The 144,179-nt window shown below is 39.6% G+C and overlaps 2 protein-coding genes across 4 annotated transcripts; both read right to left on the minus strand.

Moving 5' to 3' along the window:
* Positions 1 to 547: 547 nt before the first annotated feature.
* On the minus strand, positions 548 to 102,805 carry BICC1 (BicC family RNA binding protein 1). Of its 3 annotated transcripts, none has more exons than XM_027694118.1 (21): positions 102,788 to 102,805; positions 69,003 to 69,049; positions 53,999 to 54,068; positions 28,147 to 28,226; positions 26,826 to 26,984; positions 25,849 to 25,902; positions 24,674 to 24,868; positions 23,601 to 23,852; positions 20,686 to 20,817; positions 19,354 to 19,540; positions 17,791 to 17,949; positions 17,203 to 17,399; positions 16,782 to 16,923; positions 15,916 to 16,072; positions 14,336 to 14,501; positions 12,921 to 12,960; positions 12,105 to 12,259; positions 9,675 to 9,828; positions 6,977 to 7,137; positions 4,960 to 5,059; positions 548 to 3,443 (listed from the first exon to the last, which is right to left on the minus strand). In XM_027694118.1, exons 3-21 carry the CDS (start codon positions 54,063 to 54,065, stop codon positions 3,313 to 3,315), a joined length of 2,688 nt encoding a protein of 895 aa, XP_027549919.1. In that variant the 5' UTR covers positions 54,066 to 54,068; positions 69,003 to 69,049; positions 102,788 to 102,805; the 3' UTR covers positions 548 to 3,312. The 3 variants fall into 3 exon arrangements, with proteins under 3 accessions (XP_027549919.1, XP_027549918.1, XP_027549920.1); XM_027694117.1 differs by lacking the exon at positions 102,788 to 102,805 and adding an exon at positions 102,349 to 102,600; XM_027694119.1 differs by lacking the exons at positions 53,999 to 54,068; positions 69,003 to 69,049; positions 102,788 to 102,805 and adding an exon at positions 34,901 to 35,085.
* Positions 102,806 to 127,899: 25,094 nt separating this feature from the next.
* LOC113972763 (protein NDNF-like) lies at positions 127,900 to 135,283 on the minus strand. Its single transcript, XM_027694140.1, has 4 exons — positions 134,795 to 135,283; positions 132,536 to 132,731; positions 130,516 to 130,649; positions 127,900 to 129,506 (listed from the first exon to the last, which is right to left on the minus strand). The coding sequence occupies exons 2-4, from the start codon at positions 132,721 to 132,723 to the stop codon at positions 128,155 to 128,157; spliced, it is 1,674 nt and encodes a 557-aa protein (XP_027549941.1). The 5' UTR covers positions 132,724 to 132,731; positions 134,795 to 135,283; the 3' UTR covers positions 127,900 to 128,154.
* Between the last annotated feature and the right edge of the window lie 8,896 nt (positions 135,284 to 144,179).

Below are 144,179 nucleotides of genomic sequence, written 5' to 3' on the forward strand. Positions count from 1 at the left end.
ATCCTGAACCTGCACCACTGCCTGTGGAGCAAAGAGACAAGACTGATGATGGACTCTGTGTACACATGAACTCAGTGGGAAAGCTGTGACTCTCACTAGAGGCTGACTGCTCATGTCCCAGCATCCCAAAGAAAGAATTCCTTTTTTTTTTCCTCATCCCACTTCTATATTGGAAGTGACACTACAATGACCACCATGAAGGAACATGTAGAGCTGTCCTGCTAACCTGACCAAAACATAGTCATTCAAATGGGAAGACCAAAGAAAGAATAAAACTTATGTAAGCCAAACCAATAAAGCCTGATATGAACTGAACCTGAGGTAATTTAACTCCTCTATAATAATTATTAAGGAGAGGTATTTCAATAAAGCACTCATTTAAAAGCCAGACACTGTATGTGACAAAAAGAACAGTAATACATGAAGCATTAGCATGTGAAAGAAACATGTTGCAATTATGTCAAATACTGCTTTTTATATTTTATTAACAAGCAAGCATCCCTGGAACTGGGTCTATGTAAAAAATACTTCACAAACCAATCAGAATACAAGGGTGTTATATAAATTTATTTTATGCAACACTGATTAGTTTTGAAAATTCCCATTTTTAATGTCTTAATTTCAACTTTTATTTAAAAAAAAAAATCACTAAAAGGACACAACCCACAAAAATACAATCTGTATCTGCTCTATATTTACAGATAACTGGTCACTATTAAGGCACAGATTTAAAACTAACATTTTATGTAGCAAGTCAAATATTTGTGCATAATATAACACAATACGGTACACTGTACGGTTATATTCCCTTTGTGGAATCAAAATAAGTGAGAAATTTTTTACTTCCAGTGTGTTCTTTTTTTGTGTGTGTGTGAAGCCCTACTGAAAAATAATGTTGTTCAAGGGAAATTCTTCACTTTCGTGTAGATGATATAAGCACTGCTCAGCAAAAGACCACATCAACTTAATACTGTAATAAAATGAGTTTCTGAGTATAGTACCATCTGGATACATAGCAAGTACTTACAAAAGACTAGAGTGTACAAGCTTTCTGATGCTTTTAAGTTTAGGCAAAATAAGCAAGAAGGGGTTGCAGAAAATTCTGTACCAAGTGCAGTTGAATATTTATTTCATTAAAAGTATTTTATAAAATAACATGGCTGAATACAATTTGATTTGCAAACACTGGTCTTGCAAGTGCAAGCATGGAAATGACAGCTTATCTGTAAGCACATAAGTAGTCCCTGTGAATGGAACTACCTACATGCTTAGAAGTAAGCACACGTGTAAATAGTTTTAGAATGAGAAGTCGTAGCTTCTGAGAGGGTTTCCACGAAGTTGCTCTTGCCCATGTGACACCCAAGTACCTCTTAGATATGTGGATATTGACTCTTGGCATTGAGCACAGTGACTGGTGTGAACAACTGTGTACCAGACACAGCTTTATCCAGTCAGATCTGTAGTACCACTGTAAAACCAGGCAAAGATGCTACTGGACCTAGAGGGGAAGTCACCCAGTTATACACCATTAAGTAGATATGGCTGAAATGATTACTGAGCAGCAATTTCTAGCTAACCACAAGAAGACTTTATATTATTGCTTGATCATCTATGCCCTCAAGAAACAAGTCTCTTTAAATTCCCTTTGTGTGTGCAAATTTCTCTTTACATCATTTTGCATTCTCACCTTAAAAGAAAGAATTATCCATGGAAAGTGTCAGAACTCTTTCTCACCCATTTTTGCATAAAACCCAACTACTGTAAATGTTATTCTAATGCCTTCTGTTAAGAGCACTTGACAGTGGTTTATGTCCATCTCAAAAGGCTTGTACACCGAACATAAATAGTACATTACAGTAGAGGTAATTCACAATATTTCTCATGGGAATGCTTTTCACTTAATGCTTGGAAACTACATATTGCATTGCAAAAAGAGGCACTTCATGAATTCCTTCATTATATCTTAACCCTTCATAAACCCATAACACAACATCTGTCAAGACAGAGGAATAACATTGCCAAATCATTCGGACTTTCACAGTATAAGAATGCAAAAGTTAGCTCTAGCCACTTATAACATGGACTCTTTCCATTGACCATAACTTGTTTCAGAAATAGTTCATCTCCGGAGTTTGAAACACTTCTGCAGCTGACAATTACAAATCTGGATCGAACAAAACAGGTGCTATTACACCTATTTTATGTAGGTCACTTAATTGCTGCATGAATAGTCATGTAAGTAATATGTGTCATTTATTAAATGGCAACAGTGCTGTCTTGTCAAATTAGATTAGTTGTCTGTTTAATCAAACTGACAGCCCGGAGCTCTAGTTTGATGAATTCCTTTCATTCTCTACCATAAATCTGCAGTAGATCAGTTTAATCTGTTATGTATTGTAGGTGTATAGAATCTAAAAATAAAAGTCTGATATAAATAAGTGTCCTTTAGTGGTAGGGTACTAAAAATAGCCCTTTGCTTTGAGACAACCATTAAAAACACTTTTAGCATAACAGGCAGCAGTTAAATATGTTGACTGCAAAGGGTTAATATTGCAAGGTCCATTTTGGTCTTTCATTGCATCAGTTACAGTGAGTATTATTGCAGGCAGCATTACACTGCTTCATAAGAGCATAATAGGACTGGTCCACTACCAAGTGACTTGATTTTGGAACAATCTCTTCAGATAACTACCCGGGAGACAGAGAGAGGAAAAAAAAAACTGGATAAGAACCGGATTCTAGTACCATTATAGTGAGATGTGACTTAATGCAGGAACACCTGAAAAAATTTGATTAGTGCCAATATAAAAATTGATATGGAAATGAAAGAGAGAAATAAATTTCCACAGGACAAGAAATCAGAACATGTAAAGTGCAGAAAGACCTCAATAATTATTTTAAGCAGTACCAGAAAAATCCATCTTGATAAAACCAAATCTATGCTCTCTGGCATCCCAGCTCTTCATTCTTCCTTCATTCAACAAAGTAAAAAATTCAGTGCATACATTATAGTTATAGGTAATAAAATACTAAACAAAGAACCCTATATTATTATTATTGCAAATTCTGTCCAATCTACACGAGTAAAATGTAACCCACATTTGGTGTTTCGAAAGAGAACAGACAAAACGTGTTTTCTCTTTTTTTTTTTTGTTTTGTTTTTTTTTTTTTTGGCACAGTATTGTGCAGACGAAACGCTTTGGTCCTTGACGCCCAAACTCCCAAAGTGCAGAGGGTGGTGTGCAGTGAAGGCTGTCCACAGGATTGCCATGTCCATCTTTACAGCTGACCTTTTAGAGCCACAACATCCTGCTACCAGCGGCCGCTGACACTGGCAATGTCCGAGTGATACTGACGCGGCAGTCTCCCACTAGCTCCACCTTCCAGGAATGAGGCACGGATGTTTGACGGGTCAAAGAGCTTTCTTCGGTTTTTATTCAGTTCTGTAGAGGTCAAACACACACAGAAGTCTCTCATCAGAAATTAAAATTTAATATTTTGATCCGAACACAACGCAAAGCTTCTGTTCAAACAGGAAAAATATTTTAGATGGAACGATATGAACTGAAGGTATCTGTGAGGTACTCATTCAGTTCAACAGGATAATCAGTATCAGGTTAAGGCTCAGAGGCTGCCTGGGACACATATAAAAATTAATATGGAAATGAAAGAGAGAAATTTCCACAAGACAAGAAATCAGAACATGTAAAGTGCAATTCTTATTTGGCACCGGTACAGTGTGAAGTAGATAATTTTTTGCAATATTGATTTAGAACCAGTTGACATAGCTGAAACACTTTAAAAAGTTTCTTAGAATACTCAAAGACTGCAATCTTCCCAGAGGAACATGCTGCAGCACAACCATGCAATGTAAACTGAGATGACAGAAAAGCTTATCTTGATCATTTCTCAATGCATAATTCTTTAAAGACAAAACTGAAGCAATATTTTAATAAGGACTTTCAGAAAAAACAGATGATCACCTCTAATTCCAACATGCACACTAACCATATATTAACAAAAGCTCATCCAAAATATTTTCCCCCCACTTTTCTATTGTTGTAACCAAATTTCATGACAGATAGAAATCACTGAAATATTACATAGATAATCACGACTGCTACTAAGTACATTGCATTTCTGCCCTTTTTACTGCACCATTTTAAATTAATAAAACATTCACTAATGGCATCAGTAGAGATGAAATTGGGAGGAAAATAATCTAGTGTTACAATGAAGCATCTGAAAGAAACTCTTCCTCTGATACAGATTCATTGCCCGCACAAGGAGGATAGCACTCCTATGTAATAAGAAACCTCATGCTATTTACCACAATTAGAAAAATCTAGTTAGGCTTTATATACTACAGCACATTTTAAGAAATTATATTTGGCCTTCTTTCTGCATGTAGGATCAAGACAATCTATTAATTAAAATGGGTTAGAAAAATTCCAAATAAGAGTTACATGCTTCTCTCAAACCTATGCATTTATGGCATAAAAAACTGCCAAAAAGCCGAAGCCAAAAACCCAAAGCCCCTCAAAAGCAGGCAGTTTTTCCCAGTAGGATGATTGCCCTGCTAATCAATAAAGCAGAGGACAGGGAACTAAAAATTGTGACTGGTATGTAGTGCCATTCAGACCCTGTAGTGCTTGTAGTCCCAGAGCTTCTTGGACCCATGATTTTGGAGCATCCAAAAAACTTCACAATCTGCAGTGAAACTGTCACCAAGCTCCAGCTGTACAGGACTATTGCAACTGAGCTGCTATTTGGTAATGTGAAAGCTTCAAAAAGCCTGGTTTTAAGCACCTCAGGTGAGGGGCAAGCTAATATGACCTCTGTGGACTAGTGTCTTAGTCCTTTGAAGCTCCTTTGCCAACTATAAACACACAATTCGAGTGAGAAGAATACAAACAAACAATGCTTAAAATCAACCAAATGATACTCCGTGTTATTTACCTGAGATTGCAAGCAGCATTTTTCTTCTGGCACCAAAAGTGGTAATTCCTAACTCTTTCAGATCTTGATCAGTAAGAGTAAGGAATGTCTGCAGATCAATCTAAAGTAAAAAGAAATAAAAAAATTAGGCAAAACAAGTTTTTACACAAAAGTATTCATTGATGAATGTGGTTCAGAACAGCTTCATTTTTTTTTCCCTACTGCTTTGTACAGGTACTCTATTCCTACTCAGTCAACCTATTCCTCGCATGGAAACAGCAATTATGGCTTTTCAATGGCTGCTTCGCACAGTTGCTCAATTTGCTACATTTCTGACAGAGAAGGAGAAACTGAAAAGTAAGCAGTTTTAGAAAAATCACAGAAGATCAATTAGTCTTAGTTATTTGCGAGTCTTGAGATTGTGAGTATTTACCAAAACCACTACAACACACTTGGGAACACTGTATATGCCAGTTATCTATGTCTGTAGATACAGTAGGTGCTTCAGACTATAGCAGGTTAGCACAAGAGGATTGCTCAACTCCTGGTGATGCATTTGAGTTCAAGCACCGAGCATTCCACAGTGTGTGCAACCATGGATGTTTGTGGTATTTCTTCTCCCAATACAATTCACAGAAACAGTGGAAAATTGTTTAGTTTTCACCCTGGTCAAACTACTTGGCTTGTCTCACACCTAATCAGCAGCTTTTCAGATAAGAAAAACCACAACAAAAAACCTGCTGCGAAGCAAAAGCCACCCTTAGTATCAGAAACCAATCCAGCCCTCTCTCCTTTTTAGGAGAGTGGCTAAAATAACAGGAAAGGATTAAGAGACTGGATAATATGGGTATTATGGAACATTCAGAGGCATACAGAGGAGATAAACCTGAAGAGCTGTACACAGAATTGAGGCACACCTGGATTTACTAATTCAGACTGGGGATTGACCCCACAGCACTTAAGGAGCACGATTAGAGAGAGAGAGACAATGAATGAAAGCACGAAATGCAACAGATGCAGCTGTCCCCAGGCTGAGCCAGCAGCACTGCACTTCAGGGGACTCAGAGAGCATGTACAGGAGTGACTTAGGGCACAGGAGATGGTACAAGTTTGCCTCCTGTCTACCCTTCTAACAGTGGAGTACACACTTGAATGCATCCTTGGTGTGTGCAGACCTCAGCGCTGCTGAAGACACAAAGTGGACATATGGATCCATAACGCAGGAAGATGCCAAATCCAGCTGTGGTCCTTCCCCTGTACCCCACAAGATACTGACAAAACCCACATGGACACCTCCATCCTACTACACCCAATTCCAGCAGTGTGGCACATACAACTTCTCATTTACAACTACAGTGCTTTTGGGACAAGCTCAGGAGCTCCATGCCTAAGCCTGTAAGTCTTGCAGCTGGGCCCACTGTACTTTTGTGACACAGTCAAATCTGGCAGCAGAATAAACCACCTGCAAATAACCAAGTGGACTCTACCTATACAGCACTCTACAGATAAGGAATACTTGGAATAAAAGATTAGCTGGTGTGGAGGTGGAAATCTCACACAGTTGACTGACCGTATCTCCCTGTTGGGAGTGGATCAAAGGAAGTCAACTGGCACAGAGGGGAAGAGGCAGGGGATGGATATATGTGACCCCAGCATTGGCAAAGACAACTAACAAATGTTACTAACTAAAAAAGATTGGATTTCCATAACCTACACATGAAACAGACTGAAACCTATGACATTCTAGTCAGCATCCTAGTTTACAAGTAGGAGCCAAGGTTTAAACTTCCTTGAATGACAAGAATCCAATCCTACTTTGATTCTTTGTTAAGTATAAATCAAAGGTGCAGGACAACATAGTACTCATGTCCAGGCTCGCTATCTGGAACCTGCAAGGTGTATGGAACACCTGGAAAGAACAGCCCATGAAAATCCTGCCACAAAGTGAGAGTTCCCAGTGGCTTTGGTCAAGAGACAGAACAACTGCTGCTGGCACAAATCCTAGTAACACAAAGGTGTCTTTCAAAGGAACACTAACCTCTTGCTGTTGGAATACGTCTGTGTATTTGCCCAAACCAAGCTTACTGAAGAGCTCAGGCAGGTCAGATCCCTTAAACAAACTGTTCAGGTTACAGCCATTGCTTCCTGTCAGCGAGGAAATGCAGTCCATGTAATTGCTGCTACTGAGATAGTGCTCAGCTGAAAGAGAAGTGCATTTTTTAGACACTTTGCAGAAGGGCACACTTTTCTATCAACTAGATCATTAAAATTACAAAATACTTAAATCTTTATTTTTCAGAAAAGAAAAGAAAGCTTCTCAGTGGTCTAAGAGAATGAACACCATAAAGCAATTTTTTTGTTCATTAAGTTCCAGTGTTTGTTTTATATAGAAAGACATTTGGGTAAACATTTTAAATGATAAAACCACATTATGGGAACTATCACATGGATACAAGCCAGAAAGTCAAGGAAAGAGTTGCAAGACCCCAGGGTTTTTCCTCCTCTTAAGCCCTCTCCTCCTTTCTCCAATGACTATTTTGGAAAACATCATTGCACTCAGATGCAACCAGCACTTTTTGGTCTGGATGGGGAAAAAAACACAGTGGAGCTATTCCTGATAAAAGAAATATGATGTGGCCATTATTTTACTACAATACAGACAAAAAATGAATGCAATAGTTCATAAAATACTAAAACTGGAAATACACTCCCTACACAACTTTAAATTACATTCCCAAAAGATAATAGCTTTGAAAAGTTTCCACAATGAGTTTCTTAAAAAAACCCAGAAACCTGGTTGGGCAGTGCAATCCCTTTCCTGCATGTGTGCATACTGATAGTATACAATCACATAGTCCCTAATTGTTTTTCCTCATGCTGTGTAAGAACAGGATAGCTCCCAGGCAGTGCATCAAGCAGGTGTGTAAGTGGAGCCACTGGGAGTGCTCCCTCCCTCCCTACTGACACGGGAAGAATAACAGTGAAAGCATAAGCAGCTTGTGGCAGGTAAAGGGTATTTTCCATGTAAGCAAAATTAAGATTTCCCCGGAGACTTCTGCTACGGTCTTCACTACAGAATGCCAATAGGATGTGAAAAATCGCCATTTTTCACCACTAGCTGTGCTAAATTTGTTATTTTTTCTGGGCACAAACTAGTTAGAAGCATTTGGGATTGGATTTACAGAGCTTGGAGAATTTCTCTCTAACTCAGCTCCATTTTGGAAAAGAATTTTAAAATACAGTAGACTGTTCAGTGTTGAAAACATGAGTGTTAGGTTTGACAAGTGAAGTAATAACTAAATTGAGTTTTTAGACTTTAAAAGGTGATGCCTTGATTTCTTCACTATCAGAGAAAAGAAACACTGAAAACACCCAAACAGAAATTCACGATTGTTCTTCTTACTGCAGTCAGGAAGCATTATCTTAAAAATAAAGAAGAAATTCAACACAACTGTGCAATTGTGTCAGTGAAGTCATACATTTTAGTCCTCCAGCACCTATACATTAAGGTAACTGCACTTGTCCAGCCAACTCATAGCTGTTTCTTTTATCCTTCCTCTACACCTTTTATTCTCTGGGAAAGCTGCAGCTGCCGTAGAACAATTTCCTCCACTTCAGGTGTATTTTCTGTATTGGAGATATCCTTTCCTAGAATGCCCAAATTTTATTATCTGTGTACTTGGAATTTAATCTGGGATTTAGGTTTTTAAAAGAAAAATGCAACAAGAGTAAAAACAGCCACAGTACTTATTTCCTCATAATGCAGATCAGTAGTATGGACTAGTATTTTCCACCTCCACTTTTCTCTCTTTCAAAAAAGCATCTATTAAGTTATTTAAAAAAATGAAATGAAGTTTCCAAGTGTTGAACTAAAATACAATATTTTAATTTGTAAATTTCAAACATTGTTTAAAAAGTAATTTCCAGAGGTACAGCCTGTATCCACAGAAACCAGTGCTTAAAGTCACGTGCTAGGCCATGCCCAAAACACAGACAGACTTCTTTTCACAGAATGGCCTGAGTTGGAAGGGGCCTTAAAGATCATCTCATTCCAACCCCTCTGCCATGGGCAGGGGCACCTTCCACTAGGACCAGGTTGCTCCAAGCCCTGTCCAATCTGGCCTTGGACATTTCCAGGGATGGGGCAGCCACAGCTTCTCTGGGCAACCTGTGCCAGGGCCTCACCACCCTCACAGCAATGGATTTTTTCATAATATCCAATCTAAATCTACTCTTTCGGTTTGATGTCATTCCCCCTTGTCCTGTCACTACATGGTCTTGTAAATTTGATTCCCATGAAGAGAATCATGCTTTAAAATTCAGTATTAGCACAGATTATGACTCCTTCAGTGAGCAAGTAGCCCAGTAAAGACCTGGCTGTTGTTGCATTGGTAACAATGCAGAACAATGGCAGTCTAGAAATAAGCTTTTATAAAGATCTGGTTTCAGAACACCTTGAAAAACTGCTTCTGTGACAGCAAAGAGCTTTCCAGCAGGAATGTCTGGCATTTATAATATTTCCTTAAGTTTTCCTTTTGAACCATTATTTGTATATCATGTTACACTAGCTTGCATATACTTTTACATTTCAATTTGTAAAAAAAAACCAAACCTAAAGCTGTCAGGTGTCAGTAATTTAAATCCCTAGTGATGTCAGGATATGTTTATATTAAAACAAATATTAATTGATATCAATATGATTTTTTTAAAAATTAGGTATTAAAAAGTTTATTAACCTGATTTGTTTTGTTTCCGTTTGGGGCTTCCAATTGAGGAGACAAAATCATGAGCAGTGGGTCCCAGCCCATTCCGGTCTCTCCAGTTATCAGATTCACTGCCACTTCCCAGGTGCTCCCGACTGCTGGACCGGGACAGAGACATTGATGAACCCTGCAAATCACAGAAGGAAAATTTGGGCAGAAAACAGAGGTTTCATTGTGACTCAGATGTTTTCTTTGAAACAGCTCAGTTAAAAAAAAAAAATGCTTGCAAACGCTCTTTTGGCAGTTGATCAATAGTCAAATAATTGCAAACCGGACACAAAAACAGCAGGTGTGCTTAAAACATACACAGTTTACAGTTTTTAAGCGGGAGTTATTTAAAGACCATGATTCAAAATAAATTGCTCCGTATTTCCAAGTTTGTTTCCAAAACATTCCATGGTATCAAATTCCCACACAAATTCTAGACAAAGCAGTCTATTGACTACATCCCTTCACAGGAAGAGTACATAACAGAACATTTATCTGAAGATAAGTGGCTAAAGTACACAATATTACAACAATTCTGCAATGGCCTGTGAATTTGCAGTTTTGTTTGTAGGTTTGTTTGTTTGTTTTAGTTTTGTTTGTTTTTGTTTTGTTTGTTTTTTAATAGATTTCATATTCCTGTAAAATACTACTCATGATCTCTCATCGCTGTGGGTGAGAATGTTCCAAAATAAGGTAACAGTATGCAGTGGGGACACACACAAAAGAGACTGACGTTGATACCACACACTTACATGAGCTAAAAAATTGTGGAAATGAACAATTTCATTCTATACACTTCCACCAAATTGCAATTGAAAAATATCACTTAGGACACAGCAATCTTTTATACTATTCAGTAAAACTGACAGCACTGAAGAAACAAAGCAAAAGCTCCTTATCATTGGTAAAAATTAGGAAGGTGTGAGCTATAGTTAGTATGGCTACAGAAAAGAAGGAAGGTAAGGATTGACTTCAAGTCTTACAGAAGAGCAAGAGGAGACAGGGCTTCTACATTACATGAGATCATAACGATGTCTAAGAGTTGTCAAGTTAAAAAAAGATGTCATCCAATGTTTCTGGAAAACTGAATGCACAGTAAAATACCACAGCAAAGATGAAACATGTTTGGTGAGCTTATTTTACAAATTAACTTCCCAGGCATTAGACCATGATACCAAAACTTCATCTTCTCAAAGGCTTCAGCACATGACTGTCAAAGGTGCACATGCATTGGAAGTGTGGTGGTACAGTCTCCAATACAAATGGTGTTGAAAACTGCTAAGCAGAGGAGGATACTACAAGGAATCCAAGATTTTCAGCCTTCCCAGATGTTTCCACAATAGCTCATCCCGAACAATGGTAACTGGAGTCCTAACGTGGTATCGCTTCACTGGAGAGAGCTGCAGTGGTCTGTGGTCTGCTCGTGGGCAGACTCCAAGTGACTGAGACACAGTGTTCTTGGTTGGAATGACAGACCCGCTTAGAGACTTTAGACATCTTAGTCTGTGGGAAACCACCACCACAGTTCAACCAAAAAATAAAATAAATAACCACAAATTCTGGCTGTATCTTTTCTCTCCCCTAGCTCCTACTGCATTATGTGTATCCAAGCAGAATGACTCAAAGTTGGCATGTCAGCTGGAGAACACCACAGCACATTATCATGGCAGAATATTTCTTTTGCATCAAAAGCTAGGTATACCCTAGAGAAAAGCTGCATAAACATACCATTTACATTTTATATAAGTAGGACTGAAAAAGGTGGCTAATATGGAAGTTGGGAAAGACTCCAGCAAGGAAACACAGTAAAAGTCAACTTCAGAATGCCTTTGGAAAGAAAAGAACAAATTCGCTGCAAGATTCCCATGCTGGGACTCTGAAGAGGCTTGCTGGACTCTGGCTGCCTTCTGCCTGGGAAATTTCTGGGTCCAGTGAACAGTGCAAATAGAGAAAGCTGTTATAGTTCTACAGCTCTGTCAACATAAGATGAGCTGCAGACATTTCTTGTTCTGATGTTCTGCTCCACTATGCAGTGATTCACATTATATAGTTTATCTGCTATGTATACACTGTTTTCATTAGGTTACCAAATTTCTACTGCTTGTCTGCAACAACTGAGATATTTGGCCCCATAAGTTGTTTTAAATTTCTTTAAACAAATATATTTTAAGCAGACTTCTACGCTCTGTGACTTCTGTAAGATCTATAAAACAGATATAACTGTGTGTGTTGGGTTGAATGTATTCCATATGCCTTAATATTTATGTAAGAAGCATTTTTCACCATAAAATATACTCAGAACATTAAAAACCTTATCTGCAAGACTTCTTTTACAGAAGTTATAGACATTTCTCAAGAGAAATAACTGTATCACTCACTAAAAGTAACCTTCCCTTACAATATACTTTCTTATACCTCATATGTAGTTGTCATGGATGGCTTGTACGATACATGATTTGCTCTTCTTAGTTCCTTGATAGTTTCTGCAGGCATGGATTTAGAGAACCCCAAACCACTCCACGTATTTGTTGGAGTTCTCACTTCTGTTACAACTGGCTTCTTTAACATAGCTGAAAAAATACAGAGACAAATCAGTAAATCTCAGCCTTAGTGGAGGTACTGAGAGGATAATCCTGCAGTCATGAATAGTAACAACTGCAGCCCAAACAGTAAACTCCAAACACCTCCATTTGCTACACAGCTTGAATCCTGCCCTTCCTTAAGGCAATTTACTCTGTCAGAAGATAGTTAAGCCCCACAGGGCTGCATGGAGGCCAAAAGAATCATATCTGTTTCAAAAAGAGGAACTTCTGGTTTTCTTTTGGTGTGTTTTTTGTTTTGGTTTTTTTTAACAAGGTCAAAGATATGGTTAAGTCCCTTATCAATTTTTCAACTTAATTAATCCCTGAAGTAAGTAGCCATTTAGCCAACATGACAAACATCTCAAAGTTTAATTTGCATCCAAATAAAGTATTATGGTTATGAGCACTCTGAAGACAATATGGATCATTTGCATATGGATATACTTACATATCCCATCTGCAAGCTGTTCTGTTCATATTGTATTTTATGCTATGCTGGTATTAAAAATCTTTTGGAACATAGAACTAATAGACAAGTGCTTCACTACCAGTTTCAGATTTGATTAAAAATCAAATTACAAAACTGAAACTTCAGAAAATCATTTCATCCATGTACTAACAAACTTTTCAGAAGTCACTGTGCACGTACCTTTGGTTGCTAGTAGTTTCTTCTGTTCATAGTCAAATGCCTAAAAATTAAACATGCAGAAGATAGCTTAATTGCCATTCTAACTAAATGTCACTCCAGTACTCATCTCTTTGTGAAAACAAAGGTTTTTAGAGTGGCCAGTGAATATATCTAGGAGAAATCTGAAGCACTGCACAATAATTTGACAAAAGTCCAATTAGAGCCTTAGTTACTTAAAGTGTTCACTGAAACACAGATAAAGATTTTAAATAACTATCCAATATCCATTTGAGTGAGGGTGTAGCAATATTTACAAACTGCTTAGGCAGAATTTTTCTTTAATTTGTTTTTAATAAGACATTTTTTCAAGCATAGTTTCTCTTCCTTAACCATCTGTACTTCGCATTTAAAACATTTCTCAACAGTACCAAAAAGATAAAATATATATTAGCAAATCTAGGCATCAGGTTATTTTTAATAATCTTTCAAGTTTAGTTCTCCACACACTCATCTTGTGCATCTTGTGAAAAGGAAAGAACTTAAGTGTTAAAAAGTTTGTATCTGTACTACCTATGACAATGGAAGATGTGAAGTTTAAATACCCCTGGATCAAACAAGCTACATTTGATTGAATTACAAGTTGGCAAGTCTAAACACACAAAACTAGGGTATTAGCCTGAAGTGTTACATTCTCTACGAAAAATATTTAGGGGAATAACTTCGGAAAAGAGCTGCAAAACACTAACCTTCATCTTGTTCCACTACTCCTCACAGTCTGGTTATGCCCACACTTAGATCTATACTGAAAACTACTGTTACTGTTACTACTGCCTGACAAAGCAGTCAAAGGGGGCTCCCGCCCTCCTCCTTGGAGAGATTTGCAATAACATTTATAGTAGTAGGCTGTAGTTAACCAGGTAGGAACAGTACAAGAGAAAAGAAAAAGGAGTATATGTAAAGATTCACATTCGTATTAGCAAAACGACTGTAATTAAGCCCCACATATAAAACCTGAAGCTATAAAAAAAAAATTGTGTTGACACTGCTGAGGGAAAGTTGTAAAATGTCTTCTGTAGATGTAATTCTCTCAAAGCGACAATATAAGATTTCTTAAAGGCAAATGATGCTTATGTAGACCAATATAGCCACCCAATTTTTCTGTACCTAAATTTTTCTTATTCAACAGAAGCGTAAGAGCTTTTCTGTTCCCAAGAATTTTCGTTGACAGCCCACTCTTCGCTCAAAGGAGTTAATGACTTGGCTGTGAATGCTTTTACTGAAATGCTAATGACAATTCAGTCTCCAGTCACCTGTGCATTCCGCGGTAACTTCACTCAGCAATTATCAGGTTTTAAGCTGGAATTGGCTGTACTCAGGGAGGTTCATTCATGGCTAGGCTTCGCGAACGAAGATTTGGGATACTCAGGGAGACGTACCTGCATATTGACATAGGAGGGCTGCGGGGCCAGACGTGCTCGCTCAGAGTTCTGCTGGGCGGCCGCTGCTCGCTCTGCTGCCCGTTCACTGCCGGGAGCCTTCTTATCAGCCACGGGGCTCTCGGAGGCACTTAACTCTGCGTCTGAGAGCAGCCTCTCCGCAGTGCTGCGGGGGCAAAGGCACTGTTAACTCACTGATCTTTTTACAAGCAGTGAACATGCAATGCAGTTTTGGTAATCAAGCTTTACCCTGAGAAGCCTGGCAGTAAAATTCAAGACATGTCAGTATACAAACATCTTTTAGCAATATTTCCAAAAGTTTCAGCTCTCCTGTACCTGTTTGTTGGTGAAAGAAAGCATGTATTGCTCCTTCCTATATTACCAACTAAGAGGAAGAGTGTAGAGTCAATTCTGAGCTGTCTGGTATCTTGAATTATTGAATGCCTTGCTCAGGCCAGCAGTTCTAACAGGTAGTTTTAGGGTAGTTCTAACAGATAGATCCTACCTATGTTACCTGTTAGATCCTAACAGGTAGTTTTAGGATAGAGATTGCATAACAAGGGACTAAGAAACTTAACATAAGTCCTACTTGCTTTTAAAGTTTCAATACCTGCAGTCCTACATGCCTTCAAGAATTGCAGTCCTACATGCCTACCTTACCTCCTAGTGCAATCTATTTGTTTTTTCCTAAAAAATCAGCCACATTTCAGGCTACTCTAGAACAGTGATGTCTTACTTCAAAGCAAAGTGATCATGCTGTAGAAGTTGTGAATCACTACCCTGAAAATATGCCCTAAGGACACTGTGAGCACTGTGTCCTCAACAAAAAGAACAAGGCATACAAACAACTGACTGACACACAAACAAGTGAATCTGGTTAGCAGGAATTCTTGGATTTCTAAACTAAGAGAGCAGAGTTAATGAAATACCTATCATAGCTTTAACAGTGTAAATAAATGAAGCAAAAGAAAATGTGTGTCTCAAAAGAGTGGCAATAAACAGTTTCCAAAAGAAATAGTGAAAACACAAATACATCAGACAAAAACATAGCATTAAGAACAAAACCTTCGTTGCAAAGACATATTATGACTCAAAAGAGCCTTTCCCACTGCTGTCTCATTAAAAAAACCCAAGCCAACCAAACACTGAGACGAGTGTTTGAGAACATGCTCTTATGCCCTGAATATTGCTTTTCTAAGAAGCAAACAGCCTCAGGTACACACAAAAGGAAAAAGCTGTCAGTTAGGAGCTATTCTCAAAGCAATCAATAAAAAAGGAAAGTGCAAAAATATATCCTTCAGAAACAGGTAATGAAAGTTCCTCTGACAAAAATCCCTATCCTTTTGTGTAAGAAGACATATATTTCTTTTAACAAAAAATACTTACGATGTACAAAAAGTTTGCAGTTATCAGACAAACTGGGGGCTATAATAACATCTAATGTGATCAAAAATCAAGGCCAAATTAAATTAGTTCTTTGAGTATCTGATGAGCGAACCACTCCTTCCATGTACAAAAACATATTAAGTAATTTTGTATTGCGAAAGTCCCATTAATCTGTATTTATACACTCAACTTACTGTAAGTGAGAGTTTTTGGTGCCTTGCAGTAACTCAACCGTTTGCCTCTTGGCACAGGCCTGCTTGGAAGAGCTCATCATCTGCTTCAGATCACTGGTATTTGCTGAATGGGAAGGACTTCTTGGCATGCCCACTTCTACAAAAGCATCATTGCAACCTACAAGACCAATAAAAAGAATAGTTTAACAACAACCACCCTTTTATGCTCTAGTGAACTTACTGAAGGAATGACAACTATGGGACAAAATCTGCTCTTCCTCCTCACAGAACTGTTCTGGTCTTCTTGGTTAAGGTTAAGAAGTCAGGTATGTAAGTTCAAATGCACAGAAAAAGTGTTATCATTCACATACATAGTAGACACACTAAGCATTCTCTTTTTTAAGATACTTATTTTAATTAAAATTAATTAGTATTAAATGTGAAGACTGACAATCAGAAGTGACTAAGCATTCTGAACAAATCTGTGTGTTCTACACAATTTTCTGCAATAACTTTCTCAAAGGCATTAATTATTTCCCTCTGTTAAAAAGCAAAAATAAAACATCATTTTAAACCAGGAGATTGTTTTAAGCAAGGCAGTAAAGCTGCTGCAAAAAATACCAAAATCCTCATGGGTTATTTCCCTCTGTTCTTAGGGAATGTGTGAAATGTTACAACTGCATTAGGTTATTTAAGGTGTATCAACAGTGCATTTCACTACTTCTATTTATTTTCTTTGAAAACGAATGTGGGAGATCCAGGATTGTTTTCCTGTAACGTGGCTGCAAAACCAATGCACAGGGAATATCTTCATGCTCTTGTTTCACGAACTGCACATAGACTGTGCAAACATTGCCAGACAAAGGAATGCAACATCAAAATCTTACCTTCTTCACTATTTGACTTGGCAGCTCCTGGTTCTGAGGCCCCATGAGTACTTGTTTGTCTCACCGGATCACTGTGGTTTGCGCTCAGCACATTTTCCCCCAGCGAGGTGGCAGACAGTGCAGCATACTTGATATTTGAGGCCTGAAATGATTGTCAAAAATCCCTAAAGTGACTTGTATGCTCAAGGAAATACTGAAGCAATTCCCCTCTTGCAGGAGAAAAACAAACCCATCCTCGGTACAGGAGAACAATACATCTGAATGTTCTATTTTTCAGTCTTTTCAGTCATATTTGAAAATGCTGCTGTTATATTTATAGACTTAAAAGCTTTAAGAACTACTAACACAGATAGTTTTCTCTTTCAGCTTTCCTTAGCAGAAGTCTATTACAAAGAGATCTGGTTCTCCAGACATCACCTACCTTTACATGACCATTTAAAGAAGGTGAGCCTTTTTTACTCTCTGATTGCATGCCATTAACATGGACTTCGACAGGAGTCAAGCCTGGTGGTGGAGATGGAGTGTTCTGACTATAATTAGGCACTCCAGACAACAGAATACTAGTTAAGGTTGCTTGGGCAGTAGATGGTATCATTAGGTGTGGAATAGCAGAAAAACCTGGAATAAAATTTGGTTATGTTCTGATTAAGTTTCTCATTTAATTTTCTCAGCCATTATACTACTTTATACAAATCTTTATGTAGCTGTGATACATTACTAGAAGGTTTCCATTAGAATTACATGCCAAAAAATAATGCTTTATCTAGCCATTACCGCATAGGTTAACTTAGTTGTTTTTCATAAAACAGATGAAAACATCGCGTGGGACTTCACGCCATAAGTTTATATTAAGTTATAACTTTAATTTTGCTTATTTATTCATCCATCCGTGTTAAGATAAATGAAGGAATTAAGGTTCCAAAGAATGAATTATTCTGGACTCATCAACTGCCACTCTAATGACTCGGTGTTGCACAGATCATGTAATTCACATTAAACTTGCACCAACCTGTGGTGTTTGTGTTAGCAAGAGATGTTGCCCATAACGTGGGACTAGGAGTGCCTGAACTTGGACTCTGCAAGGGGCTCACAGAGCTGTTAAGGGCATTCAAAAGAGAGTTTGGAGCAGTTGAGGTGTTGACTGACAGGGCTGTTGGACCTAAAAGGCCTGGAAAAAATTATGCAAATGAATATTTAGGTAAGACCTGCAGAAAATGATTTTTTACAGAAGTTCCAATTGAAAACAAACAAACAAACCCCCACTACATTGCACGAGCACGTGTTTCACAAACAAATTTTAACATTAACCCTGCTGTTCATTTGGTGCACAGAGCACACTAAGAATGTCTGTTCTTGAACTCAGAATCATATATCCAAGAAGAATTGGAGCATCTTTTATGTCCTTTTATTGGACCCTAACTATTGTCATAACAGTCTGCACCAGCTGCTTCTCAGCCCCACCATCCCTTTGTATCCTCCCTATTGCTTCTGATGGTTTGTTTCAAAGCAGCATCACACAGAGACAAGAAAGCAACTGTACTACACCACCTTACTTTTATTTCAGACAATAACCCTTTCCTCAGAAGCTCCTATGAATGAATCATTACTTCTACACTAAGGACTATTCAATTCCTTTTTGCATCTTCAATGCTGACTGCAAACCACTCCCCAAATGCATTGCTTACTGCCAAAGCATTCCCCCAAACCAGCTCTTCATGTAAGAAGATTAATAAATTCAGCACTATACACTAAAAAGGTAAAAACCCCAACCCCCCAAAAGTGCAGGCATGACAGGAACAGTCACAAAAGCAGCATTAAAACCCACTGTCAAATGGCACAAACACTTGCCCCTGTGTGACCCCAAGGCAGCCTGTGACATGGAACCACACAGCACTCCTGGGTGGCAGGTCACAAGGGAGCATGGTGGTGACAGGAGGACTCAGTTTCATGAACCAGTGTCAAGGTTTGTCACAAAACTCTTCTGGGACTGCTTGGCTTTCTGATACAAAGCTTGAAAATAAAACAGTAATTCCAGCCTGGACTATGATCTGCTTCTATAAAATTACATTAAGACGGGAAGCTTACGCATTTTTGTCCTGAATTACATACTGATAAGCAAGGTCTGAACTGGAAGCTCGTGTATCCCTCAATTACAGTGAAATACAGCCAGAACTGAAGGGTGCTGTTAGCTGTGTTAAATTCCATGTACTGCTGACAGGCTTAAGCACCTACACAAATTCAGGGCAGCTTGAGACATCACGTTGCCAAAGACATTGTAAAAGCCACATCCTGCCTCACCTGTATTTCCCTCCCTTTCACTTTCAGCTGAGTGGTTTGAGTGCTTCCAGAGATTTTTTTTCCTGCAGGGATGGGTCACACACCTGATTCCGAAAGCCTTGAAGGAAGTTTTATAACAACAATCCCTTGAAAGGCCAGATGCTGTTGGAATTCTCTAATGCCTTAACACAACTTCTTATGCAAAACACGCATCCGGCCCCTTTTTCTAGTACGAATGAATTAAGTTTCAAACAAATATATATCTCATAAAAATATAAATATAAAAAATGCATACCGAGCCCAGTGAGTCCAAGTCCTGCTGAGGACAAAATATCCAAACCAGGACAAGACAGACCAACAGGGCACGAGACAGTAGAGGGACTTGATGCTATGGTGACTCCACTGCTTTCAAGTCCCAAGAGACATTTCCGTGCCTCGTACATATTTAAGGCATTTCGTTCAACGCTTTTTACAATCACAGACTGTAGGGGAGGAAAACAACAACGAAAAACAACAGAAAAGGAAAATAAGTGAGTAATGCGACTTCATAACATGGATCTGCAACACAGATAACTCTTCTTAATACTTCTCCATGGCCATCAATAACAGCCCTGTGAGACAGCATGAGCTAACATCCATTACCACCTAGTCAAATCCACTGGCCTTGACAGTGAGTTTAGGGATTTCATGTGCACTTGCAATGAGAATGATGGAAGACCTCCCTGTCTAAGAAAATTAATTATTATTGTACCTTGGTGCTATTTAGCACACCAAATGTTAAGTGCCCCAAGATCTAGATAAGTGAATCAATAATTAAAATCTTATCTTCTCTTTTGCCTGAGGTCTATACCTTGAAGTGGACAAGAAAAGTTGTTCATATTAAATTCAACTATTCAATTCTTAGCTGTCTGAGAATAAAGTAATAAATACTTGGAAAATTATATTGCAATAAAACATTGTTTCTTGCACATTCTCTACAGGGTGTTTCTTTGTATTGATTTTATATATCCCTACACAGGGCAGCTTACCTACTGACATAATGGAATGATCACTTAATATTTCAAGGTTTTGCCTCCTATGGCATTATATACAACCACACAGACAACTGCAGAGTCCTTTACCCATACACACCTGAATATTTTACAATAAACACCTCTCTTTTAGAAGTATTTTGTATTTCTGCTTTTTGTGACTCTTTCCAATATCTTGCATGTAACAGCAACTTTTCTTCTAGTCACAATATTTTTTTATTTTTGCTTAGTTCTGATTGCTAAAGAACACTGTGACTGTGTGGGGTGTGGGGGAGCTGCAATTTTAGACGAATTTCTTTAAAAAACAGTCAAGAGAAGTTCTAGTCAGATACAATTTGTCTCCTCATAATTCATTTCCTTTATCAGTATATTCCATGCAAAAGCTAACTTCTGTATTATCAAACATTTAATGAAAGTCAAATTACCATAAAGTAGAGCTGCTGGATCATTTAAACTGGTATTTCAAGCACAAAATATATATGCCTTTTACAAGTTTATGATCCATTAAGTTAGAGAGGAAGAGCACACATGTCAACTCATCAGCTCTATAAAGTTGTCACGACAGCCTAAAAGGGATATATTAGCTTCGCACAAACCTTGCTTGGTTGCTTTGGTTTAGGCTTAATGCTGATGAAGACATCTAACTGCTCCATTAGCTGTGTTATAAACTGGGGTTCTACTTCAATTTCTTCCTTCATATCAAACATGAGCACAAGAGGAAGGCAACCCTGAAAAGAAAGGCACAAAAAATTCCCAACACTTATAACTGACCCTTTTCCCATGAAAATCTTAGCAATACACTGAAATATAGGTATTGTAACACTTACACATCATGATACCAGTTGTTCAGGGAAAAAAAGCAAGTATGAAATTTTAAGGAGAGTCGTTTCCTTGTATGCAAGAACACAGGTGTATTTTTCTGCTCTGGGAGTCTGAACAATTTGTTAGTTTAAGGATGAAATGATTTGTAAAATATTTGGCATTCCAATCAGCACATATGCACCCTGATTAGTTATTTATACAGACTTAGAGGTGTCCAGGGAATTCAAATACAGAAACCACTACTACTTATTAAATTAGAAAAAAGTCTTGTCAGGAATTGATAGGAGGCCTCACACCGAAATGTCTCATGTTAAACTATGTTCGAGATAAGAAAACACAATTCTAAAAAGCTTCTCTGTAAATCACCATTGCCTAAATCTTAACTTTTACCTTTCTCTTCCCCTGTCCCAGATCAGCTGGATAAGTATTTTCCAGTGATGTGGATGACATCTGTAACACACTTGCATTACTGAAACCTTATGGAGTTAAAAGAAAAGACCCCTTAAAAAAGGTCCAGACCAATGAAACAATGAAAAACTGAATTGTCACAGGATATCTAGAAATTATCAGATTGCCACTTCTCATAAAATAACAAAAATAGAGGGTAAAAAGTCAGTAAAAAGCAAATCCTACTTCTGGTGAATTTAGGTTCACAATAAACAGTATCACATGTGTCAGGGAAAAATCCACAGTAAGATACAGTCAAGGAAATGGTTTTAATTAATCAGTTTCCTGCTTTGGCTTCAGAATAAAAAGCAGCAAATTGCTGTATTTAGTCTGCAGATCACTTGTTCAATATAATTTAATATTAAATAGCATTTCTTGACAGTACCACCTATAGCTGCACAGTGCTACCAAAACCTCAGTTAAAGCAATTTTAACTTCAGAAAAATTAAAGCAAGGCGTCCTAAATATTTTGACCACAGGAAGACTGACAAGCACAGCTTAACTCCACAACATGAACTTATCTGAAAAGAATAATTATGGATATAGTCTATCTAAAAACACTAAAGTCAATAATCAAGGATTTAATGGTAACAGAACTGCTAGGAGCGTTTCATACTTGGATTTTCAAAATGTTATTGTAAAAAAAGTTGCAGAAAATAACACCAAAAGATCTCGCCAAAAGCCTGCTGAATGAAAATGCAACTCAAGGCTAGCAAGAAAAATACCACCCCCAAAACTTACAAGTTGAAAAGTCAGGTTTTATAAGCATATTAAAAGGCTCTTTTTTCCCCCTACCACTCGATTATTGTATGTTTAGAGCATCTACATGAAGATGATGGGAAGAAAAGAAACAAATGTTCTTTGACAGGAACTGGATTAAAAAAACCTAAGTTGTCAATGTTGTCTGTATTTAAATAAGGTACAGTCCTCATTATTATACAAAAAACTAACAAAAAGCAAGTGTCAATATTTTTTTTATGACAATCAAAATACAGCTGAAACCAAAGTCTTTGGGGTGAGAGGAAGAAAGAGAACAAGAACATTTTAAACAAGACTTGTTTTATCTACAAAACTGGAAACAGTTTCAGGACATGTGAGGTTTGTGAGTTCAAAGAGAGACCAATTCTCCTGGTCTGTACAGTTCTTAAAGGGCGGTGGGTGATGCAGTGGATGCGATGAGGGATATTAAGTTGTACTGATGCGTTCGGAATGAAATCAAAGTTCAGTATTAAAAAAAAAAAGCCCTCACATAATTCCAAGTTTCTAGAGAAAAGGTGTACTTTGATATTCACGTGATAGTTTCGTTGCATTTCCTTCTACTTTGTGAACCATCAGAAAAGCACTACTTAAACCTCACCAAAGAAACACATAGAATAAGGCTATCTCCTGGCATTTACAGACAATAATATTCTAGAACACAATAATCTGAATATAACTGTATAAACAGAAAGGCAACATATTTTTATTTTCTAACATAGAACAAGGCACAGTGCACTGTAAGACCCATGGGGACACCTGGAATTAAAAGGTATCATGGTTTAATCTCTTACCAGCTTTGCATTGGATTTGAGTCCAGTCCTCCCATGTTTTGTCCATAAATATTCACATATATAAAAAAGGTGTACATAAATTAGCACTAAAACAATGCCTAAAGGCTCCTGTGAAGTTTAAAGACCAATATAACAAAAATCTCTACAAATAATATTCATCACCAGAGCTATTTTTATAAAAGGCCTCAGAGAACTGTGGCTATGATACTATAAAAAAATGTTAGACTGCAGAATAATTATTTCCTATGGTTTCCCAATTGCAGTGAAAACTTGCCTATGGGGGAACTAAGAAATTCCTGACATTTCCTCTCAAAAGAAACCTACTTACCTGACAAACACAGAAAAGGCAGGTTGGCAAAACAAAACACAACCCATCATCCAACACTAACAGAACACTTCAAAAATCTGCCTCTACTCAGAAGCATATTGTTATCATAAATTTAAATTGCTTATGGTGCATTTATATTACCAAGGTCATTTTTCAAATCATGTTACCAGAGATTACAAATATTTTAGATAACTGCAAACACTGACAAAAATAGAGCACTCAACTGAATCAGCTTTTTGCAGCGTGAGTAGCAATCCTCCCTCTCTAAGGCTAACTTACAACTTGAGCCATGAACACATGCCAAATGAGCATATTTTCTATAATCTGGCAGCTTTTTTTTCAAGTCTCGCTGAAAAGTATTTACCATGAGATATTGCCTGGCAAGACAGACAGCCTCAATTGTGCCCTGGAGGTAGACAGTGGATTTCTTCTGTGGGTTACTGGGGTCAGGGAAGTGGATCTGAGCACCAGTCCTCTGCATGATATGTTTGATGTTGCTGCCATTCCGACCCATCATAAAGAGATGATGCTGTGCTGCGATGTCCAGCTGTGTGCTCACAGGGATTGCAGAGGCCAGGCTCCCAGCCAGGTGTTCCAAGAGCATGGCTGTTCCTTCCTTGGGTGGGGAGGAAATGAAGGAAACTGGTGAAACAGTGCTCACAGGCATATATTTCAGAGTGCTTCCTTGCTTGTCACATGCTCCACAGGCAAGGTAAAGAAAATACTGTTTGGTTTAAAACCAAACCGATTGATTTGTTAAGGGTAATAAATGGACTAAACTCTACCCACTAACTCCCATTTGATGACCAAATGCAGCATTTCATTGCTTCTGAAAAAGGCAGTAAGACAATGTCGCATGGTTTGGTCCCAACAGACCTTCTGTGGCCACACATGGCAATAAGAAAGTCTACAGAGATTTATTTGGGTAAGATTACTTGCAAAATTTGTCTTTCAGTTTTGGCCTAAGATGTTCCTACTGGCTTGAGAGACACGCATCTGGGACCACATCAATCTCTCATACTGCCAGTTCTTCACAAGAACACTCTATTTTATTAAGATAAACAGGCTTATGGCAGTTCCTTTCCTTGTCTGTCAAATTCACATCTCCCAGTGCTGGTTTCGCATGACCAGTTTTATTGACTGTTTGGGCAACTTTGAAGGTTATATATTTGAGTGTATGTTGAGAAGAGCTAAGCATGAAGAATTTAAGATGGGAGGTGTGTTCTCTGGTTTTTGTTTAGGGTTTCTTTAAATTAAAAGATGGGTAAGTACATATTCCAGAACTGCTGGAAACCTGAGCAGCGTGCAAGAGGTGAAAACCAGATTAAAAGCTTATCACAAACAGTGCTAAATCCTAAACTTAAAACTATTTTCTATGCATTTTTAAACCAATACACTTCTTAGGTATCTACATTATGAATTAAGAAGACACATTACCTTCACAGCACTAGTGTTATTTTGTGACCCTCTGACAATGACTGTAGCACCATACATTCGAGAGCGTTGTTTAAAGGAAACTGAAATATTATATGTCTGACATATATGCTGAATTGTCGGAGAATTAGGATCTGGGATGGGTTGAAGAATTCCAGCAATAGGTAATTCAAACATGAGTACCAATGGAAGCAGCTCCTACAACAACATCGAAGAGCAAATATTGAAAACCAAAATCATACTCACTAAAACTACAACTTTATTCCTCAATCATGTGTTGGTCAATGATGATTAAACTGCCATAATATATCCTCTGCCCAGAGTTCATTGATAAAAATATATCTTCAGTTGCAAAATGGCCCAATTTTTCCAGGGACACTAGAGTGGGGTTTTCTTGCATAGCCTTTGTTGGTTTTTGTTTGTTTGGGTTTTTTAATTCAAAATAGCGGAAGCATTTGCAATTATGTAACAAGAAAGCCAAGCAGATTCCCTTACTTATCCATGCAGATCTACAAACAGGTCAATATTTGTAAAACTTGCTAGAGAAGTCTCCTTTCTCTCATGGATTAACTGGAACTCTGAAGTCAGCTACAAAGCTAAGGAAACATCAGCTTCTTTCATGACTTTCAAGAGCAAGGTTGCGTAAGAGACAAATCTCACTAAACAACTGTGAGGGACTGTTCATAATTTATTCAATTTATAATTATCCATGCCAAAATACACAAAACTAGAAGGAAAGGATAGAAAATTGCCATGAGTGGAGAATGGCACTGAATTCCACCAAATTATTTACAAAAATTATACATGAAAACGGTTAAAATTTAAGAGGCAGCAATTGCTTTTCCTAAGCAGCAGTTTCACATCAGATGCCCAAGCTTCTACAGGCCATCTGTGGTGGGTAAGTTAACATGTAATTTTCAACACAGTGTGGAATAATTTACATCTTGTTTATCCTGTAGACTTTGTGTTCAAGACCCACCTTAGGCTAGTTAAAAAATCTAGCCAAAAGGTGAATCACTTAATACCCTTTGCATATTACTCACATGGATACTCACATTTGTTCCTATGTTTCTGCTGTCATAAGACAGAGCCAGACAACCCTAGGGTCCTCAAATCTATACTTTTTTTCTCCTTTCAGGGGTTTTTCAAGGGAACACTATCCTAAAATAGACTATTACCCGAATTCTAACTCTTGCAGACTCCACTCCAGCTGGCTGTCCGGCAATAGACACCTGGAAGAGCAAGAAGAGAGAAAACATTGCATCACATTTTCAACTGAGGCATTAAAAAAGTTATTCAGGTATCAGTATTCCCCTTACAAAAAGAAATCTAAAAATAAAATAAAAAAAAATCACTTATTTCACACCTGGTGACACCCCAAGTGTTCTCTAAACACTAGCTGAAAACTATAACCGGGTTTTTTAAAAAAATCTATACATGTTATAGCATCTTAGGTTACCATAGGTTTAAGCAACTAGGAAAAAAAATGGATACATCAAACAATACAGTGGTTTGGGTCAAGTAATGGAATTACTACTGTATACATGTGCTCAGTGCTAATTTTCATCAACAGTAGGTTTTCTTGAATGTTTCGAAATTACTGTATTTTGCTCAGGATGCACAAGAGGGAATTTTAAGTACAGTGATGAGGGACTTGGAAGTAAACATTTCAGCAATATTTGCACTAGAAATGATGTACAATTCACGTTCAATGACTTATTCTAATGAAGTTGAACTCTTACAATAGGACATTCACTTTTGCTAGCAAGCCACAAAGTTTAGTCTTCAACCAAGTTACACCATAAGCAAAAAGCACAATAAGTCAGGTGTTGAATGAGAAAAAAAAATTACAGATCTTTTCATACTGCTTCTCTACCATTCACACCAAGTTGTTGACTTCTGTAAGCACAAAGTAATTTCAGCCTAAAAAAATTAAAGTGATTCATGAGTCATCACAAATTGTTTCAATCTGTTTTCAAAGATTTGCTCACTTAGGAAGCCCCATGCTCTCCACAGAGCGTAAATACCAAAAATCTATTTCCCTGAACAGAAACTCACCATCCCCAAAAAACCCAAATTGACAAAAGAAGTTTAGAAATGTTTTATACTCTCAGGAATTACAATATAAATGAGCTCAGTATTAAACAAGACTTACTTGGTTGCTTTTCTCTGCTTGGTTGTTCCTATTTGAGTCTGGAAAATGGATATGGCATCCTGTTTCCTCCATCACCTTTTTAATATTATTGCCACCTTTACCTATCACATGAGAATGTTCTGTATGTGAAACATCCATCTTCAAGGTTACCCGATTGCTCTGGAAATCAAGCACCCACGATTAGACCTGTTCACAGCAGAACCTGAGTTTTTAAGAGCAATGTAACTTTGAGAATGAGATTCAAAATTGTATTTCCAAAGTACTTTTGCCATGCCTTAGCTTCTACTCAGGGACGTTTTTAATATGGATCATAGTCAGATGCTAAACTTGCCACATTTTCTTCCCAGTGAGGAAATAACATGGAAATAAATACCCAAAAAATGCATCTTCAAAAAATGTCCAAGGATTTTAAAATGCACCCAAGTGTTTACCAACTGTGACTTAAATGTCCTTTTGCAGTCCCATTCTAATTTCTCTTAATTTTGTGTCCTTTCAGTTGCAGTCACACACCCCTGTCTGATCTGACAGGATCACATGATGACTTTGCAAATCAAAGCCATGGGACAAAGCAAGTGTTTTTTCCTCCTTTAACAAAAAAATTTTTCTGGTACATCAATTTTTGAAATACACAAACACTGCCTACAGCTGTTCTTAAAAGCTATATTATTAAAAGTCCATAATAATATTGATAGTTGTTCAAAAAATGGTGCTTGTCACTGGACTGTTCCTTTTGGCAATACGTTCAGAGGCTCAGAAAGTCGCCATACAACTACACAGGAGCCATATGCACTGCCCCAAAAAACTTGCTACGGCAAGAAAATAAGATCTGATGAACATAAAGAGACCCCTGGCCAAGATCTAGATGGTTTAGATATTCTGGTCCTAATGTTTCAGAGTGTAAGAATACAGTAACCATTAGAAATAAAACTGCATGAATGCACCTAAAATTGAATTTCAAACAGAAACAAAATTCTAGGTTCTCTGAAGTGGTTGCATAACCTACTGTTTGCAGTGAAGCTGTATCTCAGATTTTACAGTAAAAAACCCAATCCAGTGAACAAACCATGTATGCTTTTAGCCATATAGCTGGCAATATTATTTCTGTATACTTCAGATATGGAAAAGCTGCTCTAAGCAAGTAGTTTCTTGCAGAATGTTTAAATATGTGGGTATACACCAATATCAACATCTGTAGGACATATATTGGAGACTTTGCTTCAAATTGTCCATAAATACCTTCTCTTTTCAATGTGCCTGTTAAAGAGATCAATGTCACCACAAAATTAGGGGTTAAGGTGTCATTCTAAATAAGTTTTCTTACTTTTGTGTCCAAGACAGACATGATTTTCTCTTTTGCTTCTTTAACATTTTCCTTTTTTCCAGAAACTTTGATATGGGGATCTATAAAAGAAATAAAAAAACTTTTAAGAAAAACACAGTAAAATCTATCAAAAAATTTTCTCCCTGCCTAAATATATGTGAACCCATTATTTATGGTTCAGTGATAAAACTGCACCACCAACCTTTGGGATTCAGCTAAAAAACAAGTGTCTTGTTCCATCCCCTCAGCCCCACAATTAGGACTACCAGATGAATTTATTAATCATGATAACCAAATGAAAATTAATAGAAATCAAATGCCAAATGTACATCACAGTATTACAAACACTGTCTGCAGTGCAACTACATAGCTAAGCCATCGTGTCTTCTCAAACAACTAGCAACAGCTTTTTTGGCAGCCTTTCTCAAGCTTAACACAGACAATGTCTAAGGAAAGCCCCACCAAACTCAAACCCTCCCTCAGCATCACTTCATTATGTTTAATTAGTCTCTAGAACTATCCTTTGCAGTTTTAACCTGGCACTAGAAGGTGCCTCCACCCGAAGTTTTCTGATTGCAGTTATCAAATCAAATTTAAATAACAATTTAATAAATCAAATCTCTGAAGTGTCAAGTACATAAATTAAGATTTGTTACTAAGGTATATTCCCAGGAGGAACTCCAGCTGATGGCAGGTTTTGCCCAGGGAGATCTAAAATATTGATTCTGTAACCCACTTGGTTTACATGGTGATTTTCAGACCACTGCCCTTAAACAGTGTTTGGGTTTTGGGCTGAGTTATCAGGAACAGTTCTGCATCCTGGAATATACCTGGTTGCAAAGTACAGACCTGACTTTGGAACTAAATCAAGTATCAATTACGCAAAAAAGTGTGAAAATTCCACATTAGCCAGTTTAGCAGCACCATCTGGTGTCCAGAAGCATAAAGTGCCACAACGTAAAATTACTGTCAAAACATTAAATGAAGGTTCAGTTCGAAAAAACACAAACAAAAAAAATGCCCAACTACCACCCACCTTTCTAATTATTAGAAAAAAAGACATAAAATTGCAGGTGATGCCTCTTTCCCCTGTTCTTGAGTCCTCTGTCCTTTTGCAGTCTAACAGGGGGTTTTCTCCTGAGATCCAATGGACTACTCTCAGAAAAAAAAATAATTCTCAACCCTCTTCTGACTCATGAATTAATCTAATGCATTATACAGGCAGATACATGCATCTTAGGGAATATGAAAGTAAATATATACTCAATGGCAGGAGAAAACATAGCTGTAGTACAACATATCTGCTCTTCCCATCATCTCAGTAATTGAAATCACTTCCCTACTGAAGAAATGCCAAATAATACAACTCGAGATTGTAAACCTGTTCTATTGAATTGAAAGTTGAAACTGTTTAAGCTTTGCCTGGATACTCTTTACATTCCAACAATAAAAAAAAAGCCTCTAGTCTTCACCACTGGGAAGTTCTGAGCACATTCAGCTGGGGATGGAGAAACACTGAAGGAACACAGGATTCACTGCCAAGTTTCGTGAAAGTCAAGAAAAATGCAGCATTCTGAGTTCTGAGAAACAGATTTTATTTTTAAAAATGGAAAAACTGTAGTCACAAAAACATGGTACGCACACAGAACCTACAGAAGCTTCAAAAATCTGCTGCTTCAGCCTTTTCAAACAGTGGAGCAAAGTAAAACAAAAACCCAACAAAATAGTCCTAAAGGCAAATTTTCTTTTCTCTTTTTTTTTTTTTAAGTTGACAATAAGCCATGTGGTTCTAATGTGTTTAAGCTGTGAATGATATTTGAAGTGGATGTCGCAGTCCGAAATTCCCAGAAGCAGATCCTGGCACACTGTGTGTGCTCCAAGTGCTCTTTAGATGCAACCAGGAAAAAGAGAAGACCAGACCACCATCCCCTTGGAGCTGCTTTTCACATACTTGCAACCATTATATTTTAATACACATTTGGTTATAAATATGAAAAATATCTGAAATCAAGCCTGGCATCCTATTAGTACCAAAGAACATTACAACCATTCCATAATACTATTTGTTTAGCCATGGGTGAAAATACATTTTAGAATATCTATTTTTTTATTTTCCACCTCAGTTGGACACCTCTTTTCTGTTGATGCTGACAACTTCAGAAAAAAATCCTGTATTTCTACACTTATTCTCTGTTCCTTTCAGACGAAAAAAAGCTCAATTACTCACTTTAAAAACAAAACCAAAGAACCACCCACAAAGCAAAAAAAAAAAAAATTTCCACTGATGCCAGTGACAATTCTAAAATATGCTACCAGATCTTTCAAAATTGGTCTTAAGTACCCTCTCCTTACATGACTTCTCAATGACACAGTGGTTGGTAATGGATATGAAGTAGCTCAGTTTTAAGTTAAAGAAATTCTTCCTTTGAGACTTGTTCATTCTTTCCTTCACAGAAATACAATTTAGATACAACTTCATCATCAGATTTTGCCCAAGAAGAGTTACTTGCAACTAAAAGATTTTTCAAGCCTTTGAACTGGCTTTGCAGGAGTTGAAAGTACATTGAAAATATGTATGATCTGCATGAAAACCCACAGGTACCCAAATAACACTAAATCAACAAACAGATAATTTCAGGAATTGATTAAAAATTCAGAGAGACAATTAGATCATATAACCTGATTTTCTGAGTATTAAAGAAACTAAATGTCTTAATATACCTATGGAATCAATTAGCTTGTTTGCTTTGCAGTTGCTCTGAAAAATGTGGAAAACTCTAATGGTTCATCAGTTTTAGCCTCCTGGATTTGTGCCTGATTTCTGACATTTAGGTTCACTGGTTCCCATTCTACCCTCCCCCCCCCCCCCCCCCCCCCCCCCCCGCCTCGAGAGCAAAGAACCCAGTTTTCAAGAGTGTCTTCCAACAAAGGTCAATCTATGCCAATCAAATCACCTATCATTATGCAACTCTTTTAATAAACCCAACCCTAAACACTTTCTTTTGACTAAGCATTAAGAAAAATAAGCTAGAGAAGCTGCCTTTTTTTCTTTTTTGCCTGGTCAAGTTTTTTATTTTCAAATAAAAGGACTTTGTTTCCGTTTGTAAACACTATAGCACAGGCAGATTTACCAAGAGATAAGCAAAAGGAACGGTTCTCCCAAACTTCTTGCAGTGCAGTCCAGTGCAGATCATGCTGCATCTGACCTCAAATGTCTCACAGAAAACCAGTCCCTTATGGAATCTGCATTCACCTTCCATTTCAGCTTTCTACTTCATCTGAACTATTCTGGGGAAAAGTCCAAAACCAGAGAGTATCTGGAGATTGTTGTCAGGATTTCTGAGTAGGAATGAAATGACCGTGTAAGGTCTTTGTGCATCAATATGAGGGAACAGTTAAAACAGTTGACTTTAGCTTTCCAAATGTTTTCTGAAGCTGTTGTCAGCAGTAAGGAGCCAAATAGATTAAGAAGGGTTCTAGACAATTTACTATTACTTGTCACCACAAACTGGAGGTGCGTGCATTTGACAAGTGACATCTGTTTGCTATTGTATTTACAGTAGGCAGGTCTGAACATAAAAAATATTTACCTGCCACCTATTTCCCAGATACAACTTTTGATTCCATGGATAAAGTTGCATTTAATTTAGAAAAAAAATGCTACCTCATCTTAGTACTAAGACAAAAATATTTGTTGGATAAAGCTCTGCATTTAGTATTTGAAATACCTACAGGGTGTGACAGCAGCAATACACTGTCCAAGTCCCGAAAGTTATAAATGGCACTCTCAGAGGCTGAAGAGGATTGTCAGGTGTAAAAGTATAACAAGTATGATGCTTGTCTAGTACTGACAGTACAGATAAGCATAAACTCATCCTCCAGTCAGTATCTACACTGATCCAAGTGGCCACAGCACCTGCACACAGCCCCAACTGGGATGAAAACACCCACTGAACAAGGTCAACCAATTCCCACAGAACTGGCTCTTGCTGTGACTGGGGCCACAAGAATGCCACTTGTATCCAGGTGACATTCTCCATCCCTGAGGAACACAGGGTTTGATACTGGAGGAAAAAAAAATCCACACCCTTTTTTTAAAGCTTCTGAATAAACTGTAAGTATACTTTATATAGAGCAAAAAATCAGTGCCTACCTGGAATAAAGAAATGAGATGCCAAAGTTCTGCAAAATACTTGTATAAACACAGAACTATGGGCTCTAATGCTTTAAATACAAGTGTAGTATCAGACGCTGAAAGAGATTTTGGCTCATAAGAAACAACATTATTAGTGTCTTGCAAAGTCTTAAAAATTGTATAGTAATTTATCTTCTCAATTTCAAAGGGCAATATATTTTTCCTTAAGAAAGGAAAAGAAAACATTAACTTCAAGAAATTCCCCCCCTTCTCCAGAATGGAGAAATATTTACATAGAATAGAAAGCTAAAGTTACACAACAGAAAATGATGTAAATTCTTCTCAACAGCCTTCACTTTGCCAGACTCCTGCCTTCAAGTGGTCTTTTATTGCTCCTATCCTCAAATTCCTCACTCCAAACTTTGGCAGGGTTTCCCCTCCTCAGTCTCTTTGTCCAAGGCTATACCAGCAAGCCTCCAGCTCTCTTGTTACTATTGTGTGCAAAACTCCAGTAAACAAAATAAAACCCCTCCAAGCAAAAAAACATGTTTGTGCCAGTGCAAATGCATCTACACTAACTTTTGCCAGGCGAGAAGGATTTCAAATAATTAAGCCATTTAACTGTGTAGGGCCCTCCTGCAATTCAGACGTTACATTTAATGTCTGGGCGAGCTCTTCAGACCACAGCTATGCATCCAGCTTGTTTACAGGATGAACAGCCTTTACTTAAGTAACACAAATACCACCACTCTAAAAATAGCCAGACAACTGGGCATCACCAAGGCAGATGACAGTCATTCTTAATAAGTGGCTGATTAGGATCTGAATAGCCCAAGAGTATTACTGAACTTGAGCCATTCAAACAAAAACAAAGAGACCCAGCATTTTTAAGGGACAAGTTAGGAAAATATCTACCCCAAAATTACCAGCAAAAACACATGAAGCTATATGAGAAGTTAAAATAAAGAGAAAGTAGAGTGAAGGCACGGAAGATGGTAGTTTCTCATCTGAAAGGGCAAGTACATTAATCACCCTACAACAAGAAGATGAAACATAGGCCTATAAAACAAGTGAATTAAGCAAAAAGGTCAAGGTCAAGTAAGGCTTTCTGTTAATATGGGGGAAAAAGAGTAATTGAATTGAAACAATTTATTTAAAGCTTTTAAATAAATTAGGAAATATTGTGAGTACAAGTTGCAGAAGTAGATGTTCACTGACCCAACTAGATGGATTGGTAATAGCCAAGACAGACTTGATCCAGGCTCAAACTATTGCCACGGAGAAGAAACACTAAGGCTAAAAGCATTCAGCAAATGCTCACAAGTACATGCAAAGTAACTTGATAGAATAATAAAGTAAATTCATCACTTGGGCACTTGTTGCTGTTGGCTTATCAGTTCAAAAGAACTCTCACCCTCTCTCCAATGCCCCTCAGTGCACTTATTTCATCTCCTAGGATCTAAACCTAGAAAAAAGGTACTCATGTATTAAGGCAGAACACAATGAACCATTTCCTACTGCAGGCTCCTGAGTATCCTCAGATATCACTCAACAACATGGTTTTGTTTTTTTTTTTTTCATTTGGGATTGTTTTTTTTTTTTCATTTGGGATTGTCTTTTTTTTTTTAGTTGAAATTAGACTTCAGCATCATCATGTCTGAACGAGATTTCAACTGGCTAAATTGGGCACAATCAAAAGCCAACCCAAAGCATCATGAAACTCAACATAGGCTGCAAGCAATTAATAGTGTCTTCAGAGCAGACATATCCTGAGGCTCTGGGCATTCTAGGGGATCTGTTTATTGTGGACAAACAACTGATTATGAAATGTCCCTGGGAAGAGCTGCTGCCTATATGTGCACACACACTTGAAAGACTTTGTCTTCTCAGAACTTTTTGACTCTTAACTTTCCTCAGTTACTGGCATCTAATTCCAAACCATCTTTAGAAGAATTTCTGCTCAACTCAGAACATGAGAAGGAGGCTGAGAAAAAGTAAATACTTGTTGCACTGCTCCTGCCACAGCTCCAGGGAAAGCAGTTTACACACAACCCCTCTAGCCCTTTTACAGTTTAGTTACTGTTCTTCAATCACCTGAGGAGCATTAACTATGAGAACATTGCTTTTCAACCCTGCCCTGCAACAACTGTATGATGTAAAGCCTATAATCCCTCCCTCATTCCTCTCCACCATTTATAGTACTACAATTAAAACACACATATACATACACAGGCAGACAGACAGATATTCACAATGCAGAGACTGAGTAAAGACACTGACCTTACCCACATAGAAACACGAAGAAATGCTGTGCAACCTCTGGCAGAACAGATAAAAGAATCTTGTTTCTCAAAGATTTCAGTGTAGCTCAAAAGAAAACTTCAAAATCTGCAACAGGCTACTTCACATAAAATGGCTCCTTAAAGTGAAATATGTTTGATGTACCATCACAAATGAAATGAGATGCACTTGTACATTAAATCATAGCTGAAGCCCACATTTGGGTCTCTTAGTAGATTTGAAACAGCCCAGCAGAACACTGTAAATTCATCTTCAGGATGCCCAGAATTAAGCGAAAATTAGCCAGAAACATCAGATAAGCTTTAAAAAACAGATTACCTGCACCTATGTTTGGAGAAATAAACTATTGATGACTGGATTTCGGACCAGTGACAGAAGTTGAAAAGACTTCTCTTAAAGCATAAGCAAAGAGGTAAGACAAGGAAGAGGTAACAGATCTTATAGCAATTTAAACAGAAAAGTGACCAGATTTGAAGGGGAAGGCCAAGGTGGAGGAGAAAACCTGAAAAGAAGAAATAAGAGTGAATTAATTGTAGTCACCCAGAGACTCCATTTGAGTTACACAATTTCAGTTTCTTACCACCACAATTACCTTAAATTCCTTATTTTACTTTTTCTAAAAAAGGCATTAGGGACATTTTGTAAATGCAGTCAGCCACCAAAAGGCAGACACCATGCTGCAATTCTGCCACTTCTTGGGCAGTTGCTCTCCAGCCTTTAGCCTAAGCAGCCACCCAAAATCCAAGGCAATCTCTCAGCAGGACACAAAGTCTGTTATGTCTTGTTTTCTTCAGTATGGAACCAATGAATTCACACTTCATTACTTAAATGTCTATTGCCATTGTATCTCAAAGCACAGACACAGAATCACAATCCCTGGGAAAGAAAATAAGAAATAAAGGGAAGAAAATAGTTATAAGACAAACTCGAGAGAGGACATAAACAACCCACAACATTCCTATCAAAAATAACACCATTATATCTTCACTGCACACGAACTCATACGCAGGGTTACCCTTTTGATGCATAAGACATGAGATAATTTTAGTTTCTTACACCAACACTCTCAAAAAAGTCATTGTGACTGTGTTTTGATAAGTAAAACCCATCATCTGACTCGTGAGCGTAAATGCGCACCTCAGGCTCAACCTCCTTTGCAGTGCTCCCACTTCCAAAGCCAACTACACTCCCTCTGCACCTTCCTGCTCCCTGATTGCTGGACCTTTTAATGTCTTATTGCTCCAACTGACTGCACTCTGTGAGCTGGTTTTGATAGAGCCACTGGGAAGCATCAATTCTGGGGCTGGGCCAGGAGGACGCAGCGAGTCTTCAGCAAAGACTAATGGACTCCACACACCTGGGTGAATAGGACAAACAGAACTGTCCTCTTGAGAACAGGGTGAATGAAATGTTATCAGAAATACAGAAACAGCTGGTTCTCAACAGGACATCTGGTGACTAAAGACAGAGACAGCTAATATAATATTTTTGGTCATCACAAATGCTTTATTACTTTCTCTGCTTTAGTATCACACTGTGAAATAAATTTCCCCAGAAAAATTCTCCTCTCCTGGATTATTATGCTTTTAGGGATTTTTCAGCTGTATTCCTGATGAACAGGTAGGGATTTATCTTTGTGTGTTTTGTTACTTCTAAATAAAGAGAAAAATTAAAAGTCCAATAAAGAAGCACCTGAACAGTCTTCTTGAGAGCCAACCAAGTAGCAACAGCTACACAAAGTACATGACAACGATTCCTATTTCAGGTCACAGCAAGAAATTATCAGATCCTGCACTGTGAGCTCTAACAGAACTTTTATTACTCATCTTGAGGACATTATTGACTGTACTTACTTTTCCTTACTTTATAATAAAAGTAAGACCTGTGTACGTAGAAAGGTCTTATTGCTCATAAATCCTAGTGACCAAGTATCTGCACCAGCTGCCTGGGGGCTGTCAGGGCACAGAGATGTGACAGAGACAGGCATGGCAAGGACTCACAGCAGCACAACACCGAGGATTTCTTACAGCACTGAGAATTCTAGTCTAACACTCTAGTCTAACACTCCACCATAATACTGATTTAATTCAGTATGAATCCATAGCCTTCATAGGCTCTTATGACGGGGAATTCCAACACAAGCAGATCATATTCACTACCTATTTTTAATTTCCATGTACCAGATACAAATTAGATTGCTTACAACAGGTAGGTACTAAAGAAGAAAATCTCCCTTAGCTCTTTTTGTGAAGCTATAAGAGGGCAGTCATTTTCACTGAGATACAAAGGTCATTGTCACATACATTCCATCTCTACATTTTGGGCTTGAAATGTGAAATATCAACACGTATTTAAAGTTACAATAATAGTAAGTGTATGAAATTTGACTGGAAAATTGCCATGTTTGCTACCAACTCGTTTCTGCCATTCATAGAACAAGATTATTTCTTTTATTATTTTTTAAAAGCACAAGGTGAATTTTTTTTTTTTACAGCCAGTATGGCAATGTACTAGCTTTTCCCATGCATCACTGCTGTGCAGGCTGTAGTCTCCAGGAAGAAAAAAGCAAACAGGCAGATAGGGGAAGTAGTGTTTCTATCTTCCTTTTAAACCCACTTGTGATGCACCTCATCAACAAAAAGATTGGCCCTTTGGTCACAACTATTTCTAACAATTAAAACCTTCTAGATGGTTTTATACAAACAATTTCTTATGTGAATACTGAATCACACATTTTAAGCATGTAATAATTCACCATTTCTTGGCAATATTCATATGACACTGTAATAGCTGTACATTTTACATGAAAAAGGTTATTCTTATTCACAGATATTAAACTGTTTTCTCCAGCATGACTCCCAGATTGCAGCCGACCTGGGAAGAGAAACTTCAACTCCTGAAGGACAGCGAGCTACTCAAAAAGCTTTACTTTTGTTTTTAGGGAAGGGTTCATAGCAAGTAAACAACTCTCTGCCCACACTGTCTCCCGGCAAGGCTAATTTCATTGTGATATGCTGACAAAAGAAAGAAAGAAACAAAAACCACCAAACACCTGAAAGATGTCCAGTGTTGCCTTTTAAATCAGGCAATCATTCCTGAGCTGTTCTCAGATGAATTTTCTCTGCCTCACTTCTGTCCATCACTCTCTCCCCAGTATTAGACAAAGAGCAAAACTCCCCTCTGGGAAATTAATCACATGCAGAGCACCTCTGTGAGGTGAGTTTCAGCACTCACTCTGATAAATTGCTTTTTGTGTCCCAAAAATTGAGTTTAAATAGAAAGATGGGAATCAGAGGGAAACATTATCTCACTCTCCCGTTTGCATGTGAATGCAGTGCAGAGCTCATTGCAAGGTATCTGCTAATGGCTAGAAGCTCCTAAAAATCCAAACCAATACATCAACTAATTGCAGATTTCACTGAAAGATTGTGACAAATTTATACTCTCAAGTAATTTAATTACAGCAATAAGAGTTTATATTACTGCATTCCAGAGTTTGAAATTTCAGTTTTTATTGCAGTTACTGCCAAGCACTCTGACTGGATGTTAAGCCCCTTGATAATTCCCTTCATATTACAACTGTGTTTGTATTTTGCCTCTCCCTTATCTGCCCAAGTATAAGCAAACTGCTGTTCTTCACAGAAAGCACAGCAAGTCCTGATTAAACACAGAAAAGCCCCAAAATCTTGTTCATACTCTTCCTACAGAAATGAACCAAGTTCAAATCAGTCTTTCGTAAGTGTACTTAGAAGTACAATGCACATCTGCTGGCTCCTGTGCTACCCAGAATTCGTCTCCTTAAAATATTCACCAGTGTCACCATAAAGGTATTTTATCTTCCCCCAAGACAATACAAATTAATGATTTTACAGTTCTATGTAGAAGCAGCACTCATGGCTGTAGTGGGCTCACACATCCCGGAGCACAGAAAAACTGACAAGCCAACAACAAACAAGATAAAAGGCTCAGGCAAATGTGACTTTAAAAGCTTTCTTGGTTGTCACCTACACTGCACGCAAAGGGGGAGAATTAATGGATGGGTCTGGTTTCTGAAGTGGCTCGTGTAAATAACTCCAGTAAATGAAGGATTTGCTGCCAGCTGCTGGCACAAGGGCTGCTGTGGGTCTGTGCGTGTCTAACTGCTCAGATCCAAGGGATTCAACACGAACTCCTGTGGCCAAGTTTCAAATGCCCTGGGATGGTCTCTTCTATCCATTTATTTATTGCAAAACAGGGAGGAGTCACCTCTGCCTGGGTCAGCTGCTCCAGAAACAAAAGAAATAAACGAACTTGGGATCTGAACACAACGGTTCTTTAATTTTTAAAGTACACAATTATAGGGTTTGGGGGAATTTTTCTTCAGAACATAAGAAACAGTACACACTGACAGTTTCTCATTTACAGAGAAAGTTAATAAAAAACAGATGGAGCTCATAATACAGCAACTGCAATACATGCTGTAATTAATCTGGCATTCCAAACAATAAACACAATGTCAGCAAGAGACTCACTTTAAATCTAAGTCAATTATGGATTGATTGCCTCAGTAACACATTGCAGAAAATATTTACCATTTACAAACTTGTATTAGGGTAAGCAATCATTAAACTGCAACAGGTAGTCTGTAGGTTAACTAGGAAGCTTAGCAGTGAGTACCTAAGGCGACTACTTAGAGAACTATTAAAACTACAAAGATTCTTTCCCTCAATATATTCACAAGCCAAACATCCTAAACACAAAAAACAGCAGAATTTTTCCAGCTTTGCATCTCACCCTAAGGGGAGCAGCCACTCATCAAAGACTGAATAATTTGTGTGCATGCACTTCTGGTGCCAAAATAAGCAAATATTGTCACTCATGGCAAGTTACAAAAAAACAGACTAGAAGATACAAACCCGGGTCCCCTGCCATCCACTGGCAAAACTGGCTGGGACACCACAGCATTCACCACTTGCCTTTAAACACCCAGGCACCGCTAATGGCAGAGTACTGGTTGTGAAATAATACAACTACACATGGTTGAGTTTGTGGCAGGAACTTAAAACAAACCAAAAAAAAAAAAAGCTAAAATATTCTGCAGTCTCACCTGTGAGGAATGTACACCCCACACACACACTGCCCCAGTACTGACTCTCCCCCCAGCGCTTGCCCACATCTTTCCCCTGCCAGCAAATGAGAACAGAACAGCAGAGGACACCACTTGCAGACACAGATATAGGAACTGCAATTTGGGCACTCAAATCTAAGTTACCAGATGTTAATTTTCAGCTGCTGTTGGCAATGAGTGGGGTTAAAGTTTTATTTACAAAAATAACAAAAGAGAAACAAGCAGAAAATATGCCAAAAATATCCCTGTCTGCCATTGTAGATTGAGGGGGGGGGGAAGAGTGAGTTTCTTAAAATGTCTTCCTTTGGACTGATATACTACTTACACAGCTAAGTAGTAATCTTTAATATAATGAGTCAGCTGATTAAAAGCATAACCAATTTTGTCATAGGGACTTCAAAGCCTATGCAACTTACTGCAACAATTATCTTTGTCCTCCAAGAGGAATCTCCAAGACAAATGTTTGTTTTTAATCCTGACCTAAATAGACACTGATAGCAATCACCTTTTTCCTATACTCACATAGCCTTTTTGCTAGTTATATATGACATTACATTTTTTTAAACTCTTCCCAATTTGTGTTTTCAGGCATCTCTTTTGTTTTCCCCTGGATTGTCTTCAAACTGAGAATCAGCACTGGTAACTGCTATGATTTCACAGATGAAACCTCAGCAGTACTAAGTTGCACAAGATAGATATTTCTATATATTATTTACAACCCAGTTTGCTTTATTCTCAGATATAGCATCACACTCCAGTGCCCGTTTCCTCTGTTGTACACCATGAAGTTGAAACCCCTAGAATACTGTGCACCTGAGGTTTCTTCTCCAAGCAGCCTGTATTGAGTTGCCATTACTGAGTTGTTACTCATTTTCCATTGTTCCTTCAATTTGTTTTGAGCGTAAATTGTGTTCTGTCAACTCGATGCCACTTCCAAATTTTATAAATACCTAACTATCCCATGAATTAACATTCAGTGAAAAAGCTGCACAGTATGGGACAGAGCCTGAGAATATCACAGAATGATTTGGGCTGGAAGGGACCTTACAGATCATCTCGTTCCAACCCCCTGCCATGGGCAGGGACACCTTGCACTAATCAGGTTGTTTGAAGTCCCACCCAGCCTGGTCTTGAACATTTCCAGGGATGGGGCATCTACGGCTCCTCTGGGCAACCCAATATCTAACAGAAAGAAAGATGCTACATTTTAATCATTCTAAGGATAGACAGTCACTGGACTTATTCTTAAGTTTCAGACAAATCTCCTGCAAGCAGAAAACAAACCAACAAATATTGCACCCAAGCAGCTACTTTCTGTGGGTACTTTCCGCTCACAGAGAGAGAACACTCCTTCTGCCTGTTCAGATTTCTTTGAAGTGACCCAATATACACCTGTAAGCAAGTCAATTCACCTCTGTAATCCTCCACATGGCAGTACCCAGAGGCAGAAGAGCTAACGTGAGCTTAGCTGCTCACTGCACTCGTGGCAAGAGAAACAGGAGAGGAGAACTATACACAGGAACGCAGTTTGCACATGTACAGCTTCACAGAACTACAAATTTCCTCCTAGAAATCCCAGTGGGAGCTGTTGGGCATTCAAGTATTTTCAGCAAGCTCCACAAAACATTTCCCTGAAGCCCAACATTTTCTCAGCTTACTTTCTTGGCTATTGCTCTCCTCCAGTGTTGTGAAATCAGCGAGTTTACATTATTTGGCATTGCACTGGACACAAATCCAATAAGCTGGATGGAAGTTGCACTCAATATTAATCCTTTTTATTGCTGTCTTGGTTTACTTGCACACATTCTGATTCTGTTTTGTGATTTTTTTAGTAGAAATTGCCAATATCCTCAACTCCCATGGCCAAGAAACTAATGTTTTTACATTCTCGGTATTTTAAATCATACTTTTGTTTTGATGCAAGGAAAAAGACATCTGTTAAATGTCTAACAAATTGCAATTGTAGTCATTAAAAAATCGCATCTTTATGGAAGCTACACAAAGACATTAGGTGAGAAAAGTGACGTGTTAGGTATTTAATCACTGGTCTAGGACATACACATCAATACAGCAGTGTTTACCAGCTTTCACCCAGGACATTCATCAAGGAAGAACCTCAGAATTGTGTGTAACTTCCAAGACTAGGATATGTATTTGAAGTTCATGAACACCTATGAACCCAGGGCTGGAATCCTCCTCTCCACTTTTTGGTAGACACATTTTCACCCGGTCCTGCTGTGACATCTTCCTCTTTCCACCTCCCATCTGTCTTCCCACTGTCTTTACACCATCTTTGTAATTAACTCCTTATTCTATTCCTTCATTTCTTTAAGACTCCTACTCTAACCTCATGTTTCCTGCCATTCCTTTGCTGAACCAGATCTAGCTCTTTCCAACTGCCTTTGCTTTGTTCACAGCCTCTCATTTCCTTTCTGTGTCTCTCACTTCCCCCATTTCACTTCATTTCCAACTTTTTCCTTTCCCACAGCTTTCCTCCCATTAAGAAGAGCTCATTTGCCTTTCCCTTTGACAGGAGTTAATACAGGGAGTACATGTTTGCCAACAGTCCTTGGTTGATGAACACTGCCAGATGGTGTTGGTCTCACCAGTTAAACTAAACCAATCCCACAGCTCCAATGCTGCCACACAGCCACAACTACCAGTTATCAACAAACATTTGCCATAAAATAACATTTTCTAAGTGCTAGAAATCTGGAAGAAAAAAAAAAGTCGCAGGAACACTAGTTATGCCCTAGATTTTGTTCTTTTTAGATCTGACCTGCTTTACAGGAAATGTTGGTCTTGCCAAATAATCGAGGAATGAAATGACTAGCACAGTTCACACAAAGTTAAGTTTGTAGAGATGAAAAGCTTAAATTATAGTTATTTTTTCAGATATTCCCTCCTACTGCTATTCCGAAATATCATATGGTTCAAATTATAGTTTCCAGAGGAAGTAATTAAAGATACTAGAACTTCTATCAATGATGGTTTAGTATGTTTGCACTCGATCTTTGGCACGGACTCAATCTATATTTAGACTACAAAGTATAAAGAATGTTTGAAACCAAAGCAACTACAACCCCCCCCCCCCAGAATTTCATTTATAACGTGAGATTTGCAGACATAGGATAACATTCACACACACTGCAGTTCTAGACAGTTTATAGGATTTGCACAGGTTTGGAGAGAGGAATGCAGTCCCCAGCCCTTCCTGCAAGTGCTACTGCCCACAGGAAAGCTTGAGGCACCAGGTGAGACACTGTCTCTCTTTGGGCAAGACTGGTCTTTGGAAGGCACCTACAGAAACACTGTACCAAAAACTCTAAAAATGATACAATCTTTTTTTGTCAGCTACAGAATATCACACATTAGGTATTATTCCTTCAAGGTACTGTTCTCCCCAGTAATATCTGTGGGCATATGATTTTTTTTCCCCTCCAAGCTGTGACAAGACCCCGAAGTAGATTTCTGCTGCGCATCCGAGTTTCTCTGTGCTTTTGAAAGCTGGAGGGTTCTGGCCTCCTCCACTCAAGCCATTTTAGTTGCAAATCAAAACAAAAATTTAAATGATGTTTACTAACCTGACACATCAGTGCCATTCCCTGACCAATGCTTAATGTATAACTGATGTGTTTAAATTGGCACACTCAGTTCTTCGTGTTAGTGCCATATATTCGCATGCAATAACATTAGATTGGAATCAAGGACTTCTCAACATCCCTTGAAACCTTCAAACCATTGTGATTTAAACACACAGAAACAGGAGTACATTATATTTAAAAAATGGTGAAACATGACACTTGATCTTTCTCAACACTTCTCCAAATAAACCCAGGAAAAAGTACATGGTGATAAACAAAACAACAAAAAAGGTACTATGGACATTTGAAACCAGGAGTTCATCTTCACTTATGGAAAATACTGAAGAGGATGAACAATCCTTTCTCTAAAGAAAAAAACCCAGAGAACTACCAGCTAACAAGCAGATAACACACAGCATTACAAGCAGATGACTCCAGCCAGAGCTGTGCTCTAAAGCCTGACAGACTGAGATAATTTCTGTGTCAGTTAAGGATTTGACCAGTATCTTCTATATTCTGATAATTGTCAGTGATGATGATGCAGGATATTACGAATTTTCACCATCTTATTTCCTTTGAAAATGCATATTTGATTTACAGCAGCCCAAGATCAAATCAGATAAACCAGTTTTAAGCAATTCACAGGACACAAATTAGAATCCATCATAATTAGAGAAAGGAATAAAACAATCAAGCAAGTACTTCTCCATCTTTAAACATCTTTGCAAACAAAGCTATTCTGTATTTCAGATTATTTAACTATTCAATTTTGTTTCACCTACATTGCATGATTTAAAAAAAAAAAAAAGGTATATAAGATGTCTCATTTATCAAGTTAATGAATTTTTACCTATGGGAAAATGCAAAATAGCATTACTTTTGCTGTAGAAAGGTCAAGCACAAAAATAGGTTTAATGCTACTGTAAGGAACACAAAAAACTCGGAGTTTACTAGATCTTGTACCAGATCTGACTGAAATTTTATTTTATGAAGCAACTGCAGAGATAATTTCTTATCTTCCCACCCCCCAAATCCTGTCAGCATTTTCAAGAAACATTACAGACCACCCTTTATCTCCTGGCACGAGTAACTTTCAATTCCAATGCAGAAACATATGTGTGATTCAGCTACTTCTAAGATAGGAGCAAAATTCTTTTTAAAAAATCTACTTATATACACAGTTATCAGCTGGACAATTGCATAACAGGGTGAATCTTTTTTCCTGGTCTTAGTGAGGTCAAACAAAAGCTGCAAAGGAATTTTGCTGCCCACAGAGAGAGCTGACACAGAATACCCAAACCAATGGTTCTGTTGTCATGGGCACCAACAAGGAAGAGGCATCTAAATGCCAAGATTTTTGAGAAAACCTTTACTGAGCTGGTACAAAGTCAGACCTACAAGTTTATACCTTGGGAACCAAAACCAAACAGCTTTAGGAAAAATTCTGCTGACAAAAGAGCCCTGGTCTCAATACACCAGTGGCCCCAAATGCCCCCTCTGTCTGTGGGCTGGACGTGAGGGCATGCCAGGCTGGAGGGCTGGGCTGCCTAGCAGGTAGCTATGGAGGCAGAGGCACAGACCCTAGGCACGCAGCAAGGCAAGGGAGATAAGATCACAACTGTGCTGTTTACCAGCTCTGAAGGCAGTTCTGTCTCCCCTGATTTTGTTTCTAACAAAAGCAGTTACTACTCTCGCCTCCCCATGTGCTTGGAAAACGCACAAAGTGCACCTTTATGGTTGCTCACAACTTATGGGATAAGGCTGTCCTAGGGGTATGTGATCAAAAACTATGCCTACTGCTGTTACAAGAGGTTGTCTGAAACTGATGCACTGGGATCCTGTTTCCACTTAGAGACTGGGAAAGACACATGAAGTGACTTCAAAGGCTCATCTTTGTGCTGCCCTCTGTGCAGGCAGGTGAAGAGCTCCTCTCCTGAGGGAACAGGTGCCCACAGCAGAGGCATCAAATCATCACCTCACTCACCTTACCGGATCAGTTAACTCACAGGGCACTATTTCCTCACCTGGAAAGGTGGGGGTCCACACCAACAAGGGAATGCACCCAACAGTCCTGGGAGAGCCTAAACCCATCCTTGGATCAGCAGCAGCAGTGGAGCTGCTGGCACAGTCCCACCTGGTGTGCAGTACATTGCTTTCTCTGTAAGAAGCAGCATGACACTGGGCAACTGGAGCCTACATTTCCATTGATCTGCACACTGAAATCACTGCTGAGAGTAAACAAATTAAAACTTGATCATGAACAAATACAGAAATTACCTCTGTTTGTAAGTGCTTAAGCACTGAGGCACTTCAGAGCACTCTCTTTTCTGCATCACTCTGCATCCTCAGTTAAAGATCACATTACAGGCTGTGGTTGTTCAGGAAATGACATCACTCCATAGGTTTTTGGTTCCTACCAAGAGTTAGGGTCCAGCCTTGCAGGACAGTTGGCACAATTTTCAAAAACATCTTAGTGGAAGAGAAGCTCAAGTTCATAAAAAAATTCCACTGCAGGCCTCCAAGGACCTGATTAATTTTCCCCACCATCTTTTTTCAATTGGAGCTTCAGGCTCTAAGCCAATTAAGTGGCTATTCATAGCCCTGAATTTAAAGGTAGGGAAAATTAGTTGATATATCCCACATTCACTCTCTTCCATTCTATCAGTTTGTTTTGGTTTTTTGGTTTTTTGTTTTATTTCTAATTATTGTAACTAGAAACATCACACAGAGATGAAAGTAGGTCAAGAGCAGGAGTTGACCAAAACTACGAAAAACTACCGTTACATGTTTCATTAACAAGCCTGAACCATTTGATAGTTCTGTGATGCTTTGTGATGTTCTCAGGTTGGGCTGACTCAGTATTTAAGACTGATGTGCAAAATAAAACTCGGTGCATTATTATTGCATTTACAGAAACACAAACTATCCATTCCTTTTACAGTAATTTATGGTAAAGGGTATTTTTCTTTAAGACTGATAAATCAGCGACACAGATAAGTACCAGGAAGCATAATAAGCAATTCCAGCACATAAAGCTCTGTTTTGCATTATTCACCACATTATTTTTATGCAGTATTAGAGGTTATATATGGCTATGAATGAAGAGATTGCAATTTTAGAAGTGAGTGAAACTATAGGAGGACTTGCAAAACAAATATTTTTTTCACACAATTTACATGGGCGTACTTGTTACAAAAGTAGCAGGATTCACTTTTATATTCAAAGAATTAAGATCATATCAGGTGTAATTAAGAAAAGTAGCCTTTGTAAGCAAATGTTTCCATGCAACTTCAACCATCTCTGAAATATACAACCTTTAATTGCTTTGGAAAACAAACACAGCATTTATTAATTATCCTTGCAGAGCCTGAATTCAGTAATTCAAATACAAAAGCTGATATTATACTCCCTCATTTGCACAAACAGCACACATAGCCAGGTTAACCTGACAGGATAAACTCAAGTTTAACACAGAACCAAATTACGTTTGATTTTCTTATCTGGTCATTTTTTAAAACATTTCATACATGAATTAAAAAACCCCCAACAAAACAAAAAACATAACAACAACACCCCCCCCCCAAAAAACTATAACACCTTCTCCAACAAATAAAGCCCATAAAAACAAGCAATTTCTTTTAACAATTCACTTCTATGAACACTTTCAGAAATGGTTGTATGATATTGTACCATTATTGATAGTGTAAACATTACTGAAAGCAACACTCAGGGACAGAGTTTATTATAGAAGAACTCCTGCTGTTTGAATCAGTGGGTCTGCATATCCCTATACTGGGTTGTAGAGATGTTGTGGGGTTTATTTGCCTTTTTTGCAGTGAGTTCTTGGTTTCTTGAGGCAGATTTTTTTTATCTAGAAATCCAAACTAACAAGAAATTACACCTCTATGGCTACAATCAAGATGAGAAAGCAAAGATCTTGGAGCTCAGCAAGGATAATTAATAGATGCTGTGTTGCCAATAACTGCAGTTTTTTCCACAATACAGCTAGTTCCAAATTACTTTTTAACAAAATTAAAATCAGGCATAATATGTATGCATTGTGAAAAAGGGAAAAAAACCTAATCTCTTGAGCCCAGAATAATGAAGTCATTTAAGGAAAATACAGAACAAGAACTAAAAAGATGTGTTACAGCTGCAACTACATTAAGTAGGGATAATATGTATATGTAAATACTCATAAAATAAAAACACTGAAGACTTAAAAAATAAAGCAATTCTAACAGTCATCATTCTACAGAGAATCAATAGAATCATTATGGTTGGAAAGACCTCCAAGATCATCCAGTCCAACCTTTGACTGAACATCACCTTGTGAACTAAACCACAGCACCAAGTGCCACATTTACTTGTTTTCTGAACACTTCCAAGGATGGTGACTCCACCACTTCCCTGTTCCAAGGCTTAACCACCCTTTCAGTGAAGATATGCACACACGCACACGTATACAGCAGAGCATTTTCTATTTAGGAGTTATCCATGACAAAGAAGCAAATGGCCTAAACTATTATGCAATTTTTAGTGACTTTTATTCTTGTTTGACTAAACTCAGACTTGGCCAACTTCTTGGGGAACACTTCAGGTTATATAACTGCACTTTGCAAACATGCCAGCCTCTGAAGTACACCAAGCCACCTGGTATTTAGAAGAAAATTAAGTATGTAACTTAAAGTTTAGTAGCACATACCAAAGCCCTTTTAGCATTTCAGCAATCCCAGAGATAATTGAAAGCAGAGAAATCTATTCATTTCTTTAAGCTTTGCATTTATTACAAAATATCATCAATGCAATGAGACAATCTCCTGAAGCAAGAGTCCAAAACCACTTTTTGCCACACAGACACTTTTATTCTACTCAAAGTTTCTCAACTGCTGCCTCATTGAGTCCATTGCTTTGCTTAGGGATGTTTTGGTTTGGTGAGGTTGAGGGTTGCGGGTTTTTGTTGGCTGGTTTTTTTGGGGGGGGGGGCTAGGGAGGGGGAATCTAGAGCCCTCCAGACAAACTAGAAGAGGTTACAGCACTGTTTAAAGCTCACACAACTCCTACAAAACAATGCTGTGCCAGGTTATTAGTTCTTCCATTATCACTGATAACGGATAATAAAATATTGGGTTTGAACACTGAGCATTGACAAAGTCATACTTGCATCCATTAATACAGTGAAGGAAACAATTTGAGGTGTTACCCACAGGCTTTTTTGCACTGTGTTTCACTGAAATTTCTGTGTGTGAGAGGCAGTCTCTCCTTTGCACAAATGTGGGAGTCAGACCAGTTCCAATGCTGCATAACAGGGATGCACTTATGTTTTAAGAAATGATGTAATCTCTCCATGGAACACGTGTGTAAGTGATGAAGTGCCTGCACAGGGGACACTAAACTGGCGAGCACAACACTGAACTGCTCATATGTTAACCCATTGTACATCTTACTGTAAGAGATTTAGCACTGAAAACAGTCTGCACCCTTTTCAAAAAAAGATTGTGCTGATAAACTGAATTGGGAAAATTAAATATGTTTGAAGAGAAAAAATACACTACCTGAAAAGCATAAAATCAGATTTGAGATTTATCAGAAAACCTGTGGCAAAAGAGGAAATAACCTGGCACTGTATTTGCACACTTTCATAAGGCTGCACAGCCTGACGCTGCAGTTCTTTCGTCTCTCCCTCCCTATTTCATCTGAAAATATGAACTTCAGCTTTTATTACAATACTGGGAAACAACTGAAAGTTGATTTAGAGGACTGAAGCAATAAACATTTTAGCTTACTCTTGATATCTAAGGCAGTAACTCGCATCCAAGTTTGGCCTCGAGTTCATCACGCAGTGACATTTCTATTTTAACAAAAAAAAAAAATCAGCCTCTAGCTTTTATCATAATTCTCAAAGTACTAAATGACACTCCAATAAATGGGAGCGATGTTTTACTAATTTGGTTGAAGTCTCTCTGTAGAGTTAATTGTCTCAAATGTGCTAACTTCATTTTGCATATTACCTTTGCAGTTTAAGATGCAAAGAATAAAATACTGGAATCTGTTTGCAAGATAAGCTGCAAAAGGCAAAATTTACAGAAAAAGTGTGAAACCAAAGTGCCAGGCAATGAATGCCAGCAGCGCCCAGTTCCAATTATTGCTGCCTTCCTTCCGATGTCTTTAGTACCACTGTGTTTCTCCTTGGATATAAATTTCACATGCTATGTACTTGGCTTGAGTTTGAGATTTGCTAATGAAAAATAGCATGTAGTTAATGCTTTGACAACAGAAACAAGTTTAAATTTTAAAAAGATATTAAAAGCGATGAAAGAATAAGTAAAAAGAAAAATCAGGTGAGGAAAAAGTAAAGACACCAAACATGGATTAGATTTTCACTAACTAACTAAAAAGGCATCATTAATAAGAGGAAAAACACAAACAAAGAAAAAGCAATATAAACCCCCAAAAAAACAGAAATGGCAAATGAAAGGTGAAATAAAATAAGAGCAGCTCAAAAGAGAAGGAAAAGAAATAAAGTTGGTAACTTCAAGAGATGACATCGATAAAGAGCTGGAGACTAATCTGAAGAAAATGGAAGAGGAGTGAAAATGTGGGAATAACAGCAAATAAAGAGCACGAGAAGTCCTTTTTAAAAGCAAATGGTGAAAGAAACCCCAGAGTTACCCCTGCCCTGTAAGTTCAATTTACTTTGCATTTCCCTTTACAGCTTTAACTTCTCAGAATATCTCTCCCTGCTCCAACTCTCTGAATGACTTCCTGCCTAGAGCCCCTAAGTTTTCAGGAGCTGATGTGATTCTTATGCTGGTCGTTCCCCAAATGCTATTCCAAGGCTGTCTGCACTCTGAGCACACACGTCCTGCAACTTCTTTACAGCTGTTGAAATACAAAGGGACACAAGGATTTAAAAATTAAATGTAGTAAGGAATATGAGTGAAATATGAACTCCCATTTCCTAAAGAACACCTTAAATTACCATCAAAGGCACCGCTGGTGAGTAATAAGATGTTCACCTGCTCCCAATGCATTCAGCTTTACAGGTTCATACGGACATGTGGTGAAACAGGCTGAGGATACAGTGAGGATTAAGGCAAATGCACAAGGAACTCTCCCTCTCCAATAATAAAAAATTATCCATGCTTAGTTTTAAGCCAATCTACTCCCCCCATGTGGCAATATAAGCACTAGTGACAGCACAGCAGAAAGGGCTGGACAAGAAGAACAGGACAGGTCAGTATTCTGGGAATAGAGAGGGGGGAAAAAGAACCATTAGCTTATGCCTGTCTGGAAAGTGTTTGTGGAACTACAGCATCTGACCATTTAGGATTTGGCAATCTACTGATACTTTTATACCACTGAATAAATCTTTAAAAGACAATTACCAGCATTCCTAAGGAACAGTAACTATAACAGAGTGAAAAGGTCTGTTGAGAGCAGAAGTTACTGCCTCAGTTTGATCTCTAACTCATTTCACTACAGAAGACCTCAATCCTCCAGAACAGGAGGTTTTGGTACACCCTGAACTACACAGCTCCAGTGCAAAGCAGAGCAAACCATGCCAGTGCCCATTCTTTCAGTACTGATGGACAGGAATCACTCAAAAAGCTTTAAATTGTTTACTTCCCTCTCTAAATCTTAATGTTATGAGATTTCTTTGTCAACCTGAACAAATGGTTTGCTTTAAGATGCTACTGGAAGATTTATATCTGCTTGTGTTTTGTAAACATTTATTTCAAAATACTTTAACCCTCCTCACCCCTCATCACTGGAGCAAGACTGTAGCATATGGTGTTCATTAAAACCAGGAAATTCCTGTTTGGCTCTTATGAAACTGTTGAGAGTAGATAATTGTTTGTTGGTTTATTTTTAAATTCTAGCTTTGCAAAGACCTATTTCAGAAATTTCACATTAAACAATAAATTTTAATTGGCAAAATTTTAAATTTTGTATTTCTTAAATCCAGACATTAGTCTTTTGCAATTAAAAAAACCCAGAAAATATTTATCAAGTGTAAATTAATGAATTACCACTATGATACTTAACATATAGCATTTTGCAATCATCAATTGATAAGTTGTAATCTATAATTAAACACAGAAACGAAACAATTTGACAACTCACAGGTCATCTGCTCTTAGTGCTCCAGCTTCATCATAGCATTTTTTTTCCTACAAGATCACAAAAGGATTCTGGGTCTTCTGCAGAACTTAATCTTTATATCCTTCCTGAACCTTACTTACACCTTGTCTGCAATTTCAATACCTTTGTGTTTCCATTCAAAAGAAAACATGTACTCTGTCCTTATTGATTTGTTATCAATGGTGTAAAATAAAAAAACCTGTCAACAGAAGTGAGAAGAGCAACACATTAAGCCCCAAGTGTTTCATGACAGACTGAACAATATCACAGAAACAAAAGCAAAACTAGATGCATTTTCCTCATTTTTCTTTTTGTCCTGTACTGGGAGGAGAGTTGTGAATGACCAAAGGCCCCCACAGAAAGTGAAGCTGCAAGACTGTATGAAAAATCTGCTATCACTTGATTATGACAGAGGACAGTACATGGCTGGGGTACAAGGCTGTCCATCCACCCCAGCAAGCTTCTCCCCTGCTGGATGACTCAGGCACTCAGCTCCCAGCCCAGGGGACAGGGAAAGAGCATGTTCTGAGTTCAAGTTCCTGGAGGGGACAAATAACGGCCAGTTATTTGCTGCAGACTCTCCTCTCAATCACAAAATGTCATTAAGTGAAGCTAGAGTATATTAAACACTTGGAATATTTTCCCCTATATAAACAGCTGCTGTAGCTGCAAATGGAAAGTTACAGAATTGCAAACAATTGGTACGAAGTGTAAACAGAACATATAAGCTACACTTTATTTCACAAGAAATAGAAATCTTCAGGTTAAGGGGTTCTCTGTGCACATAATTTATTATCTTAGGTGTATATATACACTATTTAGCAGACCAAAGATAGCCAGAGAGTACAAGTCTTAACGCTAGAGCCACCCTGAAATCCACAGGCATTTGAAACACCTTTTTTAATAGCAGAGCATATTGCTAAACTGTGTAGTTTGCAGCCCATCGCTATCTGAAGTTTCTTTTGGCATACTTTCCAGGATAATCATTCCCACTGAGATACACTCAGTATGCCCAGCTGTATTATGTGTTCCCTTCCTTCAATTTTCAGTTTTATTATCAGCTCATAACTCTTAGCTGTTTTATTTCCCTTGGTATTCAAATTCATTCCATATACTGAGAGAGCTTCACCACATTATCTTCTACTTGAGATCACTAATAAATTCACAAATTAATCTACTTAAAAAGCTGCATCTCAAAGTACCAATAAAAAAAAAACTTAGACACCTCTCTTACCCCTCTTTTTATGGCCTTTCATCCACCTTTCATCTTCAGAAGTAGGTTCACTTAAATTTGGGGAAAAAAAGGTGCAGGTACTGCTTTACTACTTCTTTTCTCCCCTCAAAAGAAAAACTCTCGTGCCTCTGTTCCCTGGGGAGCTTTAGCTGTGCATCAATTCACAGCACCTCAGGCAGAGTGTGCAGAACACCACAGGCAGAACACAGGTTTGCACTGACTACAAATGTTACTTCCATACATTAATGCATACATAACATCTTCATTTTTTCCAGTCTGAATTCCTTCCCCATTTTCCCTGCTGAAGTGAGATTTTTTTTTTCCATGCAAGTGAGGGGAAAAAAATTAAATCAATTTGGACTTCAATATCATGTGGCAAAGTACATCAGAGACTGAATCTCACTTTACACCATAAAAATGCCATAAATCCTGCACCTTTCTGAAGAGATCATTTTTCTTCCCATAAGACCTTCATTTATGAAGGCCCACATCCCCACCTACACATTCTAAATATAAGGTACAGAGAAATCATTTGATCTCCACTTTCTCAGGTTTTAAGGTGTATAATCCTGAACAGAAATACAGCCAATGTTAAAAATCACTCCCAATTTCACTTTTTCATGCAGAAGAGAAATGAAGCATTACTTTCATTCAGTCCCAGCTATGATTCCTTAAGAACAGAACAAGGCAGCTCATTTCCAAAGGAGATGTCCCAAATTGTGTATTTAGTTCACACTAACAGGCTGGACTTCCAAAAGAAGCATAGTTTAAAACACAGAATACTGGTCATTCTTCGAAACAGCTCCAACTCAGGTTTCCTAAAGAAACCAAAAAAGCATGCAGGCTGTCTCTGCCAGGGACAGAATGAGTATTTATTGTTCTGCTGGGCTTGACCAACACACATCTTTGTACTCCACAGCAACAAATAAAAAACCCCACAGAACACCTGCTAATTTGCAATGTTACCAGAAAGACTGACTTTGGCTGCTGGAAAATAAGGAAGCTGTTCCAATTAGATGCAGAATTATACAACAAGAAGCTGTATAATTCTATTTTTATATTTTTATAATTCTATATTTAGCACATGCTAAATACACTAAATACAACAGTATTGATAACAAGGTACTCGTAGAACTGCAAACTCCTTAGAATGGGTTTGTATATCAAATACCTACATAAAGCCAAGATAACATCAACATTAAATTTCTATGAAAAACCAGACTAAAATGAAAACATTTCAGGTGTCCAATACTGATAAAAATGACTCTAAAAATAAATTTCTTTATTTTGTGGTTTTACTACTGTAACAACTCATCCCACCTCATAAAAAGAACAAGATAAAATACCTTTTTTTGATTTCGCTCCAATCTTCAATTTGGATGGCCAAGCAATCTGTGTATTTGTTTCTTCCATAATCTGTTAAAAAGAAAGCAGTTATGCAAAATTAAGTTTTTATTGTTCTTCTACAAAGTCATAAGTTGATTTTTAAAAAAAGATGTTCACCATTTTTAAGTTTGTTGGCTATTATTACTTATAAATAGCACAAGCCATTAACTATATTTTTGGTTTTCTTGAGAATTTTTGTCTGTTAATAAACAGGGCTGAGTTTTGATCACTCCAAAGAATTCCAGAGAGCAAACTCAAGATGCTCAGCAGTTTCCATGAAGTTCAAATGAGCAGTACTACCTACAGCATCTCCACATCCATCTCAGAGAGAAATTCAAACCTTTACAATCCAACAAAAATTTTCTTTAGTTATCTTAACATAGTTTATAAGTAAATTTAAATTGAGTCCTTTTGAGCCTCCATAAGTCAAGATATATCAGTTTGCCTCACCTTTACCCAAAAGCAGCTTTTCATTATAAGCTTACCCACAATTTTTACTACTTAGCTTAGCTGGTCAGAATAGGCATTTGACAGCATTTATTATGACACAGTGTACAACCTTCTGTACGTCTCTAACCAGGCAACAAGGAAAAATCCTCCACACACACATTCTCCTACTTTGAGAGTCATGCAGTCATTCAGCTCAGAGTTGACACTTATTCTGTTGCTGCCTTGTTTCAGTGAAGTTCACCACCCTATTATGGGTATATTATACTGAAATTTCACTCTGTCAGAGTTATAGTGCTTCACTAACCCTTCTAGTGGTGAGACAGGAGAAGGAACTGCAGGACACCAAAGACTTCATGTACATGAATTGAAACCCAGCTCTAAGAAGCTCTGGGCATGTCTGCAGAGACTAAATACCTTCTCTTTTATATTGTGATGTCATCATCAAGCATGGTGAGATCATACCTCTCACCATGAGATAATGAAAACAATTAAAATGTCAAAATAATTAGAAAAAACACTTCCCAGACAAATGCTAAAGCATAAAGAAAATAGCTACAATACCAGTAAATTTTCCATAACAGTAAAATTCAGAACTAAGGCAGATTTCTCTAACAGTTCAATTCTTATCTTCTACATCCAAACCCCAGGACACCACAACAACTTCCAGATTTGTACGCCATGTGGAAAACCTGAAAGTGTCAGCCAGACTTCATTATACTATATTTTTGGTTTCAGCAACTATGGGATAATAAGTTACAGCTGAAATAAAACATTTCCAGGAGGGTGAAATTCATCAGCAACATACATATACTTCTCGCAATTTTTCAATCCAGATGTTAAAAAAGCTGTTTCAAAGAATTCACTTGTCTCTGATAGAAGGCTTTGGGCCAGGATTACTCTGGGTTGTGCAACAGGCAACAAAATACACAGAAAATTGGAAAGCATTAGCTAAAAGCAGAAGAGAGATGCTAAAACAAAGAATGGCGCAGGACTGAGTTAAAGAAGATCCAACATAAAAGGAACCACAAGAGAGGAGACAGAAGAGGAATGAATGTCATTCAAGACAAGTGTTACATCCCATCAGTCAATAAAGACTCCTATCTTAAAGAAACTAAATCCTCCCAATTTCTGATGCTAGACTAAAATAAAATGAAACAAAAGGCCACAGCTTCAGACATGCACATTCTGGGGACATATGAGAGAGATGCAGATGAGATCTTCAAAGGAAAAGTAGTCTGACTGGCAACCACTGAGATTTGGCCACCTAATATCCTTAAGCTCTTTGTAGAAAGCAATGCTAAAAATTACCACATTAGACCAAAAAGGCAACTCAGTCTGGTCACTACAAAGACAAATTCATCTCCTGTTTTAGACAAGCAAAAAAATCTGGCTGCATTTAAAGTAAGAGCATTTACTGAAGTATCAAAATGCTCAGAGTGTGTGCTGGCTTTCAATTCGAAGCTGTAACCTTTATGATAAATCAGGGCTTTCATGGGAACCTTTAAGAACAAATTCAATTATACTGCTTACTTTTTAAACTATTATCATATTTATTATGTATTGCATTTATTGTAACAGCAGGAGCGTCACAAAGCTCTAGATAACAAGGAACCAAGTTTTTACTAGAGCAGTTAAAGTTGAAAGCGAAGATCATGTTGAAAACTGCATCAACTTCTTGTTCTGTTTTTACCATTCCAACCCAGGCACTTTTAAGTGCCAAGATTTTTTATTTTTTTTTCCCCCTGAAACAAATTTGGAATCATTCCACGAAAACCTCAACTGCATGTTGCAATGGGAACAGCTTCATTAGTGAAAACCCACATGTCCTGATAACAGCAGTTATCAGATAAACACGACAACTCACAAGTGCTATAGCTGTAATACGTGCATTCCAGTTGTATAACTACTTTAGTTACATAACATGTAAAGAAAATTCAGCCTGGGGATGACTCAGAGTTCATCATCTCTGCAGACCTGCATCTCTGCTTAGGCTTCCCTTATTTTCATATAAAATAAGTGATGGGGTGAGCACTAACCTGTACTTGCTTCACCTTGATGAATCAACTGACCAAAGGGAACAGGCATATTTGGCAGCAAGGTTTAATCCCCCTAGTAAATAATCTCAGGCTTCTTCTTAAAATGAGGGAAACCCTAAGAAATTGTCTTTCTACAACTTCCCTTCCTTCCCTTCCCCCCAGAGAAATTGTAGCATTTAGGAGCAGAATTACGTAAGCTGTTCTCAGTGAAGAACAAACAGAAGGTGACAAGACCCTGGAAGACACCAACAGAACAAGTAAGGCTGTACCCTGACCCTGACAAAAGTGGCCCTAGTTGCAAATTATTGGGCCTTCAAGAAAAAAAAAAAGTCTAGCTGTAAGGCAGCTGGAAGACAAGCTTTTGGCTTCCTTGTATTCCAGCTTGAATAGTTTATAGTTTAAGCACTTTGGGGAGTTTTTACATTAAGACAGCAAGAAATTATTGTTTCTTATGATGTATTTTTTTAGCTGATTTTGGATGGAAACTGGAATACCCTGAATGCAAAAAAAGAACCAACCAAAACTCCCCCAAAGCCCAAAAGCACCTCAGAATTCCAAGGAAGTATTTTACAGGCAGAAGATGAACAAGAACAACGTATCTAACAGACCTTTCTTCATTTAAAAAAGCACATTAAATCTAAGTACTATTCTTTATAGTTACTGTTGGTAAATCACCTATTTTTGACCTTCCCACCTTTGGGATTTGTGCTTCTTGGCCTTTTCTGCCTCAGTTCTTATTCACAGTGGGGAAAAAAAAAAAGGGTCAGACAGCAACCTGCATCTAGTAGTGGGTGCCTGCAATTTTTTTCTCAACTTTAGCTCAACAAGCAGCTAATTCCAACTGGAATGACAAAAGGAACCCTCAAAAATGCAAATGTAACTGGCAAAAAAAAAAATCCAGTTTGTATTTCATCAATGGAAAAACCTTCTCTTTCAGGGTGAGGAATTAGCTTGTTCAGTTTAACCTTGCTCGATACAACAGAAGATGCATACACCATTTCAGTACACAGAGTACTTGGACAATGAATAAGCATAGGTATTAAAAATCTTACAAACACTTAAATTATATCTTCTGAACAGGTATGTATTTATCTTCATCTGTATGCAAGAATATATATTTATTTTAAGTAAATAATACTGGGTTTTCTAGATACCCTGAATTTTTCATGCAATTAAAAACCCTAGAAAGTAATCAAATTGTTTGCCCACTGGTGGTTTTTTATGTCTCTGCCCATGTCTTTTTTTAAGAAGTTTCTCTGTGCAGGTTGAAAACAAACAGAAACACCAGGTTTAGAACATCATCATCAATGGCACTAGACATTTACACTTCAACATTTGCAGAGCTGCAGAGGTGCCTTATTTTCTACTGCCAAACAATGGAAATCCTGAGGGAGCACCTAAATTCTGTGCTACTTGGAGTATTTCAGACTCCATTTCCTGTCAGCAAACCCTGCCCGTGAGCCTGCTGACAAATGCTGACAGTTGAACATCTTGCATGAAGTATTTAGCAGACCAGTTTAGTAAATAATACAAAAGAACATTAAGCTGAATAACTACAGGTGATCACGTCCACGAAATCAAAAACCATGGTCTCTGAAACAGAGACAATAAAACACAGCAATGGATGAGAAATAGGGAACTAAGCAGTGATTCTTTCAACAATTAGCTCTTCTGAAAGGGAACCTACCCCTCTGGGGTACTGTGGGCAGGTCTTCCTCCTTCAGCAAGTTAAGTGACAAAGCAAAAAAGAATATAGGGACAAATAATTCCATCCTTCTAGATCTTGGTTTTTACTCAGGAACTGCCTCTGTGTGCAGACAAAAAAGTTACCACAGAGCATACAGTCAAGACAGGGCCTAAACTATATCCTGAACTACCTTTAGTCAAGATTATGGCATTCTCAACCCTGCATTTACGCATCTCACAGAGAGCATTTCTCAATATAAAATCATATCCTAGCAAGACAAAAAAGGAATGACCAAAGAACAGCTATTTTTCCAAACAGCATGAGGTTTAAAATTGAAAAAAGCCTGATGCAATGCTAGTGCAACAAGTCAAAGGAAAAAGCCAAGGGGAGGAGAAAACTAGGGTGAATTACAAATTCATTGACACAAAATGTAGATGGCTGAGCTACATCAGCAGCCCTCCCTCCCCTCAAAAACAACAAAATTGGAGGGATTGAGTTCTCCATCAGGCAGATACTGGGGAGGGACTGGAAATGCAGGATAGACTCTGTTCATTTATATTTCATGACCGTATCTTGGAGTAGCACCTCTAGAGAATTATTATATACAGATTTCGTTTTTCTCACTAACAAAAGACAAGAACTATAAAACACTCGGAGCCATAAACAACCCACAACAGGTATCACTAGGGAACAAGTGCTTCCCAGTGTAACTGTGTTCAGTTAAAAATTGCTGCAGTGGAGAAAATCCCATGTGTGAGGGCACGACAAGGACAGAGAGGGACAGAGAGGATTGGAGAAGTATTATTTACATGAGAACAGAAATTCTGTCAGGAGATGTTTGGTCATTTTGTTTTGAAATTGAATCTCCTTCAGGTTAAAGAAAACATAAGCAATTCTTTAGAGATGACCATAGCTAAGTAACTCTGTGTAGGGCAACTTGTACCCAATCAACACTCCATAGCTGCTGAAGGGAAGGTGATGATTGATTTGTTACATCACTGTATCCATCCCCATTGCCCCATCTTGGAAAGCCATTTTTGCCAGATACAAAAACTTGTTCCATCAGTTTTATAGGAGACAAAGATGAGAGTTATTGTGCAAGACAGCAGGGGAAAAAAAAATAAACACAGGAAAACAAATAGTAAAAAAAAACAACCAAACCTGTACCATGATAATGGTCTTTCAAAAATGTTTCCATAAACATGGAGTATTAATGGGACAAAAGCCACAAAAAGTGAAGGGCAACTCAACAAGTATTTTTAAATCAAACAGAATAGGAACAGCACAAACTTGCTTGCTGAACACAGCTTTAGGAACCATAATGGAAGCTGGGGTTGTGCAAAGAATATTTAGAAGTTTCAAGTTCCAGTTGATCAGCAATTTTAATTTGGACATCAAAAACATTTTTCTGTCTAAGAAGAAAAGAGACACAGACAAAAATCAGTTCAACATAAATACAGTCACAGTTTTGATGCAAAATCTGCTCGTAATTGACAAGAGTAACAAGCAAAGGGATTAGTTATCCAATTTACTAACTCTCCTTCAAAAAAAATTGCCTAAATTCAGTAGTGAAGATTTCACTCATTAAGAATTATATGTAAATTAGCATTTCAGAAAATAAAATCATTACATGTTCAATCTAATTCAGTATCAGCCAAATCAATGAGTATGTGATAATTTTCAAATCAGACCTCAGGATGCCTAGTAAGAACACACACACACAGATTTTGCCAGTCTCTGAATACTTTGCTTCAGAGACTTTAAATCTTCATCTTGCATCTTCTGCTGTGAAAGAAGTTGGATTAGCCCCCTCAGTTTGTATGCATTTACAGCTGTATAAATAAGCTTATTTTTATAGTTTATTTGAACCATGGAATATAATTTGCATGAAAATTAAAGAAAAATATATTTCTATGTGAGCAGGAGAAGACCTGAGTTGAAGAGTCACAGCAGACAAGTAAAATTCTACATGGGTTGATACTTATTTTTCTTCTTCCAATGCAGAAGGGGTGATGCAGCAGAACCCGAGAGGATGACTAATCCCTGAGTATGGCTTTTGGCAGCAAGAACAGAGCAATGGGTGTAGCTGGAACCAGAAGAAGTTTTATACTTAATGGTTTGTTGTTTTTTGGGGGGTTGGGGGGAGGAGAAAGCAAGGGAAGAACAAGGGTGGGAAGGAAGAACAAGACACAAAAAGAAGTTGCGTGAAGTTCCCCAGGAACTGCCAGTGGGAATGTGAGGGAGCCAGGGCACATCAGTGGTACAGCATCAAGGACTACTGGGTTTGGCAGGGAAATATGAAGAATGAAACAAGTTAAAGGAGATGACAAAACTTAGCCCAAAGCTTGGGGCAAATATGTAGCTCTTGTCGAAGTCTGGCCAGCATTTTGGATACAACAATAGATTCACATTCCAAGCCTTGTTGTCCCAACTAGAACTCAATATTTGTCAAAATTAATGCTTTTAAAAGAAGGTATTATCACCACCTTTCTGCAGGTAAGGGTGAGAGGCTGTTCCTGAGCAGTAACAGTGGCAATGGCCCCCAGACTCCCATATATTCCAGACTACACCACCATCCAGAGTTTGCAATTTGTGCTCCTGTGTGGCAGAAAAACCATCTCCTTTACAGAGTGGAATCATAGCCAGCATTAAACCATAAAACACAGAAAATTCCTTAATAAGTTTGCTCTTAATTTAGATTGTCAGTACTAAGAATATACATGTATGTGTAAACTGCTTAAAATACACAATGAAACAATGCATAGGGAGGACACGGGTCAAGCTCCAGTTGTGTCTGTACAGAGCATTACAACAACAGTACCTTCCCAACTGCAAGGGCACAAGTGCACATGTATCCTGCAGGATAGGGGCACATGATTTTCCTATTTTATATTCCAACAGCCAGAAAACCCCAAACCCATTTTTAGAAAAGTATCTGTAGGTGATGACCACTTGGCCAGTCCTTCTTCCCTAATTTCACCTGTCTTGAAAAATATTTAAGCTACTTTAGACACTACTCTATGGAATATGGATAAAGTTCAGTTTTTGTTCATGCTTCTACTCCAAGTCATTTGTTTCAGTACTGCAGGAAATTGATCTTCACATGCCCACTTGTCCATCTTCGTTAAACTGATTTTTATTTCAAGTTTTCACTAAATGCTAAAATAACTTTATCAAAAAAGCATTAAAGTGGTTTTCAATTTTCCAACTAATCTAGACTGATGTATAAAAAGGGAACAGAAGGCAAACTTGCCTGTTTCCCATTTGCACACTGCTACACAGCTTCATGTCAAGCTAAGCAAAACACCAACATGCTTCCCTCCAGCTTCTCATGACCAACAATTTTCTGGTCTGCATTTACAGACTTTGAGACTTCCACCAAGCAGCAAACAGGCTGTTTGTTGTCAAGGACTATATCCTAGCCCAGACTGACTCAAATTTGCCATCTGCACGTGACATTCACAACTATTCCTAAAGACTTTACCAAGAACTAAGGCATGTGCAGGATGAAGAGTTAGCAAAGCTAAAATTAGAGGACAAGGTTCACATCATAGATAATGTATTTATGTATTTATTAATCATTTTGATCAATGTGTATCAGCTGATAATACTTCAAAAAACTGATGAACAAATTATGTATAAAAGCAATAAAGGCAGCAGAGTAAAATACATCAGTTTTACAACTCAGACTTACAGGTTGTACATAAAAGCTCTAAATCCCAAAGGAGGGAATTGGGAAAGCTACCTGTGTGGATATGGCTTTGGAATTTATATTGTTTCCTTTTCCAGCAAGGGATTTTAAGCCTAGAAGGGATGAGAACACATGCACGTATGCACACACACATGCACTGCATCTCTTTTTAACCTTCACTTCACCTGAAACAAACTGAGGATCATTCTTAAAACATGGGTCTTGTTAAAAGCAAATATTGCAGTATTGTTGCTGCCCAAAACTGCATTAAGTGAACCTTCTGTAACAAGAATATTTACAGAACTTTGTATTTTATTTACAAATTCAGCAAATAGGGTTAAGTGAGAACAAAACTATGAATCACATGCCCTTACCTGGGGAGAAACATTATACCCCTTCCTTTATTTGACTTGAATGTTTCGTTTACCCTCAATGGAAATATTAGCCAAAGGCCAGGGGTAATACTTTTATTTTAAATAAGTGACTTAAAGTATAGTAAAAAATGTAAAGGGATTATTCAAGCATGCAAAAAAATTAGCTATAAATGTATCCATGTATACAGCACTTATGAATTCTACACAAACAGTAGGAAAAAGGGGAAATTCAAAAAAAATAAAAAAGAAAAAAAGTATTACTTAAAAATGAAGCCCCCACAGAACACAGTTAAAACACAGTTATCACAGTTAAAAACACCAAGAACTCTCCTCTCCAAAAGCAGAATCAGCAAGTCTCCTCCGTGCAAATCAGAAACCTAGTGTATATTCTTAAATCGTATCACTCATACTCATAGTCATCTTTTTCTTCTTTTTTTTTCTTTCCCCCCAAGGGAAAGAGTACAAGCATTTCTGAGGACTGAAATCCCTCCTCTGTTTTAAGGGAGGGTTGAATTCCCAGAATGAAAAGCTTTAAGCATCTCAATTGAGACTCTGGTGACAAATCACTCCTCCTCTGTTGCTGCACAATGCAAGAGATCTTGCACAAAGTGTTAAGTATAGCAAAAAAGTGGCATAAAATTGAACTTTATCAACTAAGACTCTGATTCACTTGGAACTCAAGCTCCAAGCAGTGATATATAAAGAGTCACTCAGCATAACAGTATGGGATCGAAATCTCCACTGTTTCTGGCCAGGGGAATTATTCACAAGCAACTTATCAAGGACAGTTGTTGTTTTAAGACTTCAACCTGCACTGGGCACTCCAAAGATGAGGCCCATCAGAGAACATTTTCATATTACAGGTCAACTCTCAAGATGGTGCCCATTGCATCAGAAGCAGCACAGAACAAATGAGAAATTAAATGAAATAAAAACCCCTTGTAATTACTCCACTGCCTTGACAGAAAGGTCCCTATACCAAAGACATGATGAATGCAGCTTCCCACAAAAATGAGGCCTTCCCACCACTTAGCTCTGCCTGAACCAAGCAAAAAGTTAAGTAAGCATTCTAGATTTACCTTTGTAGAGAAAGTGATCCAACCTAAACAGTCTCCTTTCCACTGGGTGTGGTTTTGCCAAAGGGGAGACAAACTTCTCAATCCCAAAACTTCCTGCAAATGCTGACTGCCACTGACATTCTTTCAGCCCCCTAATCCACACCACCCTCTCCCAGCAGTCATTTCCTCTTCCCAGGAAGCTAAATGAGAGGAAGCTCCCTATAAATTAGAAGTGCATGCCAGCGTTCCCAGCCCAGCCCAGCAAAGCCGGGTGTTTCCAGCCAATTCTGGAAACGTATGGCCTTAATATATCCTTGTCATAAGCCATGAGCCAAACTCTACATCAGGAGGTTATTTTAACGCTAATGCACAGACTGATTTCTACCCAGAAAAATGGGAATGTGTGGAACCAGTTTCCTCAGTTCAAAACTGGTCCTGTGGTTGAAATAGAGACAAGACCCACAACGACAATAATGTATAAAATCACCCTGGACTCATTATGTCTCACCAGCAAGATAATAACACGAGAAGAAACCGATAGCTGAGCGGTTGCCATCAGAAATGGGAATATGGCCTTAGGGAAACTGTAGCTATAAATAGGCACTTTGAGAAAAGTCATGGATGAAGACACAAAGAAAACCTTTCAGAACTCACTGCTGAACATGGATAATAATTAGCTTGAGACATCTTAGTCTCAGGTCAATGATTAATATTTTTAATGCCTGAAAATGCCCTAAGCCACTCGCATTGGAAGCTCTAGATACGCTTCATGTTCAGAGATTAAGAGGAAGACTGATAGACTTTCAGCTTGACCTACTGCAAACAGAAAAATAACTTTTTTCAGCTAAATTTATTTGTATCAGAATATACTAGCTATACTTACAGAAGTATTCATGTATACATATCAACACAGTATCAATATATTCACATATAAGAATTCTACAGAAGTTAGGTTTGCCCTAGATCAACACAACATATATTTTTGAAGGACACAAGAGAAAATACAGGATGTTGCAAACCAAGTTTTTTCACAGCTCAGATAAGCAAACAGGGTTTGAGGCAGCTGCCAGAGCTTCCTAAACAAATAAAAGGTAATGCACACTAGCTAGTAGCTACTGCATATAGAAGAACTTAACAGAAACATGATTCAAGATGCAATTAGACATACCTATTTTTCACATCTTCAAATAATTGCTGGGTTTTTTTATCTTTGTTTGGTTGTTTTTTTTAATCTCTTACTAAAACTGTTTCCAAATACCTGTACTGAATGACCAACTGGTTTTAAAGGATGGTTTCACCACACAGCACTTCCAAAATGCCCTCAGTATCACTTAAGGTGCTAGTTATTTAATAAAATTAGAAGCTACAGTTTAAACATGTTACAAGCAAGGATAGGAAGGGAAAAAAAAAAAACCAACCACTGAACAAAAACCTCCTAATCTTTCTTTATACTCCTGAGCTCCCAGTAATTAACAGAAGATATTTTGGTACACACATGCAACATTTGTCCAATTGCAACTTCATATTTTCAAGAATGTTTACATCTCCTTCAGGGAATAACAGAGTCTGCAGTCAAGAGAAGCACGAGCATTTAAACACACCTTTTGCCTAAATCCAGAGATATCTTAAAACCCCCAAGTATCTGCAACTGGCTAAATGCATGCAAACACCATTTCTAATTGATTTAAAAAAAAAACACACCTCAACACATGAAAGGTAAAATAAACTCAAACACTCAGAAATGATAAACCCCATAGGTTACAGCTGGCTTTTAGTATATTGTCCTTCCCACAAAATCAAGCTCTGCAAATGGACTCCTGAAAGCTAGGAAAGCAAGAGCTGAGGAGCCCCATCAGGGATACTCCAGAAGTCCATGACTAACACATACACACCGAATTATACTGAGCTGCAGAGCTTAAATCTGACCCAGAGTCAAGCACTTGAGCAGAGCACCAGGTGTGCATCATTTCCAGTCACCACTTTCTGCACATGCAGTCCCACACCAGCCCAAGAACTCCATCCAAACTCTACTGAACCCACAGCCTTCACCTATCACCCACCCTACTACTGCTGATAGTCCCAGGAGAAAGCCTGAGGTACACTCTTATCCCAAGAAATTTCAGAATGAAAGTTTACCATCAGCACTAAGGTTGCCAAGTGTTTAGAGAAAAAAAAACCAAAATCTCGATGATGCAGGAGCTAAAAGCAAACCAAAACGATGCATTAAATTCCTCTCTGTCCACACGGCCAACCCTCATCTGTTTTGGATTATGAACTCTTCAGGGCAGAGGCTCACCACCTTCTTACATTTTATATAAGAGTGCCATGCTTATCTATAGTGCTACATAAGTTATATGTTCCTTGGAACCACGTCCTGGCTTTGTCTGGGAAAAAGCATTGCTTGCCTATGAGGCGTGAACCAGATGTTATGGAACTTAATGGAAAAAATCCACCATCAACTGAAAATGGGCTTTGGATCAAGAACAAGTAATAACTTCATATTATGTATTCCTCTCACAGAATAAATTAGAACAACCATTTAGAGAGCAAGGTCCACAAGGATTTTTTACATAAATAGTATGTAACACAACAGCAAACCAATCCATATTTATTTAAGATTACATGTCACTGAACTGCAGATCCAAGAGCTCTAGAGAGAAAACTATCCCATTATTTACTTATTTCTTGCTAAATTATTAGCAGCTCCCCAGTGGCTTTTGCAAAATCTGGATTAGACGACGTTAGGTTTTCCCAATTTTGAAGCAAAACTAAAACTTAGAAATATTAGAAGAAAGTGTGATAAAGTTCTCAGATTTTTTAAAATGACACTACCAAAAGACATTTATCTACTTTTGACTTCCACTCAGGAGCAGAGGAAGGGGAACTTCATCACTTGATCTTCCCTGCCATGACAGGGCAGAGATATTAGCTGAATTTGGCCCTTGCAGCCAAGAACTGGGGCTTATTCTGTAACTCCACCAACAACTGCATTAGATGTGCTTGTTTCTGTTAAAATGCTCAGTCAAATAATGCATTTTGACATCTGAATTGTTATTATTCAACTCTGAAAGTTAAAAGTTGATAGGAGCAGTTCACATCCACCGACAGTCTGCTTGATTACCAAACCCAAAGTAATTCTGCCTTCTCATGTTTAAAGACCAGGAAAAGACTACTTAGCACCAAAGCCTTGTATTAACTTCCTCTAATAGCCTGAGAAATTCATTAGGGCACACTCTACACAGGTTAACAATCCAGACTGAGTGCCTGACCAGAGAGCATGTGAGCAACTTCAGTTCCTCCCAAGGACGAGCTAATTAAGAACTGAGCACTGTTCTCCACTGACCAGTCACAGAGCAAGACCAGCAGCCACTTCCAGAGCCATCTGCCAGCAGCCACCACTGTCCCACTCCCCCCAGTACCAGCCTCCTCTCTCCTCCCTCCTGGTCTGCGTGTCTTGACACCTTCTCAAACCTTTGCCTCGTTACCTGTAATTTCAACAATCATATGAAAACTTGTTTCACTTCTAACATCACTTCCACCCAAGAGTTAACTCCAGTGCACTGAGGGTAGTTCATCAGAAAATACAATATAATAATATTTTTTGCATTATTCATGCAAATTATACCTTCAAGTTCTTGATGTCTCTTGAATGCTGCATTTACCCCCCCGCTCCACTCAAAAGCCTGCCAATAATGTCCTGAAGTGTCATTTTCAAAGATGCTTTAAAAATATGCGTTTCCTATAGCTTCAAATTCATATCAAGTTTCTGAAAGTATCTTGCTGCCTTAGTTTGCAAGGTGTTTCTAATGCTACAAATCACTTTCTTCCTCACCACACAACCTGAAACACATGAAAAAGTTCTTCATTTTACCTCTGGATACTCTGCCTTATTCATTTCACATGAGAAAGGAAAAAGTTCAGGTCTGATTAAAGGAAATTGCACAGACAGAGACGGTGAGTAAGCTATGAGCAACTGTTCAAAGATTTCTTCCAACAAAAGAAAACGCAAAGAAGATAGTTTCCATCTGGTTTTATTAGCTGTACTATTGTGTATATGTACTTAGGAACTTCAGAAATCTGCACTACCTTGTTGATGAGACTAAGAAGGTGGCTAGTCAAAATGAAGCAGCTTGAACCTATGGCAGCACCCATACTGTGCCTATATAATATCTATGCATAAATATGACAAGATATTAATGCCAAGACAGTCATTGTATTATCAGTATGGATAAGTAGTCCACTCTTTTATTCAAATACTTGAAGTTCGGCACATTTTCCTTTCCTGTTGAATTCAAAACAGTATTTTTTGCTATTACACTAATAACTACATAACAAAGGTACATCGTAACTACAGCAAATAACCAGGCATCCACATACACATGTAAAATACAAAAGCCACTCAATCCCACACAGAGGGAATATTTTATCCACAGCTTCAAGAATTGTGAGCAGATTTATACAAGTGAGAGAAAACACTGTGGTTAAATGAATAATGTGTAGAAGGAAGCACACACTGCTATGGCTTAGCTTTGTTTCAGCAAGAAACCATGCATTTTGATAAAATCCTAAGGAAGAACTATTGACACATTTTCCTCTGTGCACACTAATATTAGACAGTTAAGCACAAGCACCACATTTGGAAAAATAACAAGTATTGACAGTCAAGAGCAACATAAATCTGAAGACTCCTACAAAATTCTTTCTAAAACAAACATTTTGGCAGTGTACATACTCCTCCCCAACAGCCTTCATCAAAGCATCTGACAACCACGTGAAGGATAAAGTATTCCACATCTAAAGAGACCTTTGGGAAGTACCACTCAAAAATATAAGGAAAACATGAAAATACAGCAAATTACTTTAACGGACTACAAGTCAAAAAGGAGTTTCAAGACCTTTCAGTATAAAGCATCAAAATTCAGTCTTCTCTGTGGTACAGAGAGATAAAACAGCTCATTGTTTTTAATAGCCTACAGTATGCAGATCTTCATGAACAACTGGTTAATAATACTTTGCACACTATTCTTGAAAAAAAATCCAAACAGCAACAAACCAATACCATGCTGCTTTGTAGAAGTTATTTCCAAGTCATTACTCTTGACCATGTTTCTCTTTGTAGTTTAGTTGCTGCAGGACTTCTTTTTGCAGTCCTTCCGTGTCTCTGTCTAACCACAAACTTTATTGCATCACTTTGTGGATTGTGCATTTCTTTCTTAAAAGGGCCTTTGCATTTCTCAACCAAATATTTACACTTTCAACAATATCACAAGAGGTTGCAAGTCAGTTTTTCAATAACAGGATGCAGCATTTATCCACAGATAGAAAATCTTTAAGACCACCTCACAACATCTGGATTAACCCCCTGCTATTAAGCATAACAAAATTTCATGATACATATTTTGACATTGTCAGTTAAAGAACTGTTAACATCATTAAATTATTAAGAAGTTTTTGTGCATGGATGACAGTAGCATACACCAAAGAACCTATTTCTCATCAATCCCATATATGGCTGGTGGCTAGTAGACACTTTAAATGACAAACTTTTTCAAAATTTGATCAATACAGTAGAAACTGCACGAGAAGTCTAATTAGTTGATCTCATGAATGAGCAATGAGTATAATTTCTCCTCTAGTCAGCTGCTGTCATAGAACTAAGATATCTTACCTTCTGAAAGAAGTCTTCCCCACTTTTCCCTTTGCCCTCTGCAGCAGCTGTAAAACAAAAGCAGGATCTGGTCATTAAAAACATAGGAGAAAGTTTACAGGCTTACATATAGAAATTCTCAATGAGTACATGCTGCTCTGAGTACTGACTAATACCCAGGTCAATCTCTTGCAAGTCACTTCCTGAGTCCAAACAGATGTTTACATTTGCATACTAGAAGTCTAACACACTGATAGATATTTTAGTTGGAAAGTACACATGGTGTAAGTATAACAATTCAGTCACACTACATACTTTGCCATGCAATTCTAATAGTAGGATCAAAAGACAGCTGGGAGGGCACACGACTTGCTATATCAAGATCAAAAACTAGAACCAAAACAAGACAAAAAAATCATGTTAAAAAAACACTTTTCCTCTATTGTGCTTTTTTTTATATTGAAGTATAGAGTACTGCCATTTGGTTTATCAAGACTGAGAAAGTGCCAAAAACTCTAAACACTTAGTGCTGCTCAATATTGTGCTCACACCTCAACAGCAGGACAAAACATTGTTGTAAAACACGGCTTGGAAGCTCACAGGAAGCTATTGCAATATTTAGTGATTTCAAGAGCAAGACCTGGGTTAGGACCTGGATTACCTCCCACATGTATTTAATCCCATAACTGGAAATTTAGTTAATGTACATGATTGCACTTAAAATGACAACTGTTTCCATACAGCTGATGTTGGAGTTTATCTGTGTTGCAACCTGAGACCTGGCAACCAATTCAAATACAGCAGCTCAGACTGATTGTGCAGAGGATAATTTCCTTTTCCCTGAAGAAAAGGATGTCTCCAAACAGAGTACTGGACTACTGAAGAAGCTTATCATCATCATGATTTTGCTGTATTTCTCATGTACAAACCAAACCTCTAGCTCACCCCACCACTGGCTTCAAAGCTAAGTTTACATCCCTTAGTTCTCCCCACTTTTCCAATTACACAAGAAATTCCAAACTCTTAAGCTAATGTTAACTCAGCTAACACAATTTAATAACAAATGTAAGAAAGCAGACACAGGCTAGAGGCATGAGATGACTTCTCCTACCCCAGAGGAAGCAGTGCCACTACATTGGAAACAGGCTTCTCAAAATATCAATAACAACACTTAAATACCATGGAGGAAGTGCACACTAGGAAGTTTTATCTAGTACAGTTCAGAAGTTCACGTTATTTAACTCAAGTGGAGCCAGAGCAGAGGCAGCAAATGAAGACCTGTCCACGGTCATCTTGCTGCAGAGCAATTCCAGACTCCTCAATTCCAGAAGTCTGAGAAAATAATGCCCTCTTCTCCTTCAAAACCCTGAAGTGCCTGTATGAGAAAACTGGTGCATGTTTCACCAGAACAAGGTTTCCTGGAAGCAGAGAAAACAATCAGGGAAGATTTCAGTTTTTCAGATTTACAAGCTACCAGTACTAGCAGAAAAAAACCAACTTTCTTGAAGCAGCCACTTCATGGATATATGTTGACTTTATAAGTTTTCCATTAACTCTGGAATAGCCATGAAAAGCTTTTGGGAACCACACTACTTCAAGTGAAACATGGGACCAAGATGCTTTTAATCACAGGGTACAGGAGATAAATTGGAGATGAGAACATGACAGATGTGAGGCTGAAGTTACAGTTTTGGGAATAGATAGATTTTTGTTCCAGCTACAAATGCATGATTTCTAAACTGAATACAAACAAGAGATGGCTTAGATAATAGCAGTGATGCTCTGCAGGGCATTTAAGTAGAATGCTGACAAAGTGAATTCCAAGCTTTTTACTGTAGGTTTATTCTTAATCTGAATCATTCTGGTGACCTGATTTACAGCTCAGCCCCAACAACAACTGATGGTACAACTGATAGAGGCCAACAAGCACAGACAAAGTAAGAAGAGGGAATGCAAACATCCTAAACTGGCTTCATGGAAAAAACCCCCACAACAGTACAGGCAGTAGTGAAGTTGGAGCAAATGGCACTTTAGAATTATCTTTAGTTATTAACCAGTGGGTTTAGTTGTTACATCATGCTATAAAGATACACTTCAACACAAGATACTTTCTGATAATCCATTTGTCAAGTCTCATGATACCTGTGAAAAGGCAGGGAAGACTGTTTGGGGGTTTCGGAAAGAATGAAGTTGAAGGTCTGTGCCTCAAAGCAGTTCTTCACATAAGAGACATATGCTGCAATATGTTGGCATTTTGTCACTTCATGTCCAAGATGCAGCCTGATTTAATGCATGAAGAGGTATCACTCTGATAATTTTTCATTTGGCTGCTTTTCTATATTAAGGTGATCTAGTCATTGTCATCTTCACTGTGCACTGAACAAATAAAGTGCTCAGAACTGTCTTAAATTGAGTTACACTTAGAGCAATATATTCCACTATAAAAGGAAAAAATGTCTAAAATTTGAAGATGAAACACATGAAGTCATATTATGTTTCCTTTTAGGTTAGCTATTTTCCAGCTACTGCCTCCTTTTGCCCCCCTTCCTCTTGCTGTAATTCTTTGCACCAACTTTATCTATTTACTCTTCCATTTTTCTTCCTAAAATTTCCTATTTTTCTGGAGGAGAAATTACAGTTAAGAAAACTTAAATTTCATCAACAGTTTATGAATTGTGATGCTACTCACAATTACATACATTTTCATCTATGTTTATTCCCAAACTAAGTACCTATATTTAAGAAAGCTTCCAAGAGGTGTGTGAAAAAGCCTTCCTTCCTCTCCAAAATAGGCAAAGGCAGTTCTAGCACTTCTGAAAACAGTAAGAGTAGCCAAAAATAAGGGGAAAGTTATCCATTTCTTTTATAATTGAGAGGCTAAATAGATTTTGTTCAACAAGACAAAGCCAGCATCTTTTCAGGGAAAATCAGCAAGAGAATCATTCCAGGGTTATGAAATCTATGCAGAAGTCATTAAGAGCACAAACCATTTACAGTGCTCACTGCAAGCAGCTGCAATTTAGTGAGCCATTGAGGTTTACCTCAAATCAGATAAACTGAGATAAAAGCAAACTTTAATTTGTGTTTAGGAAAAAAAGTCTGCTAGATCATCACATCCCAAGATCAACTTCTTTCCAAACAAATCTTGAGAGTATTAACCCCGACTCTGAAAATAAACTTTATCTTTGAAATACTACATTAAGAAGCTCCTGAAATTTACGTCTGATGGATGCACTCTGGCAGATTACTTTAGTAATCTTACTAACAGTAATTAAAATTTTATTATGAAACCAAGCTTTCTTCAAAAAGCATTAAGCTTCCAATTTCTGAAACACCCAAGAGAACAAGCCTTTTGTAGGAGGCTGAGGGCACCAGCAGAGTTGCACCTATGCTGCCACGGAAGGCACAACACAGCCCATCTCAAATTTGAAATAAGCTTTCAGATTTTAATAGACAAAGTTTCACATTTTCTGACTTTTTAAATTAATGATTCTCAAAATTAGTGATTTCAAAATACCAGACCAGTAAGAAACAACACTGAGAAGTGACACTAATGCCCAGTACTTAAGTTATACCATCACTAACCCTAACCCAGGAAATATTATGCCAACAAACAGTTATCTAATGGCTTGTCAAATTCCACTTCAAATAACTATAAAAAAAGACTTTTCAAGCTTTCTTCCTACAGATGCAGGTCGCTAGAGCCCCACTATCCTCAGCCACTGTGAGAATGCTTAAGGAGACAGGTCCAAGCAGTTACTTGCAGAAGACAAGACAAACTTTAGTTTTATAAGAACACCTCATCAACCAAAAGCCAAAGCCCTTGCTGCTCCCCTTCATGTGATGGCAGAGCCTCCTGTGCAGCCACCAGGTCTAGCTTCGTATCTGGCACAAAAAATAGCATTTACTGGAAGAGCCCTCTATTCTTACTGAGCTGGGAAGGGCAGAGGGGTGGAGGTCTTTGGGGTCCCTCGACTGGCAACTCTGGCAGCTGAAGGTGCTCAGGCAACCACAAATTCAGAAGCAGCAGACAAAGTCACCTTTTTAAGTCTTCTCCAGAACCACAGGCTCATCTGCCTGCAGGACCAGGGACCACAAACATGAGGCAAAAAAAAAAAAAAAAAAAAAATCGGAGAAGAGCAGTTAACTTTCTAACAGCTCATTCTACAGCAAAAGCACTACCAAGTCAATGGAAGTACTCCTTGAACTCAAACAAATGTGCACAAAGACAACTGCTCAGAGCCCCTAATGAGAAACAGGAAGGTATCTGTGCTTTGACAAGGTTCCCACATGAGCCCTGGAAAGCCATGCCTGGTTACCTGCCTTAGGAGACCACTCCACCCTTCTGCCAGTGGTCCCTGTCCCCAAACCAGATTTGAGAGAAACCACAAACATTAATTAACACAGTGTATTTGACTTCTGACCGGCAAATTGATTCATTTCTGCCAACCTCTGCAATTCAGGAAATATTGTTTTCTTAGAGACAGTATTTATTTCATGGTATTGAATAATTACTTAACCAACCTCCACAAAAACTGGGATTACTTTTACACAAAATTGTAACATTGGTTTCAGAAATCCAGATGAAACCTATGTAAATGTGCATAATAAGCATTTTATATTTTAAGCTATACTCTGTTTATTATAATTTCTTCCATACCATGAAATATTTTATATGAGGTTTTTGCTTTTCAAGACATATTGGATTGCTGAGGTTCCATCCAATACAAATATGAAACAGTTGAAACAGGTGTTAACTGTTATGGTACCCATGAAGTACACCATTTGTCTACTTAATCACCAAATCATAAAAAAGCCCAATTGTAATTTCTTCTAAGTTCACATGGAAAATAAATTTGAACTTTCAGTTCAAATGTTATTTTATAATTTAAAAAATTATTACAATACAGATCATATCTTACAGGAACTAAACCCAAAATTCATTTAGAGACTTAACCAGTGTATTATCATAAATTTGTTGATCTCACACATCAGCTTTGTGTCTTATTTTCCAAACTCGTTATGCAAAACTCAATGTAATATTTGTTGGTTATGTTGATTTAGTGTCAAAACTTCTTCCTCTGTGTGCATTGAAAGACCACATTTTTAAAGGAGAACAAAAAAAAAGGATGCTCTGCTTTTCAGGTCTCAGCTACAATGAAACAAAATAATTTCTTGCATCAAAATACTCTTTAACAGCACAGATAATGAGATATTATTTTAATTTTAGCAAGAAACTCTAGACCAATATACCTGAAGGTAAGTACTCAATTTACCTTTCCTATCCACTGAATGAGAAAGAATTCATAACACTTATGTCAACACTGCCCTCATGTTAATTAGGCTTGATTTTTTTCTGAAACTGCCATGGAAACTTGCCAGCTGTGCAACCAGGTTGATTTTTATTTAGTATTAATTTGTAAATTAAATGGACAGTTATTCGTATCGAAAACCTGAGCTCTCTCTTCAAAGTTACCAAGCTGTTATCAGACACAAAGAAACACAACCAAAAACTTCTTTAATCGAACCAGAAACCACCTGACAAAAAGATTATGTTTTCCTGTGCACGAAGGCAGCCACTATCCCACACATACTCTGAAAGTTTGCTTATATCAAGCCAAGATAAAGAATTCCACCCCCATGACCACAGAGTTAAGCCAAATTGCTGAAAATATGCCTTTAGGAATAAAAAAGATAGAGCACATATTGTTAAAGAAAAAAAAAAATCGGACCTTAAATTGAATTTGCTGAAATCGAAACAAAATGATTTTCCATTTTTCTTGTAACTGCAAAGCCAGTCTCACTTCCAGTTTTCAGCTTAGGAATTAAGAAGTCAGAGAGACAGCTCAGCTAAAATGAACAGGTCTGGCAAGAGAAGTAACAGGGCCCAAACAAACAAGAAGTCTGCATGAAAAATAGAAGACTAATAATTGAGTTTTCAATAAGACTACCTATTCTTTTCACTTTATTACTGATTATAATAAACTTCATTAAGTAACCTGTTACACATAGCATTTCGGGGTCTTATGTGGCTTCATAGATATGTCCAAGTTCTTCATAGACAATGAAAGAAAATCAGACATTAAGACTTTCTTAAACTCATACACAGAGCAACCTTTAGGTTTTGAGGATGTTCACCACAGACAGGTCAGAGTCAACTGGAGGGGTCAGGAAAGGGAGCTGAGCAAAGGGAGACAAACTCCAAAATTCCTGAGAAGTTACCAGAACATTCAACAACCAAGAAAAATGGCGAAACACCTGTCCACACAGCATGATGACAAACACTAATGAGAAGGCCAGGACCTACATGGCGTCTGGTATATTACCAAAACTATCCAATGTCTACATATTCTGTGACAAAAAGACTCTTGGACTGAAGGTGAAAATAAGCATCACCTCTTATTAAGAAGTCAGGGAAAAAATTTACAAACAGTGCAAACAAAAACATGAAACCCATGAAACGAACTTACAATGTTTATATGGGAGCATTTTTGCTCTGGCAGAGCAGCCAAGGAAGAATTGGAAGAATTTCAGCATGCTTAGTAAATGACTGTTTAATATCTGGACATTTTTGGGTGGGTTCCACTCTATCTCCTGTTAGGAAGAACTCAATATCCAACTGCTGAGTTATCCATAGAGAGGCCAGATGTGCTCTAACTTCCGACAGACAAAACAGTGCTGGGAAAAAAAGCAGACTGAGCACAGGATACTTTTACCCTGCTGTTGAAATATCCCCTTGGAAGTCCAGTGCCTCCGGCCTCTTTTTGGGCTACTTTCTAGCTGGATGAGGTTTTCTTGGTCAAGGTCTATGTCACCTGGATGTGCTTGTAAGCACAGACAGGTAAGACATCCCTAATCTTCATCCTGCTCTTAAGGCCACATTTACTCTACAATACAGAATCATGAACACTATATCATTAGGCATATTCACTTATTAGAGTATTTACTTCTCAATAGCCTCTTATTCCCATGCATACTGTATTAAAACTAAACTGTTGATATTAAAAATCAAGACTGTTGGTAAATGATTCAAACCAATTATACAACTAGAACTCATGAAGTTTCACCCATCCATCTTTTGTGATGAGTAAAGAGAACAGCAACACAGAGAAAAAGGGACAGCTTAAAATAAACTGGGCTTTCTTTCACTACCTCTGTGTAAGTTGCCAGATAAGAATACAAGAAAAAAAAAGACCAAAAAGAAATTGATTTTGAACAACTATTCCTAGATATTTGCTTGTAGTATTAGTAGGGACCTGACAGATTTGGTGACTAATAGAATAAGGGGAAAAAAAAAGAAAAAAGGAAAAAAGAAAAAAATCATTGTGTTATCCAGAAGGCTACTTGCCTTATCCACTCCATCAATATTTTTAGAGTTGCATAACTATAAAAGTCTATCTAGAACCAATAATCTAATACATAACAACTGTAAATTTTAGATAACTAACACATTTTTCTACTTTTGCAAAACAAATCTATCTCTAGGGAAAAAGCTGTCTGCCAAGGCTCTGCATAGAGAAAGTCTGTTTGTTTATTCATTTTTAGAGACAAGTCACAGCTTGAACACAGGCTGTGAAGCTGGGGTTGCTTTGGGAGCCCCATTTTCCTTGTTAGAAATCCCTCCTTTCAAAGGCACACATGGGTTTAGCTCATCCACACAACCACAGAACAATTATGTGACATGGAGCACAGGTGAGTGCACAGCACAAGATTTAGAATTTTAGAAAACATAATAAAGTGACTGCTTTGCTTCCTGCCAGTTACTCTTGAAAACAAACCCAGGAATACTGAGTAGCTGTCAGCACTGTGTTACCTGATTAAAACTGCTCTGTCAGCTGCCTCAGACTGACACTTGTTCACTACTAAAGCCACAAACACTCCATCTCTATAACTGGGTAAAATATTCCTGGAAGTCTCCCATGTCATCCTTCAGATGCACTGGAGGCCCTCTGCTGTTTCCCACAGTAGATATGCCAGTCCATGTTCCTAAACAAAGTTTTCAGCCTCCTGTTCCTCCATCCAAGCTTTTCTCAACTTCTTCAGTTTGATGCTGGCATTTCTAGAGCCCGTTCTCACCTTTCGCTGTCAAAACCTCAGTTGAAACCAGAACTTCTTCTCCTTTAGAGTACTTGGTTGCTCAATCATGAACAAGTGAGAAAAAAGCCTCTTTGGAAGTCACTATTTATCAGCCATAGAATCCCTCAAGTTGAAAAATACCTCCAAGATCATACCCTACATCTTTCTTTAAAAAGTTCTTCTGAATTCTTGATTTCCATGACCAGAGATTAAATCAATGGCCCTGCTTCTGGGATCAGCAGAGGGCTTGTTGGAAACTCCTTAACTAATAAAAATTCAATTGAAGTCTAACATGAAAAACAAAACCAAGCAAAGCACAACGTGACTTAGTATTTTCTTGAAAACAAAGTGTCTCAAACTAACACAAATTTTCCATTTCAGGTTTGTAACCATTTTACTGGTACTGTAAGAGGAGAATATCAAGGCCAAAAGTGTACCCAGATGCCACATGGTGGGAAAGGAGATGAGAATTCAAAGAAAGAAAAAAATTGAAGACAGGGCATCCCAATTAGAGGGCTGCTGTTCATAAAAAGTACTGGATATTTTTCTGAAACCTGAACAACAGCTGGTCCATTACAGTAAGAATTCATCAACTCAAAATCATAACTTTAATTATTTCTTGTTTCAGCACCAAGACTTAAATAACTTTTAAAGTTCCAGTTATATCATGTAAGCTAGAGAACATATTTGATGAGGGCAAACTAAGGTTTCCTTTTAAAAACAGAGACCTAACTTTTGATAACTTTTCACCGAACAATTCCCATATTATCGCTGGATTTTTGATTACAAGCAACATTTTTCTTCCATTTTAATCAATGGATGAACACAGCTTTTTGACAACTAAATATTGTAGCAGCTGAGTTGAGCACCCTATTACTAGTTCCTCTTAAGACAGAAAGAATTTGCTTCTCTGCTACTTATAATCACCTTTTTTTAACAAGTGAAACACTGACAATTACGAGACAGCTTTGTTAAGATCCATGGTTTTTAGCATGAGTCCTATTAAGTACACTCATGCACTGTAGCTCACCTCAGTACCTTCCCCAGTTTTGGGAAAAACATCATTGCAGATATATTGGATACAGTATTAAAAAGGAGTGAGATTGAGTCTATGCTTTTCATGTTCATAAAGCATTTTTGCTACCTAAATATATAAGAATAAAGCATCCATGACTTCACCTTTCCTATACTCCATGGCCAAGCTGCTCTCCAGAAAGATGCAAACTGGAGTCAGACTGACATCTAAAAAGTGTCACCTCTACTGAGAAGTGTAAAGGAAAGATGATGTGGTTTAGCTTGTATTACTTTATTCACAGACTTAGTTAATTGTCTCCCTTCCTTCAAACATGACTTTCTGCATTTCCATTTTCCAGGAAATTTGGAAGCCCATGGCCAAAATGATAGGCTGGCCAGAAACAATTTTCACATTGTATTAATTTGTTCCAAATCCTTTGCAGTGAGGAACTGACAGCAGCAGCCTGCAGCCAGCCATGAAGTCAGCAAGAGCACTCTCCCTCATTAAACAGAGTTTAGATGTCATCAAATCCCTCGACCCATGATCCAAGGAGTGGGAGTTTTGGAGGAGACAGCTGGAGAAGGGCAGCTCTGGTAGCTGGAGGAAAACCTCGCCAACATCCCATACAACCCACTGCTGTTATAAAATATTTCTCATCACAGCAATAGAATTTATGAATATTTATGCCAGGAACCAACTTTTCCACTACTGTAGTCTTCCTCTCTGACACAAGGGAAAAGATCAAAACACTGTGGGAGGGTGGAGCCATCCCAGCCCCACTTTCACCTTACCTACCTCAGTTGACTCCCCCATCATTATTAGTGCATGAGCTGCCACGCACAAATCTGGGGGCTGTTGTTCCCTAGGAAGATGTTTTGTGAGACAAGGATCCAGCTCTGAGGGTCCAGCATTTTCCACCTTCCCTTCAGTCCAGCACTGTCAGCACTCCAAAGGGGACAGGACAGCTGACTGAGCTCCCCCCATGCTGTCACACACCTGGAAATCAGCCAGAGCATTCATGTGAGGATAGGAGAAGTAAGAGATGTAAAGCTTGGCTTGACATTTTTCTAACAAGCTCTGCAGCAGGACTGCCTTCTTGAATCAGTGGATGCTGTGAAGGCTCAAAATAAAGCCCTAGAGTGCCTCAGGAGGCAGAACCTCAATTGCTGCCAGTGCCGGACAGATCCAACTCTGCCCCCAGGCCAGAGTACCCACTTAACAGAACTTGCTGTTTACAGGAGGAAAGAAAATCATAATCTCCTAAGTGCCCCAGGGGCTGACAGATGATACCTGCCAACCACAAAAGCTCTGCTCTCAGCAGGCTGATGGCTGGGGATATTCTTTCCATTTGTTTAGCATTCAACTTTCAATGCCCAACCACTTTTGTTGTCAGGTATGTGTGCACAGATACTGTGTGATTCATTACATGGGAGGGAAGAATGCAGCAAGGCTGTAAAAAAATTAGAAACAAAAGCCCTACAGATTTGGATAAAAATGTACACAATATTTTTCTGATGGCCCTGCTTATTATGAGTCATTCACAGATGTGGAGTTGCAGGAGAGAAGCCAAGACTAAGTCAAAGACAAAGCTCTATACAGGAAACCAGTTTAAGGTTGTTGCAATGAAGGTTACACACTGAGCTACGAGGCCTTTTCCAAGAGTAATGAGACACTGTGTGTATCTGGCCCCATCATGCTGAACAAGATCCTGAAGTACACTCAACAGGGACAAAAAACATTACTGGGAATTAAGAAGCCTCTTCCTTTTGCAAAAGCCAACCAACCCCACACTCTCCATCTTCCTGGATGCAATTGGAATATTTGGATAACAAAACACAAACAGTTCCCTTCTTCTGTCCAAAACCCACTTTCCTTCTATTTCAGTCTTTTTATCAGAATAAAAAACCAACAGCCTCAGAGTTTTGAAAGGACACATGTTGCAGACCCTTTTCTAGGCATCTGTGCTCCTGCTTCTGCACATCTACACAGCTACAAACACCTCAAATGAAAAAGGCCACATTTGCAAATCCACACACTCAGACTGCTTGGCATCATTTTTTCCTTTAACCTATCATTCTACAATATGATGAAAATAAGTTCTTCTAGCTATCAAAATATATACATAACAAGTAGCAAAGGACAAAAAGGTTAAAAAGCCTAGAAAACAAGCATAAGATATGAACAGATTTAAATAAGCACAGGCAGAAGCACTGGGGTAAGGCACTGAAGCATTCAGCTTATTAAAAAAAAAAAAGGAAGAAAAAGGTAAAAATGACATTTTAACATACAACCCAATTTACAGAAATACACTGCAAATCTCAATTTCTACCGTTCACAGCTTTAAAGACAGAAAAAAATTGTCCAATTTTAGATGATTCTTAGATATCACCACAGATAACACTTGAAGGAAACAAGTTCATCCGTTTCAGTCAAGAACAAACACGGTTCTGTGTAAACAACATCCCTGTGGAAATCGCAAAGCAGATGTGTAAGAAAGAGAGAGTGGGATGGATCTCCCCAAAGGGTGGAAGCAGGAGAAATAAACTTATCCTACATCAAGTTTAGAGCTGTGTATCACCACAGCTAAGTGTGTGCCAATTTGTCACCCATTTTTCCATATATTATTAGCTAGGCAAGGAATCCAATTATGTATCAGCACAAAACCACAGCAATATAAGTTACTTTGCCAAATTAAAGTTTACTCACAACACCAAGATCCTTCTGCTTTTAAAAAGCTAAGGCAATGAAGTAATTGTTTAGGTAAGAAGATCAAAGCACAACAGAAGTCTAGACCCTTCTGGTAAAGGTGAACAAGTTTTATTTTCACAGCTGGTTTTATGTCCACATTTTCAACATCTACAGGCTTTTTTCTTATGAACAGTTCCCATATTAAAAAACACAACTGCTATATACAGTTGCCAAAGCATTAAATGATTCCATTTATGTGCATGCATATAAATAAAAACATACACACTCAGAGCGAATAAAGAATGTCAAGTTGTATAATTAGGGTTTCTAGACACAGTTTACAGTAAGATAAAAGCCTGCACTGGTTTACATTGCAGAAGCCCAGCATCCATACCAGCTCAAACCATGCCACATTAGGAGATGTGGGCTGCATCAGCTGTCAAGGATAATCTATTAGCTTTTACTTTAGAGTTGTGGACTGTTCAGCAGAAAAGAGGACAGCTAGTTTAAGAAAAGCAAAAGCATTCTGGTTTCAGAGTGTTAAACAACAACAAATTAAAACAATTACATTAGTTTTATCTCCTAAGCTAAATTATTCCATTTGGGAAATCCTACCTGCTTCTTCACTGAGTCAGCACTACAGATATAAACAGCACTGGACTGAGTCATAGCCAATGCACGTATCTAGAAAAACAGTGCTCTGAGTTGGCACTAGGAGAAAGTCTTCTGGACAAAAAGATGCAGCTTCACAAGAAATCCTGCACTTACACTGGCAGCATATCTTTTTATTACCAATCTATTTTCCAAATTAAGTAATCTTCTATAAAAAAATTCACTGAATGGTATCAGATCATTGAAGTTGGTGAAGTTCAGCTAAACAATAATTACATTCACCACCTATTTCTAATTCATTTTTCATCAATAACTAGGGAAAACCTACTACATAATTTTCTCTACAGTGAATGAAGAGCTGAATGACAGGAAGGTAAATCTTTTTCATTGTGGAAAAAACTAACCAGTTGCAAACTGCACTCAGTTTGCTAGGTACTATTTCAGAAAACTTAAGTATTCTTGCCAAACCAAGTGTAAGGTGGCATAGAAAAGCAGAATTTCAAGGTACACAAGCAAGCAGCAAAGTCACATATTCATAACCAATTCATTGAGAACTGCTCAGTTCAAGGTGCTATAAATCCACCAGTTTCTCTAGAATGCTTTGGAAACAAATACCTCCCAAAAATGCAGGATGGCTCAGGCATTACGAAGTTGAGCTCATGCTGTGTATTACAGAGTCAGCAGAAAGAGACCTTAAGTTAGTCACCTAAGGGTTAAAGACCAAACCAAACTCTGGCAGAATGTACAGGGATATTTATTCAAATACCTCAATGCTATTGAGATTAGTCCCTCAAAGATCCCAAAGCCTTTTCTGAAATTAAACACAGACATGCTGGAAGCACACATCACTAAGACTGCACACGGATGAGAAGTTTTAACTGCCCCGTTAACCTTAAAGCACTGATCTAGGTTGTTAGCCATCTTCACATGGGGACTCCTCCCAAATTTGGGCCGATCTCAGGAAAACAAAATTAGTCAAGGATGTAAATTCTGCAGTACTTAAATAAAATATGAGCATGCTATAGGAATAAAGATTATCACCAACTTTATAGCTCAGCCATCAAATCCCACATGTATTTTTGGGCCACGTTTTCATACACAGCAACAAGCTCAAGTTAGCTTTTCTTGGTTTCCAAACTATGTGTTCTGGCTACATGGGAGATGTGTAGAAATGCAAAGCTCCCCCCATCCCAAGGCTCCGAACAGATGGGTCTTTAGAAAGCCAGCTGTATTAACCATTGGATTCCTGGTGATTCTCACCTCCTAGAGGCAAGGTCCTGCCTTAAGGGAGCTGAAATGCTCCCCAGGGACTGCACGGTCCCGGCAACACCTTTGAACCGCTACACTTGCAGCAGTGAGTGATCTCCATTTGCACTTTTCAGTATTCAGGAAGCAACCCCGCAGAGGGGTGGGACCTCTGGTAGTCGATTTGACTGCTAAAACCTACCCCAAAACTGCTACGGGGCACTGACTAACTCTAAATAAACTTAGGAGTGTGTATATGCAGATGTGAAAGCCGGCCTTTGTGGGCTGCTGAACCTTTTATTCAAACCCCACGAAACCGAACAAGGCGTTTAAGGAACGCTCAGGAAGTGGAGAGTTGGAGTTATGTTGCCCACACAAACAGGCCCAAAATATGTTACTCAAGTCCTAAGATTTCCTTTCTTTTCGCACACAAGCAAATCACTGCCTACCACGTACGATCTCAAGGACCAGTATCTTGCCCCCTGTGAGCTAATTTGTATTTTTATGGACTCAAAACTATTTCTACAACTGTTGTTTACAAGAAATATATAAGCCAGGAAAAATCTACAAAACTCCATTTACACAACCTTGTGATACAGCGCAGGAAATGCTTAAGTTAAATTAATGACCACAAGTAAACAAGAAGGCATTGTTTAGTGGTTAGACAACCTAGGCTGAGTTACCAGCTCATTTATCTAGAAGCCTTGACTATGTCTGGAATTAAGCTCCTCATTTCCACTTTCAAGACTCAGGAAAGTCCTGCTTAGAAGAACTGATACAGAACCAAAACCCAGTAAGTTCATGCAAAATAAACTGGAAAGAAACCCGTAAACTCAAGATATAAAATGTCAAGTGTAGGGAAGCAAAAAATTAAAACAAAGAATGTACAATTTCTGCCAAAATCTAGAAAAACAAACAATAACAAGTAAGGAACTAATGTTTGGCCCATTTCTGCCTCCAGTTCCCGCGTGGAGGCTTTAACTGAAGAAATATTGTATTTTTGCAAACAAAAACAGGATCAAGTAGCAAGATGTTACTGCAGCTGATTTAATGTAATCCTGTTTTCAGAACTAATTTTTTTTAACCATTTTTGTTCAGTATCGTTCAGTTTGGATCCTTTCCGTAGAAGTTCATGTCAAAGTTTCTTTTTTTCTGTATTATGTCAAGTATGAACTCCTTTTCCAGTATTTACACCGTAATAAAGCTACACACAGAACAAATAAGGAAGTTAGTCCAAACCTGGTCTGTAGCAGAAAGTTAATACCTCATACTGCACATCTATAAATTATCTCAGATGTGAATTAATATTTCCAATTGCCAATTTTTAAGTGTCTTGCTGCTCAGGGCAGAGCACATCTCATAATAAACGACGAAATGTTAGCAAGCATCATAGCAAGCATTTAGCATATCCCAACATGGCACATACCAGCATAAACAGTGCTCTTAAAGTCTATATTTACATTTGCTTTTGTATGCATATTTGCCTCAAGTACCGTGGTAAGTGCCTCTTTACTCGGGCACTAAAAATACTCGAAGTCAACCTGCAATACACCACAAAATCACTGAGCAGATTTTAAGTCACAGGGTAACAAATAAAGAATTTCCACTTTTGTATCACCAAACACAGAATGAAATTACTACCTATTCATAAAAAGCACTATGGGCTAAATGTTGTGTAACATCTCTCAACATGTTGTACTTGCAAAATATCCCAGTTTTTATAAATATTGCCCATGTGTTTCATGCTTACATAAAGCTTTTGCCAAAACACTCACTTTTTAAGTGACAAGGAAATCTTAGTAATCTGGAAGGAATGTCAGTGAACCAAACAGAAAAATCAAGTCTACTATTTGCCCTGTTACCTACCAACTTGTGTTCTTTGGAGTAGTCATAATTAACTGACATAATGAATGCACATATCCAGATCTGTTGAAGCTGAGCTGACATAGTACACTTGTCAATTTTAAGATATATTTTCTAACCAAGGGGCATAATGTCACTCTCGGGACTCAAGAGCGAATAAAACCAAAACCACAGCCAGTTTTGGGACAAAAAAATATTAAAAAGTGTTATTCAAGAAGACAAAGATTACATTGCTATGGCAGCAGATAAGTTAGACTGCAAACTACAGGAAACATGCAGCCATGTTGATGAAGTTCTTTTAAAATAGACCAAGAAATAACTACTGTAAACCATCAACTCAAGTATCAAGTGAGCCTTGCAAAAGGAAAACTATTATCCAAAATCCATAACCGGGGAACACTAAAAGAGATTGCTCTTGAGAATAATTCTAGCTAGAAATCATAAAGATATGTAATAGGAGAAAAAGGACTCCTTTTTTTTATGGAACCACATTTGCTTCTGTAAAGTACTTAGCTGTGTTTGATTTATATGATGTAAAACACAAGTAAGCATATTCCTATAAGCTATTTTCAATTCAGTTATATGACTAGACTACTTTTAATTTACATTAAACATATCTAAGTTGATATGTGGGAAAACAAAACCACTGTATGAACACGTGATTTCTAACTCAACAACAGTTTTGTTTCAAGCAGACAAAGGTCTCCGGACTGCAAACCTTCCTAAGGAAATACAGTCCACTTGAGAGCTGGCTAAAGTAGCTCAAAGCCAGCATTCCCAGACATAAATATGAAGGTACTGGGGTCAGGTTTCCATGAAGGAGACAAGTTGCCCATCAATTAAAAAAAAGTGACCATATGTGTGTTTGCAATAGCCACCAAAAGGAACTATACGAGTGTTTTATGTTCAGCAGAACTAACAATAAACCAAGCCTCGAGCACTCATTTTTGCTGGAGAGTAAAAATATAATGGCACTGTTGCCACTTGACAGCCAAGGGGATCTCAGCTCTGTATTTCAGTGAAAAACAATCACCACCACCATCATCCCGGGGCACGGGTTGGTCAATACTCCTCATGTACTCGCATTTGGCTACCGTTTCTCCTAAACACCAGTAAGCAGTTCCTTTTAAAAACAAAAATTAAAAAAATGCAGCAAAGCCTTGTTCTAGTCCTAATCAGATCCAGTTAAGAAGAAAACTGCTTTAGGTTTTCATTCTCCATCAAAATCTGTATTAAGGGAATAATACAGGAAAATTATAAACAATTAATAACAGGAACAAAACCACCTCATTAAAAAGTATGCATTTATGTACAAGGTGAACACACTAAGTCAACCTCTCTTTCTGATGATTATTTCAAGCCACACAATTTTTCAACACCAAATTGCAATTCACACAGACAAGTATCACAATCACAGAAACACCTGAAATTTTTCAAGTCCCCCGTTACTTCTTCTAGGCTTTATCAAGCCCTAACAAGAGATGTCTTTCACATGTTGGGTGAGATTTACACTGCTGGGAAGTTCTGCAAGTTAAAAAAAATATAAAACAAACAAAAAAATTATATATAATAAAACCAAAATAACCTCTAATGCTTCTTCCTCTTATAATTTAAGAAAAAAACCTTCCACTGGCCAAACTCTTAAATTGTGTTGTTCTCAATGTACTGAGTCCTTGACCTCTATTTCAGCCTTTTTATTCACACACAGGAACTCAGGATGGAAAAAGTCAGGTTAGTATTCCCACAGGTTTGCAAAGCCTGGAGTAATGCTGGATAAAGCCACAAAGCCATACAGGAGAAAAACAGAAACAAAATAAAGCAGGGGTGTGCCACCAGCTAAAAACTGAAAATTTATGGTCATGTATATTACCTAAAATTGTCAACCCAACAATTATTTTCCTAAGAGAGGAAGGAGAGGATTGATTATGGAGCCCTTGAATCAGAAAATGCCTGCTACTAAGGAACAGAAGAGTTACAAAAGCCTTTGCTCTTTTTGATCCAAGGATACAGAAAGTTCTGCTGGAAAAAAAAAATTGTCCACAAAAGATTCCTAACATTCTTCTTCCATTACAATAATATAGACTTCAAGATGTTCCACAACGTGAACTATAGCTTCGTGCAGTGCAACTCGGCTAACAGAAAAAGTACATTCTCCATGGAGTTAGAATAGATCAGCTTTAAAACTAAGCAGAAAGGGAAAATTGGGGACTTGCTGCTCTAGTTCCTCTGCTGAATGTCTGGAAAGCTCATGTTTCAGGAGTCTTTAAGCAGAGTAAACAGTATCTCACGGCTGCAGAAAACTGCACTTGAAGAGGAGGGTTAATAAAACTAAGTTACACTTCTGCCAGTGTATCATACTGGAAACTTCCAGACATTAGGTATTTCCATAAGAACTGGCTTGTTGAAATTTTAAAGTTGCCCTCATTTCAGAAATACACTGAGAAAGGATAAGAACGGGTCCCCCCAGAGGGAACTCTAGCTCTGCTGTCACACCACAGAAAATGTGCATTTTCAGTTCAGGAAAATCCTCCCTGAAGTGGAAGCGTCCACTTAGAATAAACTACATTATGCCTCATCCAGAAAAATGGCAAACACAGCCCTGCCCACACATGATAAGTATTAAGGAAAGCCTTCTACTATTGACTTTATTTAACTGGGTCTTCCTAGAGTTGCAATTAATCCCTAAGAATTTTCCAAGTTCCTCAGTTAGAAGAGACTGTCAGTGATTTTTATGTCAAGTCTGTTTTTACAGTTGAAAAAAGTCCACATACTCACAGAAAAGCAAACCCAAGATTCAAAACACCATCTCCTAATATTGAAATCCAGATATTCTAACAAAAAAAATTATAAATACATACTCCCTTTATTCCAAAGACAATACTTTTTATCAATACAATTTATTCTTGAGCTCAAGGTAATACAGAACTATCAATTGCATACAATTTATTACAATAACGAGTACAACCTATCAGATGCAGCTCCAATCTTCAAGCTTCACACAGTTCCACTGTCTGAGAAAAATCATTTTTTCTACTGACTGTTCTTGAGATAAACCTGACAGTGCTGTGTTTTCTCTTGTGCCAACAACGACTTTATCACTTAATTTATGTTTTTAAGCCTCCTCCTCCATGCTGTTTTTTTACCAGTGCTATTTCAACTATTTTAACTGTCCCCTTAAAACAGAATTTAGCTATTGTTTGCTTTTTGTTTGGCACATTACTAAAAACAATGAAGCATTGCATACAATTAGGAGTAATTCAGTCATATGGAGACTAATAGATTGTTCTTTAAGGACAAGCATGTGAGTTCATATTTTATTCTTTTTCCACAGACACAAAGCTCCCAAAGTTGTCTTGACATAGAGGAAGGGACACTGCAATGGCCAGAATAAAAATCCAGGAAACTCAGTAGACTCTGAAAGTCTCTACATATCTCAACCCTGCATAATAAAAAAAACACATCTGGAATTAACAGAAGTGAAAGTCTGGATGGTGTACTCCATTTCTAGAGTTCATAAGCCATTATTATTAAGACTGCCAAAACCAGCAACATTTCCTGTTTATGTTTTTTTTCTTCTATCTTGATTTTGGTTGAATTTGGGTTTCCTGTTACCACTCAACTGGCTTTAACCATAAAATACTTTTCAGCTCTGTAAGTTGCTACCCTGAAATCATGAGACTGCTTGGCTACTACGAACCCACAACCTTGGCAAAACCAATTTGCAGAAATTGATACAACTCTTTTCTGTAACTTGATGAAAAAGAATCACCAGATTTAAGGTGTCAGAAGAAAAAATTGGTTTTCAAAAAAAAAAGTAAATTGGCTTCTGTCACCTAAGCTATCACAGTGAAATATTTGCCAGCTCTCACTGTGCCTGCATGAACCCACTTGATCATAAATCAGAGAGTTTTCTCCAGAAAAGAAGACTATTCTTACATTGCTAAAGAAACAGCACCAGGAAGGTAGCTCAAGCATCAGCTCCTAAGGTGTTCAGTCCATTTTCAATCTCTACTTGGCAGTAATTAACCAATTCCTGCCAGAAAAATCAAAAACCAGTCTGTATTTGAGCAAAGGGAGCAGACCTGTGACCCATCTGCAGCAGTACCTGGCATTTACAGAAGCACCAACAAGAGTCCTTCGAGCACAGTAAAAAAAAATTAAAAGTTACTCAAATTGCCTAAGAAGGCATTTTTCTCCTAAACAGCCTCTTCATCTCTACTTCTCTCCTCAAACATGTTGGAATACTATCCCTTTAAATTCAATTAGGTTTAACTCATAAATTACTTCAAAAGAGAAATTGATGCTGCATTTCTGAACCTGAACTAAAGACTTACAATTCAGGAGCAGAATGTTTGAGAAGACAACATCACCTGGGAACCACAAGAGAACACAAAGATTTATTTTTTTTTATAAGTAGAAGGGAGTACCATGTTTTCACTAGTGCTGATGTTAAACTCCTTTGCAGGATATAAAATTACTTTTACATTGTTAAGAAAACATTCTTTCTGCTTTGATTATTAAAAAGACGTAAGACAGGTTAAATTACAACAAAATGCTGAATACTAAGGAGTTTAAAGTGTTTCAGAATAAGAAGCTCCATCTATAAGTTTACCATTACCTTCACACTACCAGGTAAAACTGATCTACTTTAAAAATACGTATTGCCTCCCAATTATTTTTTTAATCATTTGCAAGACATTAAGATGATCAGTAAAAGTGCCCAATACCAATACCTTACAAAGCAAATACTCAGTTGTACTGAAAACTACACTCCTAAAACCTCTAGTGTTATCTAGAAGACTGCAAAATTTATTTTATGGCTGTGGCTTTTCTTTTCAGAGTAGAAACAAAGCAAATCCTTGCTGACTGGCACAGGAGCAGCAGCTCCACATCATGGCCCTCCAGTTTCCATCTTTTAACACAGAAGTCAACATGCACTGAGGCATCTGAGTTTGCTTTATTGCAGCAAACAAAATGCATTAGAGTCCCAACCATCTTGCCACGGCCTCTGTTCCAGTAAAGCAGTAGCTCTTCTGAGACATGCACTGCATCTCCCTCCTCCTCACACCACATGGAAGGCAAGCAAGCCTGGGTAGGTAGGAAAGCATCTTCACCAAAGCCTACACTCAGATGTAAGTGTTCACCAATGATCTATTCCATCTGGAGGGGCAGGTTAGGAGAGGAAGGAAAACATCTGAATGTTCACCCAGCCCCTGTGGGTTCCCAACTCCTGTGCCTGCCCTGAGCCTGCTCCCACAGCCCCAAGTCTGTGGAGCAGCTGCAAAAATGCCAAGTGGGCTCCACTTGGATCCATCACACTGCTGGAAGGAGGCAGAACAGAGCTGGTGAGTGGTTTCTCCTCCTCTCCTCCCATAAAACAGCACAAACAAAAGAGGAAGCAGAAGAGAGGTTGCACAGAAGCAGCTCCTCTCAGAGCAGCCCGTCTGGCTGCCATGTGACATATGGGGAGATCCTTCCTGTTCACATCCAAAGCTACTGGACTCTTATAACGCTCTTAGTCACGTCTCCCTTCGCCTCTTGGGTCCCGAGATTTCCCGCTTTAAAAATGTTTCCTATCTGTCTGAAGAACTTGGCCTTGACACCCTCCCACCGAGTCCCTGCTCTGGCGAACCTGCACGGGCAGTTGTGTAAATCTTTCCTTTAACTCAGCCACTCTTCTCCCACGCCTGGCTCCGGCCTGGGCACGTTCTGGTTCCTGCCAGACCAAGCCACTACTCCACCTGGAGGACAAACACCCCTTTGACTCATGTGAAAGCAGGCAGCAGGGAAGAGAGACACCAAAAGCACCCTCAGGCAGCAGGGAGCTGCAGCACAAAGCTGACAGCACTTAATTCTTTAACACCTTATTAAAACTAATCTCCAACTCTCTGCTGGCTATTCCCCAGTGGAAGCGCCAACAGAAGCTCTGCAGTGACTCAGGAGAGCCACACAATTAAAAGATTCTTGCATAGATGCAACTGATGTCCTATAAGGGAAAAAAGTATATTCGTATTTTAATTTATTATATTCTCAGCTCATAACACCACTAACCCTCGGCTCTCTACATAAATACAGAAAATATACTTCCAACAGCAAGTACATCAATTAAAAAAAAACTTTTTAATTGATCTTTAGTTAAAGTTTGCGTCTTTCAGGTGGGAAACACCTAAAGCTGCACTTAAAATTCAGCAGAATATTCTTCTACACTCACTTTCCTTAAACATTTACAACAACACAGAATATAAAGATTTTTGTAAATGTTTAAATATAAACAAAACTTTACAATGAGCCAACCCTTACTTTTTTTTCCACAGCTTAAACGATTCCTCATGTTTCAAACACTGGAATGACTTTTCTATTTCTGCCAAGTCTCTGAACAATCTAAAGATGTCATCGAAGACCACTTAAAGTAAAAAACCTGACTGCTGCTAAGCAACCCAGAAAACATCCTTGCATGTTCAGTTGTTTAGTGCATTAAAAATGTCACACATATTGAGGATCCACGTATTCTGCGTTCTAACGGTGGTAACGTCTTCCACACAGAAAAAACCCGCAGAATATATTCCTATTTCAAAAAGGAATTGCTTATAAAGGGCTAAAAAGATTTGATCAGATTTATTCACTGTTTCTGCACATGGAATAGATTAGAAACATATTCTCTCTTATCCGCTGTTTTACACACACTCCGGAAGTAAATTTACTAAGGAAAAACAGCACTTATGCTTGTTTTACTAAAAAAGTAAAGACGTACCAAGATTCTTTTCCACTATATAAAACAGTATTTTAAAAAAAATGTATTCCACATCCAGACTCTTTAAATCAATGCTATTTTAACTGCTCCAACGGCATATAAACAAAGGCCATCTAATGTAATTTAATATTCCACCATTCTACAGCACTTCTCACCCATGGATGCACTCACACATTCAGAAGAAGTGAGACCAAGTCTTATATTCCTTGAAGTAGATCAAGATGAAACAAAGTATTTCCATATCACAGCAAGGATGGCATGCAAATGTATCCATTTCAATTACACACGAATACATATGTACATTTTTATTTAAATATATGTATTACACACACAGATATGATTTTAAACATAGATTATTTTAACCACTTTCTTTTCAGCAAGTGGTTAACCTTTCACTCACCATGGCTCTGTAGCTCTCTACACAGGAACTACCTTACAACAAAGCTCCTGGTTTAATTAGCCTGCAAACAGTTCACTGAATCCCAGCTTACACACCCTCAAGCAACACAAATATCTCACCATAAAGGTCCCAGGGAATACCTTCAGAAGGTATCAATCTACTAAAGCTTGCTTTAACATATAAAGTGTTTCACTGCATCACTTATAATTGACCTAATATTTGTTTTGGAATTGTGCATTTCATTTTTTACATCTCTCAAGATGCTTAGTCTTAAGTTACCAACCTCGTATATTCAACTGCCATAAATTTATTGCAGGCATAGTCTGAACAGAATAGAGCCAATAAAAATAGACATAATCAAAGCCCTTCATTCACACAAATTGGCAATAGGGAAAAAGACTTAAACGTTAGTTTTAAACCATTAATTCAGAAAGACAACACAGATTCCCAAACCCAAAGTTTCCTTAAAAGAGAAAAAAATATCACCTACATGTAGAGCTAAAAAAAAATTATAAACAAAAAAGGAAGAGGTAAAAATATATTTAAAACTTTGGAATACCTAGTAACCTCACCATGAAACTTTAGACTAGCAATACAATCAAAAATTTTAAAGCTTTACATGGCAAGATAGAATGAGAGACAACAGGCAGAAAATGATGCACAGGAAGTTCCACCTGAACACGAGGAAGAGCTTCTTTACTGTGCAGTGACTGAGCACTGGAACAGGTTGCCCAGAGAGGCTGTGGAGTCTCCCTCACTGGAGATATTCAAGAACTTCTGGACACAATCCTGTGCCATGTGCTCTGGGATGACCCAGCTGGAGCAGGGAGGTGGGACCAGGTGACCTGCTGTGGTCCCTTCCAACCTGACCCATTCTGTGATTGTGTGAGGTAAGAACAGCACAGGTAGATCATAAAACAGACCACTCGCTTATGTGCTTATTAAATGAAGAAAAAAAATCCCATATGTATATCATATGTTCCAGTAGCCCAAAACAGCAAAAAATCTGGTTCAAAAAACCAGGATAATTGGAGGGAGAAGTTGGTAACACTAACGATTTATCTATTAACATGGCTTCTTTCAGGCCAGATTTACTTGGCTCAATACCAATTTTCAGATGTGTTATACCATAAACCATTTAGCTACACTTCATTATAAAAGTGTTGCAAGTGTTCCTCACAAGGAAATATAGCATAATTCCTTTCCAAGACTGAAGTTTAATCAGACAATGCCCTGATCTGACCTGCTCCACAAGGAACACAATGGTATTTTAGTTTTGTTCTGCTTGTCATCTCATCAGTAGTACAGTCAATCATTCAGGCTTTGACACATACTTTGCACCAAGTGAGAAAATACACAGCTCAATCTTTTTAAGTACATATTTTGAATATGCATATATGTCACTTGAATGATCTGGAATGACATTTCATTTTTCTTTCCTTGGCACTCATTTTGATTTACAATTTTTTGCTTTCAAAACCTGTAATATTCTAACAGCTAGAGCAGAAACATCTCATGGCATTATAATTCCTACAAATAAAAGTTATCTCTGCAAGTTAAAAAGCTTTAGAGAAGGACTGAAAGACCTAAAAAACCTATCATTCTGCAGCTTCTTAAATAAAGTGTTGGGAAGGCCCACAGGAAAACAAACAAATCAGAAAAACCTTTTTATGGGATGGGGGGAAAAAGTACCTATAAAAGCCACAGTATAACAAACATTCTTCAGCATTCACACACTGCAAGCCTGACAATAACCACATAAGCACAAATATTGCTGCTTATTTTTCCTAGAAAACAGTTCTTACAGACTTGATTCATATCACATAGTTTTAGTGGAAAATGGAACCAAGCCTCCCAGGCCTGGCCTACAGGGAAGTTTAGTAAATGGAAAATGGATGGCTCATTCCTCACTTGCATCTACACATGTTCCCAACAGGCATAAAGCCAAAAGAGGAATGGGGACTCACTATTTTCTTGAGTTAATATTTGAGGAAAAGCTTCTCCATACAAGTTATAAGGAGTATATTTATTGCAACCTTTACACACCAGGCAAATCCTGGAATTGCATTGGAATGGGGAATGAGGCTGCCTTATGTCTGACACCAACTACAGTGACCAGCTCGCTGCCTTTGGAAAAAGGCTCAGCAGTCAAATCAGATGGAGGGAAAATAAAAAAACAATTTATTTGAGGTCTCAAAGCAGCTCAACAGAGGATATTCCTTGTAGTCCAGTAACATTTCTACCAGGCTGCATCTGAGCCCCTCTAGAGAAGGTAACAGCCAAAACATTTAACTGCACACACAGCCATTGCTTACCAGGCACTAACTGTGCCTTCAAAAAATCTTCAACTGATCGTAGACTGTGTGAGTGTCCTGGAAAGTGACCTCCTCAAGTGACCCCAGTGTGCCCCAATAGCTCAGAGCCTCCAACAGAACGGGCCAGAATCTGATCTTTAAAGTTCTAGGGTATGTCAGCCTGGGCAATTAAAAAAAAAAACAACAAAAAACAAACAAACAAGCTAAGCAATAAAAAAGGAGCTTTACTGCACAGTATTTATAAACAGTTGATCTCAAGATGCCAAATTTGAGACACAGCTGCTGGCAGCTGGCCATTTCGGAGGTTGTCAGAGTGAGTGGAAATCTCATGCCTTTTACATGCAACATCTATTATTGTCTGTCTTTCTGATCACAAGTGATACATTTATAAAGATATTTTAGAAGCCTTTCACCCTTGAAATGAAAGAAATGAAGAAACCTAAGGAACAATCTATCTCCTCTTTGTTAACGCTCACATGTGCAAGGAAGACACTTCCAGGAAGGGTACTAAGCAACAAGAATTTCTGAGGTTTACACAACAGAATCCAAGCAATAGAGATAACAGGACTGTGCTCCAATCCAAGTTGCATTACCAAGTCCTGTTTTCACAACTTGCTCACATGCCATCAGCAAGAAGGCAAAGCTCAGCAGGATGCAGAGTAATCCATAGCTTGGAGTCCATGAACTACACGCCTTGAAGCAGCGAGGCCACCCCAGCCCACAGCCAGCTCCCACTGCTCGGCCACTGAACATCCAGTTACTTTATCCCATTCCCATAAGTGAACCCTGATGCCTCATGAAGATCTCAAGCAGCAAGTTAATATTAAGCCTTGTTAAGAATCCTTTGATTCCTTTGCTCTCCAAAAGACAAGTGACCTCACTTCAGCACTGAACACTGCAGAATCAACAAGTCTCCAGATGTTATGGATTGTTTCCTTTCAGAAAAAAAGAGGAAAAGTCATAAAATGAAACTTTGCTTCTTGTCTTGTCATTAGGCACCACTGAGGAGAGTCTGGCTCCATCTGCTTATATCCTCTGACACACACAACTGATGGTCTGCTCCAAGACAGAGCTCCATGCAATCCTGCCTGTCTCACACAAAAAGGCAACACCTCCTCCTCAGCATCCCAGCCTGTGCATCCCTAGGAGCTTATATCCAATCACTGAATCCCACCACACATCCTCTGCCTCAGGGAGATCACAGCCCTGCACTTCCACCTGTCTGCTACCCCTGCTACCTGCATTGCCCTCAGGGATTTCAGAGATGCATCCACTCAGGTAGATTTCCCAGTAAAGGTCCGGAGCTTCCCCTGTAACTATCCTTCAGGCACATGCTTGTCCCGTGCCTTCCCAAGCTCTGTGCCTTGCTCTCGATTACAGGAGAGCTGCACAGCAGGATAATAACTAGGACAGGCCAGTTGCGACATGCCCATCAACCTCTATTCACAAAATCTGGTTTGCCACGGGAAAACTAAAAGTTATGCTACCAGGCAATATTATTATCTGATTTATTCAGACACCTAGTGTTCTCTTACGTATTTGCTTTTAACCCACATCCATCACACCCATCTTTTCCTGCAGAGACAAGAGTTTTTCCACCCATATCCAAAAACTACATTTTTACACAAGAAGTTGTTGAATACTCAGATTACTTAGACTGTATAGATAGACATAACACTCACTCCTGAGCATTCCTTCACAACATCAATAAGCCTTTAACACGGAAAAACTTACTTGAAAATTATGTATTCCCATTCCAGTAAAAAGGATATCACTGTAGACATCTTTACATCAATCAGCTATAAAAGTCACCAAAACGTGAAGAGCTACATTGCCCCATGCAATACAGCCACACTGGTCTGAGCCAGAGAAAGAAAGCCCCATCAAGCTAAAACAGATACTGAACAAAAGTTGCAGCTGTGTTCAAAGAATGAATTGCTAAAGTCAAAATTATTTTAGAAACCAGCATCTTGAAGAAGAAATCCTTAAATCAAGAACTCATCCCCTCAGATAGCTTATTAATTGTGTGTATTTTTTGAAGTTGAACTCCAACTCATGTCCAGTCATATTAGATTTTAAGCTCAAAGTTAATGAAAGTCACCACAGATCTGGTCTTTAGAGTAAGGGATACTACTGTAAAGATGTTAAATTGAAAAAAGCCATTGGTTCTTCAACACAGAGGTCTGAAATTAGAGAAAACCAGCATGTTTCATTGTTTGACAAGGCATACAGGCAAGAGTCTGAAATAAGTACTCAAAATAGGACATTTTTTCCAATGGAGGTAAAGATTACAATATAACCAACAGGAATGTGCAAGCCAGCAATACTTAACTTAGCAGTCCATGCCAAACCATGATAGTCCGTTGTACTACTTAAAAAACACTGCAACTTGAGAAAGTGGTATTATTACAATTGTTAACAATGGAATGCAAGAACATTTTTAAGCTACAAGTCACACAAATTCATTTAATGTATTTATTTTTTGTAGAAAGAGACTATTCAGCACTTTAGGGATTTGAAAGCTTGACAAAGAACTTGGAATTTTTTTTCCTGCTAGATGTAAGTTAAAAACCAAATGTAAATGCTATTAGGAAGGTTCCAATTTCCCCACAACTATGTCCTTGTATAGGTTATGCTGATACATTGCAGGGAACAAAAAATAATAAAACCACCAACAGAAATCTCACAACTTAGTAGAAAAAACCCCACATTTTCTTCCTCTAGGAAAAGAAACTGTGGTTAGGACCTACTAAAATAAAGAGTCTGAGAAGGTATTTCAGTACAAATCTGGTCAAAGACAAGACATAGTTCATAACCCTTGAAGATCCAACAGGGACATGGGAGCTGTAAACAGGACTGTAAATCAACAGCACTCTGAGTATTTTTAACTTCAGCTGCAAGCAAGGTACACTAATTATTTGAAGGACAACAGTACATTTAGTTTTATTATATAAATTTCTGTCACCATCACACACATAAAAAATAATCCAGAGGAATAGCAGCAACTGCTTAGCCGTTTAAACATAAAAACCCAATATAAATTTAGCACTGAGCTTGCCCTCCTTGCACAGAAGCCATCACAGTCAGGACCATTACAACTGCCTATTAGGCAGCTAACTTGCTCAAAATTCATATCTCCAGGTTTTAGCCTCTAATAAAACTATTGTTTTTAACACACAGCAGAGGCCTGGGTTTCCTAGAATACCTGTGTTCTTTAGTACATTCAAATAAAAGTGTTCTTCTTCCCCCTTCCACTTCCCTCAAACTTTGCCTGTCACACATGGATTTATCATTCTCTGTAGATGGAACAAACTAGTGGAGAAATCTATGAAAAGTGCTGAAGTACACTTTCCAACAGAGTTATGCATTAAATAGGGAAAATATACTTGTTTAAACACAAGTTTCACCTGATGGATCAGCAAACAAAAGGTGGTTATCACTCAGGCATCAGAAGCAGGCATTGCACAAGTACAGTCTTAAGGTGGGACAATGGCCTCAGGGGTGACCTTTAGGCAAATAAATTAACAATTGGTTTTCAGTAGATTTACACTAAGTTGCACCTAGATTAAACTGTGCAAAAAATGATCTAAGTATTTATGTCACTTCCCCCTAAGAAAAAACAGACTTGTTTTGGTGGAAAATTACTAGTTGAGGTTTTTTTTCCCTAACTCCCCATGACAGGCAAAGAGCACCAATACTGAGGGACCAGGACAGGGAAGTGCTCACCCAGCGCTGCAATGGCAGGACAGAGAGCCACACAAAGACAGCAAATGAGCTGCTTGGACTGACTGCTCTCACTGAATTTAAGCTACACTGCTTTCATCCTTACTGCCTGAAAAATAATAAGTGATCCGTTACTATTTATAGAAGTCAAGTCTACATTGTGCAAATTAAGATAGACATGATTCCTATTTTTCTGACCTACTCCAGCTAACCTGTGACATAGCTAATGACAGTCAGTACTAAATCCACTGCTGTTTTCCAAGGTGCCCACCTGGTAGCAACACAACCTGCTCTGTGAAATGAGCTCAAGAGCAAACAGGGTGTTTGTGGTGCTGAGTGCTCTTCAGTTTCCTGGGCAGGTAGGTCTGTGCTTTTCTTCATGTGTTTATGAACAGTCAGGTAAATTCTGAATTACCTCACAAGGGGAAAGAACCATCTCCAAACAACAAAGACATAGAACAAAAAACCACAACCCATAAAGTTTAGATCCCTAATATTACCCCAACGAATCCTCAAAATGAAAGATCATGCTTAAAAAGATCCAAAACAGAACAAAGAAAAACAGAATTTTAACAGGTACAGTTTGTTTTCTTTAATGAAAGAGCCATATATAATATGGTCCACACACCACTGCTAGATTTAGACTCTTATTAAAAAAGAGCATGGATTTGGTTTTTTACCAAACTGCTATCGTGTGATAGTGAATTACAGTCACAAAGTATTTAAGCATGTGCTGTACACACATCACATAAAAAAACCCCTCCAATGTCTGTTCAAGAACATGACACAGAAAAAGAATTATTTGAAATGCAAAACTGGCATAACACTTTATAACCAAGGATAAGACACACCATGCAAGCGAAAAAGGTGTTGCCTTTTTTGTTTGGGGTTTTTTTTCAGTGTTCATGGCCAACTTGTCTAAGCCTACTGATTGCTGCAACATTTGCTGTTAGATTATACTTTTTGGGCAGCTTTCCTAAGTTTAGTGTTTTGCATTTTTATAATAATACTCAGCTGCTCTGGTAACAGGCATTTAAACATGCACTAAGTAATTCATCCCACAATATTAAGTCACCTGAGCATTTACCAGAATTTGTGCAGAGCAGCTATAATTAATAGCACTACTATGAAATACTATCTTCTGTCACTGCTGGGAAGAACACCTGATTTGTTTTACTCAAATTTGCTTAAAACAAAAAAGTTACTATAAAAGGATTTGCTCACCAACAAACTCTGATAAAGACATGCAGCATAAGATAGCTTACACCCCACTATAAAGACTGAGATTTGCTTATGGAACACTATTCCAGACATCTCTGTGCAAGTAATAAAACAGTCATACACAGTAGTTGGACACAAGAAAAAAACCCTGTTCTTATTTTCAAGATTTTTACCACAGTTTTTGCCTTTCCTGATATTCCAAACAGAACAACAAGTATACTTAAACAATTATTTCAAACTGGAACAAAAGAAGTAGCAGAAGCACCCTCGAATCAAGATTTGCTGACACATCCATTCAGATTTGATTTCTTTTTTAGATACAACTGTAGCAAACTTGTTGCATCATCTCTTCATTGAAAGAGAGCTACCCAAGGTCTCCCTAAAGCACTTCACTCCAGATATTCTGTATCCCACAGGAAGGTGTCCCAGTCCCCTCATGAGCCATAGCAGACTCTGCTATGCCCAGGTGAATCTCCCTGAAATCAGCCCTGTCCCTCAGGAAAACATCCACAAACTATCAAGGGCAGGAAAGATGAAAATAAGCACAGCAGAAACACATATAAAATTCAGCAATGCAACCACAAAGTAACAGAAGCACCAAGCCCAACACCGAGCTGCTTCATATCCTTTTTCTGCGATATTTTTTTGCATCTCATGACTAGCACAGTAAACAACAGATGTTGATGAGCAAAAAAAACAAGGCACTCCGAGCAAGAATGAGAACATTTCCTGATAGGTTTCTTCAACAGATGCTGTTTCAAACTTGGCTTTAAAGACAACTGAACTAAAGATAACATGTTCTCATCCCTCCATAATATAAGAGAGCTGTGGTGATCACTAGAAGAAATCATAAGTTTTTTTTAATTACCTATAAAAGTAACTTTCACAAATGTAAACAAGCTTTCTAGTAGCTGGTAAAGCATCTAATATGAACCCAAGTAGCTGTATTTACACCAGCCTGAATTTAAAAAAAGTAAAAGGCCAAAAAAATTGGCTAACTTTTGGAAATAAGAAATCTGGTCATCACTGCTTGGACTACAGACATGTTTCTCTTCCACGATGCATTTTTAAGAGCTTCCAGTGAGGGATCTGGTATTAGAAACCATAGGGAATGCAACCCTACAAAGTCCCTAACAAAAATTAGTTTCTGGAGATGTCACACTGCTTCCTTTCCATTGTCCCTTTCCTACTAGGGCGAGTCAAAGTTTCCACTCCCAAAAGATGGACACCAAAAAAAAAAAAAAAAAAGAAAAAGAGGACAGGGGGTGGGAGGGGTTAAAAAATACAATCAAGTTTGGCTTGTCATTGGCACCATAATTGACTCTCAGTTTCTGGGTACCACTCACAAATTAGGCTTCATGACTTTCTTTCCCTGGCAGCACTACTTTGAGCTTGAGGTATTCTACAAGAAAAGGATAAGTAAAACCTATCTGGGAAGAAGTCAAGAGATGAGATAAATACTTGTAAAGTACGGAGAGGAAACTGAAAGAAAGTGATAATGTTTAACAAACAGTTCAGTTTTCTGACAGAACTACTATGTTTGCTTTGTGTTTCCTAATAAGCAGTTTTTCATTACCAATAAGCCAGACAATTTAGGTTTGCACACAAAAACACTTATTACAGAGTTCAACATGAACTTTCCTTCACAACAAGGATAACTGTCTGATGCAAAAACTCCTCCAACCATCACCTGAAGCATGTGTGTTCTAGACTGGACATACAGCAACCTCTCTCCAAAAAGCAGACAGCATTCTGTTTGCATTTACTTGCTGTGCTCTATCAATCATACACTTTTTACTACACTGTTATAAAGGTAAGATAAAATTTTTAAAAGGAGCAAAGAAAATCTCACATTTTGACACTGGCTACTGCTGGGTGACACAACCTATAGAGTACTTGGATTCTGCTTGGGATCTTTGTTTACCCCTGCATGCTTACTACCCCAGGCAATAGAAGGAAGGACTGTGTGTGGGATGAGATAATGGATATTTATTTGGCTACTAGAGAAAAAAGTTAAAGCAACCTTCATCTTCTTACAGAACTCTAACTTTTGACCCTTTTCTACCACTTCTTACACAGAAATACCCATGTGGTTTGGGTTTTAAGACACTTTTGATGAGCACATCTTTATAAATAGTTGATGCTGCTCTGTTTCCCCAAATTCCTTTCTCTTTATTGCATTACATAATGAGATTTTTTTCTACTAGCGCTAAAGTATTAGCTGATTAAAGATTAACTCGCCCCCAGGAGAGAGAATCTCAATTAAAAAAATTCCAGTCGTTGTAGTCACCAAGTCAAACCGCAGCTCTTCAGTGACCAACCCAACTCACCAGCCCCTGTTCCCTGGCTGGCTCCCACAGCCTCTCACCGCTGGAAGGAGGAGGACAGGTGCCCTGGAAGGGGATGCTCAGGAAGGAGCACCTAAAGTTTCCAGTGAGTGACTGAAATGCCTTTCATGTGTCACGCCAGTGAAATATTTGTCAAGAGTTTATTTGTTTTGGAAATATACATAAATACGTGAGTTACCACGTTAAGTGTAACATTAAATGTTTACAAAACAGTGGTTTCAAAGAAAAGAGCACCTTCTTGAAATCACCATCACCTTTCTTTGTTGATCCAAACATACCCTGAGATTTGACACTGCAAGACCTGAAACTCACCTCCGTTCTCACGGGCTCCTCAGGTCAGACAGCAGGGAACACTCTGGGGGAATTACCCCACTCGGCAGCATCCGCAACTGGTTCAAACCTATTTATCTGCTCTTTAGCAACAAAACCAGCAATTGCCTCTCCTGTTTTGTCAAAAGCTGTCTACGTAACTTCCACTGAGAGTCAGATAATTCAAAACATAATGGGACAAAATATGCAGCCTCAAGGAAAGAAAAAAAGAAATTCAAAACCCAAAAAGCCAGAAAGCGGAGCCAAGGGCCGAGCCGGTCCTGCGGCAGCGGCGGCCGCTGTCAAGCTCTGCGGAGCCGTCCCCGCTCCTCCGGCCGGAACACCCGGCTCCAACAGGTCTTTTCCCGCTATGTGGCTGTTCCTCGAAAGTCGAGAGCCCGAACCGCCCTGCCCGAGCGGGATGTTACGTTTTTACAGAAGGAATTCGGAGAGACTGGAACTCTCTGACCCGCAGCCCCGGCGGGGCCGGGCAGCAGCACCACCCGCGCCGCCGGCCCGGCCCCGAGCGGCATCCGGACACCCGCGGGGACGGGGCCGCTCCGCTCCGGGGATGGGGGGCCGAGGAGCCGCCTCCCTCCGGCCACGACAGCGCCTGGAGCCGGGACCGGCCCGCGGGGCTCCCGCCGAGCCAGGGCCGCGTCCCGCGCCCAGAGGGGTGACAGGAGGCGGACCCGCCTCGGCGGGGATGGAGGAGGCAGGACACGGCACGGAGGGTGCGGGGCCCCCTCGTGTCCCTCCCGGACTCCCCCGGGGCACCGCCGCCACCGCTCCCCGCCTCACCTTGGAGCATGGCCTCCAGTTTCTTCCTGTCCACCCGGAATCGCTCCTCGCCCCACTCGGGGCTGTGCAAGGCCCGCGGCGGGCCGGCCGAGTCCTCCTCGGAGCCGGGCGCGGGCGAGTCGGCGCTGCGCTCGCTGTTGGAGCCCGGGTCGGAGAGCGGCTGCTGCAGGTACCCGCTCAGCGGGTCGCGCTGCGCGGCCATGGCGCTGCCGGGCGGCCGCCGCCGCTCCGAGCCCCACTCGGCCGCGTCCCCGCGGGTCGCTATCTGCCCCCACAGCCGCCCCGCCGGCTCATCCCAGCCGCCGCCGCCGCCCGCCCGAGCCCCGGCACCGCCCGCCCCTGCCCCCGGCTCCCCGCCGAGTGTGCGCGGCCCCGGGCCGGCGGCGTCCGCGGCTCGGCGGCGCCCCCAGCCCGCCCGCAGCCCGCACAGCATCCCCACCTCCATTGGGCCGCCGCCCGTCGGGGAGGGGCCGGGGATATCCCCGGGAGGAGGGGGCAGCGCCGCGGCCCCGGAGGAGGGCGGGGAGGGACGGGGGGAGGGGAGATGCCACCGCCCCCAGCGTCACCGCCCCCGCCCCGGGACGCCGGGCCGGGGTCGCGGCTACTGGCGCTCCCCCGCACCCAGCCCCGCTCCCATCCCTCGCCCGAGGGAGGGTCAGCAGCGATCGTGCGGAGGACGGGTGGTGGGCGGTGCTGAGTAACACCGAACCCAAAGCCGACCCACGGTGTGGGCAGCGAGGACGAGCAAGCCCGAGCTTTGCCGCAGGTCCCGGAGACGCTGTAGTTGCTGCTGCTCGCACATCCCCTCCCGACGGGGAGGGACCTGGCTCCCGGGTCGCTGCTCGAAACCTCATGATGGCCAAGTGCCTTGTGCTGCACCGCAAGAGGCTGGGTTAGGCATCCCTCACCTTCCAGCATAACTACATTAGTCCGCACCCAGAAGCCCAGGGCTGGATTTTACACCGGCGCAGTTCATAGCACTTTGCAAACAGATTAAGCCCAGAAACGCGCACTAGTGTAGAGGAAACATCAGCACCAGCTGCCACACCGGCCTGGCAGCCACAGTGCTGTTCCACTGTTCCGGCAGCCGGACACTGCCCGGGAGAGCGATCACTGCCCGAGGGTGACTGCCCGAAGCAGGGAGACGAGGGTGAAGAGTTCATACCTCTTTGGGTCTGTCTGGTGCCAGCCAGCTTGTTTCTCCTGAGTCTGAGAAATCCTTTCTGACAAAAGAAGTCACCCTGCCAATCACATGCTCCCACAAAAGCTTTCTGTTTTGATGGCTGTTTTCCAGTGGAAAAGCAGTTTGCTAGAAGATGATCCTGGAAACCCACAAGGTATCCCACCCTGAGAGCATCACACCTCACTTGCAGTACTGCAGATGCCTGTTGTCTGCCTTCTCCAGAACTTGGGCATCCATGCAGTTATGATGGCCAAACCACGTTGCTACACACACCCTGGAAAGCAAGACAGAAATTACAGCTGGTTTGATGATGATCTCTGTGAAGGAGCAAGATTCAGGATGGGAGCAGTTCCAGGCGTGGAGAAAAGCATACAGCAATTGGCAGGACTTTATTATATGGACCTTACAGTTATCATATGGACTTTACTGTTATTATGTGGTTTCATTGTATTCACACTACACAGTGCACAACCTGGTCATGCCCAGGCTTGCCATGAGTTTGCCTGCTCCCTGCTTCCTCCACTCCTCCCCCTTTTGTCCATGTCCCTATCTTGGTTTGTTCCCCTGCTTGTCTGTCTCATGCTCCGCCCTATGTTCTGGCCCTTTCCCCGCCCGAGCTGAAAAAAGACAGGGGGCACACGTGAATAGGGCATTCTACTTGCATCCTTCCTCGTGTCCGATCCCCTCTTCGGACCGCGGCAGATCTCACCTCATATTTATCACCACCTTGAAGGACCATGTTAAAATCCATCAGGGGATATGCTGATACTCCAGGTAGGTGGGAGCTGCGTCATGTCCCGTTGCAACATGCAGTCATTTTGACACAGGTTCAGAGTTTGGCTTATGGAGTCTTCATGTATTTCCCGCTTAGTTCCATCACAGTATGAATTCCACAATGCCCACGGTTCCATTTCTACTGAACATTGTGTGCACTCAGGGAGGCTTTCTCAGTGGAGACATCTAGAATTTAATTGTAGTATTTAATTCTCTTTGTGGTCTCAAAGCCTTTGTGGATGGTAGCCAACAGTTTGCAGCCAACATACTGTTCACAAGATCCTCTGATACTTTTCATGACCATGGGAAATAAAATATCTGGAGTCAAAAACACTAGAACAAAACATGAATATAGGTAATGAAACCAGGGCAATCTTCCTTTCTCTCAATAGTTTGCTTATTCTGACATATCACTTTAGGTGTGTAGGGCAGTCCAGGAAAGACTGAAAGTCCTTCCCAGTTCCAAAGTTTACAAATATCAACCACCTTTTTTTTTCTTTTCTTTTTTTTTTCCCTGTAAAAGGGAAAGTGAGCATTGTCCATTATCAAAACAACCTGAAATCCAGTGAAGTGTGCTGCCTCACCCCAGATCAGCACCAGCTGGAGCTGTCTGTCTTCTGGATGCCAGGACCATGGAATTGCACAATCCAAATGTTTGGAAGTTATGAGTGTTGACACCACCAATTACAGTCCATGACAGCTACAGGTGCTTAGCACCTCCGAGCAAAACAATTATTTATGTATTTTCCACTCATAAACTACTGAGAGATTCTCAGTGTAGGGAATCCAGGAGGCCTCTTTCCTTATGTTTTATCAGTTCTTGTAATATTGCCACAGAAACCTTTCTTCTCATCAATTAGCTATGGTTGAACTCAGCAGTCATTTTTTTCAGCAGCCATATAAACAATATAATAAATCAAAGACCTCTTAAAAAAATAACAATGCCCACAGTTTTGTTTTTATTCGTTGAAAATGACCCTTTCATGGTGTGGTTTTAGCTTAAAAATAAGAAGTAAACTCTTTGATTTCTTATTTAAGTCCATATAAATGGTTTAAAAAGTTTTGGTGATTAGGTGTTATTAGTGATAGTATATATTCAGTAGAATATTACTTATGTTGCATAAATGATATTTTATTTATCTAGTATATTGCAGGAAAGAATACAATGTCTGTTACTCAGAAAACTTGAACTAAGTAGAAAACCACATTTTTAATGGCTATATAATATTAAATGTGGATAAAATTGGGGAAATGGGTAAAAGTTCGCAGATGCAAGATCAAATGGCTGTAAAGAACAGCAGCTGAAGTTGACTTTGGCATGTATAATTTGCATTGACCCTTTTTCTGTGGCCAATAGTTTGATCAAAGAAAAGAATAACAGGATCTTTCTCATTTTGGTGCACCATGTCTATTTTCCTATGTTCTCTCCCTCTTTTTTTCATCCTGTCCCTTTTCCTCACCTCATGCACACATAATATCTGCAAATCTCAGGAAAAGTGTAACTGAACAGGAGAGTGTTTTATTCTCTTAGCCTATCTGCAGAGTCTATTGTATCATATTTATTGGGGTGAAAAAAATCCTGTCAAGCTAAAGGAGATCCATTAATTGGTTGATCTACTGTAAGAAGTCATGTCTCTTTGGGACTGCACAAAGCCCCCAAATTGAGAGCAGTACAGGGCTCTCCTGTGAAGGATGTGGGTCTCCCCTCGACCCTAGGGACAAGAAGTGACAGTTACCACACAGAGAGCACCATCAGATGTCTTTGGGGCTGCCTTAGGGCTGCTGCCAACACTTGGAGCTGATGGCTGGATGTGTCTGCACTCCCTGAGCCCAAGAAGTAGAATTTACCTGTAAATGGAATGGTAGTGCCATGTAATTTATCATTAATACAGCATGGTCTTAATTCCAGAGCTTGCTTTTATGTATTATTCTTGATCTCGAATTTAGCCACTTCAAAACACCATTATGAGCAAAGTGCTCTTACGAGCAAAGAACTCTGTAGTTTTCTGAGGTGGGAGCCATGTGCTAAAAGGCCAGTTCAGAAAGCTGGAAGGTGAGGGCGAGGAAAGAGGAGGAGGCACATGGAGTATTTAATCATCTGTTGTATCCAGAAATGCTTTTCTAGGCAAAGTGCTAAATTTGGGGTTTGTTATTTGGGAGAGGTTTATTGCTGGTGAAAATTAATGCTGGTGGTGTTTTGAAAGGCTTTATTTATTGCGTTCATCTATTTTGCAGAAGAAAGAGCCCATAATATTTCGTCTTTCATGATGTTATGCCATATTCCCCAAGTGAGTCCCATTAACTTAAATTTCTCAGAATAATATAATGTGGCCTACTGTGTACTAAAGTACTGTGCACTTAATGCCCAGCAGCAAATAAATAAAACATCCTCCATAGCTGTAATAAAAACTTTTCCACCCTTAGAAATTCCCAAGATAAATTCTTTTCCTAACCATAAGAGCAGAGAGATTCTTAAACATCTTTTTAGCTATACTGACTCATGGAACCATAAAAAAAGACTGAAAGAGATCACAAAAAGTTCATCTAGTTCATCTCCTAACTGTGCTGAGTTCATTCCTCATAGATATTTGTTTATCCACTCCTTTACAATGTCTAATTATGAGGTCTCCATGACCTCTCCAGGAAATTCCTGTGCTTCACTTATGATCAGAAACACTTTTTCCCTTTAATAAGTAACTTGAATTATTCTTCCTGCAACTTAACACCATTAGTTCTTGTCCTGTCCACCATGGACACAGTGAACGGATTATTTCTTCTTTCTGTCAAACTTTTATGCTTGCGTATACTTTGATCATGCATTGATCAACCCTTAAGTGTTCTGTTCATTATTCTAGTCACTCCTAAGTCTTTCAGCTCATTCTCAGAGCTCTTGTTTCTCCTTGGTCTCCAATAAACTCTTTCCATAGAGTTTCAATCATCAATGAAACACAGAACAGATATCGGCCCAGAATAGAATATCTGTCTATTTTTATACATCCTTCCATTTTCACAGTGAAATAGTCATAACAACCCTGTGTGGAGATGCTTATTCACCTTTATTATGTCATGGACTGACAATTTTTGCTATGTTTTATGGGAATGTTACAGGAAATAGGGTTTAAAGTTTGCTGGAGTCCTGAAGTACGGCCTCTGCTGCTACTTCCCCGTCTGCAGCCATTCCTGGTCTGCTATTGTAGCACATTAGTCTGATAGGATTTATTCTTGTCATATCTATACTGACTGTGTATAGATCTTGTTAGTAGGTTATCCATTCCAGTCACGTGTCCCAATGTGTGTGTTACCTTTTTTTTCCCCTCAGGAGATGAAGTTAAATGGACTAGGCTATAATTTATTGGTTCCTCTCCTACCATTTTTATGGACTGTCACTATATTTGACCTTTTTCAGTTTTCTGGTACCTCACCCATCACCAAAGAATTCTAAAGGAAGCCATTAATGGTTGTGAGAATGAGCAGGGAAATAAATACAGCCTTGGTGAACCTGACAGAAAACCACTGGATCTTGGCTTAAAAGTCTGGCTGATCACACGCAAGGTGTTAACATTTGGTAACATTCAATGTGCTGTGTAACCTTATATATACACTCTTATTTATTATAGCCATACAGTTTTAAACATCTTAATCTCTGGAAGACTTTTCAACAGATGGACTATGTGAACCTTGTCTTTGCTGAAATGTTAGGAGAATTAGAAACAAATGTACGAGGCTCAGAAGTCCAGGAATTTTCACTCTTGGAAATTGCATTGGCATTTTCTGGCAAGAGTACAGCCTGTCTCTTTTGGCTCTCAGCAGCAAAGTAGTAAATTCACATTCTAAACCTAATTAGAAAACAGCTATAAAGAGAGATTTAAATATTACCAATTATAAAAAAAGTTGATATTGCCTGATTTGTAAGAGGAGTAATTAATAAATAATAGCATGGGTTAGAATTGAAGATGGCACTATAAAAACCTAAAAGACTGAAAACAATAACCCTACATTGGCAATATCTTTGTCATGTCAGGTAATGTCCTACATTGCTGTCAAAGGAACTGCACCACGTGTCTGTCAATTAGGAAAAGTTGTTTTGTAACCTAAATACTAAATCATGAAATTGATAATCGTGTTCCTTCCTTACTTAAGAGCAAGAAAGGCTCTCTCTTCTTTATAAGCCACTGGAAAAAAACTGTCTTGGATTAAAAAAAATTTATTCCTGTTCTGAAATACCCTTCTCCCCACTGTAATCTCCACAGATAATTTTTAGGTATTTCTCATTCTTTCCATTTCATTCCAATAACTTTAAAGTGGCAAACAGGAAAAAGTGTCTTTATTGAAGGAGAGGTTATCTGAAATAAATTCTAATATAAGTTTAGAACTGAGGTTAGTATTTCAGTTTAAATCAAAAATACACTTAAGGAGTTTTTCTCTATATTCCTAAACTAATGGAAATAAAATTACAGATAGGTAAAAGTGCTTTTTGGAGTCAGGTTTCAAATGGATCAACCATCTTCATTAGAAATATTCTGATTTTTTTTTTGCTATTATTGGTACATATAGTGTACATTCTTAGCATCCCGCATAGCTAAAATGCTGCATTCAATGATTCATTTCAAAAATCTGTTCTTCCATTTGTTTTAGTGAATAAGATTTACTAAATTATTATAGTAGTGTCTCAACTAAGAAAAAAAAATCTCCTTTACACCGCACAGGTACCTTCAGTCAATTATTGCATGAAATGGCTGGTGTAACTAATGCATTTCCACTCCAGTAGTGAAGGCTATCAGCTGCTGAGCTCAGCCTCTGGGTACCTGTTAGAAATTAAATAGAAAAGTGGGATGGAGGACTTCTTGTTTTGCTTTGTTTTCTACAAGTCTAATACTTGATTTCATTACTATAAAATTGTTTGCACCTTGTGAGTCACTATGCTGTAGAAAGCACCTGTGTATATGTGGCAATTAAAACACACTTGTTTTTATTTCCCATATCTACTGATCTCTCATCCCTCAGTAACCTCTCCTGCACTGCCAGGGCTCTGAGTGCTAATAGGCTTTAATTTCCCTGATCAGCCCCACCTGAGGCCCCACTTACAGACCCCACCCCTGGGCCCAGGAGCTCTATTCAAGCCTGGCCCTGAGCAGTCACTCTTGGTTTGAGCTGCCCTGAGGTTCAGTCTTATGTTCTGTCCCTGCCTTGGTCGGATGCTGGGGGTGTGTTGAAGGTAGGTGGTTTCTGTTCCCGTCCTGCTTCTTGATGTTATTTCATGGGCTCCCTGGATGGTTCAGCATTGACTTATGAGTGAGGCTTTTGGTAGGGTTACAGGATCACAGAATGAGTAAGGTTAGAAGGGACCACAGTGGGTCATCTTTGTTATCAGCATCTTTCTGATCCATTGAGATAGAGTGGAATTACCTTAGGATGGGTGATGTGCTGTTGTCCCACGTTCCTGGCTTGTCCTACCCTTGCTACTACCTGGTAGAAACTTCTCTCTTGTTATAGGAATTCCCTTTATCAGGTGACTGTCCTCTATTTCTGGAAAGGAGCCCAGCTCCAAGTGGGTAGTACTGCAGACTTATATTGTCTAATTGTGACTGAAAGGTTAGGGGTGATGTTAGTGGGGCTATACTGAATTTTAGGTCAGGCTTTACGGAACACAAAACGATAGGGGCACGGTATCAGAAAGAAGAGTCTTGTGAGCTGCAATCTGAATGCCAGACAACAGTTTCTGCAATTGTGCAGTCACTTATTCTTCTAGTGTCAAATGCTGCTATTTCATAACTTTCAATAATTTATTGCCAAAGTAACATCAATGTCTACTTTAAGTAGGTATAAATTACAAAATATAGGGAGTGAAACGTCATTAGAAGAAAGGTGTTTTTACTTTACTTTTCCTTTAGAAATTGAAGAATTTCTTTTATCCAAGAGAATTTGTTGATTTGGATAGATTTGAGCCATAGAAGTATACGGGGAAAAAAGATTACTCTTGAGGAGATCTCATCTTAGTTTTTATTCCATTTTCCTCCTAACACATTTAGTAACTTGGATGTCTTTGGTTCTGCACAATATCTGAAGAGCTTTTTGTTCTGTTTTTCAAAGATAAAATAAACATATGACCTCTGGAAAAGGAAGGAAGACAAAAGGTCCATGAACTTTAACACAGAACTGGCTGTGAGAGCAAGAGTCTTGTCCTCTCCCTATGAGAAGACATGCAGGTGCTCAGTGAGAGGCACAGGGGTTGTCTCATCATAAGCCCGAGGAAGGTGGCAGTGGAAATAATCTTTCTCTTGCATGATTTGTTTCTGCACTACAGAAACTTGGTTTTGCTATAGTAATTCAGAGCAGGCAGAATATTTAGGAGACCACATTCCTCAATACTTTTTATTCCCCATTTGTGTAGCTGTTAGCTTAAATCCAGCATAATGTATCTCTGAGTGTCAAATATAGTTATGTGTAAAGCAGTAGCTAAGCTGTACAAATTACGTTGTAAGGATGTGGGAGAACAGCCATGTTTCCTTCCAGCTCTCGTACTTGATGAAATGCTGTGTAATTTGATAATTTCAGTATCCAATTTAGGAGTGAGAGAGGGGAAGATTTCTTACTTTTTGGGGTGTTGTGTCTACCAAGGGCAAGAAGCTATTTTGTGATTAAATTTTTGGTAAAACTAGTTCACTTTAATGTGCATATTAAACATGGACCCTGACTGGGAAGAGAGCAGCCTTAGTTTTTCCAATGTGTTTCTGTCCGAGACAAACCCAGCCATGAGTAAATGGGAGAGGAGGAGAAGGATTACCCTGGCTTTGTAACTACAACTGGGTCCTGTGATAATGGAAATGTGCACCGTTCCCCTTGGTGCCAGTGGGGAGGTTACTAGAGGCCAGAGTGCCCAGTTTATCAGTATATTGGCCTTATACAGAGGTAATTTCAGCAGTCATTCTTTTCCTCTTTTGTTACACTTCAGCGAAGCAGACACATACTGTAGAGTGCCATTTGGTATCTTTTATGAAGTCTTTTGAAGTCCTCTATCAACAAGCACCATTTTAGTAGTGGTAAGAGTCTTGAGCCCAAGTGGTTCAGAAATGATACAAACCACCTTTACCTGGTCTTTTCTGGGCCTATCATCTTGAGCTTTATCTCTCAAGAAACTTGTGCTCTCCATCTGGATATATTTTTTTAAGAATTGGCTGGAGTTCTGTGTGTGATCCTGTAGTGAAATAGATGAACAGAAGAAATTGTTCGCTTTCAGGAGAACACGTACATCATGTATTGATATTCTTATTCCTTTTTTTGGTGTTTTTCTCTGCCCAAGTCTTAGGAATACATAGAGGACTCCCTGAGCCATCAAAAGGCATCAGAGGACTTTATATAATCAGGCATCAAGACTTCTTTCCATTTGTTCCTTCAGTTCAAATGGAGGGATGAAAGAATGTTTCTAAACAGGAGAAACAGCCTGTCACCTACAGGGGCTTCATCAGAATGGTAACAGAACACAGGGCCCAGGCCCTCAGCAATTGTAAACTTGCATGGCTTCAAAGAATATGCTGACAACTGAGCTTGAATGATTTGCATCAGGTGAAAATCTAATTATTTCAACAAAAATACCTTAGATAATTCCGCTGTAGCAGAGAAGTGGTTCTAGCACACAGTGGAATTAAAACCAGAAGTAGAAGAGGAGCATTGGCAGTTCCTACTATCCTAAAGGCTGCAGCCAAACCAGCAAAGATTTAAGGAAATGACTCATAGTACTCAGAAGAAAGAAAAACATCATAGTAATGGCAAGGAAAGCTAGGTTAATGTAACCAAACTGTTGAAGTCAAGTTTACTAGCCCACAGAGGCAGAGACAGGAAGTACTGAAATGACTGAATTACATTCCTAAAACAAGTCTGTAATAGTGTTTTGTCAGGTTAGTGATTGCAAACGGCCAAGAACTTCAGTGGACATGTAGGAATCCATTTTGCTCTTGGACATTTTCACACAGACACGTTACAGTAAATGACTTTGCACATGTAACAGATAAAGATCTGATCCAGAGATCTTAAGTGTAACGAATGCTCTTTGGCAATACCAGGAAGAACATTCTTCAGTTTGCCTAATAAATACATAAGTCTCAATTTGCTAATGTGCTAATTTTTAAACTGTTACTATATCTGGGCAAATGTTTTGTATTGCTCTAAACAAAAATGTCTAAATGCAGTTGCTAGCAAGACTAATTGTGTAGGAATGCTTGCTATTTTACTGCATGAATGGACTACAAAGAGTAAAGCCTGAAATTCCAGAAAGTTCTGTGTCGATTTAGAATCATCTGGAAAATAGTGAAGCCACAAGACAGTATTGATTTCCAAAGTCAAACAGTTATTTTTAGTGGTGTTTTTCCGGAACAGTTGGTGTTGCCCTCAGCACAATCTCCAGTGGCTGAAGACAGCAGGGCTGCCTGATGGATGGCCAGTCTTGTTCCTTTTTTCAAAAAAAAAGCAGTCAGCTGATGACAGGATGGGGGTAGTGGGCACAGTCCTCAGTGGATTTTATTTAGAACATGATCACCTTAAGGGTGGTCAGTTACTGCAACATTGCACAGGAGAGTGGGATTTGTGTTGTTGAAGATATTAGAACTTGGTAAGGATGTGAGTAACCTGATCTCATAGGCCCTGCTTTGACCATGGGACTGGATTTGAGGACCTTAATTCAGCCTGTGAGTCTGTTTTCTTTTGTGAAACACACTAAAGGTTGTTTTTTTTTTTTCTTAATTTACATTTAAAACTGCTGTACATTCCCATTCTAGACACTTAGTCCAGAACACAATTTTCTAGTTTATTTATAAGGTTGCTCTGTGGAAATTTGCTAAAGGCTTATCTTACTATTATTATATGCTACATCTGCTGATTGAAGCCATAATGTATTCTTGGCAAATGTGGCCCTTCTTTGTCCTAATAGTTTAAAAATCACTTATTAATTATTTGTCCTGATATCATCTTTGAATATTCTTCCAGACTCCCATATTTTTTTTGTGTTGAATTTGGTTTTGCACACGGGTATTTTTTTTTGTAGCTGAAGCTGCTATTTTTCTCTTGTTGTTGTTTGATTCCTATAGATGGGGGCAAAGTTAGGTTTGTCATGAAAACACTATTTATTGCCTAATGAAGGCAGTAACTAGTCTCTCCCCTGAAGCTACATGTTACAGTTGGTTGGTATCAAGTAGTCATCTTTTGTAAGATTGACCACATGAGCATTGTTTTTTGTTTGTTGCTTTTTTTTTTTCTAAACAATTTTTTGGCAGCAAAAGAGATAGGTGTAGTCTAAATCGCTAAGTTGGAGTCGGTTTAAGTTATTGTCTTTCTAGATTTAGTTGGTACAGGTGAATACACTAAATAAAAGATTCTTGGAAACCAATGTAATTAGACAGTCAGCTTAGATTTATTTACAGCTGGAGTCAAGCACCTAATTTCTTTGTGCCCCCTGGAAATGTTTTCCCTCCTTCTTACCTTCTCCTATGGTGTAGTCTTTCTGCAAAGCTATGAGCAATATTTGGATGAAAGCAAATTTGCTTTTCAAGTATTGTTTGGAGAAGTAACTGGCTAGGACTACCAGCATAGGTATAAAGTATAAAGGTATACACAGGAGGAATGAATTGCAAGTAACTTTCAAAATGTATTGTTATATGTACAGGTTGCATGTACTCTGTGTGAATGCCATAGTGTTTAAATTGGTGCAGTCAGCAGGGCAGTTTGAGATATGCAGGTATGTCTTCTGTAGCAATCTGAGAGGCTTGGATGGCTTCAAGGTATGTGGCTTGCTGCACTCTGTCACAAATGCCAAAGTATACTTTACTTCTCTGGAAGCATAGTGCACTTCTGCATGTGGTTATAATACACAGCTATGCATGGATGAAATGCAAAATAAAAATCTTCCTTTTTTTTTTTGTCCTAGTATGTGCACTTTTAAGTGAGATGAATAACTAACTTGGCTTGGTTAACCCTAGGGGAAGGCCTTTTAATTATTAACCTAAATAGTTGTGGGAGTTTTGCACGTTTTGCTCTAAGAATGTTTTGTGTTTTGTACTAAAATGGGCCGAGTGTGTCTTATCTGACTCTGTTGGGTATTTGAGAGAGACAAATCTTTTGATATGTAGTACAAAACCACTGGCTGAGACCATTGAACTAAATGAATCTGGAGAGGTACAGCAGTGATTTCAACTAACAAGAGCAGTGCCCTTGCACGCAATCATCATGTCTGAGAAGAACCTGGAGTTAGGAAGAGCATTTTGATTTTGAAGGGTGATGTAAGAGAGTAGGGAGAAGATGAAGGCTTTCATTTATGACATGTAATATTGCAGTCCAAGGGCTTCTGTATGGAAGCTGTGTGCTAAATGAAGCTCACCTAACTAATCTATACCTGAGCCCCTTTTGTGTAACAAACTGAACAGTGCTGGAGAGGTAAAGGGCATATAGGGCTTGAGATGAGAGAAGATGAAAGATGCATGATGATTATATATGGAAATAATCATCATATACAGAAACAGTCCAGAAATACAGTACAACAGAAAATCCGCCAGTGAATGTACAGTTACTGCAGTGATGCTGAACATTGATGTAGGGGAACAGACTTCTTGAATCCCCTTTGAGAGTGCAGCAATCAAGAGACACCTGCAATATCCCGCCTCCAGGAGGGGAGGGTGAGCAGGATTTATATCGCTGGGGTAGATGCCCCATGGCACCACAGTATCAATGTTTAGCTAATACCAGAAAAAATTGGCACAACTATGCTGAAACAGCTCAAGCTGACTGGTTGCACACACATTTCTTGATATTAAGATAGCTAGATGATTCTAGACAGTATATGAAATTATAAGGAAAGGCCATCATTCATTGTGGTGCTTAAACTTGGCTTCATGTGTACAAATAGCCTCACCAAAATCAATAGGCTTAATTATGTGATTGAATTCATGTGTCTACTGAAATGCTGCTGGAAGGGAGTCACATACTTCAAACTGAGGCATGTAAAACAATGCACTTCAGGGAGAAGGCACAATCCCCAAAAATGTAGCATGAAAAGGAGGAGATAGAAATTTGTAGTTCGCTGCTGTTATATGCAGGTCTGAGAGAGCCCAAGTTTGACAAGGGGAACCTAATGTGCAGCAGGGACTAGTGTTTTGGCAGGTGGATTGTTGCTGATTTAGAAGTAGGTGTTTTGATTTGTGGTACAGACTTTTGAATACTTTTTCCACATTTTAGTAGGAAAAAAGTGTATAAGGATACTTAGGAAAACATATTCACTACTAATATTTATTCTGGTGGTGAGGAAGCATTGCCAGTTAGATACCATTAACATCCTGGTGAAAACTTATCCCTTTCTGTCATGAAGCTGATAAAACAATAGCTAATCATTGAAAGCCTCCATGTGCTCAGACCAGGTTATGTTTCACAAGCAACATTCCTGTGTTTTAGGAATGAGCTGCCATGGCACTGTGATTCCTGAGCTATGAGAAAATGTTTTCTTTGGTTTACAGGTGGGTTAATATTGGAAATACCTATGAACAGTACCAGGTATTATTTGCTCTGATAAGGAACAACAGTTTAGTTTTAATCTTGTGTTTGGGAGAAATACATCAGTCATCTACACTCGGAATGCATGGAGATAGCAAATTTCAGAATGACTTCAAGGTTTTTTGAATCTTCCTACTGTGGTTAAAGAAATTTAGGCAGGTACAAAAAGTCATTTTTCACCTCTTGTTTTCTCTCATGATGCATTAATTAGATCAGGCTTGTGTTTAAAAAAAAACAAACCCCTGGCTGCTTTTTACACTAGTGTCTCAAGTACTGCTGCTTTGCAGGGCTTTTTGCTCTCCCTTCACCAGTGGCACGATTTCTTTCAGGCTTTTTCCTCAGCAAGTGGCCTGTTAGGGATGTTCCAGTAGGTTTTAGTCAGGCCTTACTCCTACCAGAACAAGCAAGAGGTCTGTCCTGTAGTAAGAGAAATCTGCTCTGGTGGGGGATTGAGCAACATGACCCAAGAGGACCTGTGTCTGAGCAGTGCCTGTGGAGCTGTGGCTGACCAAAAGGCAAACATCTCAGTCACTGGCTTGCCTATGGATAATTGTCTTGTAGTGTGTTTTACTACCACCCACAGCTTAAACCTTGAGCAGTCACAGTTGTTGGAAGCTAAATATGAAGGACCGAAGCACTGACTTTCAACATGCTGAATTCAAGCATAAATGCAGCATGAAGCGACCTGTGGACCTTTATCTTCCTTGTGAGATGTGTGATTAAAACAAAAATTAACTCAGAAAAATACTTAGTGAAGAATTTACTGTCATTGACCTGGATTGACACACTGACCTAGTACAGTGGGAATAATCCTTGACAGTTTATATAGCCCTCAAGATGACATAATAAATTTTGCAGTATGAATATGAAATATTTTTTTAGCATACAACTGCATTCCTCATGGTTTGTCCTTAGAGGTTTTATGAGTTCTGGTTCATTGTTCTGGATATATCATTATTTTTCTGTTGCGCTGTCAAGTAGAATGGCTGGAGATTCTTTGGTGAAGGCACAATATGAAAACACATTGTGTCCACAGGGTCTGGGGCTGAGCACTCCTGTGAGTAAGAACCTGGGACCAGACTCAGCTGCTTAGTCAGATGTGTCAGTAATGTGCATGATGTACCAGTGTCCTGACTGTTAATTGTAGCCTCATGTTTGCCCAGCATGACAAAGATGTTGCCTTAAAAAGCAATCTGCAATTAGTAATTTAAAAAAGGCAAAAATTATTTGGTACATTTTTCTTATGTAGGATGCATGTATTTATTTTCCCCTCTGACAAATGAAAGAAGCTGTTGCAGGAGTTTTCTGTAGTGCTGGAAAGTAAATGTACCTCTAATAGTTTATGGTGGCTTGAAATCAGGGCTGGTAGAATGCCTAAGAATTCCTGCTTCCTGTTGAAAGTACATTCGGCACACTGGGACACATTTGTCTGGATGTGATCTGTAGGCCTACTTTTTTTTTTATTTACACTAAATTTGCAGTGATTCCTGTTATTTCAAACCACATACACCCACACAGCTATGGTTACTTGGAATCTGTCTTGACTGGAATATATCAGGAGTAATTGGGTTGGTATGCCATCTTTTGTTGATAATTGGAAACTCTTGGATCTGACACAAGAAGTTAACAAATTCCCTGTACTTAGCCATATGCTTTAGAAGTTCTTGCAACAGCAATTTTAAAGTCATTTGTCTGGCTGGAATTTGAGAAGAAACATATGGCTACTGCTTATGTCCTGCCTTATTATTCTTAAGAGTATTATTTCATAAACAGAAAAGAGCTCATTAGCTGGTAAATTATTCATAGACCTAGCTGGATTTGTACCAGATATGCACAAGAACTCTTGAAAGGGTTCTTTTTAACAGCCCACATTTGGAATTGTCTGGACAGAGATATATTTTTCTTTTCAGTAAGACAAATAAAACACTACAAAGCCGTTCATCTCAGTTAAACCAAACTGTATCACAATTTCACATTAAATACTTATTATGTGTGATTAAGAATAAAAAACACTTGCTAATGAAGAAATCATGGATTTAGTTGTAACTTGCCTTCTGATGAGCTGTGTATCACTTGTTGTCAAGCAATTAAAGAGCTCATATGCAGAGTGAAGATGACTATTTTTTAATTTCGTGGTTACATCTGCTTTAAGACTATCCCAGATCGCAGAGGTCCTTCCTGTTAATGTTTAAATATTCTCTGGTGCCACCTAATGGTAAAAATTCTTCAGTTACTTTAAAGTGGGAATAAACAATGGGTGTCCAGAACATTTATTACTGCACTTAAGCCCATCAGGATCAGTCCTGATAATAAAAAAAAAAATACTCCTGACCTAAATTGCTTCCAGTGAAAACATTTCACTGTTAAAGGAAAAAGTGCAGTAAACCCTATACTACTTCCTTTAAGTGTTCTAACTGAACTGTTTTTTAGAAGGTTTGGACACAAGCCTGAACCAAACCAACTAGGACTTAAATCAAAGCTGTGTTCTGAAAGTAACCCGTAATTTCCCAAAAGGCCAAATGCTGTTCACCCTTATTCTGCTGGGAATACAAAATTCAGATAGGGATCCTAGCTTTGTGTTTGGTTGGGTTTTTTTTTTCCTTGTGTTCTTGCCACAATGTTGCAATTTGCTGGTCCTGCCTGACTTCCAGGAAATGGAGAGATGCTTCTCTGAATGTGGGAAATGCAGTATGGATAGGTGGCAGTAATGCCCCTCATTTTGCATCTTTTACAGAGCCTCTGAGTGTTTCAGAGCACTGTGCACAGCCGGTGACACTACAGTGAATCCACCCCACAGGGCAGGTGGTGTGCTGGGGGATGTGTGAAGGAACCCCCCTGCAGCAGGTGAGGGTTTGGTGCAAGGGGAAAGAGTCTGCCACCCAAAACAGAGCCAGAAACCCTACAGAGTCAGGAGAAGTCCTCAGGAGGTGAATTACAGCCTGGAAACCAATCTCTTTACCTGCTCAAGTAACCCTTAAACACAGGGATCTGACTCCTTCCTGTCTGAAGGTTATAATTATTTTTTTCTAGTTTCCTTCTTAAGATTTGGTCTTTAGACTATTTTTATAATTCCATCTACTTACCTTTAAATCTCCCTTAGCAGTGGGACATGAGCATGCTTACAGTTTTATGACTGGATGTCGCTGGACCTTGCTATGACAATTTACATACTTCCCTTGGAGAGTGGGTGGGGAACTGTTCTGTTTTGGGGGGAAGGTATCTTCCTGCTTTAAATGAAGTAAAAGTGTATGTGAATATTTTGCTCAAGTCTGTAGAGAAAGAAGCTGTAGTGGGACAATAATAGATGTGATTCCATGGTTCTTATAAGAAGCTGGTGGGAGGGACAGCGTGGCCAAAGGATGTTGCAAAAGAACTACTTAAATGAACTATTTCACAATCCTCTGGAAAAGAATGTTTGGTATGCTTTGACTGATCAATTCTGCTATCACACATTTCCTGAATACCTGTGAAGAAGGAATTAATAGGGTTGAGGCAAATAAACAGCAATACCCTAGAGACAAGGAACAGTTTTATCCAAATAGCTGAAATATTAGGTTTGCTGCCAATATCTGAGGCTCAAAAGGCTATTGAATAATGTAATTGTCAGTTTTTCTAGTCAGAACTGACTGTGCCCAACACAAAATGAACTGAAGATTTCCACTCTAATGTCCTGTTTAGAACTAGACTTAGTTTTTTTTCATGTTCTGAGTCACCTTTAAATTCCATTGTTGAGTCCCTTCTTCAAGAATAACTACTCTTGCAAACAAAAACCATTTGCATGAGCAGGAGTTGTGATATCACTTCTAAAGAAATTTAATTTCAAAGTGAATGCTGTCCTCTTTAGTTATAGAATAGCTGTATTTTGGAGTTAGTTGACCACTTCTTTGTAGATAAAGTAATTGTATTCTGTTTCTGGAGGGGAAAAAAACCAAACAAAACACCTTGCTGCTTTCTCCCAGGTGTTCTAGAAAAGCTGAGCATCAGTACATGTGAATGACAGGGGTAATGTAGTCACTGTAAAAGTAACACTTTTTTCCTTTGCATAAATATGACTAGGGAAGAAAACATTATGGGCCAAATTGTTTGCAGATGTAACTGTTGTGGTTTCACTGAGTTATGGACAGACTTGGAAGGATTTTGTCCCAATAGGAGATAATATGTGCAAAGCACTGCTGATGGTCTGGCCAATTTGTGGGTTCTCAGTCTGAGCTGAGAAACTGGCACTACATGCCTTTGAAAATCTGGCTTTGAGGACTGTACCACATAATAAAACCAGAGGTTTTGGCCCACTTATGAAACTAACTGCTTGAATAGAAATATTTTAACTTTTTGTTAGGTCAACCCAATAATAAAATTGTGTGTCCTTCTTTGAGTTGTAGATAGAGGAAAGAATCATTCTCTGTGGGTGGATGTCTGTCCTCAAAGGCACTAATCACCAACTGTAGTGCTTAATATTGGTTCCCTCTTTGGTTGGGATTCTTCTACGTGAAAAAAGCCAAAGAATCCTCCAAGCTAAAACTTTCCACCATGTCCAGTAAGCATCTTGATGCTTCCTCATTGTCACTGTAAGCAAACTGTTCTTTCTTTCATTGTCCCTCATGATCTGCAGCTGACAAGCCACAGTCACGAGTACTGTTAACTCCAAATGCTTAAAAATCATGAAACTGACCCCAAGTCATAACATTAAGATACTGTAAAGTCAAGTAGCTCATGCTTATGACTGCTTTCTATGTATCAAGAATGGAAAAAGGAAAGAGGGAATTCACTCCCTAATTGTAGGGGTTTGGTGTGTGAAGCATTAGGAGATGAACTCCTGTCACCAGTGCAGTGAATAGGAATAGTTCTGCTTGTCCTACTCTACTAACCTTATCACAGTGCTGCAAATGTTCTGGAAACACAGTGAGAATCAACAATGCTGGGCATGATGTAACTCCTGAAGTTGTGGGAAACACAACTCTGACCCACCCACTCTTTTCAGTTTTTGTGATTGTTTTATTTCTGAAATATATCAAAGTTTATGTTTTATGGCAAGTTTATCCAGTCACTGCCCATGGTAAACTTCTTCCAAGAAAAGTTCCATTTGAAAGCACAGAGTTGTTAAGGAGTCTTATGTGTGTATGTCTGAGTGAGTATGTGGAGAGAGCTTTAAGTCCCCTCCCTAGTAGTGCCCGGAGCACTGCTAACACATTGTTCAGGGATAACTTGATATCTGTAGATACCACTGTGCAACATATATTAAGTTGTTTGGATCACAGATCTATGAAAATGAAGATGGTTTCAAAATGAGGCCTTATAGATTCCCACCTATACATCTTACAGATTTACTTAGGGTGATACAATGTTGTCAGTTATTTGCAGGTAGAAGTGTTGAATTCAAAACTTTTCCAACCAGGTAGGATATTTTGAACAATTAATTTCTTGAATCTTTCTTACCTCACTTGTGAGGCCCAGGAAACCAGACAAGTTGTGAGCTGTGCTCCTCAGCTGTTTGAGAGGTGTATCTGTGAAACTCTCCACTGGGACATGTCAGGAAATCTGTTTTTCTGCACTTCTGTACCTGAGAGAAGCTCAAATAGCCAACCTTAAGCTCTCTAGTGATGTCTGTGGCCTTAGGTGAGTCAGATGAGGTCACAGTAGAGATGCATTTAATGTCTTTAAAGCCATCTCCTGCCTTCACAAAAAGTGCGGGACCCCACACTGGTACTTTCTATCTTTAAACTCAGTGATTTTCCTCAAAAGTGGTACCACCTCAGCTGTGCTGTGTAGAACCATTTTGAGTGTTGCTAGGCTGATTTTGAACTATGTTTCCCTGAGGAAAGTGAAAAGCAGGACAGCCAGACTTTGACTATTTGCCTCAAGTCCCTGCTTTGGTTTTGTGGTCTTTTTTATGTAGTGGATCTGTTATATGTGAGATCCAGCTCTAACAGCACATTACCTTGACAGTGTGCTGTATGTGGTTATTTTCAGAGGCCTCTAAAGGAGACTCAGGTTGAGTATTTCCTTAGGACCATAGGCTTGGGACAGACAACACACTGCATGCTGAGTTGTCCTATTTGTGTGAGTCAAGCTACAGGAATACTGGGGGCTTAGTGGGCTTATGTGCTGGCAGTGACTGTCAGACAGAAATTAATCAGCAGTGAAGCTCAGTCAAGAACAATCTTCTTGCTGCTGGAAAGAGAATGAAAAAATTATTGGTATCAGTTACCACTGTGGTGCTTGTGCCTGGAAAATGCTGCAGGAAGGGCCAGGACTGATGTATCCCACTGGCAGCCCTTATCAGGGCTCCTGCAGAGCCCTTCTGAAAATGAATGTCATTCTGCAGAAATGTCTGTCCAAGCAAAAAGGCTTCCTGAGTAGGTGACTTGCAAAAATGGGAGCTCAGTGCCAAATGTGGGCCCTTTCTTTCCTTGAAAGCTTCTAACAAACTCAAATTTTACCTCATTACCTTCTGATTCTTCATGGTTTTCTTCTGCTTTCACCCTGGCACCTGGTGGTCTCTCTTCCTACTGGGTTCTGCTTTCAGAGCAAATTACCATGGGAGTCTGATAAAAACCTTTTGAAACTGAGCTCCTGGGTCACCTTCTCAAAGCCCCTCCTGTGTCACTGATACCAATACCTGCTAAAAAACCCAGCAGTCTCCGGTGCTTACCCTCTTGGTCTCCTCTGCTGTCAGCCCTGGCAAGGCTGTCCTTGTTCAAATGCTTTTGTAAATCTAAGGTAGAGAAGCAGAATTCCAGAGAACCTTCCTTTTCGCAAAAGCAGCATGGGTCAGGGGATGCAGTTTTCTGGGGATGGCTCTTAGTCCCTGTCTTCCTCTCTCATAGGGGCTACAAGGTCAGTGACCAAATTCCCTGAAGAACAAGTCCCTGTCAAACTGTGATGTTTTCCATGCCCTGGAGTATACATAGATGGGACATCGAGCTCTGGTGGGGGGTGAATCTCTAAACTGGTGAGACAGGGAAGCAATATTCCAGAGAATCTCCCTCAGGATAAGGGCACTACACGAGAGGATAGAGACTTGTCATGGGGCTCACAACTTGCTGGGCAGTTTGTGCCTAAACTAAGGCTCCCCACCTTAACCTCGTGAAATCTGTAACTGTCCTCAGCACCACAGTATTCTTCTGTTTTATAGCTGCTTTAGTACCATCAGCAGTGGCAGTGTTGAACATCTCAGTGGGAGCACTGCTGTTGGAGTCCTTTCAGCAAGTGCCTACCTTTTATTGTTCCTTGGCTGTCACTTTTCTGCACTGTAATTTTAAACAAAAACCCCTCAAACTTTGAAGACTCGAAAGGCTAAAAGAAAATAAAATGTAAGCTCCTTGGATTTTCCTTCCATCCATTCTGCCTCATAATATTATCAAAAGGATACTTGACCTCTTAAATCTGCTGAAATGTTTGCTCCTGATAAGCCTTATCAAGTCAGCTCTTTCCGCTTCTCATCCAGCCTGACAGTGCCCTCTCGTGCCCGCAGACCTGGCGGCAGCGCAGCATTCCATGTGCTGCCTGGGATGCTCGGCCCGCTCCCAGCAGCGCGGGATGCTGGAGCGACAGCGCAGCGGCTCATGCCAGCGGTGGTTGTTAGCCCAGTGTCCTCTGGGCTCATCCTTGAATTACATCGTGTTTCTGTGCGGAAGAATGCAAGGCGGGATCAAGACACACTTGTTTGCCTCTTCTAGTAAATTTAGCTGCTCTTTACGATGCTGTTGTTTAATATTCCTTGACAGACTCGCCTAGGAAATACCTGTTGCTGTGCAAGAGAAGCACATTGCCCTGTTTGTGCTTTGTTACACTGTTGATTTCTCAATCCAGCGTGTGCAGGAGAGGTGACACTGATGAGCAGCTGTGCATCTTTCGTTCATCTTCATCCCTAAAGACACCATCTATTTTGTTTTACCTGGATGGATTATTTTGCTGAATGACTACTCAGTTGCCAAGTCATCCATTTTTTTCTCTAAATGCCAGAGAGCTTCAGTTGCTCTAAGAGCACCTGAAAGCCTTTGGCATTTTGGGGTCATTGGCTTGGAGTTGCTGTCAGTGCTAATATTATTTGACTTTCAAAATTAGATTTTAAGCCTTGTGCAAAGCCACACGTGTCCAGGATGTTTAACTGCAGTGTCCGTGGTTCCTAAATTCTACCTGCAAAATCCAACAACTAATAATAATGGAACCCAGACTGGGGGTGATGTGTATACATGTAAACATCAGCTCTGTGTCTGAAAGCAAATCATGAGCAGGATTTCCCTCCAGCACCTGAGGCCAAAATAGCAGAACTATCTTAACATGTTGCTTAAGCTAGAAGGGAGTCTTCCAAGTGGGAAAGCATTAGAAAAATACATGCAAAGATACAAAGACACAAAGATGAAATTGGGGAAAAAAAAATCCTTAAAGCTGTGAATGCATCCCTCAATATGGGCAGATGGGGAACAAGTTCTTAAAAAACTTCCAGATTCACTTTGAAGGGTATTTACATTTGTTAGGAAACTCAAAGTAATAGGGAATGAATGAATAAATGGGCTGTTAAATACAGGAGAGAAAAAGAATGATGAAATAGATTATTCTTGTTGTCAGTTAAATATTAACTCATAAATGTCATCAGTCCTTGAACCCAGTGTCAGAAACCTCTACACTGGTTTTAGGCAGCAGTATCTTTCAAAGTGTATAAATGAAAAAAGCAATTATTACTGTGTTAGGTTATATTTCCAAGTTTGTATCAGTAGCAGTTGTGAAACCCTGGAAGGTGATGCTGAAGAGCCCCTCCCTGTACTGGTGTGTGGCCAAGAGCCATGCATAATGGCAGACTTTAGCCTGTGCTCTATTATTTCACTGCTTCAGACACCAGCACCTCATTTCACCAGTGCCAGTTTTGATTTGTGAGGCTGAACCCGCAGGGGAAGTGGATGTGTAATGAAACCTGTTTTCTCTTATCTCCTCTGCTTTTGGTACCCTGATCCCCGCTTCCCATGTGGAGACAGTGGTAGAAATTCTGTAAAAATTGGGAAGAGGTGCATGACCTTCAATCTTGGCTGTGACAGGATATTAGCTGGAAGAATACAAAAAAGCTGGGACCCACTACTGAACACCAGAAAAAAATACTTTGGCCTGATAACAATGTTGACTTACATTAAATGATCCACAAGAGCAAAGCATTGCTTTTGAGATGTTCTCCGTGAAGAGATCTCTCTGCACTTCTGAGGTGACTCAGACTCAGCAAGGATGGGGGGAGCAAATGGGAAGAGCTGGTGACAGCTTAGGACAGGCTCAACTGAAGGAACTGAGCTTCCCTAAAAATTGAGCAAGGACTGCTGAAAGCATGAAGAAAAGAAAGTAGGTAAATGTGGCTTGGGAAATGTTTATGGTCAGACTGCAATAGGCAAGGACTAGTCAAATAAGAAGAGAAAAAATTAAAGATGCCAAGCAGCTTTGAAAGAAAAGAACTGCTGAGTGCTGAAGGTGGGGAGATGTGAACTTAAGGAATTGCCTATGAAGGGGTGGGAAGAGCACCAGTGGTGTAATGCAGCACCTTTGGTTTTGTTGTGGATAAACCTCTCAAACTTCCAGGACAGCAGTCAGCAAAGTGACACCCAACTGAAACCTGTGCACCCAAAGGCTGCCCCATAAGCACAGTTATGAGTGAGCTGATAACAGTTTTGCAGCCTGGTGCACACAGGCAGGATCACAGTGGAAAGATCAACAGAGAGGAATATTCCCTGCTGCTCCTGGGGCCTGTATTACAGGGCATGGCTGGCTGCACACATAAGCAAAGTGGGTTGTTACCTGCAGGGCAGGTTGCCTGCTCTGCTTACATTAGAGGCAATGAGTCTCGACAGAACAGCATGTTCCTCCCTACATCCAGGCTCTCTCTCCTGTGCACGGGCACCTTTGCTGATGGGGTCCCTGCTACGTGTGGGGGGCAGCTCCTCCTGAGTGAGGGACTGGCATCAGCCCCCCCCAGCAGCTGCAGTGGTCACTGCTCTGCTTGGGGCACAGCCTGGGCTGCAGGAGCTGTAAGTTTTTGTCTTCAGAGCTTCCCACTTGTCTCTGCCTCAGCCAGTCCTCTGCATGTGACAATGGCCAGGGAGAGGTGGAGTAGAGGAGCTGGTGAATTTGGGAATAGGAGTATCTTCTGGCTCTTTTCAAAGTCCCCCTGAAATATCTGCTGATCTCCAAACCTGAACTCCTTCCCTCCAGGTTCTGATTAATTGTCAGTCAACTTGGTGCTGCACCAAGCCTTTGCTTCTCTGTCACCTTTGACTGCTAAATTCTCTGCCCTCTGCCAGGCTCTCCTATACCTTCCTCAGACCTCTTGGCTACAGCACAAAACCAAGGTTTTGCTCAGAAGTCCAAAGCCAGTTCTGTTGTAAAAAACCTTCTTCAGTAGAAGCACCAATATTGGACAATGTGCTGATGTATCTTCCTCAGCCAAGTGACATTTTTGTAGCGTTTGTAGAGGGCAAAAGCAAGGGTTAATGGTCTGATTGAGGGCAGTGGATTAAGAATATATTGTATCTGCAGTTAATCAGATCTTCCTGTTCCTCCTCTATTATTATCATGGTTATTACAGTCAGTTGTAGGGCATCTAAGTGAAATTCATCCAGCATATAAATGCCTGAAATGGAGGAGGAAGGCAGAAAACATCGAGACTTCCAAGTGGAGATGACCTCTGTTGCCCTCTGAGCTCAGAATATTTTTGGCAGGAGCCAAATGAAGAGGACCTCTGCCTTGGAATGAAGGCAGTGCAACTGCCAGCCCCTGTAATTAGCCAAAAGGCCCGTGGAGTGTGGACAGGAGGCTGCAGAGCACGTGGCTCCTGCTGTGGCACTGCTCAGTCCAGAGAGGTGCCTGCAGGAATGTAAGGCCCAGCCAAAGCCCAGATATTGCAGCTGCTCCCCTGTGAAGGCCTGAGCCCCTCATTTGGGGCTGAAGAGTCTGCTAATGTATGGTGTGTGCACAGGGCTAGAGGGTCTTTGGAGCAGGGAACACACAAACCTCTGTGTCTGCACACAGGACGGATTTCAGTCCTTACCAGAGGCCTCCAAACATGCTTGGAGGTAATAAATGCTCAAACTAGAACCTTAATGGCCCTGAAGTGCAAGAGAACTTCTGAAATATACAATAATGGAACTAATAATTTATATATTTTCTTAGCGTAATTGTAGAAAAAAAGAATTACTGCAGGCAAGGTTTCTCTTGCAACCTCTGGGAAGGTCAGCAGATCTATCGTATCTCTTCATATGTAAATTCTAGAGCCTGTGTGCAAAATATTTTCTGCTGATAATTGACTTTAAGCACAAGGGGGTTTAATTTTTTTCAAAATTTTTTTTTTTACTATCTCATGTCATCTAAGGAAGGTAATCAAGGAAACAAGGCAACTAAGAAGTGTTTGTCAGGATTTTTACTACAAATATTTTTTTCCTCCATGATATTTAATAGGAAAACCACATTTAGTTTTTTCTCAAAGCAATGCATTCGTTGATATAGGCTCATTTAAAGATGTAAAGAATGACTATATTACACTCAGGAGTCACACAGTCATAGACAGGAGCACGATATCTGAGGTTATAGATAAATCTTCTTTCTGTGGCAGAATTCCTCACTTGCTGCTTTCCTCAATGGGCAGCAGCACAGCAGTATGTTTGTATACTTCCCAGAAAAGCTGGATCCAGAGCTAGTTCCTGGCCTGAATTTTATGTTTCTAATCAAGCACAGTTTCTCTATAGAAATGAAACATGCAGGTAACAGAGGAAGGTGTATTTCAGCCTGCTTCACTCGAGGTGTGGAGCTTTACACCAGTTGCACTGCTTCTTTTAATTTCTTGTTGTCTCCATGTCTGTTCAAGCAGGGAGGAAGTTCAGTTTCTCAAGAGTAGCCTGACTTATGGGGGTCTCTCAGTTCCTCATTACCTCAGTGAGTTACAGAAAGTGGAAAAATCTCTGGAACTTGAAAATAATGTGTGCTTCTTGTGAGGCATTTCCCATCATTTCTGTACTGGATTTCAGAAGCATTTTAGGTAACCAATCTATTTTTCATAGGTGTCATTAGGGTATTTTATTTCCACGTATGTGGGTTTGTTTCACAGGTCTGTTTTTGGTGTCTGAATGAGATAGGAAAAGAAAAAACCTCACCCCACACAGGAGAGGAGATGTAAAAGTAAGTGTAATGATCTAGACAACTAAGATTTTTTTTTTTCCTCTGTAGAATCTCATGGCTTTATATTTTTTCTGTCTCAGCATATTTTAAACTTCACATGCTATGACATGGACTGGTGTAGATTTTGAGAAGTCTTCATTCACTCACTTCAAAACTTTTCTTTAAAACCTTCAGCATTTTTTTCTGGTCTTCACGACTTTGCTGTGATATCTGACAGGGATGCCAGATGGCCCAAAGAGGTAAACATCAAACAAGTAAAGAGTTCCTGCATCCAGCCCTTTGATGGTCTCTGTGGTGACGGCTCGCTGGAGATTCAGATCATAGAAATACTTGCACAGCACTTTCTCTGATTTGTGCCGAGATTCAGGTCCAGAGCACCTGTCTGCACTCTGCAGTTCCCTCCAGACCTGACCTTCCTCAATCCTTCTCTTGTACACACAGTACTTGCTCTTCTCTTGTGTTCCCAGCCAGGCAATGGTCACAGAGTTGCAGGTTCTCAGTTTACTGAAGGACTTGATTTTTAAGCTCTCTGGAAGAAGCGGGAATAAAGGCTTGTGGAAGTGGGGGGACACCTGTACTTTCACAGAAGAGTTAGATTCCTCTGTGGACCTCAGCTGCACCAGGTACGTGTCCAACAGCTTTCCCTTCAGAGAGAAATACTTCAGCCCTGAGATGTTTTCCAATGCCACTGTTTTGCCGTTCCTTGTTATGTGAACCCGTACTTGGCCATGACACAGCTGAAAGGAGAACTGCACTTTCTTGTGCCTCGCCTGGTACTGCAGGCTGTAGGATTTCTGCTTTTTCCCATCCAGGACAACCTGAATCACTTTGCCATCTTTCAGCTCGGTCACCTTGGGTTCAGGTTCTTCCAGGGTCCTTGCGAACGTCCCGGTGTAAGCGGCGCTGGCATTCGTAAGGAGGTTGACAACAAAAACATCAAAGTAATACTGGGTGCTGGGGCTGAGGTTGGGCACTGTGTAAGTGTTCTTGGTGCCCATGCAGATCTGCCGGACTTCCCCACTGCTCACTTTGTTGATGATGCTCAGTTCACTGTTGGACAGGATCATCACCTGCTGTGGCTCAAGAAGGTAGGGAGAGAGGGACAAAGCCAGTGTAGGTGGCAGCTTCATTCCAGAGGACCTGATTGCTGTCTCAGCAGCACATAAGCTCTTGTAGTTGTGCTTCTCATTGACTAGGAGACAGTACTGGATGCTTTCTCTATGTTGCAGGACAGAAGGACTGTGTTTCCAGGTCAGAGTCACTGTTGTATGCCCAACTCCAATAACATCTATGCGTGGATCCATTGGGAGCTCAGGATAGAGGTGCCCAGATGTTGTGTCAGTGGTTAGGTACACAGTAATGTGTGTGTCTCGCTCAGTGGATAAGAACTCCAGCATGTAAAGGGCAGAATGGGAAGACATACCCATGTAAGTCTCTACAGAATTTCCCTTGTAGTTAAAAATGGTGGATACCATGCTTGGGGCCTTCTGAGATTTTGAGACCTCCTGTGTATCATGGTCACCTGCAGGCAAAAAGCAGACTTGTAACTTCTGTTTTAACCAGCGTGAAATAAAGCACATCATATAAGTTTTACTGTTCATATGTTAGGGAACATCATATTTTCTTCTTGAAAACAATAATTATAACTAAAAATATGTTTTAGTAAAAGTATGTTGCTACTGGCAATTTATTAAAATAAAATTTGAGAAGCTTTTATTTTCACTGTGCAGCTGTAGAATTATGTTTTCAAAAACACTGTTATTATGAAACCACAGATTGCAAAAGCTGAACTTGTATCATGCCTGATGTCCCTACAATTTTCTTCTTCCATTAGCTGTCCCTTAGGGTACTTCACTTTGAGGAGACTCACTCTTTCTAGAATAGGGGCTTTCTTTGGATTAGTTTTGTGCCATTGTCTCTTTTGAAGAAGGAAAACATGGGAGCATAATTTGAACTTGATCAGGTGTACCTGCTTGAAAGGTAAGACTTGTTAATGGCAGCTTTCAGATTCTTAGTTTGAAACATTAATTCAAAAAATCGTGCAAGAGAAAGGAATTGCCTTTTAGGCTACTGGCAGTATAATGCCCACTGCCATGGTGGATGATAATCCTAGAGGAAGAAATGGATAAATCTTCTCCTCTTTGCTGTGGGGAGCAAATGATTGTCTCAAGTGACCTAAGCCACAGAAAAAGAGCTGAGGCAGCAGGGGGAAGTTTGGCCCAGTACAAAGAGCTTATTGAGCTGATCTGTGTGCAGCCTCAAAGACCCACAGTTGTTCCCAAATATTAACCTTAGATGTAGAGTTTTTTTCACATATAATCCTTAACTTACTTGAGTTGAGGGCAAAATCTGATGGGTTCCCCTGTTTCATCCATGGAAACAGGGTGAGCCCATGGCAATTTACAGGAGAGGGAAGTGTGAGATGTTTAGGCTTGTGGGGAATTTCCTGTGACACAATTACCTGTGAGTAACTTACACTTTTTTTGCCTCTGCTTTGACAGAGGTCTTACCTTGTGTGCTGAAGGTCTTACCTTGTGTTTCTTTTCCTGGGAAACTTGCTGAAGCCTTGTGCACAAGTATGCTCCATTCGATGGGAACATCACATGGGGTCACTGTTATTGTGAAAGGTGAAAGGACTCTGCTTTCTTCCAAAACAAAGTAGTACCTGTAAATGTGGATTAGAAAGAGGGAAAGTCTCAGGCAGTTCAAGTTTGCATGAGATGCCTTGTAATCAGCTGCTCTGATGTGGTATTGAAATGATTATTGCTCTCTGAGGTGCATCCACACAAAGGGATGTGAATGCCTGAAAATCTTCAGCTGTGGGAGGAATACATGCTGTGGGTTTTCTTTTTTTTCCTAATGATTAATATTTGCTGAAAGCTTTGTTCATGTACCTTAGGCAATATTCTTCCCTCTGAATTTTAGCACACTTGAGGTGAATATCATATCTCAGTCCTGAGCTGGGGATTTTGGATGATGGATATGGTTTAGCTTGAACTGCCTTTTAGATAACCCCCCCATTACCTAACTCTGGGGAATTTGGTACACTTATCCCCAGGGTTTCCTGACTGGAGTTTAGTGAAGGCTCTTAGACCCTATCCTCCCTCACGTGTGCTTGCATATCTAGGTCTTCCCGGGTGTCAGATGAAGCAGATGTAACAGACTGGTTTTAGCCAGTCCTGAACAGTTGTAGATGTAAATGGCAGTTTCATCCAGGCCAGTTCTACCTTAATTGCCTTTGTGTCAATTTGCTATGCATGAGCAGTGCAAAGTGACATCAGTGTCTTTGGTCAGCTTTGATTCCTGCCTAAAAAAAGCTCAACCTCCTGTCTCACTCTGTTTATTTCTGTTGTTTTTGTACAGACTGTGTATGGCCACAGAACTGTTTGGACTTGGGTCACTCACTCTGCACTTAAATGAAGGCAATTCAAGGGGTTTTTTTGTTTATTAGGAAGACAAGCCTAGTCATTATGGATAGATCATGTAAGCTTAGAGGTCTGGCTTACTTTCAAGATATGGCTACTGGGCCACATTCTTGAGTCTTTTACTCTAAGCCAAAACTTGCCATCTCTTGGCTTTCTGTTTGGATGACTGGGGTTCGTAAGAACCTTACCTGATCATGCTAAATTCGAGGGGTTTTGCCTCCTAATTGCAGTTGTAATATGCCCCAAGAGCACAGAAAAATTCCCTTGTCTCTGAGATTTCAATACCCCTTTTCCTTTAACAAGGAGAGCTCCTTGCTCTTGTGAGCATCATCACATTATATAACATATTGCCATGTTCCAGTTTCTGTGTGTGCAATTCATGTGAAGACTAAACCATCTGGGCTCACCCTCTGCTCCATGACCACTTGGGTCTACGTCAAAATCTGTATGTGCTGGTCACTGCCCAAAGTAGAGTCAGATTAAACCCCTTGAATTGTTCTCTTCCCAAACAAGCAGATTGATCTTTGCTGCCCAAGATATACAGCACCAGTTGTAATATCCAGATCACCCACATATCCAGGTATGGCAGAAAACTTTGCAGATATTTTGGGGAAGCAAAGAATCCGTGGAATTTCCACATCCGAAGTGTTTTTGGTCTTACCAACAAAAACACTTCCAAGCATGCAGGACACTGGCAGAAGTTTCTCTGAGAAGATATCTGTGCAGATGTTCTGTTGATTTTGGGGATAGTTAATTTGCTAGGTAAAATTGTATTTTACCATGAAGGTAGGACAGCTGATGTCTCTACAGTCCTGAAGCCAGGCTGTTTGTGGCACAACTGTTTGCTGCTCGGGTTCACCCACTGTGTGTCTGCTGTGCTGCTGCTCTGACAAACACCACAGAAAGCTGCCTGAAGTGTGTACATGAACCTAAGCATCACCTCAGAGGCTCATTCCAGATTCTGGGCAATGGAATGACACTTGAGCAATGGGCCTTTTTCTGTGAATTCAATGTGCACTGATAGAGCTCTGCAGGTGCATAGAGATTCTTGGCTTGTGCTGGTAGTGTGCAACTACCAGTGCCACAGGGAAGTCTCTGAGAACAGGAGTGGCTGATCTGCTCTTACCTTTTGGGTATATCCTTCATCAGGTGAACTGTAGTTTCCTTACCATCAGCAAGTATCAGGGAGTGGTAGAAATTGAAGAGATCAGTCCTGAAGCTCTGTTGGGAACTGGTGGTAGGTGCTTTTATGGAATGGCACAAGCAAGCTGCCATGAGAACATGGAGAGGCAGATAAAACCTGAGCCAGGACATCTTCAATACTGCAAAGGGAGATGACAAAAGTGAATCGAAACTGCTGTCACTGGGGAGAAAATAGTCAGTGACACTCTCTGTGCCTTTACTGGTATTTATCATAATCACAGCAAGTTAGGCATTCATAGAGTGCCAGTCTCCATTTTGCTAAATTGCTTAAAGTTCACACAAATATTTCTCAGAGGAATTCTCTATAAAGATTTAATGGCAGAAGCTGCTATTAAGTCTTTTGTTACAGAAAATATGGTCAATGTAGCACAGGTACAATATCACAAGACAGTTATAAAAAATCTTTTACTGCTGAAAGAATGAGTGGAGAATTACACCAGAAATATTTTTTTTTGTAGTTTATAGTGTTCATTTCCTAAATTTCAAGGCTGAGCTGTTTGTAATGGAGCTGTCACTTTCAAACTCACAGGAGGTCACTATATCCCAAACTCTGCTGCTGCTGGTCGGTCGGAGATCGTTGAATTTTTATTTCTCTATGTGCAGAGAAGAGGATCAGCATGACTTATTAAGAGTTGTGTAAGATACTTTTAGATGAAAGGTGGAGAATCCTGGATAAGAATCCCTAAACTGATACTCAGGAGATTCTAAGCACTTTGTGTATCTCATTTGGAGGAAGGCTTTATTACTGTAGGGCAGTACTCTTGTTCTTAGGTTTTTGTATTGCCCATCATTTTCATACCTGCATCACTTCCAGCCTGTCTCAGCATTTGCTGCTCACAGGAACAACTATATTGTACTCACTCTGATGAGAGATTTTTAAAAAATCAAGTGTATCTGTGTTCCCAGGAGGCTTTATTATCAGCTTGGCATCTATGAGAGAAAAGTACACAACCAGTCCCCAAAATCATGAGCAAATGCTGACATTATTTCTGATGTTATTTAAAAGGTTGTGTACATTGCCCAAAGCCACACAGGCAGGACACTACGGTTAGGAGAAGGAATTTGACAGTATACTACTGTGTGAGGTTACTGATTATGCTTAGAACTCTTTTGTCTGCCACATCCAGTTTCAGAAAAAGGAAAGTATGGAAGTGGAAAGGGCATAGACCTTTAACACAGGTGCCAGCTGTAGCTCAGGGATTTGGAAAGCAGAGGGAGCTCTGTGAGCAAGATCCCTTTTTTGGGGGAAAAGTAGCTTATTGCATCTTACAAGCAGCAAAGAGTAAATATCCTGGTTAAATATGATTATTGGCTAATGATAGAAAAGAACATAAAAGACAAGGCTCAATTCTTTGTAATTTTTACTTGTTTCTGAGATCAGCCCTTTCCTCATGGTGCCTGCAAATGTGCACAACATCTCAGGCAGTCAAATCTACAGTTCAACAGACCCGCTATCCTTTGCAATTAAAGTGACTTTATAAAAGGACCTGTTCCTTTTTAAATCTATTTCAAACATGCACATTTAAACATACTATGGAATACATCTGTAGGTTCTTATGTACAAAATCTGCGATTCCCAAAGTAAAGCACATCTTTAGTATCAGTGAGATTATTATGGAAATTATCACTGCTAGATCATCTGAATGTCCCTCTCAACATCCAAATAAAGTTGATATATTCTCTGCCTGTTTGTAATATTTTGAGCACCTGGTTGAGGGCAGGATAAAACCCTCATCTGAACAAGCTGAAAGAATGGTTAAGATTTCTATATCAATTCCATTTTTAGTGTTCTTATAACAGAGCTTTCCTTATGACTCTGAGTCACTTTGCCACTTTGTTATTCTTGTAGTCTAATAATAGCTTACAGATTTAAAACATAACCCCAAATATTTTGTTTTACCTTTGATAGTGGAATCTGAGTTGCTCTGCCCCTTCAGAGAGGATTAAAAAAAAAAAGTCTTTCTGCTGTTTAAATGACAGGATCTTGCAAACCACACTGATACCACAGCAGCTCAGCTTTTCTTGTCCAGGAAAACAAACAAACCAAGCGATCAACAAACCTATAATCAGCTTATCCCAAAGAGAACATCATCCTAAAGGCTGTGGTAATTTTCACCCAATTACACAAACAATATATTCTCAGACTCTTGGAAACATGTCACACAAAAAATACTGTGCTTACCTATTGTGTTCTTGGCCAGATGATCCACAGACCACTTGCCCTCTCTGCCGAAAAAGCATAAAATGAAACAACATAGACTTTTCAGATCTCTGTAGGCACATGAAAATCAAAACTGTGCAACCAGTTTAACAGGACAGAACCGATTTTTCCATATGGCTCTTCAGCAGGCATAGTAACTAAAATACTTGCAGTATTCCAAGAAAAGTAAAAAAAAAAAAAAAGGAGGGGGGGAACTCCCAAACAACAACAACCAAAAAACCACCAGAAATGTGGTATTTTCTTAAGTTGGGTGTTTTCAAAGGTTGTTTTAAACTTGCATAATTCTAAAATCTTCAGAGTGGTGACTGTTGCTCCTTCAGTTCTAGAGTTCCTGCTGGAGGGCTGCGCAGCAGTTCGGCTGTGCTGCCTCCAGACCCCCGGACCCTGCTCCTGCACAGAGTGTCAGCCAGACTGTTGGAGCAGCCTAATCCCGGCAGTGGCTGGCCAGGGAGCAGGTCTTTGACTGAAATGCACAGTGAGGAGGAGGAGGAGGGGGTGAGATGGCGAGAGGAGCAAACACTGTTAACCCTTGTTAGCCCTTAATCCAAGCCAGCCAGGGGTGAACCACTCTCCTCCAGAAAGCTGGTTTTGCACAGGCAGCTGGATTGCCCTCCCAAGGAGTGTCCAATCTCCTTGCCCACAGCAGAAGCTCCTGAAGCTTCAAACAGTTTCAGGTGCACTGTTTTTCTAGTGTGTTGTTTTATGGCTCAACAGGTGCTGACTTACAGAAAGAAGGGAAGGCAGAAAAGCTGTAAGAGGAGGAATGCCCTGCATTTTTTTAAGCAGACTGGAATTAGCAATCCTTTGAAGACTGTCAGGAATGAATCTATTGAATAGATCTGAGCGGTTTTCTTGGCTTGCAGAGGCTGTGTAAGAAAGAAACTCCAAAAGTGTTTGGGGGAGTATTTCTGATGTGAAAGCAGTGTGCCTGAGGGAGGAGGCAGGAAAAGGGTGCATGAGAAATGGCTCACAGCAAGCCAAACGCTTGCTTGTTTGGGCTACAAAGCAGTTGTAGCAAAGCCATGGTCCTTTTCAGGCCACTCCTGCTGAGCGAGAGCAATGGATGGCCAGGATTCACAGGCTGCTTGTGCTTCTTGGCCTGAGATGTCGGGAAAGACATCCTGGGATCGTCCCTGTGGGGATGTCTGCTCTGAAAGGCAAGCTCCAGGAGCTGCATGAGCTTCCAGGCAGGCAATTTCCAGGGGGTACAGACAGAGTATAGTAGGGAGGCTAGGCCTTTTATTTATTTTTAAATAAAGTCTCTTGTTCGGTGTTTGAAGAGGGTGACTTGCAGTAACCCTTTACCATTGTCTTCCTGGATTTGGAGATATATTATTTAAGCCATCCCTAGGCTGAAAATTTGCTAAGAAGAGGGGCAAATGAAGGAGAAATAGAAAGAGGCTTTGACAGATCTCGCATAGCAGATCCTTCTGAAAAATGTAAATTTGCTCATCAACTGATGCAAGGGAGAGAAATACAGTTTGTTTATTCTCACTGCAGAAGGTGGCAGGAATAATTACGATGTTCATCAAATGTTGGCTGAAAAGTTTTGCTGAGAAACTGGGCTTTTAAAAAGGGACAGCATGTGGGAGCCTTGCTGTGTATGATCAGAATATTGGCACTGTGGAGCTAGGAAGGGACATTGCAGGATGTGCGCTGGAAAACTAGCAGAAGTAGGATAAATGGCAAATGGGATCTTTCAGACAAACCATCACTCTGGTGTGAAATCCAGAACAGGTAATGTTTGTGCAACAGATCTGGGAACTAGCCAAAGTGTAAGTCCCCAGCCAGAAGCAAACTGTTCCCCTAATGGGAAAGAAGCATGAGAAAGAGGTGCTGCAAAGTCCAGTAAGGTCCCAGAGCAGGCCTGGAAGAGGGAAATGTAGGTCAGATGAAGTGCATCAAAAATGTACTCTGAAAACAGGGCATGAGAGAAAAAAATCTTGGCCGTAGTATATGTGCAGGGGCTACAGTCTGGTTTTGCTGAGAATTTGGAGAGACTTCCACTTTGGTGGAAGTCAGCAGGGACAATTGTTGGCTAGTAACCAATGTTAAGTAGTAAGATCTCTGGGCAGGGCTCAGAAGCAGATGTCACTCATAACTGGTAAAATCCTTAGTCAATCTGGACACAGTGGACATGTTTGTTACAGAAGGGATGGACTCATTGTCTCATCCCCCCTTTGCCATTGGGACAAACCATTACCCACGGCACAGATTCAGTTTCTAGGGAAGGCAGCGGGAGTCTCTGCTTTGGCCATCATTTCAGCTGTGGTAAGCCAAGGGCTTGAAGGAGCCCTCTGTTTACCACTGAATAAAACAGGAGCAAGGATGTCAGGTGAAAGAGGCTGGTGATGGTTTCAGTATGGAAGCAGTCCAGTTCTTCTCTCAACAGTTTCTCACATACTTCCCACATGTGTCTGCTTGCAGGCTTTGCTGGAGTGAGATGCATCATAAATTGAGAGGTTCACTGAAGCAGCATCAAAAAAACTCCAAAGCAGTATTCTCTGTGGAGAAAGTTAAGAGCTAAATTCATGACTTGTATAGCTTGATTGAACTCAGAGCTCTGAGTCAGAACAGGCATTAATCAAACCCTTGATTTGGCACAAAATTGATACAACAGCCTTCTCACTAGAAAAATGTCTTTAATGAGCAGGCTCAGAGCTGAGTTGACTTTAGATGGGTTCAGAGATCCTGCTTCTGTTCCAACCCTGCTGGCCATCCACACCTTTCACAAATGTGAGAGATGACCACTTTTGACACTGGAGACTTGATCTATACTCAGTTATGCAGTGGCTCTGCTAAAAGAACAGTAACACTAAAACGAAGGAGTGGCTTTGAAAAGGGAGCAAGAAGTCAGACCATCAGGAATTCAGCTTGAAGCTCTCAGAGATGCTTCAGATGTGCATTTTCCACAGCTGCAGTCCCAGTTTCTGTATTTGGGTGAGGGATTCTGCAAGCCAGAGGAGTAGTGTCCTGTGGTCCTGGCAGCACACTGTTACCACAGCACTCCCTGCCCACAGCATTTGGTTTTCATGGCATGCCTTGCAAAAAGGATGCTGCACAACCAGCCCTGGCTTGCCACACAGAGCACACCTGTAACAACTGTATCACACCTGGCAAGGAGATGCAAAAGACTGACCATATGTTTCTCTGATGAAGCAATTCCACTGCCCTGGCAACCTACCTTGGAGCTGGTGGGGTCACCTTCATCAGGAATCTGCATCTGTGTGAAGGGCTGGGAGAGCTTTAGAACTCCATGGCAGTGTGATACATGGGAGACTGGTGACAGGTCTGCATGTCTTCCCCTCTACTGCACAGCTGTAACTCCGGCAGTTCCCAAGCACAGACAACTTCCTTGTGCCCCCAGCCCTGCCCCGGGAGTTCTGTTTCATGAAACCCTGTAAGCACATTAAAAATGCACGGGAAAAGAGAAATCTAATCTTTCAGTTATGAGATAAGTAGTATTCTCCCTTTCTGTCCTTTACATGTGAACACTGAGTTTTGGAATTGTTAGTCTTTGGTTCCCAGCTGCCTGTCTGCCTGCAAAATACCTTCTGAACTCATTTGTACGTTTAAACTGTCTTCATAACCCCAAGCAGGAGTAATGGGATGTGTCATGGGGCAATTATAGCATCCGCATACATTTTGCATTTTTCATGGCTGCAAGTTGCAATCTATTCCTTTCAGCAGGAGAACTTCTGTCTTGTCCTTCTGGCTGTGAAAAGCGGGAGGGGAAGTGCAAATTTCTGTTAAAATCCCCTACCAGGTGAAGGGGTTGTCCAAATCATTGCTTATTTCAGAAGCTAGTATGTCCTTGAGAAGTTAATGTACTTCTGATTAGTATTATTGCTCAAAAGAAATCATCTCAGATGCACAGCTGGGCTCTAGAAAGAATCACACTTTCCTTTGAAGCTGTGAAAGACAAGCCTAAGCAAAAGTCTGGCACTTAAGGCCTACCGAGGGTACTGTGGTTGGGCAGCTGCTTTTATTTCTTCCAGGTTTTGTCAAATCTGGGCAATGCAAAAGCACTCAAGGGACTGTCTGATAAGAAAAGCCCCTGTTCAGAGGCATTAGTAAGCAGGAGAGACAGGGAATTGCTTATAAGTCAAAAGCAGACTTGAAATTTTCCTGCAGCCTCTACCCAGGTGAGAGCATAGGAATAGTTTGTTTGGGAGGCTGGTGGGTTGTCCTGTACAGAGTGATTTGTAGGATAAAAAGCCAGTGACCTACATCGTGGACCTACAGCCCCCATCACAGCATGTCTATGCTGAGAAGTTCTCCAGGGAATTTTACAGTGATAAATGCTGTATCTACTAATGTTTCATGAGTTTTTGCTTAGCAGTCCCTCCCCAGGATAAGATGCTGGCACTTGAAAATGATCTTTGTGCTGTTGAAACTAAAGATGGTCTTGAAGGTTCTTTTACTAAGAAACAAACTGAAGATTATGGATATACAATTGTTCCTCATTGTTTTCATATTCGATATTTATAAGAATGGTTGTAATTAGTCAGAGGAGTCTGTTAAGAGATGATAGATATGATGCAGGGGATATTTCCTGTGCAAAGCTCTGATCTTGCAGGATGTGTGAGATTGCTTTGAGGTTGCTATATCCATCTTAATGGGAAAATTCCTTATTTTTTTATGATAGAATTATTTCCTTCATGAGCATAAATTCAGTGAAACAGAAAAATCTTCAAGTCCTCAGCCAGGAGTCAGCATAACACTAACAGCTTCTTTATGAATTAAAGAGGAAAACATACCAAAAATCCCGAGCTGCTATTTTCATTTCCTTTTCTTTTTACCATGCCCCTAGGCTTTCGGGATTTTAAGTTAAGTCCTGTTAAATGCCTTAGAAAACACCTATAGAATTCCCTTCAAGTCATCAAAGCAGCATAACAGTTTGGGAAAGTATGGAAAAATAAGGTGAGGTTTCCAGTTTACCTAAAAACCACTGGTTATCTCTGTTAAGAAAGTCACAGGAGGAATGAAGTGGCAGTGCCTGTAATCAGTGCACCATTTTAATAGGGTAATCCTGTATTTTGTTTTCAGCTACAGTGTTGCTTGTTTCATATGACAAAGGATTAAACTTGTATAAATAGAACTAATCCACCCTGGTGGACAAGGAGCATCCAAGTGTTTCCTATGGCAGAGGTTCTTAAGTGTCAGGTTGACTCCTTTCAGTGGTAAGTTAGAGAGGGGCAGGGAATGCTGAGCAGCCAGGCTCTTGCTCTTAAATCAAGCATGGAACTGCTGAATTTCATGCAGCTGGAGGAAAGCTCTCTGATCCTGTGCAATTCCATAAGCTTTTTAAAAACACCTTCCATCTGAACAACAGGCCTTTCATCTCGTAGGAGATGGTTTCATTTAGAGCATTTCACCTTCTTCTTGGGCTCCTGGGAGCTCTCCTTCCTTTGCACACCCAGGGGACTTTTCAAACCACACGAATTTCCACCTACAGCACTGAACAATTTCTCAGAAGGATATGAGTGTCGGTCCTTGCTTTGTTTGTCCCCATGGGCTGCAGTAGTTTGCTCTCAGGAGCTTTAAACTAAAAACTGCCTTTTGTGGTGTTGGAAAGCAGCCTGCATTAATTTTCCTGTCCAGCCCTCCTCCGTGGTGGCTGGCAGAGGAGGAGTTAACCGCTGTCCTCTTTTCTGCCTTTGCTGGCTGGAGTCACTGGCATCCCATCTGGTCCAGGCTGTCCGTAGCTCTTCCCAGCATTCTCTGGGGAAGGCACTACAATATCCAGGAATTTTAACAATCCTAAACAGATTGGGGGCCACATGTGGAGTAAAATGATTAGATTATGAGAGGTCCAATCACATTTGCTTCCCCAGCCTTTTATTTTTAAGCATTTGAGATCAGGCTTTCTCCTTGATTACAAATATTTTACATGCAGCAGAGATAAAGTTATTATGTTTGTCTCTCCCTCTTGTCCCCAGAGGAAGATTATTTATTTTAATATTTGATTGTAAGAATTTAATTAATAAATTAACATTGCATCTAATAAAATCCGCCACTTTTGTCATAAATTGTCACAGTGGCTTGGTGTTCATCATAGAGTTAGACTGTAGAGAAGAAGGAAGTTCATACTTGTGTATACAGAAGGGTAAAAGTACTTTCTGTGCTTTGTTTTTTCTGCCTTGTTTACTTCACTGTGTGTGTGTGGTTTTCTCAATCAAAAAGAGCTGGATATTTCATGAGAGACCTTAAAAATAAGAGTTTATCTCTGGGAAACAATTTTTATTGAGCAAATGGATTAAATCACTCCAATTGTCAAGCATAAGTATAAAAATTAATAGAGAATTACGGAGCTCACCCTAAAGCCATCTCACCCCACATCTCTGGATATTGCCTTCCCTTGTGCCACAGAACATCCCCTGCTGTGATGCCAGAGCAGCCGTGGAATCCTGTCTGTTCTTCCAGCACCCCTGGCTGAGCCCAGACCAGCAAGCAGCAACTCATTTTGATACAGAGGTCTTGTGTAGGAACATCTTTACCTTTCAATAGGCTTTATGAGCATTTATTTGGGTGTTGAGCCAAGTCCCCAGACATGGTAGAAGGGAGTGGAGGAAGGCTGGGGCATGTTCTCAGCTGCATGGAAAGCTGCCTTCACACTCCTGTGGGCACCTCTGGACCAGGCTGTTTCCTGTTCTGTGCACTCATCTGTTGTGGTCCTCCATGACTCCAACACCTGGAATGCTGTGCCTGCCCTTATCTGTTCCTCAGCCTACCTGTCTCCTGTTCCCCTCCTGCTCTCTGATCTTTGCGTGGGATTGGTAAATGCACACACCTGCAGGCAGGAATACAGGTCCTTCCAAAGTTTGTAGAGGGCCTTGCAAAATGACCAATGCAGATTTTTGTGCAGTGGCAAGCTTAGAAGGTCACAGAATAGCAAAAGAGGGCCTTAGGGAATCCTCTTAGTGGAAACACAGAGCTAGCTGATCTGGTTCTGCTCGCTTTCCTTCCCACAGACCAAAAGTTTTGCCTGGAGTGAATTTTTCACCTAGAAAACTTCATTATAAAAATTGACTTGCTAATTCTTCTCCTGCTGTCTTGGATAAGATGTTAAATCCTCAAGCACCCCCCTAAGGAAGCAGCTTGTCAGGCTCTGGAAAGCAGGGATTGCTCTATTAGGACAACCTAATAACCTCAGAGAGCTTTATCTTGTCCCTGACACTGATCTGCATCAGAAAACTTAGCAGAAGGTGGAAAACATTTCCTGTGGCATAATAGCACACCTAAGACCAGTGATTAACAGCAGTGTCTGTAGCCAGCTAGTGCTTCAGGGTCTCTATGAAAATCACAGCATTGATTTTAAAAAAAATACTGCTTTAAATTTACAAGCTATTTCATAGACTCATTAATTTTTCACAGGGGAAGGATAAATGAGTGGCTAGAGAGGAGCTCAGAGTGTGCTATTTACACTTAATTTATAAGTTATGAACTTGAAAGCTGACACTTTATGGTTCTTGTATCATTTCATAATGAAATGGAATGAATCTTTCTGCCTCTACCCTGGATCTGGCATAATGTTAACATTTACTCTTCCAGGCAGTTTCTAACAGCAGTGTGACTGTTTCTAACAGCTCAGCCCTTGGGTAGAAGAGTACTCTCACCTCAGTTTCCTTGTGCTCCTCTTCCCTGTGGCAGTTGTTTGGCCCTCACATTCTGCAGATTGAAGGTTATCCATTAGAGTCCCAGCCTGGTCTGGATAGAAATTGTGACTTGTTCCTGACTCCAGAACCATGTGGCTTCATCTCCATCCCCAAGGAAAGACTTCACCAAATCACCCCACAAGGCTTCTGTGGCACAAGGGGGAAATAGGGAAAGCTAAGATGGCTCCAGTGGCACATATATGAGCTATCTGGGGCAAGGATAACACAGATTGCCCTTTCTGTGACTCTCAGTCTCCATGGCTGAGTTCCTGGACTCATGGATGGGCATCTGGAGGGTCCTATGACAGGGAAAGAAGCAGTGATGGCATTGCAAAAGCAGGACCACGGAGAATTTGGGGAAACCCCACTCTTTACATGGTGCTTACTGGGACTGGGTTTGCACTGAAGTGTTGATGTGCGTGCAGAAACAGCCACCACCTCAGGTGGGACTAATTCAGTGCTCTCCCTTTGCTGACACAGCTACTAGCATGTCCAACTCAATCTGTGTTAAAATACTGTTTCTGACATTAGATTAGCTCTGGTGGTGTCCAGCTTTTCAGATTTATTCCTAACAGTGGTCTCATTTATCTTACAGCTTGGCCAGTGGCCATTTCTTTCTGAATCTTGTCTTTGGATTTCAATGTGAAATTAAATTTTCACCACCTTGTTAGTGCTCCCTATCAGTGTACAGCTTTCCAGGGAGCTGCTCGGAGTAGGACTCAGGAGCTGGACTTGATGATCCTTGTGGGTCCCTTCCAACTCAGGATATCCTGTGGTTCTATTGCTGCCTCGGCACAGAGAGGTCTGAGAAGCCTGTCCTGTAAGCAATGGCCTGCACTGCCAGCCCCACTCACTGGCAGCCCCTCAGCTTCTTGCTCCCATGTTCAATTTCCTTTTGGGGGTTCAAGTAATGTGATGCCAAACCATTTCAGCTGGAAGTTTTCTCAAAGGCCTGAAGAACAGGTTTTCAGAGAGGAGCGATCATCAGAAATCCCTGAGCTTCCCTTCTCTATCTGTGATCTTCTGTGAACTTAATTTAGTGCCTTGTTGTTCCTTCCCTACATGGAATTGTTCTTGTCTTGGGTCTGACTTCATTCTCATTTATGTCTGTCTAACATTAGGACAGATACTAAGAATAAGGTACTTAATGTTGTGATGCTGCCAGGGCCTTGGCATTTGTAAGCGCATCTGGATTGCGTGTCAACTGATGTTTCTTCATACTTTCTTTGAGCAATGAATAGAAATTTCGCTTTACTGCTGGTGAAATCCAGCAGCAAAACAGGTTATCCATCAGCATGGCCCACCCTGTGCCACAGGAAGGAAAACCATTAGGTTTTGATGTTCCCTGCATCCCTCATGTGGAGGGTTGTTTGTGTTTGGGTGCTGTTTCTCCTCCAGTCTGTTGGGATCTTATTTTTTCTGTTACACACAACTCGGAGAGTGAGAGGGGAGCTGGGGGCTGTGTCTGACCCTTCCACAAGGGAAAAAACAGATTTCATTGCTCTGAAGGCACAGGGTTGGGTCTAGACCAAGGGTGGGATCTTCCTGTCACAGAAGGGGCTACCCTAGAAGGAAGCTAAAGTGTGGGAGAAAGGCATCATTCCAAGATATGCTGGGACATGAGTTAATAGCAGGCAACTCCTGAACTTGTGGAAGGAAAAAGGAACAGAGCTTCAGGTGCTGTTTAA

The sequence above is a fragment of the Neopelma chrysocephalum genome, unplaced genomic scaffold, assembly GCF_003984885.1.
Source record: "Neopelma chrysocephalum unplaced genomic scaffold, ASM398488v2 Primary Assembly neopelma1_96, whole genome shotgun sequence".
In the NCBI taxonomy this organism is placed as follows: Eukaryota; Metazoa; Chordata; class Aves; order Passeriformes; family Pipridae; genus Neopelma; species Neopelma chrysocephalum.

Excerpts from the sequence above, each read along its gene's own strand:
- LOC113972763 (XM_027694140.1), bottom strand. The coding sequence starts at position 132,723 with ATGTCCTGGCTCAGGTTTTATCTGCCTCTCCATGTTCTCATGGCAGCT. Across the intron at positions 130,650-132,535 it reads ATGAAGGATATACCCAAAAG|GTACTACTTTGTTTTGGAAG; the intron begins GTAAGAGCAGAT and ends CCACATTTACAG. Across the intron at positions 129,507-130,515 it reads CCCAGGAAAAGAAACACAAG|GTGACCATGATACACAGGAG; the intron begins GTAAGACCTTCA and ends TTTTGCCTGCAG.
- BICC1 (XM_027694117.1), bottom strand. The coding sequence starts at position 102,550 with ATGGCCGCGCAGCGCGACCCGCTGAGCGGGTACCTGCAGCAGCCGCTC. Across the intron at positions 26,985-28,146 it reads TGTCTGTCTTGGACACAAAA|AGCAATCGGGTAACCTTGAA; the intron begins GTAAGAAAACTT and ends CTTGATTTCCAG. Across the intron at positions 23,853-24,673 it reads ATAACACTAGTGCTGTGAAG|GAAGGAACAGCCATGCTCTT; the intron begins GTAATGTGTCTT and ends TCCCCACCCAAG.